At 42.5% G+C, this 109,721-nt stretch overlaps 2 long non-coding RNA genes across 2 annotated transcripts; one reads left to right on the forward strand and one right to left on the reverse strand.

The window, feature by feature from the left end:
- Positions 1 to 38,928: 38,928 nt before the first annotated feature.
- Positions 38,929 to 75,913, reverse strand: LOC147144155 (uncharacterized). The gene is made up of 7 exons (XR_015087842.1): positions 75,836 to 75,913; positions 59,897 to 60,002; positions 59,537 to 59,604; positions 59,218 to 59,434; positions 58,903 to 59,062; positions 39,590 to 39,706; positions 38,929 to 39,425 (listed from the first exon to the last, which is right to left on the reverse strand). It is a non-coding gene; the product is annotated as an uncharacterized LOC147144155 (long non-coding RNA).
- Positions 58,146 to 68,659, forward strand: LOC147144156 (uncharacterized). Its single transcript, XR_015087843.1, has 4 exons — positions 58,146 to 58,323; positions 59,879 to 60,040; positions 60,721 to 60,761; positions 68,516 to 68,659. It is a non-coding gene; the product is annotated as an uncharacterized LOC147144156 (long non-coding RNA).
- Positions 75,914 to 109,721: the final 33,808 nt, after the last annotated feature.

The following is a 109,721-nucleotide window of genomic DNA, read 5'->3' on the forward strand; positions in this document are numbered from 1 at the left end:
AGGTGCAGAGGTCAGAACATTGCACATAGAGCTCCACGTCTTGATGACAGCCAGGCCAGTAGAAACGGGAGTAGAGACACTGAAGGGTCTTGGCTACACCAAAGTGGCCAGCCAATGGCGAACCATGAACCAGCTGAAGCACCTGTGGCCTCAGCTTGCGAGGGACGAGGAACTGGAGGACAACCCAATTTCTCACCAGGTTCCTCCAGTGACAATGGAGAATATTGCCATGGGTAACAGGGCTAGATCATTGGGAATACAGGGCTTCTGTCTCCAATTTCAGCATGGATATGCAGGTCGTCGGCCGTCTTCCATCCAGTGTTGGACATGGCCGAGGACGATGGCCATCCCTCTGTTCCCGCTGGAGCTGAACTGAGTCGATGACCTCCACACTCGGTAGCGGGGGTAACGCGGTTGGGCTGTCAGCTGCATGGACAAGTGGATGCTCCCTGTGGATGATAGCATGAAGGAGGGCCGATACCATTGGCACCAACGCTTCTTGTTCCTCCTCAATGTCTACAATCCTCGCAGGGTCGTTGCGACAGGGCATCTGCGTTGGCAAGTTGATGCCCAGGCCGAAATTGTAAGCGTGTCGTGTCTCCATCCAGCAGGCTATCTTCCCACACCTCTGCATCTGTCAGCAGTCAGTGGAAGTATTGAAGGGGGCTGCTGCAGTTCTTCACCCTTTGGTACAACCCCCAGGTACAGCACAGCTCCTGTCACATCCACCACCACCTTCCATTTGGTTAGCAGGTCTACCCTGATGAGTCAGGTTTCCTGTATTGCAGCCAGGCGAAATTTGATAATATATATTCGTATTGCAGCCACAGTAACTGGTAGGACTTACGACTGGTAGGAACGGCCCAGCATCCTGGCCCGTTCCCCGTTAACAGTTGTGAAGTGGAGCTTGATGGGCCTTCATCCTAGTGGTCTGGAGCCAGTGGTTCCAGACAACAGCGCAATCCATAGCAATGAGGTGGTATCCACTCAGGTTCTGCACTGCTGGCCATCTATGCTGCAGTCGACGTAAACTCCATGGGTATTGCCTGGATGCCTAGAGATTGGTTACGGGAGGTGGTGGGAATTACAGGTTACAGGTTTGCATCTCTGTCTCTGTCACCCCTTCTTAGTTTTAGTTTTTTTTGGAGGTGAGGCTCTTTTGTGCCGGCACTGGGCAGCAGCATGCATTGTGCCCCAGCTCTTCACACCAGTAGCCTCCCTCCATTTGCTGTCGACTAGTCTTCTGTTCTACGCGCTGGCATCGTCGTTACTGGGGTGCACTGGTTGATTCAGAGACCCTCGTCGTCATCCTCACTGCTGCTCCACTCCAACTTTGTTTGGCAGCCCGTTTTCTATTGGAGCTGTCTTTTTTCCAGCCAAAACATGCCCAACATGTTCAGCTTCAATTAGGCCGCTTGCCAGGCTCTTCGTAGCATGCCGACGAATATGTTCTTTGAGCTGATCTAGTTGGAGCCCCTGGATAAATGCTTGTAAGGCTAATTCCTCTTGAACCCTGGTGTCGAAGGTACCGTATTCTTCTCGCACATGACGGCGGAGGGCTGCAGCGTAGGCGCCCAAACTCTCGCTTTCTCTGTCTTGCTGGTTAAACAGGCATCATCGACCTACATGGGGCGGCCAAAATGCTGCTGCAGGGCTCCTCTGCAGCATAGGTGTCAAACTCTGGTCCTCAAGGGTTGCTTTCTTGCATGTTTACTATCTATCCTTGCTGCAACACACCTGATTTACAGTGGGTACGGAAAGTATTCAGACCCCTTGAAATGTTTCACTTTCTGTGTCATTGTAGCCATTTGCCAAAATAAAAAAGTTCATTTTATTTCTCATTAATGTACACTCAGCACCCCATCTTGGCAGAAAAAAAACATAATTTAGAAATGTTTGCATATTTATTAAAAAAGAAAAACTGAAATATCATATGGTCATAAGTATTCAGACCCTATTCTCAGTATTGAGTAGAAGCACCCGTTTGAGCTAGTACAGCCATAAGCCTTCTTGGGAATGATGCAACAAGTTTTTCACACCTGGATTTTGGGATCCTCTACCATTCTTCCTTGCAGATACTTTCCAGTTCTGTCAGGTTGGATGGTGAACGGTGGTGGACAGCCATTTTCAGGTCACTCCAGAGATATTCATTTGGGTTTAGGTCAGGGCTCTGGCTGGGCCAGTCAAGAACGGTCACAGAGTTGTTCTGAAGCCATTACTTTGTTATTTTAGCTGTGTGCTTTGGGCCATTGTCCAGTTGAAAGGTGAACCTTCGGCCCAGTCCGAGGTCCTGAGCACTCTGGAAGAGGTTTTCCTCCAGGATTTCTCTGTACTTGGCCGCATTCATCTTTCCTTCAATTGCAACCACTCTTCCTGTCCCTGCAGCTGAAAAAAAAAAAAACACAACATGATGCTCCCACCACCATGTTTCACTGTAGGAATTGTATTGGGCAGGTGATGGGCAATGCCTGGTTTTCGCCAAACATCCCGCTTAGAATTAACACCAAAAAGTTCAATATTCTTCTCATCAGATCAGAGAATCTTATTTCTCATAGTCTGGGAGTCCTTCATGTGTTTTTCTGGCAAACTCTATGTGGGCTTTAACCCATTAAAGCCTATAGCGCCTGGCTCAACAGCTCCCCAAAACTTAAGGTCAACTTTTGGAATTACCCTAGAAAACCTAAAGTTTTCATTCAACACCTACAAAATAATTAATATCTATATAAATTTGGCTAGACGGCCAGGTCTAGGAAGAGTTGTGGTCATCCAAAGCGTCTTCCATTTGAGGATTGTGGAAGCCACTATGCTCTTAGGAACCTAAAGTGCTGCAGAAATTCTTTTGTAACCTTGGCCAGATCTGTGTCTTGCCACAATTCTGTCTCTTGTCACCTTGGACGGTTCCTTTGACCTCACAATTCTCATTTTCTCTGACGTGCACTATGAGGTGTAAGGTCTTATATAGACTGCACTGATGGGAGGGCTCCCCCACCCAGCGCACACTGATTGGATGGCCATCAAGGGCCACCAATCAGCAAGAAGCGCCGGCACAGGGCAGCTCTCTATATAAGCAGCGTGTAACTTGTCAACGGCTCCAGTCAGACAAGCTGGCTGAAGAGGCACAAAGAGTTACATCCCCAGTAGATTCAAGCAGAGCACAGTCAGACAAGCGCAGCAGTCATTGAAGACACACTAAAACAAGTGACGCAAACGCCCCTGAAGCTGTAGCAACTTGCTAAAGGGTGGTATATACATACCGACAATTGCCAAATTTGAGCATATTTACTCCCTTATGATCAAAGTCAGCAAAGGCCCGATTTTCAGATGCCTCTGAAAGATTTTATTGAGCAATTACCCTGTGGTGTGGTTTGTGTTAAAAAACATTTTTCCTCCCTTATCTGCTGGGAAAACAGTTGGGGCCAACAATCATCAATAATAAACCTTTTCAATATTCAAATTCTTTTGCCTGTGATTGACACAGTGTTCACCTGAGCCTAAGACTCCTTGATGCGAAAACATAATGACAGTCAATTCGTAAGTGACTTGACGGTGTTGCTGGACACATGGAGGAGCAACTGGTCATGTTGAGTATTCATATTACGTGTCTCACATGTCATTCACCACAATAAAAATGACATGGAGAAGAGTATGTTTTATAAGAAAAGTCACCACATGGCATGTTTTTTTTCCTTTATGTCTGGGGTCTCATATTTAATTTAAAAAAATGTTAAGACAATAAAAATCATGCGTACCCCATTATAGATCAAGAAGTGGAAGCGCTTCCAAGGCCACCTTCAAAGTTTAAAATCAAGCATACTACGTCTCGACAAATAATTGCAGGACTAACTGCTCCAAGTCTTGTTATGGCAAACCTATGCACACACGCACTCATGCATGCATGCCCACAGATATAAGAGCATCAAATTCTAATGTTCACCTTGCAGCAAAGCAGAGTTTTTGCAACATTGTGGTTCAGTAGCCTGACTCTATGCAAAGCAAGTAAATTATGATTAAGCGTGTTTAGAAATAGGATTTAATTTCATCACATGGCAAGTTCTTGCATAAAAACATGAAAGCGGTGCACAGTTCAGAGCCAAGGCCTCTAAACTGTGTGTGCACTGTGGTCACCACCGCACATCCACGACTTCCGCATGTCACTTTACCTTCATGCTGTTCGCGTTGGGCACTCTCACCACATGGAAGAATGACTCCTCTTACCTCATTTACTTCAATGGACCACAGATGTAGCAGTTCTTCCAAATGCAATGTTGCCCTGAGAAAAAGTAAACTCAAACCTGCTGATTTTATTTTTCCTTTCTTGCATGTTCTCTATAAACTGAGTCATGAATTCTTGGTAAGACTCTCCCCCATGGCCCATTCACGCATGACACACTACTCTCATCCACACTACTATTTTTCATCCAGATGACGTAAAAAGTGTACAACAATATAATCTCACTGACGCGCAACATTCTATTCCAAGTACGTACAAGGGTTCACAGAGATCATGCGATGTCCAGGATTTTTTCTGCTTCACTGCTAATAGAGGTTTGCTGTAACTACAGAGACTTGCATGTGTAAAGGGTCTATAGTTTGCATGCAGCAAATTATAAATCATATATATATATATATATATATATATATATATATATATATATATATATATATATATATATATATATATATATATATATATATATATATGACATCTATTATTTTGGAGTAACAAACCCATCTTTCTCTTAATTAAAGCATTGCTTTTTGAAACATCTGTAATGTAATGTACAAAGTGCACATTTGTGTATGCACTACTGCCACAGTGTATTCCTTATTTCAACATGTGTGGGTGTCCCCAGGCTGCATAGCGTAATCAGATAGGCGTAAATGATATAATAGTTGATGTCTTGCTGTTTTGTGGCTTTGTGGGCCATACATACCTGTGGTGCCTGTTGCCATCTTGCATAGGAAACAGCATGTCATATAGCATGACGTCTGTTTGACAACCGCGGTGTGTATGTGTTGGGAGGATGTCTGGGGTAGTTGAGTGGGCTTGTAAACGTATACTGTAGTAATTAAATACAGTTTGTGCTGCCCTGCTTCCACCTGACACTGCATATCCCACCCTTGGAGAACAGCATGTTAGCCCAATATTAATCTTAATGCTTAATTATGGAGACAGTTTGTGTGTACGTGCACGTATGGGTGTGTTCGTGTGCACACGACAGTGTGTGTGTCATGGGGGGTTACTGTTGTATACTGTAGTATGTAGAACAAGCATCTGAATGCGGTCTGAATGGGCAAACCAGACATATAAAATACAATACAGATCTCCAATAAGGCCAAACAATATTTGTGTCTGTCTTACTGTGTCTTACCTCTTCAAGCACATGTTTTTATTGTACAATCTTGCTTACAAATGAAGAGAAACAATACCTAGTAACCTTGTGCTACATAATGTATGGCACATTTTGAACACTGCAACTGGTTCAATCACAAAATGTTTAGGCAATGACAGAGAATTATGGCCTTTAATGACCAAGATGAATGGTATGCTCATTATGGCTGTTGTTAGGAAACATGTTCTTGAGTGCCGTGAATGTGATATGATATCTCTAAAACAAGAAACAATGATCACAAAAAAAAAAAAAAAAAAAAAGATAGTGTGTTGTTTGGCAATGGGACTGTGTTGTTGAGTCCACCTGAGCACATGCTTAAGTATGTTACAGGGCAAATGTTAGTGCGAATGGGGATAATTTTGAGAAAATTGCTCTTTGTACACATGGGGCCCGGCCGGGCTCAGCCCGAAAAGGATACGTGGGTCCCCCTTCCCATGGGCTCACCACTGGTGGGAGGGGCCAAAGGGGTCGGGTGCCGTGTGAGCTGGGCGGCGGCGGAAGACGGGGACCTTGGCGGTCCGATCCCCGGCAGCAAAAACTAGCTCTTGGGACATGGAATGTCACCTCTCTGGCAGGGAAGGAGCCTGAGCTGGTGTGTGAGGCTGAGAGGTTCCGATTAGATATAGTCGGGCTCACCTCCACGCACAGCTTGGGTTCTGGTCTCAGTCCTCTCGAGAGGGGTTGGACACTCTTCCACTCTGGAGTTGCCCAGGGTGAGAGGCGCCGAGCAGGTGTGGGCATACTTATTGCCCCCCGGCTTGGCGCCTGTACATTGGGGTTTACCCCGGTGGACGAGAGGGTAGCCTCCCTTCGCCTGAGGGTGGGGGGACGGGTTCTGACTGTTGTTTGTGCTTATGCACCAAACGGCAGCGCAGAGTACCCACCCTTTTTGGAGTCCTTGGAGGGTGTGCTGGAGGGCGCTCCACCTGGGGACTCCATCGTTCTGCTGGGGGACTTCAATGCTCACGTGGGCAATGACAGTGAGACCTGGAGAGGTGTGATTGGGAGGAACGGCCCCCCCAATCTGAACCCGAGCGGTGTTCGGTTACTGGACTTCTGTGCTCATCATGGATTGTCCATAACGAACACCATGTTCAAGCATAAGGGTGTCCATATGTGCACTTGGCACCAGGATACCCTAGGCCGCAGTTCGATGATCGACTTTGTAGTCGTATCATCGGACTTGCGGCCGCATGTTTTGGACACTCGGGTGAAGAGAGGGGCGGAGCTGTCAACTGATCACCATCTGGTGGTGAGTTGGCTCCGATGGTGGGGGAAGATGCCGGTCCGACCTGGCAGACCCAAATGTATTGTGAGGGTTTGCTGGGAACGTCTGGCAGAATCCCCTGTCAGAAGGAGTTTCAACTCCCACCTCCGGCAGAACTTTTCCCACGTCCCGGGGGAGGCGGGGGACATCGAGTCCGAGTGGACCATGTTTCGTGCCTCCATTGTTGAGGCGGCCGATCGGAGCTGTGGCCGCAAGGTGGTCGGTGCCTGTCGTGGCGGCAATCCCCGAACCCGCTGGTGGACACCAGCGGTAAGGGATGCTGTCCAGCTGAAGAAGGAGACCTATCGGGCCTTTTTGGCCTGCGGGACCCCGGAGGCAGCTGACGGGTACCGGCTGGCCAAGCGGAATGCAGCCCTGGCGGTTGCTGAGGCAAAAACCCGGGTATGGGAGGAGTTCGGGGAGGCCATGGAAAATGACTTCCGGACGGCTTCGAGGAAATTCTGGTCCACCATCCGGCGTCTCAGGAGGGGGAAGCAGTGCACCATTAACACTGTTTATAGTGGAAATGGGGTGCTGCTGACCTCAACTCGGGACGATGTGGGTCGGTGGGGAGAGTACTTCGAAGACCTCCTCAATTCCACCGACACGCCTTCCGCTGAGGAAGCAGAGCCTGGAGACTCTGAGGTGGGCTCTCCTATCTCTGGGGTTGAAGTCACCGAGGTAGTCAAAAAGCTCCTCGGTGGCAAAGCCCCGGGGGTGGATGAGTTCCGCCCGGAGTTCATAAAGGCTCTGGATGTTGAGGGGCTGTCATGGTTGACACGTCTCTTCAGCATCGCGTGGACATAGGGGACAGTGCCTCTGGATTGGCAGACCGGGGTGGTGGTCCCCCTTTTTAAGAAGGGGGACCGGAGGGTGTGCTCCAATTACAGAGGGATCACACTCCTCAGCCTCCCCGGCAAGGTCTATTCAGGGGTGCTGGAGAGGAGGGTCCGTCGGAAGGTCGAATCCCGGATTCAGGAGGAGCAATGTGGTTTTCGTCCTGGCCGTGGAACAGTGGACCAGCTCTACACCCTCAGCAGGGTCCTCAAGGGTGCATGGGAGTTTGCCCAACCGGTCTACATGTGTTTTGTGGACTTGGAGAAGGCGTTCGACCGTGTCCCTCGGGGAGTTCTGTGGGGGGTGCTTCGGGAGTACGGGGTACCGAGCCCCCTGATAAGGGCTGTCCGGTCCCTGTACCACCGATGCCAGAGTTTGGTCCGAATTGCCGGCAGTAAGTCGGATTCGTTTCCTGTGGGGGTTGGACTCCGCCAAGGCTGCCCTTTGTCACCGATTCTGTTCATAACCTTTATGGACAGAATTTCTAGGCGCAGCCGAGGTGTCGAGGGGGTCCGGTTTGGTGGCCTCAGTATTGCATCTCTGCTTTTTGCAGATGATGTGGTACTGTTGGCTTCTTCAAGCCGCGATCTCCAACTCTCGCTGGAGCGGTTCGCAGCCGAGTGTGAAACGGTCGGAATGAAGATCAGCACCTCCAAATCTGAGACCATGGTCCTCAGTCGGAAAAGGGTGGCGTGCCCTCTCCGGGTCGGGGATGAGATTCTGCCCCAAGTGGAGGAGTTCAGGTATCTTGGGGTCTTGTTCACGAGTGAGGGTAAGATGGAACGGGAGATCGACAGGCGGATCGGTGCAGCGTCTGCTGTGATGCGGACCCTGTATCGGTCTGTCGTGGTGAAGAAGGAGCTTAGCCGAAAGGCGAAGCTCTCAATTTACCGGTCGATCTACGTTCCTACTCTCACCTATGGTCATGAGCTGTGGGTCATGACCGAAAGAACAAGATCTCGGATACAAGCGGCCGAAATGGGTTTCCTTCGCAGGGTGTCCGGGCTCTCCCTTAGAGATAGGGTGAGAAGTTCGGCCATCCGGGAGAGACTCAGAGTCGAGCCGCTGCTCCTCCGCGTCGAGAGGAGCCAGTTGAGGTGGCTCGGGCATCTGATTAGGATGCCTCCTGGACGCCTCCCTGGTGAGGTGTTCCGGGCATGTCCCACCGGCAGGAGACCCCGAGGACGACCCAGAACACGCTGGAGAGACTATGTCTCCCGGCTTGCCTGGTAACGCCTTGGGATCCTTCCGGAAGAGCTGGAGGATGTTGCTGGGGAGAGGGAAGCTTCCCTGCTGAAGCTGCTGCCTCCGCGACCCGACTTCGGATAAGCGGGAGATAATGGATGGATAGATGGCTCTTTGTACAATAACAGTTTTCGAAAACATAAATGTACCTTAAATGTATGAATAAAATATCATATGGATTCAATGCAACTACTGATTAACTACCAGACCTCCAAAGGTGGGACTGCAGTGTATGTTTTTTTTTTGCAATTTACACCCAGGGATCCACTCTCCTCGTCCCCGCCATTGTTGAGGATGGCAGGGTGGGGGGTAGTTCAGCTACAGCACGGGGAGGGGTGACGGGGATTTCTACACACAGACATGAATTTCACCATGGCCAAGTATGGATCATCAACAAGTAGAGAGCTTCTTGCAGTTCCTTATAAACATATTTTGTGGGCGTCGATCTGCATGGACTCCAGCGAGTCCGTTTCCACTGGCACCATGTCAAAGACTGTTCGCCTCTTAAGGCCCTGATACACCAAACCGACGTTGTAGGTCGTTAAGCGTCGTTGCGTCTTTAAGCGCCGTCTGATTGATGTAATGGCCACCGTCGTAGTGTCGTAACCCGTCTGTAAGCGTCTTGGGGGCGTTTACGTATGTTGAATCGGCGTCGCCAGTCGTGACAGTTGGTCACTCTGATTGGCTGTTAGCTAGCAAATCAGCACGCGGAGCACCAACGTGAAGTGACAAAGGCGGGAAAACAGTGAGCACGCCTCCGCTGCCTTAATCTTCTGAAAAGTACAAGAGCGAGAGTTGACAATGTAAGTATTTCACAGTACCGTGTCAAGAACGTGATGGTTTACTTCGCGTGGGAGTTCATCGTGAGCAAAGAATAGAGCCGAATGCTTTGTTTACGTTGTTATAATCAGCCCCCGACCAACATTTTTCCGGTTGGAGTTTTCTAACCATGAGAATTACTGACTACCGCCGCCGATGGTATGGAAGGGTATTACATCTTATGCATGCGCAGAAGATACTTTAATGGTCAGTGTCGCTGTCTGTCGTTGCGGCGTATTCCTCCAGCGTGACGTGCCGATAGCTGGCCGGACGCCACAGGGGGGAAGCGTCTGTCACTGTTGGTGAACGTCGTTTTGGTGTATCAGGGCCTTTACACGCCAATTTTAAAAGGAAGAGAGGAGTCGCTTCCATTGGCTGGGAAGCAAGTTGGCTGTGTTCAGTCCCACAACGGCGCAAAGGTCCCTTTCTATCTGCGGCCATCTACAAAAATACAGTGGTACCTCTACTTCTGAACGTCTCTTCATATGAAATTTAATACGAATGTTACGAAACGCCTCAACAGAAAATATTGCCTCTTGTTACACAAGAAATTTCAGGATACAAAAGGTAAAAATATAGTATGGGTTGCTACTCGCAGCTCCAGAGTTTCCTCAACGCAACATACTCATAGCTGCTCTGCCATTGGCTATTACCTAGCATCTTCCTGGCATCCCATTGGCTTGGCTAAGAGGGACCTCTACCGTATGTGTCTATGTGTGTAGGTAGACAGGCAAATATATATATATATATATATATATATATATATATATATATATATCTCCTCGTCATTCGCCCCTCGGGCCATGAGTTGTTCCGATAGTTTTACCTGAATTAGAAACGAGGAAAAGAAAAAAAAAGAAGCAAATCGTTTTTTTTTTTTGTCCATACAAACAAAGCAAGAGATAATAGAAAAGAATGAAAAAGGGATGCGTTTGGTTGATCTCGCCAACGATTATGACCTTAATGTATCGACAGTCGCCACATTATTAAATCAGTTGCAAAACGCCGGGCAAAAACCACTTCTGAGAGAGAACATGAACCAAAGAGGGCAAAAAGCGATGAGGACAGCAATTAAAAGGTAAACGACCATCATTTTTATCCTTTACTCTATTCTTTGTTTTTACATTATGCACAACTCTCATTTATTGTGCAATAATCTAATCGTAACATGTATTTGTTACATGTTTTGATGCATGTTTATGCTTCATAAAAACATTTATGTCTGAATATTGGGTGGCTTGGAACGGATTAGGACATTTACATGGAAAACGCGTCTCTACTTACAAAATGTTCTACTTAAGAAATTTCTTCCAGAACCAATTAATTTCATAAGTAGAGGTACCACTGTACCAAAAGAAAGAAAACTCCACTCATGTGCGCAGTTAAACTGCACTTTGTGTAACACTTGGGTTGGGCATGATATAGGGCCATCAGAGGCTATTGCATCCAAGCCACAAACTGCATATTTGTAAAAAAAAAAAAAAAGGTTAAAAAAGGTCACAGGCTACATAGGTTATGGCTAAAACAGTGGAAACAATTGGACTAAAGTGGAAGGGCAGCTATAAAACTGGTGCAGTCAAAATTCAAATCGGCTCGTCATTTGCGCTCCTTCAGCTACAGCCATCACGGGGAGTCTGTTGTAAATAAGTCAGTAAAGACTTTTTCGAATTCATTAGTTCACACTCACGTTGTGTCTCTGCGTGCATGGCCAGAGAGGCTCGTAAAAAAGCTCTTCCCCAGTAATTGAAGATGGAATCCCCCCCTCCACCTCCTAACCGCCCTCCCCGCCTCCTCCTGTTCAAACAAATAGACGGAATGGGAGAGCGGGAGCAAACGATCTCCTACCACCTGAGGTCTCTGTATGCGTGTGTGTGTGGGGGGGTGTGCGTGTGTGTCTGTGTGCCTGAGCGTGCGTGTGTTCGTGTGTCTGGCCTGCTAACCATGAATAAACACAGTAAATGGTTTGACTGTAAAAAGCTCGAGTTAACCTGCCCTTTCTCACGAGGAGAGAGCAAGCAAGCACTGAACTCAAGAAAGAGAAACTCAGGCTGCATTCAAGACTGCTGAAAAGCAACAACCATCATACTTTTGAAAAACAATTTTTCCGGTAAAGTAACACATCTGACAACCACTAGAAGCTATATTAGTTTATTAGTATATTAGTATTCTTATGTAGTAGTAATGTATATATATATATATATATATATATATATATATATATATATATATATATATATATATATATATATATATATATATATATGTACATATATATATATATATATATATGTATATGTATATATATATATATAGTAAGTATTCTCTAGTAAGGAATCATATTTGCATTGTCCAATCTTTCCTTATTAACAGAATTTCCTGTATGAATGTGCAAGTATGTTAACAAAATACACGTGTAACAACACAAGCAATATAATGCAAAAAAATTATTTTGCCCAAAAATTTCATTAAACAAAATCTGCACTATAAAGTACAGGTATATGAACAAAATACAGTAGAGTATAACAAACATGGTCCAAATACTGTTGAAAAAATACTGTAAATACTGCAACACCATTGCAATACGGTACTGTACTTAACTACAGTAGACTGTACTGTATTTTAATGTTGATTTATCTCAGATTTAGGAAAAAATGAGTCTATTTTGAGTTGTTGTGTTGGCTTCATTCTTTACTGTATGAAAATGTTTGCGTATCATACAGTTTTGTTGCTAATTGCAAGTAACTGTCCCGTTGATCATCACTGATGTCTGGTGATTCTTGTGCATGCAAAAGGACATGTTCGCTACGCTACTGTACTTCATCCGTCGGGCCGCAAACAATTTCCTCTGAGCAGGCAAACTGCTGGAATCATAATGAGCCAGGATCGATTCCTTGTTTTTCAAAGTCTCCTAGATTTGAGTTTTTCCTAATCCAAGTGGCTCCTGGATATTTTTTACTTTGTGTCCAGTTTCGCTTAATCGGATGCATTTCACTCTCTCTTCCATGGTCATTACCGTTCTTCTTCGTTTGGATGCCATGATCTACAGACAAAAATGTAAATGAACACATTTTAAATCTTTTGCAATTTCAATAAAACGCATGCCAAAGAAATAACTTACATGTCGCAGTTTTGGATCCGATGATGGCGGAGCGGTCAAAGTTTTTCTGTAGTATCAAGCTGGAACTGCTTGAGTTTGGCTTTGCTATAGGTTCCGGATACCGGAACTTCCATTGTAAGGAATCGATCATTAATGTAATATAGTAGAAGAAAATTTAATGCATACGTTTTTTTTCCGGGTGAGAGAATTTCCGTTTGACAGAGGTCTGTAGGTGGGAATACTTGGTGTATATCAATATAACTTTATTTTTGGTCATATTTTATCATCAAAAACCAAAATATGAATGCTGTTTCTATGAAAAATTTGAGTTGCTTTTGTTCCTTATATTCACATTATTTTGTCTTTATTACTTTATTTTATTTACTTTAATAGTGTCAGTGTCAAGGAGTTTGTCAATTAAATTGTGGGACATGATTTTAGGAAAAACACAGGACACCAACTGACACCTTTGATTAATTATATTTACATGACAGTTTCCCATTCAAATTAATGTATGCTCTGTGAAGCCAACCCATTGTGCAATGTTTACATCAACACACTCGAACACGCTGCCCTGCTGCTTGTGAACAGAGTTATACCACCGGCTGGGCCAGAGTGGCCCATTAGTTTAATAGCCATCTAGGATTTCAGGGGGATGCTTGACTGTTAAGGCTGAGTGTTTTGCATTTCCCTTTTTTATGACTCCTTCAAAATAAAGAAAACATTGGGGCAACTTTAATTGGCTGAGAATGAGCTTTGGTTGACGAGCCAAGAATGGACACGTTTTTATGCAACCAAATAACCTAACAACAAACAAGCAACCAATGAACTAGAAAATCATATTAGAAGCTTTGAAATTGGAAATTCATAAAATAAAATAAAAACAATTTGATTGAGCTATATGCATATGGGGAAAAAAGCACCACAGCATGAAAATTACAACATGATCATTCAAAGAGACAGTGTCATCAGTTGATATGAAGCAGTTGGATGTTGCCAATTTTAGCTCTGAATTTTTCATCACCTGCTGAGTCCTTAAAAAAAGAAAAAGGGGTTTTATTTATGTTTAGAAGCCCGGAATCTGATCTGCTAACTTTCTCCTGTCTCTCTTAAGGATTGAGCAATTTAAGAACCGATAACCTGATTCTCTTTCCCATCGTTTTAACCACTGGACCTCAGTAACATCCCCAACTGGACAAAAGGCAATAAAGGGGAAATAAGTGAAAGAGGGTTCAATTGACCATCAGTTAAGTTGCCTAAATAACAGTGAACATTTTTATTGATTTATTTTTTACCTCAAGTCTGTCCAGTAACTACGTTTGTCTGTTGCTGTTATGTCCGTTTTATTTTGCGCTCACTCTTCAATAACAAGCTCAATTTATGTATTTTCTTTTATCAGGAAAATGATATTAGCTTGCATTTTAACATTTATCAATTTGTTTTGGAGAAATCAGTACAAAATTAAAGTGTTCAGAAATGCCTACCATTAATGAGCAATTTGACCACAAACCCCCTCCCCTCCCTCGTTGTCTTGTGTGACGTCACGACGGGGAGCGATTGCGTTTTGCCATTGAAAGTCGTTGTAAATCATCAAAACATCGCTAATATTGTCAAAATAACGGGAATCAATCACCCCCAATACATGTGGACATCGCTACTTAGGCCCACTTCAACCTCTAAAAACATCACAAAACGATTAATCTTTCCATGTCCCCTTACGAAACAAAAATATGTGCAATATATGCAATATATAAGAAAATAATAGGTGTGTAACAGTACGCTAAATCACAGTTCGGTTCGGTATATTTTCGGTACAAAAAGACAGATTTTTAAAAAATATGTTTATTTTGGAAAGATGACAAGTAAACTGTACTTTTTTTTCAAAGAAATTAATAAAAGCGAAAAATTAGGCTGATATTCTAAAAAATTACACCAGAATAAAAAATACACCAACAATAAAGATCTCTTAACCTTGTAAATTATTAAGACACTGAAATCTTTAAACACTCAGCAGCAACAGCCTATGACACACCTATACACCTAAGTATTCAAGTTAAAGCCAAGTTGTCATTACAGTACATATATACACTTTTTGTGATGAAAAAAATACATACAATAACAGTTACAATTAATGCTAACTATATTAAAACTATTTTTATCATGAAAAATATACAGTAATTTTAAAAAGTCTATGAAATTGTATACACTTTTTAGGCATTGAAATCTTTGAATGTTCAACAGCATATTGTAACGAATTGGGTTATCTGTGTTGTGGTCGGATTTGTGTGTTACTGAGTTGTGATGTTTCCAAGGTTCATGAATGCATCGTACGGTAAGCGAGTGGAGCAACGTAGAAAGAAGAGCGCAAGCAGTTGTACTTGGATTAATAAAAACGTGATAATTTAACTACGTCTGATGGCGTGTTCCTGGAAGACGCTACATATGATAAATCTCGCTATTTAAGTTTGACGTTTTTGGCTAAAAAGACCGCGTGCTTCCTTGTCTAAGAAACATTCACAGTTGGATGATGCTGTGCATGTTAGACGTGCTACCTGCAACCTAGCCGCCGATCTCATGTGGCAATGTCGGCACACAACTTTCGGACTTATCCACGTACCTTTCCCCATCAGCGATTTTAACAGGAAAGCCAGAATGTTCCCAAACAGGAGACCGCAGTGTACGGGGGGACCTTCGAGCTCTGGCTCTTTCTTTTGTGCCGCCACCCTCTTCTACCGCGTGCAACAGTCAATAGCACCTGTGCGTAAGCTCGCGTTCATATTAAAAACTGATCAGAAACGATACGCAAAGGTGGACCGAACTGAACATGCCATACCGAAACGTATTAATACACCTACATATACCGTTACCCCCCTAATATATATATTAGGGATGGGACGAGACAAAAATCCCACGAGACGAGATGTCTCACGAGATTGAGTCTGCGACAACGAGACGAGATTTTTGCTAAATTTTGAATAGAAAAAAATACCTAATGCAATTTTTTCAGTTTTCAAAATGTTTTTGATCGAACGGACTGCAAGAAAATTAATCATCTAGCTCTAAAGTCCAAATGCAAACAGGAGTCACTTTTGTTACATGCTCTCAAATATTGCTGCAATAACAGCTAAAGCTGAGATCTTTCCTCTTACTGAATACTTTGACAAAATCCAATTGTGCTCGTGGGGCAGTAACTCAATTGTACATAGTGTTTTATGTTACTTTATTGGCTTTATTTATTTATATTTTTAATTATATTTTATATATTTGTTAATATTTATTGATATATTTATTAAAAGATGTATCACTGCCTATTATTGTTTTTAGAGTACTTTGTTGCAGCTCTAGCTGTTATGAAATGCGCTATATAAATACAATTGTATTGTATTGTAGAGTTCAACTTGTTTCTCAGTCGATCTTCAACAAGAGGAATGTCACTGCGTCTGTGTCAAGATTTCTGCAACTCGTCGTAGTTTTGGGCTCCTCAGAGCTGCAGATACAGCACCCCGCTGCTCTAGATCACGAGCCATCATGTCCAAAGAGTTGTTCTAGCGCGTGATTACGTCCATAATTAGTTTATGCGCGGGCAGCTCGAGCTGTCTTTATTTAGACGTTAAAAGTGCTGCTGCTGTTGAGCATCGGTGAAAAAAAAGAAACTATAAGCTTGACACGTCTAAACAAACATGATACGCGGCCAACTTTGGACCAGCTCCACTAGCGTTGTGTTCATTGCCTGCACGATAAGCACTTAATGTGTGGCTCAAAGCCAGCCTCACGCATCGCCACATACATGTTGCGAGCGTTGTCGGTCACAACAGCGACTCGGAAGTTCCCATTCGGTGACAGCTCCTTTTACGACATCTGCTATATTCACCCGGACTCCAAAACACCATCAAAAGAAAATAGATCTCGTGCTGTGCAGGGAGGAGAAATCTCGTGGCGTTCTAATCCCGCGAGATCTCGTAACACGAGATCTCGTCCCATCCCTAATACAGAGCTGGGCACTTGACCATTTTTTTGCCCGTCTGGCCACGACCCTCCACCCTTGACTTGGGTACCCTTCCGGTCGCGACCCCCCCGACCATATTCATAAACATTGTCGGCCCCCGCCCCATTCCGCCCTCCGACTAAATAAAAAAAAAAAAATTTTAAAAAAAAGCATCCATGATTGACGTCGCCGCGGGAGAAATACTCTAACGGCAGAGGCTTTTTTAAAGATCATTAGCTGGCTAATTTACAATTTGAACCCGCAGTGGACACGCTTCAAATGCGGCAGTAGTACTTAGCCAACTACGTGTGCTTACTTGCATTGCGAGCCCCGGGATTGGATTTGTCGTATTGTATAATTATTTGGGTTCAACAGACGGCTAGAAGTCGTAGTCAAGTTACTTATTTATTTTCCACACTTCCCCTCCTTCTCAGCCTTCAGAATAAAAGCATACCAGCAAACCACTATACACAGCTGGTTTGCTATGGCGTATTTCCGGAAATAGGGAAGACGCCAGAGAAGTGCATGAACTCCACCTTGATGTGTCTGCATCATCCTTGAGTCAGTGCTGCACGCAGCTTGAATATAGTCCCAAAAAAAAAAAATAATAATCATAATAATAATATATATACTCGTGGACAAGTCGGGGGGCGTCGCTTCAAAAAGACAGCGTCCACAATGAAGTAAATTAAGAGCTCGTCCAGGATTTAAACGCAGGACCTCTCACACCAAAAGCAAGAATCATAATCTTGTCTAGACCAACAAGCCACTCACACCTTCTGACGTAACATTTTTACCCCTCTAGACCTTTTCACATTGCAATTCAAATTGAAGAAGCTCTTTATCCATAAGATCAAAGTTATTTTAGGGCTCATCCAAGATTTGAACCTGGGACCTCTTGCACCCAAAGCGAGAATCATACCACTAGACCAACAAGCCCACGCACCTTCTGACATAAGAGTTTCACCCTCGTAAACGCTTTCACCTTGCCATTAAAATTGAAGCTCTTGGTCCATCAACTTGAGTAAAAAAAGGGCTCGTCCGGGATTTGAACGCAGGACCTCTCGCATCCTAAGCGAGAATCATACCCCTAGACCACATATGCCAAAGTCAAGGCCGGCAGGCCACATCCGGCTCGCGAGAAGGCTTTCTACGGCCCCTGGGATGATATTGCTTTATTATTAGATCTGTCCTGCAGCAAGCCGGTGTGGGTAATGATTGGGTCCTCTGCGCCTGCTGAAGGCATGACGCGTTAAAATATATTGTAGCGTCTTCCAAGAACACAAACGTAGTTTAATTATCACATTTTATTAGTCCAAACGGCTACTGTGGACCGCAGCCGACGCCAGTACAGTACGACAACCGTTCAGTTAAGCTCTCCTCTTCGTCCTCTGCTACTCTCGCTCGCATGCCCTCCCCTCAAGCAAGCCGTACGATGCATTCATTAACCTCGGAAACAACACAACTTGGCAAGACACAAATTTGACCACAACGCAAATAACCCAATTCGTTACACTATTTCTGTAACATATTTCTTTGCATCTATGTTTGCCACCCCCTGGCTGTTGTTATAACAAACATTACCGCTACTTTTGCGAGGATTAGAATGTGTTAAAAGGTGAGTTTAATCATTTAGGTTCGTGTCAGGTAACTGCTGTACATAATAGCCTAGATATGTTCTCGTGAGTGATGTCACGTTGATGAACACTCGTTAGTTATTTCGGCTAGTATGCTTACTATTCTAGTGATGAAACGTGTGAATGTGTATTGTATGTACAGTTCTGTTTGGCTGTTTAATTGCTTAATACAGTGAATTGTAATGTTTAGGCATATGGTTAACTAATGGATATGCATTGGATGATGTTGGTAGGTTATTCTTTGTGTTGTTGCAGACCACGGTAAATAGACGTGTCAAGTGGAATACAGGCCTGTGTTCTCTGACAAGAGCACCCACATCCATACCTTGCCACTCTAAAATAGTGTCAGCTGGAGACATCATACCAATCATATGATCCTCTCCGTTTTACTTCACATTATGTACAGTTCATACAATCTTGCAGCCCGAGTCAACCAGAAAATTGTTTCCAGTTTGGCACGAGAAACGCAAACGTTCCACTGATCTTGTTTCACAAGACGGGCAGCGGCTTCTCGGGTCATAAGCGGAAGTGACGTACGAGCTGCCTCGCAAAAGTAGCTTTATTTCATACTTTATTTTATTTTTTATTTGGCCCTCCGTCCATTTTACTTTGACACCCCTGCCATAGACCAACAAGCCACATACAGCTTCTGAACGTATTGTTTTACAGGCGTAGAGCCTTTCATATTGTCTTTCAAATTAGAAGTTCTTGATCCATCAACTTGAAGTAAAATTAGGGCTGATCCGGCATTTGAGCCCGGAACTTCTCACCCCCTAAGCGAGAACCTTACCCTTGGCCAACGAGCCACATGCAGCTTCTGAACTTATAGTTTTACAAGCGTAGACCCTTTCACATTACCATTCAAACGAAAAGGTTTATCCAACTTGAAAACTTGAAGTAAATTAAGGGGTCATCTGGGATTTGAAGCTGGGACCTCTTGCACCTGAAGCAAGAATCATTAACCTAGACCAAAAAGCCACATACAGCTTCTGAACTTATAGTTTTACAGGAGTAAAGCCTTTCACATTGCAAGAAGGTCTTCATCAACGAAGTAAATTAAGGGGTCCTCCGGGATTTGAACCCGGGACCTGTCACACACAAAACTAGAACCATACCACTAGACCAAGGAGCCACTCACACATTCTGACATTTCTGGCTTTACTAAAATGATCAGAATCGTTATCAGGCATCTCAAGAGCTTGCTGATGAGCTGATCATTTGAATCAGGTGTGTTACAGCAGGGAGAGATTTAAAACCTGCGGGACAGGTGCCCTCGAGGACCGTAGTTGGTGAACCCCGCCCTAGAGCCATTGGTCTTCAATCATGTTCCTCGAGGGCCGGTGTCCTACCTGTTTTCCATTTCTCCCTGCTGCCACACACTTGAATCAAATGACCATAAAATGAGCAAGGTCTGCAGAAGCATGTCCACTGATAGTGTAGTGGTACACACACTCGAGTTGTGTGCGGGCAGCGTGGGATTTATTCCCGCTCAGTGACAGTGTCTGTATGTGCCCTGCGACTGGCTGGCGACCAGTTCGGGGTGTAGTCTGCCTTCGCCCGTTGACGGCTGGGATAGGCTCCAGCAACTCCCCGCGACCCTGTATAGGATAAGCGGTTTGGAAGATGACATGACATGGTCTGCAGAAGCTGGATAATGACTGTGCTCATTTGAATAAGGTAAGGACTGCAGCAGGGAGAGATGGGAAACAGGCAGGACACCGGATGGAGGAACAGGATTGGAGACCCATGCAATAGAGTATTGACATTCCTTCAGCAAGTGACTGATGAGTCAATTCAAGACAAAGACAAGTCACAAACTAAACGCGCTATCAAGAAGTCCTCATGGATGCATGCGTGTGTACATGTTTGGTTGTGTGTGTGTTCTTGAGGAAGTAAGGTATCAATAATTCCCATTAATCATTCACTTCCTGCCTCAGTCAGCAGCTGGTATGCTGGAAAACTGTGAGAATCATTAATTAGACACATACACTCACAAGCTCACGCACTACATCATTACTGTCAACAGCTGCCGAGCAGGCCGTGCAAGTACCCAAATAACATCATTATCACAAGTGTTCTTCAACAATGTGCCCTCTTTCAGTCATGCTGGCCTCTCCCCTTGACAAGAAGCCAGTATGAAGTACACTCCTTTGCTTGGTCCCACCACCCACACAACAGAGGTCCCTCAATATGACCCCCCACCCCCAACACTCTTCACACTACTGAGGTAGCCTTTGACCTTTGGGGACGTGTCAGGAAGAAATCAGGGGGAGCACTTGTCAGTCGATGGTGGCTCAGGGGGTAAGAGAGGCCTCTTTAATGAGTGAGAAGTGTGCGTGAACATGTGTTTATGTGCGCAAGACGAGTGTTTGTGTGATTTTTTTTCACATATGCACACTGTTTTTGGGTGGTGAGTGGGAGTGTGGTTTTGTGTATACATTGTGTGTGTATGCATGTGATGTATATGAGCCATTCTACCGAATTGGTTGAAATTGCAGTCCCACAATGAAAATCAAATTTTAAAAAACAATTAAGTGTTCAGACCTTGCATATTTAGTAATATCTTGTTCTGATCTATTTTACCATAAGGCATTAATTGATATACTATTAAACTGAATGTATAAAAATTCATCTTTTCTATGTCACTTCCTATTTTTGTCTAACTCCTGAATTTCAATTCATGAAAAAAAAAATGTAGAAGATTTTTGACAATTTACAAAATACTTTACTTTAATAGAACATTTTGGTTGCTTTTAAATGTATTGTGAAAGATTTACATTGATTTTGTAGATTTTTTTAAAATTAGAAGTTTTTATGTGAAAAAAACCTGTCCCAACTTTTCATGTCACTACCGAAACGCAGAGTATTTGTCTGTAGGCAGGGCTTGGTTTTAGCCACATCCCCAGAAATTTCACCAGTAAGAGACATTACCTTCATTTTCATCACTAGCCACATGGCGAGTAATTAGTTGTCAGCATTATTAAGTTATGTGCCTTCCAAATTCTGAAAATCACCATGTGGTTTTTAGGACCGTCACTGCCGAACACTTCATTTCGGCAATAAATTGAGCACTTTTGATTTTAATGCTAAATATTGTGTTTTCTATCTCTGTACACATGCTCAAAACTGTGTGTGGTAGCCACATTGTGTGTGCCTAGCATTGTTGAGCATTGTCAACAACTATCACAAAACGTCACTACCGAAACGGTCACTACCGAAATGTTTCGGTAGTGACATAATGGTTTCGGTAGCGACAATATGATGTTTCTTTTTGAATAAATTACGTTTTCAATCCATCCATTATTATACCGCTTGTCCTCACAAGGGTCGCGGGCGTGTTGGAGCCTATCCTAGCTGTCTTCGGGCAGTAGGTGGGGGACACCCTGAATCGGGTGCCAGCCAATCACAGGGCACACAGAGACAAACAAACATCCGCACTCACAATCACACCTAGGGGTAATTTAAAGTGTCCAATCAACCTACCAAGCATGTTTTTGAAATGTGGGAGGAAACTGGAGTACCCAGAGAAAACCCATGCAGGCACGGGGCGAAAACTCCACACAGGGAGGACGGAGCCGGGATCGAACCCACAACCTCTGAACTGTGAGGCGGACGTGCTAACCAGTCGACCACCATGCTGCCTAAAGTAAGTTTTAAATAATATAATACATAGATACATATGTCATGCATAGATTCTATTCCATATTTTATCTTAATTTGAAGGGAAAAATAAAACAGAAACAGTCACTACCGAAACATACAGAAAGGTTTCGGTTGTGACATAATGGTTTCTTTAATGACAATATCCATCCATCCATTATCTGTACCGCTTCTCCTCACAAGGGTCGCGGGAAGTGCTGGAGCCTATCCCAGCTGTCTTTGGGCAGTAGGTGGGGGACACCCTGAACTGGTTGCCAGCCAATCGCAGGGCACACAGAGACAAACATCCGCACTCACAATCACACCTAGGGGCAATTTAGAGTATCCAATCAACTTACCATGCATGTTTTTGGAATGTGGGAGGAAACCGGAGTGCCCGGAGAAAACCCACGCAGGCACGGGGAGAACATGCAAACTCCACACAGGGAGGCGGGAGCCGGGATCGAACCCACGACCTCTGAACTGTGAGGCGGACGTGCTAACCAGTCGACCACCGTGCCGCCTTTAATGACAATATGATATTTATTTTTGAATCAAGTAAGTTTTAAATAATATAATACATAGATACATATGTCATACATAGATCTTTCTGATTTTAACTCTATTCTATTCCATATTTTATCTTAATTTGAAGGGAAAAATAAAACAGAAACAGTCACTACCGAAACATACAGAAAGGTTTCGGTTGTGACATAATGGTTTCTTTAATGACAGAATGATGTTTATTTTTGAATAAAGTAAGTTTTACATAATATAATACATATATACATATGTCATGCATGGATCTTTCTGATTTTAACAATATTCTATTTCATATTTTAAATTAATTTGAAGGGAAAAATCAAACCGAAACAGTCGCTATCGAAACATACAGATAGGTTTTGGTAGTGACATAATGGTTTCGGTAGTGACAATATGATGTTTATTTTTTAAGAAAGTTTTAAAGAATATAATACATAGATACGTGTCATACATCGATCTTTCTGATTTTAACAATATCCATCCATCCATCCATTATCTGTACCGCTTATCCTCACAAGGGTCGCGGGGCGTGCTGGAGCCTATCCCAGCTGTCTTTGGGCAGTAGGCGGGGGACACCCTGAACTGGTTGCCAGCCAATCGCAGGGCACACAGAGACAAACATCCGCACTCACAATCACACCTAGGGGCAATTTAGAGTATCCAATCAACTTACCATGCATGTTTTTGGAATGTGGGAGGAAACCGGAGTACCCGGAGAAAACCCACGCAGGCACGGGGAGAACATGCAAACTCCACACAGGGAGGCCGGAGCCGGGATCGAACCCACAACCTCTGAACTGTGAGGCGGACGTGCTAACCAGTCGACCACCGTGCCGCCATTTTAACAATATTGTATTTAATATTTTATTTTAATTTGAAGGGGAAAATTTTCATTTGGAAGGTGAAACCACAGTTTTTCAATGATGAAGAGCCCTGTGATGGATAGGTGACCAGTCCAGTGTACCCTGCTTTTGCCCCAAGTCAGCTGCGATCAACTCCAACCACCGGCAACCCTGAGTACAGCACAAAGCACTAGAAAATGGAAAAAATAATGTTTCATTAGATATAATACACATTAAAAGTTAAAATATAGCAAAAGTAATTAAGTGATTACAACACAAACCCTCACACAAAGTAATACTGCAACAGCAGCAACAATATGGTCACATCTGAAATTTTGCAGTCACTACCGAAAAAACTGATGTTTTAACAAAAATAAAACGAATCATCAACCAACAATTTTTGATAATGATTGTTTAAGGGTATATTTGTTTTAATTAATGATGACTTTTGAAGTCAATATGATCAACTTTCTACATTTTACAATGAAAAATAGCATCTAAGTGTTCATTTATTTCGGAAAAACTAATATTGAATTCTGTTAAAAATTCATTTAGATTGATTTTGATGTCAAAACCATCCATCCATCCATTATCTATACCGCTTATCCTAACAAGGGTCGTGGGTGTGCTGGAGCCTATCCCAGCTGTCTTAGGGCAGTAGGTGGGGGACACCCTGAATTGTTTGCCAGCCAATCGCAGGGCACACAGAGACAAACATCCACACTCACAATCACACCTAGGGGCAATTTAGAGTGTCCAATCAACTTACCATGCATGTTTTTGGAATGTGGGAGGAAACCGGAGTTGGATGTCAAAACCATGTATATTAATTTATACAAATACTCTCAAAATGACCCCTTATGATGAGAAAAATTAACGGACCACGTTTTCCCTCGCCCGGACGCGGGTCACCGGGGCCCCCTTCTGGAGCCAGGCCTGGAGGTGGGGCTCGACGGCGAGCGCCTGGTGGCCGGGCCTGCACCCATGGGGCCCGGCCGGGCTCAGCCCGAAAAGGATACGTGGGTCCCCCTTCCCATGGGCTCACCACTGGTGGGAGGGGCCAAAGGGGTCGGGTGCCGTGTGAGCTAGGCGGCGGCGGAAGACGGGGACCTTGGCGGTCCGATCCCCGGCAGCAAAAACTAGCTCTTGGGACATGGAATGTCACCTCTCTGGCAGGGAAGGAGCCTGAGCTGGTGTGTGAGGCTGAGAGGTTCCGATTAGATATAGTCGGGCTCACCTCCACGCACAGCTTGGGTTCTGGTCCCAGTCCTCTCGAGAGGGGTTGGACACTCTTCCACTCTGGAGTTGCCCAGGGTGAGAGGCGCCGAGCAGGTGTGGGCATACTTATTGCCCCCCGGCTTGGCGCCTGTACATTGGGGTTTACCCCGGTGGACGAGAGGGTAGCCTCCCTCCGCCTGAGGGTGGGGGGACGGGTCCTGACTGTTGTTTGTGCTTATGCACCAAACGGCAGCGCAGAGTACCCACCCTTTTTGGAGTCCTTGGAGGGTGTGCTGGAGGGTGCTCCACCTGGGGACTCCATCGTTCTGCTGGGGGACTTCAATGCTCACGTGGGCAATGACAGTGAGACCTGGAGAGGTGTGATTGGGAGGAACGGCCCCCCCGATCTGAACCCGAGCGGTGTTCGGTTACTGGACTTCTGTGCTCATCACGGATTGTCCATAACGAACACCATGTTCAAGCATAAGGGTGTCCATATGTGCACTTGGCACCAGGATACCCTAGGCCGCAGTTCGATGATCGACTTTGTAGTCGTATCATCGGACTTGCGGCCGCATGTTTTGGACACTCGGGTGAAGAGAGGGGCGGAGCTGTCAACTGATCACCATCTGGTGGTGAGTTGGCTCCGATGGTGGGGGAAGATGCCGGTCCGACCTGGCAGACCCAAACGTATTGTGAGGGTTTGCTGGGAACGTCTGGCAGAATCCCCTGTCAGAAGGAGTTTCAACTCCCACCTCCGGCAGAACTTTTCCCACGTCCCGGGGGAGGCGGGGGACATCGAGTCCGAGTGGACCATGTTTCGTGCCTCCATTGTTGAGGCGGCCGATCGGAGCTGCGGCCGCAAGGTGGTCGGTGCCTGTCGTGGCGGCAATCCCCGAACCCGCTGGTGGACACCAGCGGTAAGGGATGCTGTCCAGCTGAAGAAGGAGTCCTATCGGGCCTTTTTGGCCTGCGGGACCCCGGAGGCAGCTGACGGGTACCGGCTGGCCAAGCGGAATGCGGCTCTGGCGGTTGCTGAGGCAAAAACCCGGGTGTGGGAGGAGTTCGGGGAGGCCATGGAAAATGACTTCCGGACGGCTTCGAGGAAATTCTGGTCCACCATCCGGCGTCTCAGGAGGGGGAAGCAGTGCACCATTAACACTGTTTATAGTGGAGATGGGGTGCTGCTGACCTCAACTCGGGACGTTGTGGGTCGGTGGGGAGAGTACTTCGAAGACCTCCTCAATTCCACCGACACGCCTTCCACTGAGGAAGCAGAGCCTGGAGACTCTGAGGTGGGCTCTCCTATCTCTGGGGTTGAAGTCACCGAGGTAGTCAAAAAGCTCCTCGGTGGCAAAGCCCCGGGGGTGGATGAGATCCGCCCGGAGTTCATAAAGGCTCTGGATGTTGAGGGGCTGTCATGGTTGACACGTCTCTTCAACATCGCGTGGACATCGGGGACAGTGCCTCTGGATTGGCAGACCGGGGTGGTGGTCCCCCTTTTTAAGAAGGGGGACCGGAGGGTGTGCTCCAATTACAGAGGGATCACACTCCTCAGCCTCCCCGGCAAGGTCTATTCAGGGGTGCTGGAGAGGAGGGTCCATCGGAAGGTCGAATCCCGGATTCAGGAGGAGCAATGTGGTTTTCGTCCTGGCCGTGGAACAGTGGACCAGCTCTACACCCTCAGCAGGGTCCTCGAGGGTGCATGGGAGTTTGCCCAACCGGTCTACATGTGTTTTGTGGACTTTGAGAAGGCGTTCGACCGTGTCCCTCGGGGAGTTCTGTGGGGGGTGCTTCGGGAGTACGGGGTACCGAGCCCCCTGATAAGGGCTGTCCGGTCCCTGTACCACCGATGCCAGAGTTTGGTCCGAATTGCCAGCAGTAAGTCGGATTCGTTTCCTGTGGGGGTTGGACTCCGCCAAGGCTGCCCTTTGTCACCGATTCTGTTCATAACCTTTATGGACAGAATTTCTAGGCGCAGCCGAGGTGTCGAGGGGGTCTGGTTTGGTGGCCTCAGTATTGCATCTCTGCTTTTTGCAGATGATGTAGTACTGTTGGCTTCTTCAAGCCGCGATCTCCAACTCTCGCTGGAGCGGTTCGCAGCCGAGTGTGAAACGGTCGGAATGAAGATCAGCACCTCCAAATCTGAGACCATGGTCCTCAGTCGGAAAAGGGTGGCGTGCCCTCTCCAGGTCGGGGATGAGATTCTGCCCCAAGTGGAGGAGTTCAAGTATCTTGGGGTCTTGTTCACGAGTGAGGGTAAGATGGAATGGGAGATCGACAGGCGGATCGGTGCAGCGTCTGCTGTGATGCGGACTCTGTATCGGTCTGTCGTGGTGAAGAAGGAGCTTAGCCGAAAGGCGAAGCTCTCAATTTACCGGTCGATCTACGTTCCTACTCTCACCTATGGTCATGAGCTGTGGGTCATGACCGAAAGAACAAGATCTCGGATACAAGCGGCCGAAATGGGTTTCCTTCGCAGGGTGTCCGGGCTCTCCCTTAGAGATAGGGTGAGAAGTTCGGCCATCCGGGAGGGACTCGGAGTCGAGCCGCTGCTCCTCCGCATCGAGAGGAGCCAGTTGAGGTGGCTCGGGCATCTGATTAGGATGCCTCCTGGACGCCTCCCTGGTGAGGTGTTCCGGGCATGTCCCACCGGCAGGAGACCCCGAGGACGACCCAGAACACGCTGGAGAGACTATGTCTCCCGGCTTGCCTGGGAACGCCTTGGGATCCTTCCGGAAGAGCTGGAGGATGTTGCTGGGGAGAGGGAAGTCTGGGCTTCCCTGCTGAAGCTGCTGCCTCCGCGACCCGACTTCGGATAAGCGGGAGATAATGGATGGATGGATGGACAAATACTCTGTAGAGGGGGGAATGGAAAAAAACATGAATCGGCTAGTAGAATTATTTGTATTCTTTTGTAATTGTGTGTTTCGGTAGAGACACATTTTAGGGACAGGTAGAGACACATTTTAAATAGTAATATTTGGGAAAACCTAGAAAATACTATTTAAAAATTGACTGTACTTTTACTATAATTGTGCCCCTTAGATATGGTGCAACATGAATACAATAAACCTTTTCCTGAAATAAAATACAAATTTCACATATTTTCCAACTCTGAATTTGAACCAATTCAGTAGAATGGCCCATATACAAAGTAAACATACACGGGCAGATATATGTGTTTGTAGGTGAGATTCAGCTCATTTGGGGGGGAAAGTGTGTGACCCACTCGTTAATCACTGGTGACAAAGTGTAAGAGTCAGTTAGAGATTTGCTCTCAACTCATAAATCATAAGCTGGACACCCCCCCCACACACACACACACACACAAATTGTTGTCTCTAGGGACTGACATTCCATTTTGTCTTATTTCTTTCAATATAGGTTACTTTCTTTTAGATAACAACTGAGTATGCACTAGTTTTACTTTTGCTACATGTCATTGGACAGCCATGTTAGATTAATGGCCACATTTACACTCACATTTCAGGGCTTAAGCTAAAAAGGGTCACTGGTAAGAAGAGGTGTCAAATCCAGGTCCAGAAAGTCAAAACTCCTGCTACAGTTTGGCTTTAGCCACAGGTGCTTCAACTCAACCGGTTGGTAAATGAGCTCCCGAGGAGCTCCCGATGAGCTTTGATTTGACAACTCTGTTGGTAAGCTGGAGCCGGGCACATACACTCTAAAAACAGTTGGATCAAAAATTGACCAATCCACTAATTGGGTCAATTTGACCCCCCTTCTTGCATTGTTTTGTGCAAAAAAGCCCCAATTTTGTTGGGGGTTTTTTTGTACAAAACTACCCAATTTTGGGGTTGTTTTCTGCAACAACAAACCAGAAAGTGGGGTCAAATTGACTCAAGTAGTGGGTCGGTCGATTTTTGACCCAAAATTGTGTTATTATTACCCAACTGTTTTTAGAGTGTATGTACAGTATACCATTCCCAATCATGACTGTTCTGTCATGATCTGTGTTTTGTTATTTTGATTATATTTAGTTTTCTTTCATGTCCATGTTCTGTCTTAACAATCGTCTCCCTCAGGCTTAATTTACTTCGTGGATCAAGAGCTTCTCCTAATTTGAATGGCAATGTGAAAGGGTCTACGCCTGTAAAACTGTCATGCCGAAAGCTGCATGTGGCTTTTTGGTCTAGGGCTGTGATTCTCGCTTTGGGTGTGAGAAGTCCCGGGTTCAAATCCCGGATGAACCCTTAATTTACTTCAAGTTGATGGATAAAGACATTCTTCCAATTTGAACGGCAATATGAAAGGCTATACGCCTGTAAAACTATAAGTTCAGAAGCTCTATGTGGCTTGTTGGTCTAGGGGAGTGATTCTTGCTTTAGGTGCGAGAGGTCCCAGGTTCATATCCTGGATGAGCCCTTAATTTACTTCAAGTTGATGCATCAAGAGCTTCTCTAATTTGAATGGCAATGTGAAAGGGTCTACACTTGTAAAACTATAAGTTCAGAAGCTGTATGTGGCTTGTTGGTCTAGGGCAGGGGTCTTCAATCCTGTTCCCCGAGGGCCGGTGTCCTACCTGTTTTCCATATGTCCCTAGTGCAACACACACCTGATTCAAATGATCAGGATCGTTATCCATCATCTGCAGACCTCTGGTGAATATCTGTAGCAGGGAGAGATGGAAAACAGGCAGGACACCGGCCCTCGAGGAGCAGGAATGAAGACTCCTGCTCTATTGTGTTACGTTACCATCAACCATATGCTCTGTGTTTTTCCGCCACATTGAATTGTTTTAGGATTAGAAATGTCCAATGTTGCGCTGGTAAAATGCCAAAGTTTGGCACATCGTAGAGCATGTCATACATTTGTAAATAGTACTTGTCCTAATATGTTAATTTGAGAGTAAAAAAAAGCAATCATGAACAAATATGATGACTTCTGTATTGGGATAGAAATATTTCAATAATCATCAATCAGACTTTATTTTTACAGCACTTTTCATACATTAACACAGATGTGGTTCCACACATAAGATAATATGCGGGAGAACTGAAAGGAAGGAAAATGAAGCGTTATCCTACTGTCAGTGATTTGCTTTGAGGAAACACTTGAGGCTGAAAAAACACAAATAAAATCGGCTAAAAATGATAACAATAATAATCATTACAAGATGAGATGAAAATAAAATAGTTCAAAGCAAAGGTATGGTAAAAGGTTACCAGTAACAAGAGAAAAATTAATAAACACAAAAAAATCACCAAAAAAACCCCACTAATAAAAACTAAAAATCTAGATAATTAAAGCAACACTGTGTCATATGTCAGTTTGCGCCATTTGGATAAAAGCGGTAGTGTTATGACAAAAGTCAACCACATTTCCAATGCGCGCCAGCACGTAGTGTCGTGAAATCCTGAGCTCTCGCCGGCCTGCAAGTTGGACTGAATTACATTTCTATTTCCAGTGACTGTGTGAATAGCGATGGGGTAAAACAATACTTTTGTTTTTGTTTTTTGTTTTCTGCCATGACACCAGTAATAGCGCGTAGACGTTCGAATCTACTTCCGTTCTTTTCGCGAAAGAAGGAAGTGAGTATGCCGTAAAGCAATTCAGGACATTTGTTTATTTTTGTGTGTGACAAGGTTGCTCCCATCCACCTCAAAGTTGCTTAGTGCCAGTAAAAATGATACAGACCCCCCCCCCAGGGCATGACAAAAGTCCCATTCAACTACTTGTAAGTCAATGTTTCATCAAAAGAGTTGTGAAAGATTTGTATTAAGGTCGAATTCTTGTTCAGTGCTGCTTTAAGAGGAACAGTTAAAATAGGACTATGAATAAGATTGAATGAAAGGTCAGGCTAAAAAATTGGTTTTAAGTTTGCCTTTAAAATGTCCACATTAGCAGCTGCTCTCAAATCTTCAGAAAGGGTGTTCCACAGGTGTGGAGCTTCGCCGTGAGTTTTTGCTCTCACTTTAGGGACTAATAAAAGACCACTATCTGAAGACATGAGAGTTCTGAATGGAAAATAAGGTAAAAGATGGATATTAAGTTTAAAATCCAGTAATACCGTTCTAATGTAAATCCTGAAGCACACAGGTAACCAGTCTTGGAGTGATTTTCCTTGATAAAGACTTTTTACTCTTCAACTTCCGTGTCATATCTGCGAATGGGTCCAAATCCCGATCCACACATGACAGAACGTACTGACCAGTCATGGACCCAGCAGACTCAGACACAATCCCTCAAGCCAAAGACATCACCACCTGCTCCTAAACATCCCTCCACCTCCAATCAGATGGTGATTGTCTCACCGGCTGCTGCTTTGCCTTTTCACTGGGAACCTCTCGTGTCGCTCCTTCACGATGGGTTGCTCAAACCGTCGCAAGTCCCGGTCTGCCACCAAACGCCCTCAGCCTTCGCCCTTCGTGTAAGCTCTGTCTTTTCTTCCATGACTCTCTCATCTTTGCCACCTACTTGTCCTAATTTTGTACAGTCCACTTCTAGTTTAACAGCCGATGTTTTGTTTTTAGACTCCGATTTTGAAGATGGCCATGATTTGTTACTCTCCTTTCTGATTCTGATTCTGACATTGATTTTGGTCTTCCTGGTTTTTCAAGCCCTCCTCAGTTTTTGTACGATGATGATCCCTTAGTTTCCGATTCAGATTTTGACACTGATTTTGGTTTTCCGAATCCCTTCCCAAGTCACTATTCAAGCCCTTGTCAATTTTTGTCACATTTTTCTGATGATGAAACTCCAGAACACTTTCCATCAGAACCTAGCTTGGGCGCCCGGTTGACCATTTACACGGAACTCCCGCGGGGTGGCCAACGTAGACGCCCGAGTAGAGATTGTGGTTCCTCCCGTAAATCCGCTTTTTCCAAGTCGCGTCATTCCGAACCTGTACCCTTAGTGTCCACCACTGAACCCTTCCCTCCAGACCCTACTTTGGGTCCCTGGTTGGCCATTTACACGGCACCCCCGTGGGGTGGCCAACGTAGGCATCCGAGTAGAGTTTCTGGTTCGTCCTCAGATTTTTCCAAGTCACATCATTATGAACCTTTACCCAACCTTTTTCGACACCTCATTCACTGCGTACTTCTTCACCTAGTCCCATTCATCCCGTTTCTTCTAGTTTACATTTTTCACTATCTGTATTCCCAATCCCTCGTGCCTTGTGTGCGTCCCAACCTCTATGGTGGCAGGCTGATGAGGCAGGGCCCCTTCCCGGCGCATTCAGCAAATGCGGGCCCCCGTCCCGATTCCTCAGCAGTGCCAGACCCCCTTCCCGGCACCTCGACAACTACAGGCTCCCATGCCGGCTCCTCTGCAGTGCTAAGCCCTCTTCCCGGCACCTCGGTAACTACAGGCTCCCATGCCAGTTCCTCTGCAGTGCCAGACCCTCTTCCCGGCAACTACAGGCTCTCATGCTGGCTCTTCTGCAGTGCCAAGCCCTCTTCCCGGCACCTCGGTAACTAAAGGCTCCCATGCCGGTTCCTCTGCAGTGCCAGGCCCTCTTCCCGGCACCTCAGCAAATGCAGGTCCCCATCCTAGCTCCTCAACACCACCAGACTCTGATGCTGTTCCGGCGGCGCAATTTCTGCGGCTGCCCTTGGATTCTGCTACAACGGCTCCGGCAGCGCAACCTCTGCGGCTGCCCTTGGATTCTGCTACGATGGCGCAAGGCCTCAACTGCCCTCTGATTCTGCTCTGGCGGTGCAAGGCCTTCGGCTGCCCTCTGACTCAGCTTCAGCAGCGCAACCTCTGCGGCTGCCCTTGGATTCTGCTACGACGGCTCAGGCAGCGCAACCTCTGCGGCTGCCCTTGGATTCTGCTACGACAGCACAAGACCTTCAGCTGCCCTCTGACTCGGCTCTGGTGGCGCAACCTCTGCGGCTGGTCTTGGATTCTGCTACGGCGGCGCAAGGCCTAAGGCTGCCTTCAACCCCTGTGTGGCCCCCTGGACGCCCACGGGACTGGCCCCGTCAAGACCCTCTCATCTGGCCTCTGGGTCGCCCACCAGACTTGTCCAGCCAAAACCTCGTCTGGCCTCCTGGACGCCCACCGGACTGGTCCTGCCAAGACCCTCTCGTCTGGCCTTCTGGATACCCACCGGACTGGTCCTGCCGGGGAACCCCTTGTCTGGCCTTCTCCGATCTGTTCTTGATTTTGGTTTGGATTTAAACTTTAGTTTCATGTTTTCTAATTGTTTTTCTCTTTTTTTGTTTTGCTTGTTTTCTTTTATTTTATTTGTGACCTTGTTTCTGTTGTTGTTTTAGATTCTGGTGGTGCCCCTTGGGGGGGGGGCCTCACGCAAATTGAAGCTCCGTGCATCCATCAAATTTAAAACAGTTATGGGGGAGAAACATCAGTCAGTAAGTTCATTTTCAGTTTTTATTCTCTGTGATGTTTATTTTTGTTTCCTTAATTATTTTAGATGTATGACCACTAGTTTTAGCTTTAGTGTGTTGTTGCCTTTTAGTTAAGCCTAATCTGCTCACAACTGTTAAACACGGCGCGTGATATAAACCAGTGGGAGTACTGTACACTTATTGGTACGTTGGTAAATTAATAATTGAACAACAATTTGTTCACATGCCTGTAAAATTCACAAGACTTGATCAGGATGTTTGGCGAGAAAGGTGGCACTCAAGGAAGAAATATTAGGAGCATCTTGGTTCCCGTATCTCTGGTATGTTAATGGTAAAATAGCCTGACAACAAAATCCATCTCTGATAGATTACAGATTCAATTAATCAAATGACAGATTTGCACAAATCTAAAATTTGAAAAGTTTGGATTTGGTCTTTAAGTCATTCACTGCCAGACATTTTCAGACCCTATTTTACTCTGTTTGAAAAAATATATAAATACATTCCTGTGCTTGAATGGCTGGACTGAAAAGACGAGTAAATGTCTCAATGGCAGTGAATGAGTTTATATAATGTGAGACACTAGAGTGACTTACCAATACGTATGTATGTGTTGTGATGCCTACGCTCCTCATGATTTAAAATGTGTTTTTTACATTTTTTTCATCTATTTATTTTAGTTGTTGTAGCAAACTGCTCAAACACTGCTCAGACCAACATTGTTGATGTCAGAAGAGAGTGTATCCTCAACACCCTGTGCATGTACCTCAAGGAGACAAGCTGGTGAAAGAATACATGGTATGGGTATAGAATTACATTTTTATCCTATGGCATTTGTCATTCACTAAAAATTGTGCACTTCAAATATAGTATTTAACTTTGAAATGTCAATGAATAATCTGTCACAGTAGTAATGTTCATATTTATTTAAAGAGATGAGTCATGAATGTTTTTGTTCTTAGTGGGTGCAGCTGTCGAAAAGCAACCATGCTGAAATTAAGGAGGTGGTCATTGGAATTTATGCCATTCGAAAAGATTGGGCAGAGTCAGAGGATAACCCAGATGATGTGGTTATCGTCATAGATGCTGTCAGTGTTCTGGATGAACTGGGGAATGTCCCATTTGCTGTTGTGATGCTGTTCGCTCTGGTCTACGCACTCAACCTAAGCTACCCTTCAGAGTTAAGACACGACATTGAAGTTCTGCAGAAGATCATCATGGCGCTTGGTAGAAACAGACTCCCAAGAAAAGCTCAAACATTGAAAACCACGCTTTAACGCAAGTCATCCTGTGTGGAGTGACCAATAGACCTAAATTGAAGCAAGTATTATCAAGAAAACCTATATGTAGTAGCTTTTTTGTATCACTGAGAACCTGACAGGGTTTCATAAATGGCACAATTTTGAGGATATTATGTTTAAAAGAGCAAAAGGACTTTGAACTAAAATGCTCATAAGAATACTGTAAACTTAACCAAGTATTTTCAAGGAAAGGTGATCCATATATAAGCAGTCATGTTTAGCTGTTCAAATGCTGCTCATTGCTGCTTTCCACATTCTCCTTATAAGATTAGTCATCATGGAGAGAGAACCTGACAGGAATACCAAAATGGCTCAAGTTATATTTTGGTTTGTTTTATGAACATTGTAAATGAATGTTGGATGCAAACTAAGATTTCGCACAAAAAAAAGCACTTTTTTTTATGGAGTCGAGGGGCTCATTTTTTGTTTGCCTTTTCTGTGCAATAAAGTTCTATTAAAACTTTGTGGTCTCATACAAACTTGACACCAACTGCGGTTAAACTAAATTGACATGAAAGATGCTCAATGTAAACATTCAGTAACGATGCCTTATTTTCAGAATTATTTGTGTGTAATTACATCTAACTTTTGATTCACAGTATTTTTTGTTGACTTGTTTTGGTAAGTCAGCATTAGTGTTATTTTACCATTTAAAAATGTAGCTGTACCAACTCTGTCAAAATAAGATACCCGTACTATTATTCCATCCATCCATTATCTATGCCGCTTATTCTCACAAGGATCGCGAGGAGTGCTGGAGCCTATCCCAGCTGTCTTCGGGCAGTAGGCAGGGGACACCCTGAATTGGTTGCCAGCCAATCGCAGACCTGTACTATTATTATAGAAGTTAATCCGACCAAAGGGAAAAACGCGTAGTAAATGTGTTAAAACAACCTGAACAAATGAAGTTTAAATCAAATAAGTATGAACAACACAAATACTTTATGTCCACGCAACACATTTACGATTAGTTGGTTCAACAAAATTGTATCTCACCAAATGACAGCATTTTAATTAGATTGAAGCGTAGTACAGTAAATGTGTTAAAACAATATGAACAAATGAAGTTGGAATCAAACATTGAAAATACATACAAACAACGTGAATACTTTATGTTCACTCAACACATTTACGATTAGTTGGTTCAACAAAATTGTATCCCACTAAATGACAGCATTTTATTTAGATGGAAATTCTTTCCATAATTTTATTATGTTAACCCAACAACTTATTTTTTTCAGTGTGGAATGGAACAGTATACCAGAGGAGGTTAGGAGACAGACCACCTACAAGGTCTTTGTTGAAAATTTGAGCACATGGTACAAAAATAACTACATTGCCAATACTAAAATGTGTACCTTCTGCGCTGTCATTGTCTTCATGCTTTTATAGCTTTTATTTGTGATTTTTATTGCGTGCCTATCGTTAATTACTTATTATAATGTATATTGTAAAATGATTGAAGGAATTAGTGTCTTGCTATTTATATTTATATTTTGTAATTGTATTTTAATGTGTTCTTTTACACCATGGCCAGCCAGGGGAATACAGATGAAAAATAGCCTTTTGGCTAATTCTGTTTTTTTAACCATCATTTTTCATGTGTTATGTGAAATTGTACTGTCCCCTTTCAAATAAACAAATCTAATAACTGTTCAAGATATGAGCACTTTGGGCTACACATTACAGTAGCTAGAGTGCATCCACAGCTTTGTTAGTCAGTGTATCATCTTGCATGTAGCGTTGACACAAAGTTTGTTAAATCTGACTTCAAAGGAGATGGTGTTCTCCTCCATCTGTCTCAGTTCTGCTAACTGTTTATTGTTCATCTCTACTTTATTTACTGTAAACTAAATTTGTTCCATGTCTGATCTTGCCGGTGGATGCCAATTTCCCTGTTTTATCCGTTAAATCACATGTGACACACAGAGAATGTGCATATACAGCACACATATGCACACATGCACAAGGTTGTTCTTTTCACTCATAGGGCAGGTGGCTGAGACCATAAGATGGACGGCTGCTCAACTATGACATCTTAAAGCCGTTACGCCTGAGCGTATGTTTATTTGAACTCTACTCTGCTATATCACGTTCTAGAATTGGGAATGTGGAATTGCTTCAGCTGCAGCAATGAGAATAAATATTATGGAGAAACCCACTGAGACATAAAATGCTACTTTAATTAGAACAATGATGAATCGGAATCAGTCCCTCTGAGCATTTGGAGGTAACTTCTGTTTATGATTAAGTGATTGATTTGGCAGACACATTCGTTACGCATATCATTTCGTATAAAATACTAGTACTACTAGCCCACATGAATAGGATAGTAAAGCAATAATTACAGTAAACATTTTTATGAAAAGCATTTCTTGGCCATAAACATGAAAAAAATCAAATGAAAAACATAAGTAGGGCGATACCTGAACATGCTTTCTTGAGCCGCTTGACGATGTATTCTTAAGCTAACTAGTTCATTGCACTGCGTGTCTTTGAAATGTCTATGTCAGCGGTGCATGTAAATTGGGTTCCAGTGTTCTGGAAGCTCAGTCTTGAAACTGTAGGTGGAATCAAAGACAAATTATTAAAGTTGGTTTAATTATTTATTTCAATTATTTTTAATGTAGGGATCAGATCAGTGTATATAACCTCAATGGAAGATGTGAATAATGGCTCCAGGCCCTTTGAGCATGACACTACGGCCATTAATATTCCTATCAATGTGTCAAACATGCATTGCAATGTTTGAAATGACCTGACAAACATACTTGGCCTCAGAGTGACTGCAAACTGCAATAAAATCACATGGATATGATTGGAATCAACTTTTCTGCAAAGAATTTGAGGTCTGTTAAGCATGTGCTATACCTTAAAACTGCTACAGATTTGAATTCATGAGTAAATGAGCAGCAGTTGCTTGTGTGGGTGTGTTTTGATTGATTTGGAGTGTAGCAAGTATCCTCACCTTTGTTCCATAACACAACTGTCAATTTCTCCAAGTGGAAAAATAAACACACATTCATCAAAGCAGATCTGGAATTTTCAAGTGAACTTTCCAAGGAACAATATGACATATAAGACCCAGTGTTTTTTTGTCCATTCATCAAGCATAGAAATAGAGGTTGTTTTGAGGGCATGCGTAGCCCCCACAGCCTATGATCACAATGTCACTTCCAATTCACAATACATGTTTGGGTACAGATCAGCACAGAGTGCATAGGGGGCTGGTTTCCCACTATGAAAAAGCTTGTACGAACACTTTATGCAGCGCAACAAAGCAGAAATGGTGATGTATGATGTACTTTAGGTTAATAATTAGGTTAGCATTTTTCATTTTTAAATATCTAACAATGTATCCTCAAATGCCCCAGTAAATCCAGTATCATTTCAGCGGAATGTCAACCGTATAGTGTCGGCTCCACACTAAAAATAGTGGACGCTTACCCCCTGTGGCATCCGGCTGGCTGTCGGCACGTCACGCTGGCAAAACACACCGCAACGACAGACAGCGACGCTGACCATCAAAGTACCTTCTGTGCATGCATAAGATGTAATACCCTTCCATACCATCGGCGGCGGTAGTCACTATTTCTCATTGATAGAAAAATCCAACCGGAAAGATGTTGGCCGGGGGCGGATTATAACAACATAAACAACAATGCATTCGGCTATATTCTTCTCTCACGATGAACTCCCACGCTAAGTAAACCCTCACGTTCTTGACACGGTATTGTGAAATCTTACATTGTCAACCCTCGCTCTTGTACTTGTAAGAAGATTAAGGCAGCGAAGGCGTGCTCACTCTTTATCCGCATTTGTCACATCCCGTTGCTGCTCCAAGCGCTGATTTGCTAGCTATCAGCCAATCAGAGTGACTGGGTTAACGTAATAAAATTATGAAAATAATTTCCATCTAAATAAAATGCTGTCATTTAGTGAGATACAATTTTGTTGAACCAACTAACCGTAAATGTGTTGAGTGGACATAAAGTATTTGTGTTGTTCATACTTATTTGCAATGTTTGATTTCAACTTCATTTGTTCAGATTGTTTTAACACATTTACTACACATTTTTCCCTTTGGTCAGATCAACTTCTATAATAATAGTACGGGTCTGCGATTGGCTGGCAACTAATTCAGGGTGTCCCCTGCCTACTGCCCGAAGACAGCTGGGATAGGCTCCAGCACTCCTCGCGATCCTTGTGAGAATAAGCGGTATAGATAATGGATGGATGGAATAATAGTACGGGTATCTTATTTTGACAGAGTTGGTACAGCTACATTTTTAAATGGTAAAATAACACTAATGCTGACTTACCAAAACAAGTCAACAAAAAATACTGTGAAACAAAAGTTAGATGTAAATACACAAAAATAATTCTGAAAATAAGGCATCGTTGCTGAATGTTTACATGAAGCATCTTTCACGTCAATTTAGTTTAACCGCAGTTGGTGTCAAGTTTGTAAGGGACCACAAAACGGACTTGAGTTGTAATAGAACTTTATTGCACAGAAAAGGCAAACAAAAGATAAGCCTCTCGGCTCCATTAAAAAAAAGTGCTTTTTTGGTGCGAAATCTTAGTTTTCATTCATTTACATTGTTCATAAAACAAACAAAAATATAACTCAAAATTGAGCCATGTTGGTAGTCCTGTCAAGTTCTCTATGATGTGGAAAGCAGCAATGAGCAGAATTTGAACAACTAAACATGACTGCTTGTATATGGATCACCTTTCCTTGAAAATACTTGGTTAAGTTTACAGTATTCTTATGAGCATTTTAGTTCAAAGTCCTTTTGCTCTTTTAAACATAATATCCTCAAAATTGTGCCATTTATTAAACCCTGCCAGGTTCTCAGTGCTACAAAAACTACATATGAGGTTTTCTTAATAATACATGCTTCAATTTAGGTCTATTGGTCACTCCACACAGGATGACTTGCCTAAAAGCGTGGTTTTCAATGTTTGATCTTTTCTTGGGAGTCCGTTTCTACCAAGCGCCATGATGATCTTCTGCAGAAATTCAATGTTGTGTCTTAACTCTGAAGGGTAGCTTAGGTTGAGTGCGTAGACCAGAGCGAACAGCATCACAACAGTAAATGGGACATTCCCCAGTTCATCCAGAACACTGACAGCATCTATGATGATAACCACATCATCTGGGTTATCTTATCCTCTGACTCTGCCCAATCTTTTCAAATGGCATAAATTCCAATGACCACCTCCTTAATTTCAGCCTGGTTGCTTTCGACAGCTGCACCTACTAAGAACAAAAACATTCATGACTCATCTCTTTAAATAAATATGAACATGACTACTGTGACAGATTATTCATTGACATTTCAAAGTTAAATACTATATTTGAAGTGCACAATTTTTAGTGAATGACAAATGCCATAGGATAAAAATGTAATTCTATACCCATACCATGTATTCTTTCGCCAGCTTGTCTCCTTGAGGTACATGCACAGGGTGTTGAGGATACACTCTCTTCTGACATCAGCAATGTTGGTCTGAGCAGTGTCAGTCCATTTGCCACAACAACTAAAATAAATAAATGAAAAAAATCTAAAAAACACATTTTAAATCATGAGGAGCGTAGGCATCACAACACGTACATAAGTATTGGTAAGTCACTCTAGTGTTTCACATTATTTAAACTCATTCACTGCCATTGAGACATTTACTTGTCTGTTCAGTCCAGCCATTCAGTCACAGGAACATATTTGTGTATTTTTTCAAACGTTAGAGTAGAATGGGATCTGAAAATGTCTGGCAATGAATGACTTAAAGACTAAATCCAAACTTTTCAAATTTTAGATTTGTGCAAATCTGTCATTTAATTAATTGAATCTGTAATCTATCAGAGATGGATTTTGTTGTAATCAAAATTTTCTTTTCAAAAGTTAACCGTTTTTTGTTTAAAGATACATAGGTTTGACAGGCTATTTTTCCATTAACATACCAGAGATACGGGAACCAAGATGCTCCTAATATTTCTTCCTCGTGTGCCACATTTCTCGCCAAACACCCTGATCAAGTCTTGTGAATTTTACAGGCATGTGGACAAATTGTTGTTCAGTTATTAATTTACCAACATACCAATAAGTGTACAGTACTCCCACTGGTCTATATCACGCGCCGTGTTTAACAGTTGTGAGCAGTTTAGGCTTAGCTAAAAGGCAACAACACACTAAAGCTAAAACTAGTGGTCATACATCTCAAATAATTAAGAAAACAAAATTAAATGGAAAAATATACAGATATTCCATTTGATCAGAATCTGTATCGTATCGGCCGATCTCACTCATGCATGATCGGAAACGGTGTCATAAAACCTGATCGGAACATCCCTAATGTAAACCAAATGATTCTATAAAGCACGAGAAAGATGGTATTTATTTCCCTTAGCTACACTCGTGTAACTCAATACTGGTGGAATATATGATCTGGTCTAGCCAAGGCCATGATACGCTTGTTTTTTGGTTGAGTAGTATGATAGGCCCAGGCTCCAAGGATGCTAGTGTGGTCTTATTGTGTTCTGGAAAAATCCCATGTAGCCAATGCAGCTTGTGTGAGTGTTACAAAGGAAGCATCCAAGCACACCAAATTAGATGAAGACTGAAAGTCGTGAGAGTTTCGTGGCCAAGTTAACACTACATGACTTTCAAAGTTTGACATCTCTGTGGTGATCTCAATACGAAAGTTGCTGTCTTAAAAGATCAATCATAAGTCGTGGTTTACACAGAACATGAGGTCACGTGGTACAAGATCCTCCCTCAGTAGAAGTTTGTCTGCATGAAACACAATTGAGAGGCTAAACACTCACTATCAGTAGAAGTGACTGCACAGTGTTTTGCACCAAAATTAGTCCAAGAGAAGCATTCAAGCAGGTGTCACCTAAATGGAGAGGCAAGGGAACAAAGAGCAAATATTGTGTTCTGCATAGAGTTGGAGTGACTGTTCACAATTTGTTGCCAGGGTGTGACCAGTCTTGTACGGACTGTCAGCCAGATGCTAACAGGCAAAATCTACCCATTAATCACTTAAACATTTAGCGAGTTACTGTATGTGCAACATCCTGTGAAAGAGGACTTTCACAGAGAGGCTGTATTGTTTACATTGATTAAAGTGCAGAGGGATGATAACAATTCTTTCGAATTGTCATTCGAATGACAATGAATGACAATACCGTAAAATACACAGGTCCATTAAACTGGAAGCCATGGAAGACTTAATGTGGTGCTAAAGTCAGAATCTTACATATAAAATGCATTTTTGAATATTCCAGCGTGTGCCTGTGCCATAGAGTTTCACTAGCCATGCAGCAATAGCACATTATTCCTTGACATTGGGACTCCAAAACTTGCAGGGATCACTGTAACAATGTATATTGATTGTTGACTCTATGCTTGCTGACTTTTATCTGTAATATATTCCTGTGGCTACATTTTCTCATGAAATAGGTCAGGCCAAGTGGAGCATCGGGAAATTATTTTCGAGGTAAAAGGCCTGATTTAGATAGAGTGTTTAGCCGTAGGATCAGTGGTAATTCTATCAATCATAATGTCAACAATTCAGCACAGTACCTTCCAAATGAAGTAGTACTTTATGGGGCTCGACCATATACCGAAAAAATGTCATCATCGCAATAATGGCCTGTGCAATTTGCCAATTGCAAAGATATGCAAAACGTTTCATATGGAATTGTATGCTTTTTTCTAACGTTGAAAAATCACATGCGACCGCAATATATATATATATATAGGTCCAGCATTTTGAGGATTTGGATAACCCCTCAAATCTCTGAATCAATGCGTCCAAGGTGCCATTTAGGCTTCGAGATAAATGGAGGTCAACTGTTTGCGATTTTCAAGACAAACAGAAACAAAGGGTGATGTTTAAGAATTTGGCTAGGAAAAGCAGGCTAGGATTGCACTGGACCCTGTATTTGGTGACCTCATTGATCTTTCAACTGCCACTAGGAGCGCCAAGATAACGTCTACAGTCCCAAAACACAAATTCAAAGTGACCAGCAGAGGAAGCAGTTTTGCCACTACAGGGACTTCATTGCCTAATGAATCTACTGTCTCTGTTAGCCCACATACAGTTAAAGGTCAGAAAAAAGACTTGAACATATCCGTTGCTTTCCAAAAACCTTGCATGTATTACAATGGGGATCAGTCAATGGAATAGTGCAGTAAAATGAAACAGATGTTAAACAAAGAGAAAGTTGAATTTCTCAAAAGCAAACGTTTGTACTTTGGATGTCTGTCAAAAGGACACATGAGCAAGGACTGCCTAAGCGAATGACATGTCCAATGTGTCAACAAAGACACCCAGGCATTTTGCATATTGAAGTGGACAAGAAAAAGGAACGTTTACAGAGACATCTTTGAGCAGAGCCTGGGTTTCTCTAGAACGTCGTAAACCTATTGGGGCCGGTAGCAAAGACTACACGCTTGCTGTCGTTCCTGTGCAGGTGAAGCATTCTAGAGGAAGCCGTATTGTGCAGATATATGCCTTTTTAGATCCTGGCAGCTCTGCTACATTCTGTACTGAAGCCTTGATGACTAAGTTGAATGCAAGGGGAAAGAAGTTGGAAATACTGCTCAAAACATTGGGGTAGGAAAAGCCTGTCATCAGTTACAGCATTACTGGACTGGAAGTGGCTGGTCTTAACAACAGCAGATTTTTGGACCTGCCAGTTACCTACACCCAAAAATGTATCCCTGTAACTAAAGACAACATTCCTGAGGAACATGAGATAAGGAAGTGGCCATATCTGAAAGATGTTGAGGTGACGAAAATCGATGCAGATGGGGAACTACTGATTGGTGTCAGTACACCAAAAGCGCTTGAACCATAGAGAATCATCAATAGCGAAGGCAATGGACCATACGCTGTGCACTCTCCTCGGCTGGGTGATTAACGGTCCACTCAGTAACAGCACCACCACACGGACACACATGGCACCCAGTATGTGAGTGTCAATCGAATCTCTATTGCAACTTTGAAAGAGATTTAGTCAAGCAGTACAATTTTACAGAGCAGCATAATGATGAAAAGGAGGAATTATCAGTGGAGGATAAGCAATTCTTGAATATCGCGTCTATTTCTGCAATGCAGAAGGATGGACATTACCACCTCAAACTGCCTTTTCGTAAGGATGACATTGACATGCCTAACAATCGTCAGGTGGCGGAGCAGCAAGCAGCTCACCTCTTGAAAAAATTCAGGAAGAATGACACATTCTACAAAGAGTACAAGGACTTGATGAATGAAGTAATTGAAAAAGGATATGCTGAGGTTGCACCAAAAGACCAGCTGGAGTGTGACAAAGGAAAAGTCTGGTACATACCACATCATGGTGTTTATCACCCAAGAAAGCAAACCATTCGTGTTGTATTTGACTGTGCCTCAACTTTTGGTGGTACGTCCTTGAACCAAGAACTTCTGCAAGGGCCAAGCTTGACCAACACACTGATTGGTGTTCTTCTGCACTTTCGCCAAGGTCCCATTGCACTAATGGCCGATATCCAAGGCATGTTTCACCAGGTGAAAGTAGCAAGAGAGGATGTTGACTTTTTGAGCTTTCTCTGGTGGCCTAACGGTGACCTCAGTCAGAAGCTCACAGAGCACCGTATGACTGTTCATCTTTTTGGAGCTGTGTCTTCTCCAAGCTGCGCCACATTCGCTTTGCTTAGAACAGCAGATGACAATCAGAATGATTACCCAAAAGAAGTGATTGACACCATAAGAACGAATTTTTATGTAGACGATTTTCTAGCCATGTCCCTATACAGAGGCCTTACCGAGGTGTGCGCCATAGGTGGATTCAAGCTGACCAAATGGGTCAGTAATTGTCGCAGTGTCCTCTCCTCAATACCAGAGGAGGAAAAGGCAAAAGGAGTGTAAACATTGGACCTAGATAGAGATCATCTTCCAATGGAGCGAGCTCTTGGAGCTCAATGGAATATTGAGCAAGACAACTTCACGTTTAGCATGGCGGTCAAGCCACAGCCAACAACAAGACGTGGCATACTCTGGATTGTCAACTCTGGTTACGAACCGCTGGGGTTCCTTGCACCAGTCATACTTACCGGCAAGCGGATTCTGCAAAACCTGTGCAAGATCAAGCTTGGATGGGATGAGGAAGTCCCAGATCTAAGTGTGCAGCAGTGGCAGCAGTGGGTGGCCGAGCTGCAGAAGCTGGATGACTTTCATGTTCATAAATGTATCACACCAAGCCATTTTGGTGAGATAAAAGCAGCACAACTACACAATATCTGCGATGCTAGTGAAACTGGATATGGAACAGTGTCTTATCTCCGACTGACCAACAACAGCAACAACACCCACTCTGCTTTCGTGATGGCAAAAGCTAGAGTGGCTCCTCTAAAGCAGACAACCATCCCAAGACTGGAGCTTGTTGCTGTAGTCCTGGCCATTAAAATGGACAGAATGTTGAGGACAAAGTTTCAGTTAAAACTGGATAATTCAGTGTTCTGGTCGGACAGTACAACTGTCTTGAAGTACATCACAAACACTATCACAAGATTTCAGACATTTGTGGCCAACCGAGTTTCATTCGAGGCATGTCCAAGGTGTGGCAATGGAGACACATCAGATTACGCCTCAATCCTGTGGATGATGCATCACGTGGCCTAGGAGCAGGTGCTCTGCTTCAATCGAAAAGGTGTCAATCAGGCCCTGACTTCCTCTCATAGCCAGAGGCGCAGTGGCCTAGTTCGGTGGAAGATCGACGATGATGACCCTGAAGTGAGAAACCATCCCATTATTTTTAGCACAGTAGTGGAGGGACAGAAGAGTCCTACAAGCATGTTTATTGAGCACTTCTCAAAGTGGACAAACCTAAAAAGATCTGTGGCATGGATTCAGAATTTTAGAAAGCTGCTTCAGTGTTTGGGCCAGGAAAGGACTCGAGCACAAAATGTATTTTGTGCACAGGTGAATCATAGCAACAAAACACAAATGACACTGAATGACCACATGGAAAAATGTAAACACTGTGTGTCTGTATTGTCTTCTGCAGGTATGTTTTTCTTCTATGTCGAATTTCAGACTTTGTTTTATATTCCCTTTCATGTTTATTTTTGTTCTCTAGAAGTTAAAGGGACGGTGGGGCCGGGATGGCCACGTTTTCACTAACAAGTTCATTGTATATATTTTTTGATCAGGAAAATGAAAAGACTTGTCATTTTCTATTTTATCAATAAATTTGGGAGAAATTAGGAAATAAGTGTCTCCATGAATAACGCCTCTTGATAATGAGAACAATGGCCACGCCCGCTACCATTCTATCCTTGTTCGGCCGGAGTCACGGGGGGAATCGATTCCAAACTCTCCATTGGAAATCATTGTACTGTCATTGCTTATAATGTCCAAAAACGGTGATCAATTGGCACCAAAATTCATGTGGACATCCCTACTAATGCTCACTTCAACATCAAAAGGATTAACCTCTCCGTGGCTGATTTATATGAGCATGAGGACATTTGGAAGTCAGCAGAGCTACATAGATTTAGGCTGGGACGGGTGCAAACTGTTTCTTTGCTTAGAAAAAAAGAAGAAAAAAAACACTGCTTCTTTGTTTTTAAAAAAAACGGCTTCTTTGCTGATCACGGTTTGGACGGGCGAGGCATTAAACACCAGTCAGGATATTTACAGAGACTGAAGTGGGAATGAGTAGACGTGCACATTTATTTGGATGAGGAATGCCCCCAGTTTTTTGACTTACAACGCGCCGTCCAATATGGAAGGTAACAGCCGAAATGGCACGTTCCAACACGGCCACACTAGGCTGTGCAGTCAGCCTCGCTGGAACTTTTCGTTCACTGTTCGATGAGGGCTTTTGTCACTCTCACGTCGCTTCACTCAGGCAGAAGGTGGCGGCTGCAAGCAAAAAGGACGGACACCGCACGCGACTGCTTGCGAGGCGACATGAAGACACAGGCTCATATTCACCTCCACACGCTGGGTGGACAGCAAGGATCTAATGTTGTTGTGCTAACGCCTGTTGTTTTAACGGCCTGAAGCTAGTTGCTGCTATTAGCCGTCCCAATCCTACGTTTAGCCGGCCGGGAGGGAAGCGGAGTCTCCAATCTGCCTGCTGCTGCTGCAAGCCGCCGTCTCTCTCCCTCCTGAGACACGAGTTTAGCGTCGCTAAATGTCTGAAATATAACCAGTCGGGGTTTGTGTGCGCATTCATGCTCTTGTCCGCTTCAGCTTGTGAAAGTGGAGGAGCAATCACCACGGTATTTTTGATTTTGTGGAGGTGATCATGATGAGATCGCATTTTGTCAATAAATCCAAACTATTGTGCAGAACACCTTTATACTTTCACAGGTTGAAGTGGACAAGAGTAATAATGTGCATTTGCATTTTGGTGGCGATCGGTCGCCGTGTTAGACAACAGAACTGTCAAAGCGAACAATATTACCACGCATGCCTTCCTCGCGTGACGTAGACTGCTGGGACCGAAAACATAACATAAACCACACCCCATTTTGGGGCGTGGAAATTTGTCGTAAATATAATCACAAAAAAAGACCTTAAATCACTACAGAGTCTTTTGGGGGGGGGACACTTTGGTACTGATGTCCTTTTTACATGCAAACCTATCATATAAATGCCAATGTTAAGCTCATCCCAGTGTCCCTTTAAATACTGTTTTAGACAATTCGATGACTATTGCTGAGGGGAGCAGATGTGCCACCTTGAAGACAAACTGTGTGTCTGTATTGTCTTCTGCAGATTGCTGAGGAGAATAAATTGTTGAAAAACAGTCAATTGAGTGCCCTTGAGTGAACCCTACACACACACCCGTTACACTGACAAGACGAGAAACACAAGGTAGGAGGGAGCTGATTGGCTAACACAAGGGGGTGGAATGCAGACAGGTGGTCACAATCATTGACGAGACAGACACAGAAATACTGAGAAAACAAAACTAAAAAAGCCCAAACATAACACATACCCTTACATTTGTACTCATACCCTTACACTTACATGTACCCCTACACTTACAACGCTTACTTTGGACTTACACAACACAAAGACTTTTTCGCAAGCGATTTGATGTCATTTGGAATTGTAAATGCCATTTGGAACTTTTTGGGGATCACAATAAACATCATTTGTAAGGGGAAAAAGAAAAGCCCTCGACTGATTGCTGGAAAGTGCGTCTGAAAACGTAACCCCAATTTAGCCGGCTTATGGTTGGACATGTAAAGCCGGAACAGGCAGGCTACGGTACCATGGACTGGTTGTTGTAGGATTTCATACAAAAAGAAATGAGTGGAATGACACAAAGTGCAACAAAAATCTTCCCCTTAACCAAACAATCCGAATCTGCATCAGGAGCAACCATTCCTGTGTCCTGCACTTACCTGTATGTTCAAACTGTTAACAAACGTGAACAGAACAGATCTTGGTTCTACACCAAATTGTGATGAGTTGGGGCATAGGCAAGCTGGGCATCGCCTAACCACCACCGCGTCCGTCCTGCATATTTAATTGACCACGTGGTCCCTGTCCATCCCTCGTCGGCGAGAGCCAGTGGGCGTCAAGAATGTAATCGTCACGTCACAAGCAGGCGCCGCACAAGCAGACACGAAACAAAGAAAAAAATATCAAACAAAAACAACAGACACTCACACACGCACATGGTGATCGGTGAAATAAAAACAATATGGGGCACATGTCATTGCGTCTGTGGGACCGCAAGGTACACAAGACCGTTTTTTTTTTCCTTGTCAGGAGTGCGGCACCTGTGTGTGAAGTGGTACAGGTTATGTCTGTTATCGACGACAATTGGCTGACTCGGACCGACTGGGACCACATGGGTCGATTAAATATGCAGACGGGAAATAGGCGATGCCCAGCTCTGGTTGTAGGCTTGTTGGAATGATACCACACCCCAGTCTTGGTCAAAACAAAAAATGTAAAGGGTTATGTTCATACTGCAAGTCATTTCAGATTATTTTTTAATTTTATTTTGCCCAATGTGTCATATATCAGATTTTGCTTGTCATTGTGGACAGTACAATTTCAATTCTTTCCGACCCAGGCCTATTTCGTGTGTGGATATAAATCGTCTAATCCGATGCGACTGCAGGGGCAAATGGGAGTGTACCAACTCGACATTAAATGATGCAGGACTTGCAATTAAATAGATAATCCTCTTGATTATTTGAGTTTGAATATACATATTGTCACTGTTCGGCAGAAACAACCTACCGTATGTCCAAATATGGTATATATTATTATTATTATTCTTTCACAAATCGATACTAATGGTCCTTCCCAACTTTATCTGTCATTTGTGAAGTGAAAGTCAACCCAAAAATGTTCATTACAATAATATGCGCCTCCACTAAGGTAAACATGTTATGATGATTACAATTGTGTTTGTAGAATATGAGTTAAACAGCAAAATCCACCTGTTTTTAGCCATCTCAGGGGGCTGCCATTTTGTCACTTGCAGTCAACTAAAAATGACATCACAGTTGCTCAGGGCTCAGGTAACAATCAATCACAGCTCAGCTGTTTTCTGAAGCTGAACACACACAGACATTTTTGGAGTAAGGAGAAAAAAATTAGAGCAAGCCACACCAGAGAGACTTGTAATGTTCATGAGTCCCAAAAGAAGAGCCCGAGTCAAGTCTCGAGTTAGTGGACGAGTCAAATAGAGTTGCAAGTTTAAAAAATAGCGACTTAAGTCTCTCATGAGTCTGAGTCCGAGTTGCGAGTCCCCATCTCTGGTGTGTGTGCTTGTGTGTTTCGGGGCGTGTGTGTGTTAGAGAAACAAGACAGGTAGGAAAAGGAGTAGTGTAAACATAGCGGAGCTGCTTCCAGCTAATTTTAGATGTGCTTACTTTGTTTTTAAAGCTATGGGTCATGGATCCATTTAGGATGGGTTGTGGACAACTAGTAAAAAATTATTTCAAAAAAACTTTAAACAAATAATAATTATTGACATAATATGGATTCAGATTTGTTTATTTTTAGAGCAGCCTACTGAGGTGTTACAAGTTTGCAACATATTAGGTAAGTGATTACGTAAGTGACTCTAATGATTAGTTAGTCTGTCAAATAGAGAGCAGCTCAACTTGTGCAACTCACATTTATTCACATACATACTTAGTTTTTACAGATTTTTCAGCTTCAACATTTAGAATCAGTGCTTTGACATTTACTTGATGAATCTGTGTATTATTATAATACCTGACATTCATACTTAAAGTTTTTTGGGTTTTTCCACCACATCTTTTAAAATCAGGATTTTATAATTAACATTTGCCATTGACTTCCATGTTTCTTACATTCCCAGCGTTGTAAACAGAGATCTGTTACTCGAAGGACGTCTTTTTATGAACAGAAATGTTTGCTTGGAATACAGAATCCTTGTATTTTTAAGAATCATTATTATAGGCAATTGTAAACTGATTCATCAAAGCAGGAGCAAAAAGCTGTGCATATATTGTTTTAGTTAAAGAGGTAAACCTGAGTAATATTGACACTTTCAGGCACAAATAATGAAATAAGTTCATTCGTGGCAGCAATCCCCGAACCCGCTGGTGTACAACGACGGTAAGGGATGCTCTCAAGCTGAAGGAGTCCTATGAGGTCTTTTTCGCTTGTGGGACACTGGAGAGAGCTGACAGATACCGGCTGGCCAAGTGGAATATGGCTTCGGCTGTTTCAACATTGTTCATAAAAACAAAAACTGCATAGAGTGGAGCCAAAACCACACATGAGGGACGAGGAAAGAAAATACACTTGTTATCCCAGTTGCGGCTGCTGTGAGCACATATAATTGCTGGGGACATCATGATTCACCCTTTTGTGATGAAGTTGCCTTAATGTTTGGCCGGAGAGATCAGTTTTCGGTGTGCATGTTTGGGGTTTGTGGTTTGTTTGGCTACAAGATGGATAAACTATTTTATGTAAGTTTTCTTTAAACAATAAACTTTCTATTTCAAACATTGAAAAAAAAAATCTTTCCAAACAAGTAGTCAATCCAAGCATCCAAGTTTAAATGCATCTCATGTTTTGTCATCACCTCATCCACTTCTGTGAATCATTGGCTTAGTTAGGAAATACATCTGCAATGGGTAGTAAATTATGGTAAGAGAAAGAAAGAAAGACATTTTCTTTCGAACAAGAAAAGCTGTTACACAAAAGACAGTTCGATTTCTCAGAGCAATAAATCATCTAAAATGTCTCATTCAACTCTGTGAATTTATTTTTCCCTTCTCTTCCTTTTCCTTCCATTTGTTTCGCAGGGAAAAGACTCACAAACGAAAGTGATTTACAGTGATGTTGTGTAAGAGAGTGTTGTGTTTGGTTTACAGACTCCTGCTTGGCCATAGGTCTTGGTTGAAGGTGGCAGCATGTGTGTTAAGTGCATGAATGCCTGTGTTTAGGGCGGAAAAGGGAGGTACCTGGATGTTCAGTCAAGGTGAACGATCTTCACCAGGAGGGTTGTCCTACAGAAGGCTTCATGCAAACATTGATTGATAACAGAATTCCCTCCTTAATTCTATTCTCATCCTTCTCTCAATCCTGTTACCACCACCTGCATGATGTTGTCCACCTCCTCTTGACTGCTCCTTCATCCTGCCTCCACTCCCTGACTGTCTGTTGGTCTGTCTTTGCAGGCCTCAGCAGCCTCATTGAGACCTAATATGTCTGTCTGTCAGTGTCTGGTAATTGGAGCTGTTTGGGGGCCATCCAACCAGGTGGGCGGGCAGGCAGTGTGTGTGTGTGTGTTTCAGTCTTTGGTGTGTACTGGACAGGAATGCACCAGAGCAGGAAACATTGGTTCCCACGGCGCTGCCACCCATGTGTTTGACAGGAATACTCCTAGGCATACTGTATGTCATATCTTATAGGTGCAGTGGAAACGTTTTAATTCAAATTTAGAAAGGACCATGTTAGAATATACAATATATTTATTGATTTTATCAAAAACTGTGAAAGTCAGTTTAGCAGATCATTAGATTTGGTAGAAAACAAAGTCACACACAGACTTTGTAGAAGCACATAAAAATAAACACAAATTGTAACCAACATTGTATTAGTCAGAGCTGGGCATTCCGCCTATATGATGGAATGGTCCGCTTTCCCGCCTATGATGGACGTCCATTTTGTAGGCGATAAACGGAAAAAAAAACAATTGTCAGACTTAAGCATAGTCAGAAGCCCATTTTTCCCATCTGTATAATCGTCTATTTTTGTACGTTGTTCAAAAATGACGACCATTGATTAGCGTGGACGAGACGGGTGAGATGCAACAAGGGATATGTCAAGTGAGGCTGCGATGATAAATCTACCCATGCTCTCATTTGTCGATCTCACGCTGGGCCCAGAGGGGCGCGGGGTATTTTTCATTTATTTATTGTTATTTTTAATTTATTTAGTTTGTGGAAGTTGGAAGTCGGAAACTCAACGGAAGCTCGTTTAAAATGATAGTGGGACCGGCCTATAGTCGCCTATTGGTCCGGCCGGACAAAATGGTTGATAAACGGACGGTGGAAGGGTACCCTGGCTGTAGGCGGCAGGCATAAATGGCAGAGCTGGGCATTTTACATAAAATTGACCGTCCGTTATTCGTCATCCGTCTGCAGCGTGGGTACCCTTCTGTCATCCGTCATCCTTTTTTTCCGGGGGGAAAAATATAGTATCTATATCTAATATAGTCTATAGGCCGGTCTGCCTCTAATTTTAAATGGCAATTCGTCGGCGAGTCTGATTAAACTTTCACTCGCACCCTTTTTTACTTTCTGGACCAGGATTTGACACCTGTGCATCACAGCACTCTCTATTAAACCAAACTGGTACACTGTTACCACTGCTACAGATTTCAGGCTTATCATGAAGGAATTTGGAGCATACTGTATTTATCATTCAGAATATTGGCATTAAATCAAAGTGTGTGTGCCTTTGCTTGTTTATGGAAAAACTGAATTGTGTTTCAGTCGCAGATAGAAAAGTCTGGTAGCGGTTTCTTACACATGCACCAAGGAAGTAAACAAAAACAGAAGGCAAAAAAAAGAAATGATTTCCATGGTCTCAGTGAAGATCAATGCGGCTGGCCACGTACTGTTCTGCCAATGACCATATTACACTCTGTGTTTAAAAAAAACACTGAAAGGAAAACTGGCAGTCTTACACACATTTTATGCTGTCTTTTACAAATGCACATCTATTTTTGCCCCCTATAATTGTTATGTGTCACTGAATTTTACTGTTTTTATTAGCTGCGTTGTAAAATTTTTCAGATCAGAATTAAATTTCTTAAAACTACGTGTCATTGAATGATTATTAAATGATTACGGTACCTACAATTCTCTGCTGTTTCCAACCTTATCGACTGCTTATGCCATTTTATTCAAAATGTATGAGAATGGGTCTCAGTTGAATTGTTTCACACTCCACAGCGTTTTAGCGTGAGTTCATCTTATAAGTCTTGACATTCAAAATGGTTGAACAAGTTGTCATATGTCAAGTACAGTAACACTGGCATGGTAAAACTGCTAAGATATATTTAACAACCAGGTTAGTGTTAGTTACACTCCCAGAAGTGTATATATGTGTGTGTGAAACATCACATGACAGGGACATGCATGTACATGGAGAGAATTCTCTCCTTGTTGCTGTCGTGTGGCAGGAACTCATCTGACACACTGCCATTTTCAGTTACAGTGCCGTGTTAATAAAAAAAACAAAAACAATAAAACTCTGATGTGAACTTAACACGTCTTTTGTTGTTTAACAATCAAACATGAACATGACATTTTTAATTAAAAAGACCAGGTACATTTAACTAGAACACTGCACTCCCAGAAGTCTGCGGCCGACCAGTTCTAATCAAGTGGGTGGGGCTTATTTTTATTAACTCTATGCAGAGTTAATGGTTAACACTAAATAAATCAACTCTGTCAAATTCGACTTTCATTAAAACCAGACTGTGTTAAAAATACACTTTGGGGATTTTAACTATGGATAAAATATCTTTAAACAACTGGATTCAGAGGAATCTAGGGTGTTTTGCAATGGCTTACCACACTGTCTGATGGAAATGCAAATGCTAGGTTATTTTTATTTGTTGAAATTAGGGCTGTCAATTTAGCGCGTTATTTTCAGCGTTAATCCAGCCCCCTTTTGACGCCGTAAATGTTTTTGATCACGTGATTAAGGTTTCCATAGCAACCAGTGGCTGCATTGATAAAGGCTGCTAGTCACTATGATCTATACATGTACATTTTAAACAAAGCTTTAGAGTAGAGGAGTCAAAATATTGACGATGAGGATGAATTGCTCGGCTGAGTCCCTCATGTTGGTAATGTCACCCTTAAAAGTTGTTCTTCTTTATCTTCGGAGGCAGTGGTATGGCGGGTTGCAATATAGGTTTGACTTTATGTATTTATTCTGGCATCTTCCTTGGTAAGCAGGACTGTGTTTTGTTGCGTCTTAGTATTCAGACGTGGACAGCCCGCTCTAATTCTCTAAATCTCTCTCTTCCTTCTCCGCCCAGGAAATGTGCGGTACCAAACCAAATCAAAAAGGAATAAATACTTGAGCACAATATAAATAAATAAATATATTCTCACGAAACAATATTGCAGCACCTTAGAAAAATAATAGAAAATAATATGCCGTTCGCGCCAAAGCAGCAGGACACATGCAGCACGATCGAGAGCCGCACGGGACAATCTCAGCAGTCCACCATGTCAGGGTTCAGCATGATACAAGGGCGTGGAGGACCCAAATGCAGGGAGGCGAGGCAGGAGGGCAGTTTATGAGATTTTAATGAACTGAGAAGTAATGAAATAAAAGTGACCTGAAGTTGAGGGCTTGGCGACAAGCCTAAATTAGACAACAGGTAACTTTGTTCAAATGACAGCAACGACGGCAACCGACTACAATGACACACTACAACGATAACCTGACAAGCACTGAACAAAAACTACCATCTTAAATACAAGCACACTGACGAGACAACGAGAAACACCTGGACAAGACACGCAAGGTAGAAGGGAGCTCATTGGTTAGCACTAGGGAGTGGAAGGCACACAGGTGGACACAATAATCATGACGAGACAGACAGAACACTGAGCATTTAAACATGAAACTAAAAAAGCCAAAACAGACCAAACATGACATCCCCCCCCCCCCATCAAGGGACGGCTCACAGACGTCCCTAGCAACAAAACAAAACAACAAAAAAAAAGACAGGGTGGGCGGACGGGGGCCAAAAGGCGGTATCACAGCCCACGAAACACAGGCTGTCGGGTGGTTGTCCCGGAGGCCTGAAGAGCGGAACCTGAAGGGGCCTGACGAGCAGCAGCAGGGCATTCGCCGCGGAGACAGGACTGGAGGGCGGCCGCAGGGCACTCGCCGCAGCGACGGGACTGGAAGGTGGCTGCAGGGCACTCGCCGCCGTGACAGGGAGTTCAGTATGATACAAGGGTGTGGAGGACCCAAATGCAGGGAGGCGAGGCAGGAGGGCAGTTTATGAGATTTTAATGAAATGAGAAGTAATGAAATAAAAGTTACCGGAAACTGAGGCTTGGCGACAAGACTAAACTAGACTTAACTGGACAACAGGTAACTTTGTTCAAATGACAGCAACGATGGCAACCAACTACAATGACACACTACAATGACAATGACCCGACAAGCACTAAACAAAAACTAGCAACTTAAATGCAAGCACATTGACGAGACCACGAGAAACAACTGGACAAGACACACAAGGTAGAAGGGACCTGATTGGTTAGCACTAGAGAGTGGAAGGCACACAGGTGGACACAATAATCATGACAAGACAGACAGAACACTGAGCAAAACATGAAACTAAAAAAAACAGACCAAACATGACACACCAACTGTTTGTCATTGATTTATCTGACACAATTTACGGTATTTTCCGGACTGTAAGTTGCTCCGAGTACAAGTCACACCAGCCATAAAATGCATATTAAGAGGGAAAAAAACATAGTATAAGTCGCAATTTGGGAGGAAATTGTACGCTTAGTACACATCATTTCTACCGAGCTACGATGCTACATGTAGCATACACGAAAGTTACGGTAAGATAACTTTAAACTCACCAAAACGATTGTCGATCGCTTAAATAAGTATTTTATCCATCCCCGACCATGTAGAATGTTTCCAAGTCTCCAAAAGTATTTATGTATTCAGTCGTAATTATGTCTTCCTCTCCTCTCTGCTGAGTGTGCTCCTTCTTACGTGTGTGGCTGCATGATGCAATACCCCAGCCAGAGGCAGGCAACTGCCTGATTGTGGTTTATTCTTGTTCAACCATCGTCTGAAACTAACTTAGACAATTGTGTGTAATGACATTTATATACGAGCTGAATTGTGGATGATTGTAGGTTGTTGACTCAACATACTAATCGCTATCACTAATGCTAATTGCGATCACTAATCGTTAACATAGGCTCATCTTGTTCATGTCTATGAAAATACATGTGTATGTAATGCATAGATTGATAATACTTTCAGTTTCTTATGCAGTTTCACAATATGAACAGGAAACTTCACTGCACACCTGGAGTCAGTGAAGTTAGTTTGTGAATGTTTAGCTGTTTGGATAAGCTGGCTTCCTCGACTAGCAAGGCCTGTTAGTTTAACAAAACATTAGTCTTTAACCGTTTAAATTATTCATGCATTTTAATAGCTCCCAAACTCTCCTGAAATGGGAGGCTGCAGGCGGGTTAAAAATCCATTGAATTCCTTTTTGCGTCCTTAGTGCGTCTTGGATCCTTGATTGATTCCATTGCTGAAGAGACTCTTTTAATTCACGTTCGGCTGCTATGAGGTTAGTCCCATTGTCTGACCTCATAACTTCCACTTGTCCTCTTCTGCACAGGAAATGACGGATTGTGTTCACATGTGAATCAGTGTCCAAAGAGTGAGCAACTTCAATGTGCACCGCCCATGTAGTGACACAAGTGAAGAGAACTCCATATCTTTTCACGCGGCTGCATCCGTGTTTCACGTCGAACGGGCCGAAATAATCCCCCCCTACGTTTGAGGAAGGGGGTTTGTCGGGAATTATTCTGTCCGGAGGAAGGTTTGCCATTTTTTGTTGAAGAGCCTTGCCCTTTACTTTTCTGCAGACCACGCAATTTGACAACAGCCTTCTCACTATTGAATTCGCCGAAGGTATCCAATACATTTGTCGCAATTTCGAGAACATGTAATTCCGTCCAATCTTTTCATGAATGTCTCTTAGGATTAGTGTGGTGATGAGTGAGTCCTTTGGGATGATTGGATGCTTCACATGATCTGGCATGGCAGATGCACATAGACGTCCTCCAACCCTCAGAACTCCATCCTGAATCACTGGGTCGAGCTTGATTAGATGACTGCTCCTCTTTAGGTTGCTTCCCTTCGATAGCATGACCATTTCTTCAGGGAACCATTGACTTTGAATGTATTTGGTTATCTCCATTTCGGCTCTCTTTAGACATTCAACAGTCAATTTACAATTGTCATTCATTTGGCGGTTGGGCCCTGTTGTAGACCCCTCCTGGTTTCTCTGCAGCGCTGCAGCAATATGTCCTTTACTTTGAGAATCCAAGCGACGGCCCGCTTCAATCTGTTGGTTGTACACATCTGGCTAATTTCATATCTGAGAGTTGGTGAAGTTCTTGTAGCCACATGTTCCACTTTTGTGATAGCTGGTCTGGAATGTCATCGTCCCACGACTGGAGGAATGAAACAGTCGCTTGAAGACAAGTGGATCGTAGATCGAGCTTGTGACTGAAAGGATTCCTCATCTTGTAAGGGGTTTGTCCTTTACGTTAATTCTGAATTTGAATGAATCTGATGCGATGCACCACAACACTCCTAGGGCTCCTTCCACAGGAAGATCATCGTGGTTCGGATCCAGGTCTTTCAATCCACTTGCTTTCTCGCTGTCTGGAACAGATGCAAGCAGTTTACGACTGTTACTTGTCCACTTTGTCAAGCGAAAGTCTCCCTTGGCATACAACGCTGTGAGGACTTCTCTCAGTTCGAGCGCTTGAACTTCTGTGGCAACTGATTTTAAACAGTTGTCTACGTAAAAGATTTTGAGGACTGTATCCACAACCTCAGGCTGACCTTGTCTTCGGTTTTCATGTGCTGTCCTTTGAAGAGCGAACGTGGCGCAGCTTGGTGAAAAGGTCGCGCCGAAGAGATGTAGTAATTTTGTACTCGGCAACATCCTGATTGAGGTCTCCTTCAGGCGACCACAGGAAGAGCATGAAATCTGTGTCTTCTTCAGAAACGCATACTTACACATCTTTTTCGATACCCACCATCATAGCACTTGGTTCTTGTCTGAATCAAGTCTACATTCCGACAAGCGTGTTCGGAATATTGACTCACAGAAGCAAACAGCTTTTGACTTATTGTAATGGCAGAAATCCTGTTTTACCATTAGCTTCAATGTTGGTAGTCGAAGGTAGTTCTGACTCGTTCATAGTAGCACATCTTCTTATCCATGATTTGAATTTCTTTGAATTCCTTGAATTCATCAAAGTTCCTTTTTTTGTCTTCTTGTATTGAAGGTTTTGTAATCCAGCAAAGTGAGGAATGTCATTCAGAACAGCAGATGGATAACATGTACTTAGACTATGAGCACGATCAAAAGCTGTTTGCTTCCGTGACCACCAGCACATTGTATACTAAAACGCTGTCTGCTATGCTACTACTACTACAAGTGAATTAAATCTTTATGATGACAGAAATTGAGATACTATTTTATGATGACAGAATTGATGACAGAATAAAAATAATATTTCAAAGCGTTGGCTCTCACACCTTCGTTCTGCGAATCAGCAAGCAGGATTCAGTCACGTGACTCTGTGACAGCATCCGAGTGAACGTGTTTCAAATATGGAGGAGTGTCCCGTCTCAGTAATTTAATAGCAAGGCGTAGGTCCACATCCCTAGTCTGGAAATGATTTGGGGTTGACAAGACTGACGTCGGTCAGAATAACATTGTTAGATGTGCCAAAACAGTCGCTGTGAAGAGCAATTCTGTTCCACCATGAACCATATGGATTACAAGGAAAACTTTGCAACTCCACAAGCACGCTAAAGAAAAGCGAAGTACGGTAAGCATACACACAAAGAAAACCCTCGCCAACTTGAGCAAACACACAAACGTACACACAGTACTTTATGCAAGCCAGTAAAACATGACAGCCAGGATGTTTGATATTCACTTAACATTCAGTTTACACGCTTGTAGTCCACATCATAACTACATTCGCAACTACATCACGTGTAGTATGCGTAGGACAATTTCGAAAACTGTCTTGTTAAAAGGTTGCGCCTGAATTTGTTGTCACTGTAAATGCAAATACGGCACTAGACACGGTTTTTCTCTTACTGTCTGTCATAAGGACCATCCACAAATCACACGCCTGTATTCTGGGTTAGGGTTAGGTAAGGATGTGGCACAAATTACCATATATTGATTTTTTTTTTTCATTCTATTTTAGAAAACTTATTTTCTCATTCTGATTGCTCTAGTAGTTGGCAGTGGTAAAGTATTTACTGCAGCTCAAAATATGATGATATCATTATGGAATACAAGGAGACATTTAAATGACATCAATATTCAGAAAAATCAATAAAAACACCATGTGTAGTCTAGACATAATTTGAAATTCTTCATTCTTAAATATTACCGTAGAATATCCAGAGCTGGGCATCGCTAAACCGCCACCGAGTTCCAATCTGCATATTTAAACAACCCAGGTGGTCCCAGTCAGTCCCTCGTCGGCGACAGCCAATCGGCGTCGAGAACGTATTCTTCATGTCACAGCAGGCGTCGCACGAGCAGACTTACTGCCAAACAAAGAAAAAATATCAAACAAAAACAACAGACACACACACGCAGCATGCTGATCAGTCAAATAAAAACTATATGGGGCACATGTCATTGCGTCTGCAAGGTACACGACACTGTTTTTTGAAAAAAAAAAAAAGCAATGAATCCTTACTTGGCTGTGTGTCAGTGGTGCACCTGCCTGTGACATGTACAAGTTCAGTCCATTCTCAACGCTGTTTCGCTGACTCGGACCGACCGGGACCACGTGTGTCATTAAATACTGTATGCAGAGAGGAACTTGGTGGCTGTTAGGTGATGCCCAGCTCTGAGATGTTTTGCAGAAGCTGTACAAGAGCTATTGTACACAAATGCTGTCTTCCATAATTGTTCTGCGAAACAAATGCAGATTTACAATATTTTTTGTAGAATATTGTCAAATGATCACTATTTTTTTTAAAGAGAGATAGTTATTTTTATCTTATATCACCCACCCCTAGGCCAAGATGATGATTTTTAGACTCCAAATAGACGTGCGGCTCCAAATCCAACTCTTGACAATCTGTTTAGATTAGACAAGGCAAGTAGGGATTTATCCGCAAGCCAATATCACATTAACACTAATAAGTTAAAATGGTGTTCTTCATGACAGTTCAGAATTCATGTGAAGTGTTTTAAGAGTCTCGCCAAGAAAGACTGGCTCAGTGTCTGATTAAAACCATATTGTCCCTATTATGTTGACAATTCCTTGAAACGGAAAGCGGGAGGAGGAAGACAAATAAAGAGAAAGGCCGAGGAGAGAGGAAGAGTGAATTAATGTTGTGCTTTTCTGTCAGGGGGACCCTTCAACAGACTTTTTGGAGCAGCTCATTGGCTCCAGATGACAGCTTCCTCTCTCTGTCCAGCTCAGAATTACTGATCATCCGGAAGACCACACTTGGCAAACATTTAATTCTGCTCCTGGAAACACAAATTGGTCATTATTTAGGATTTCGAAGGTAAGAAAACTGTAACATTTTTCACCAAGTTTGACAGCTCTGGGAGGAAGTGTCAGAGCCCAAAAGAAATAACTTCAGCAATTGGGACTTGATGTCTTCATGATTGCTTTTTGAATCAAATATATTGCAGCCTGGCTGCTAGTGAGAACCCATCTCCTGTCCTCTTCTTCAAATGACTGACTAGCAGTAGCTAAGTGCATCTGAGTACCATTAACGTATTTATTTATTTAGTCAGTTATTGTTCTTATTTAGTTGTAGTTTTAAAGATAAAAATAAAATATTGTTTCGTGAAAACTAAACAATATAAATCTGTAATTATCATATCAGATTACACATTTAATCTTGTACATTGCTTGGAAATTAACAACACAATTTGGGAAATTGTACTCTATATGCAGAGTTGGGTAGTGTGTTGTTGTGAAGAGTACTCCGAATTTAGAACATGACTCAAGTAAAAGTAAAAAGTAGTTCTCCAAACAATTACTTGAGTAAAAGCAAAAACAAAAGTACTCAGTGGAAAAAAATCTACTCAAGTACTGAGTAACTGTTGACTAATTTGTTTTTAAGTCAGAGCATGAACCTCAAATAAAATTAGTAACAACATAAAATATGAATCTGCAAATTCAAGTATAGCCGAATGATATCGCTTCTTTTAAACAAAAGTTGTTGTTTTTTTTCAGACACTCCAATACAAGAAATCCTACGTCGCGGGAAGTCACAGGTGTGTTTTACAGTCGCTTGAAGACAAGAGATGGGTTTAATTAGAGTATGTGTGACAGCTCATTTCCTCCCTCAGCTTGGTTCCTACCTTGGATTGTATTTTTGCTTGCTAATGAAAGACTACAGTCGTGTTTTTGTTTTAATTTCTCATGAAAAAAAGAAGAGCATTCAAACAACAATTTTTTTTTTCTCATGAGATTGTCGGGTGAAATTTGCAGCTGTCTACCATTGTGGACTGAATGGGTGGCAACAATGGTGAAATGTCAGTATTTTGAGGGTAATGGTTTGCCTTAACTGCAAACAAAGATGCCCATATGGAATCTGGAGAATTTCCCCAAAAAACAATAAACACAAAACTAGGGTTGGCTGGAACGAAGCCCATGAATTGTGCTACTGCGGCTCTGCGGCTTCACTCTGATTCTGCTACAGTGGTGCAAGGCCTTCGGCTGCCCTTGGACATTCCTCCGGCGGCGTAAGTTCTGCGACTGCCCTCGGATTCTGCTACGGCAACGGAAACTTTGCAGTCTCCTTCCGATTTTGCTCCGGCAGCACAACCTCTGCAGTTGCCTTCACTTCCTGTGTGGCCCTCTGGACGGCCATCGGACTCCCTGTCAAGAACCTCTCGTCTGGCCTTCGGGACAACCACCGGATTGTCCCCGCCAAGAACTCTTGTCTGGTCTTTGGGTTGTCCACCTGACTGACCCCGTCAAGAACCTCTCATGTGGCCTTCGGGACAGCCATTGGATTGTCCCCATAAAGAACTCTTGCCTGGCCTTTGGGTTGTCCACCTGACTGGCCCCGTCAAGAACCTCTCATCTGGCCTTTTTGACAGCCACTGGATTGTCCCCGCCAAGAACTCTCGTCTGGCCTTTGGGTTGTCCACCTGACTGGCCTGCTAAGAACCTCTCGTCTGGTTTCCTGGATGCCCACTGGACAGGTACTGCTAGGAACCTCTTGTCTGGCCTTCTCCGATCTGTTGTTGATTTTGTTTTTGAATTCATTCATTCATTATCCATACCGCTTATCCTCACAAGGATCGCGGGCGTGCTGGAGCCTATCCCAGCTGTCTTTGGGCAGTAGGCGGGGGACACCCTGAATTGGTTGCCAGCCAATCGCAGGCCACACAGAGACAAACATCCGCACTCACAACCACACCTAGGGGCAATTTTAGAGAGTCCAATCAACTTACCATGCATGTTTTAGGAATGTGGGAGGAACCCGGAGTACCCGGAGGAAACCCACGCAGGCACGGGGAGAACATGCAAACTCCACACAGGGAGGCCGGAGCCGGGATTGAACCCATGACCTCTGAACTGTGAGGCGGACGTGCTAACCAGTCGACCACCGTGCCGCCTGTTTTTGAATTTTGTTTTGGAATTTTGTTTCATGTCCCCTTGATTCTTTTATGTGTCTATCTTGTTAGGTTATTGTGTCGCCCTGTGCTTGGTTACCAGATCCCTTGAGTTACGCAATCAAGGTCATTGTATCCACCTATACTCGGTTACCAGATCCCTTGAGTTACTCAATCAGCTTCCGCTGACACTTTGTGTCTTGTCCAAGTGTTCCTCGTCTCATCAGTTGGTATTTAGCTACTTGCTTTCCTTCAGTCTGTCCGCTGATAGTGTAGTGGTACACACACCTGAGTTGTGTGCGGTCAGCGTGGGATCGATTCCCGCTCAGTGACAGTGTCTATGTGTGCCCTGCGACTGGCTGGCGACCAGTTCGGGGTTTAGTCTGCCTTCGCCCATTGACGGCTGGGATAGGCTCCAGCAACTCCCCGCGACCCTGTATAGGATAAGCAGTTTGGAAGATGATGCTTTCCTTCAGTCTTTGTTGGTTAATTGCTTTTGTCACGTGTTTGTTTGCTGTTTTAGTCCAAGTCAAGCAGGTTTTGTCCACCAGTGCTCGTTTGCCGGATCCCTTGTTATCCAGTCAGCTCGCTCAACACACTTTGTGTCTTGTCCAGTGTTGCGTGTTGTCTCATCTGTTTTTATTTGGTTTATTGTTTTTTTTCAGTCATTGTTGGTTCATCGTCTTTGTCACGTCTAACTGCTGTTTGTTTGCTGTTTTAATCCAAGTTAAGATGGTTTCCTGGTGTTGGTTTAGTTACTTTGATTCTTGTTGCTTTATACTTAAGTTTATTTAGTTTTAGTTAGTGTTTTGATTTTTCGCCTTGTTTGTCATTTGTTATTTTAAATTCTGGGCACCAGGTGGTGCCCCTTGAGGGAGGGGTACTGTTATGATAGATTGTTACATGATGTATCAGTTGCTATGCAGTTGCTATGGTCCTTTTATGCTTTGTCCTGTATTTTGTCATATGATGTCTTAACAGTTTGTAAACTTGAATTACTCAGTAACACCTTCTCCGAGTGAGGATGCAAGCTCTCTCCCAGTCAGATATCCTCCGGTCCTGATCTTTGTAGTTACTTTGTATTTTTGTTGATAAAGACTTTTTACTCTTCAACTTCTGTGTCATGTCTGCATATGGGTCCAAATTCTGAACCTCACGTGACAGCTACTTTCCATCCGGGATTTTTTTTGTGGGACACTTTTAGAGTAGTTATGCATGAATGGAACACTTAGCATACAGAGAGCTAGGAGGCTATAGTATTTACTCCAAAAGATGCCCATTTGACAGTTAAGGTTAGGGTTAGGTAACCCTATTACCATACAATATTGCTAATGTTGGCCTAAACACAACCAAAACAACAACAAAAAACATCTTCTAAGTTAGAAGTGGGCTGAAATGTCCACATTAGGGCAGACACAAACAAGCAATGCAGGATAAGCTCTTATCGTTGTCTGAAATGTAAACAAGAGTCGCGTGCCACTCAGTTCTCCATTTACGAGTTACTTTGACAGGTCTGCGAAAACTGACTTCGATTGGTGAAATGGAGTCTAACGTCACTAGTGGTTAGCACCCATGGAGGAAGTCTCTTTGATGAACCACATCGCAACAAGCAGTCACTGAATGATAAATAAATGTAACGAGCCGACTCTAGATCAAGTAAAAGTACTGTTTCTTCTTGACATAAATATTCAAGTAAAAGTAAAAAGTATGTTGCATTAAAATTACTCTGTAGCTATGTGCAATTGATCCAAAGTTACTTGAGTAACTGTAACGGAGTAAATGTAGCGTGTTCCGACCCACCTCTGCATACGTATATGGCATTGGCCAAAGTAGTAATGACAGGTTACACCGATTTGTAGGTGCTGGTTTTCGCTGTTAGTATGAAGAAAAGGTACAACATCTGTTTTGGGTTCATATATTGTTCGTAGCTTGAAGAGGGAAGGGAAGACAGAAACTAATATTAAATATTAACACATTTTTCCAAGAGTGCAAATTGTAAGAGAAGATTTAGAAAAAAAAAAAACTAAATCCAAAGGGTACATATTCCCACTGACTATTTCAGCTTCCAATGAGAAACAATTTCAACAAGACAAAACAAGCAATTTCTTCATAATTCAAAATGGGTGCCAGGTGTCTGTGACATGCTTTGGGACTCCAGCACAGTCTTTTTAACTGTACTGAATTCAACAAATTTAGGGGGATGTGGTCATGTTTGTGTGGAGCTGTTTTGAACCCAGAATCAGAATTTATGCTTTTGAAGGGAAAAAAATAGCCCCCAAATCACATTGATGCTATTTTCACACATAACGGTGGAAATCCATCATCCAGTCCTTGAATTACTCTTATTATTAATAAGTGTACAATGAGATGCTGTTTGGTAATAGTAATTTGTGCATCCAAGATAACCTGTGTAGCCTGGCTGCTTGGAAATGGCAGATTTTCGCACAGCCTAGCTGAAAAATCATGGGTTGAGAAACTCATTATCTAATTAACCTGTTTGTGATATCACAATTGGGCCAACATTTTAACTTAAATGCTTGTGTAATTATACACTTGATGGGTGGGCAGGGACTTGGGAGACCCAATTATTTGAATACTAACAATAAAAAATGTGTGTTTTCCATGTTACTTAAACTTTTTATTAATTTTTTTTTACTAAATTTCCCTTGGCATGGCGGTGTAATTTTAAACTATTACAGGAACAAATAAAAGCCAAAATTGTCTGATTTTCTGATGTCTTATTTTATTCATCAACCAACCTTACTCAAACAACACACACACGTACACGCACACGGTACATTGAGAAGAATGTAAGGAATGACTTAATTCCTGCAGCATCATGTTGTTTCACAGCAATTCCTGCATGCGTGTGTGTGGGGTGTGTGTGGTGTGTGTGTGTGTGTGTTTGTTCTCTATTGTGAATGGAGGCAGGAAATATGCGAGAAAGATAAACACTCCCACATATCCCAGGACACACACATGCACAAACAAACACACAAACAAATGGCATTTCCTAAAAAAAGTAGAATGTTGCGTTGTGCTTTCTTTCAAGCATAAACAAGACGCAAGATTTGGATTGCAGTTATTTTTCTGTATTTATATGTACTATATTTCTGTATTCCCATACTGTCATGAATGATTTAATCCCCCAGATAATCCACTGTAACAGCATGTTCAATCAACACTGGTATATTTTATGTTGTTCTTAGCTTTTTGGTGATTTTAATTCATTTTGAAACTGCAAGTTAATACATTACAAAAAAAAAAAAAAAATCATCCTATCGGTAGGTTAGTGGAAGCCTATTTGCAGACATGCCTCTGCACTCCTCCAGTGTGGGCAATGGCAAAGATTTATCAGACTCCATGGATGGCTAACCTGATGGAAATGGAGATAACCTGCCAGCTCATCCTGGTTTGGCTAAGGAAGTGAATCGTCTGTCATCTGTGCTTTACAGCTGGTGTAAATAAATATCTGTCAGTTAGTGTACATTTCAATGGTAGGCAGCACATGGTGTGCTGACAATCTAACGGCTAAGTAACTTTTGCTGCATGAAACCTAGGATGTGAAATATATCAATGTTATGCATTAAGTGTGTCAACGTGTGAGCAGTGTTGCAAAACTCACAGCATGCCTCATTATCAAAGCAAGACTATCCAAATTCCCATCCTGATGTGTTTGTTTGAATAGGGAGTTAATTTGAGAGTAGTTGATGATAATAAGCGCCTCACCTCCCATCTCTCTTATCAGCTAACTGATAGATGGATTTAAACTTGACTTTGTGTTTATCCCTCAGATTGATAAGGTTCATCTGCTGAACTTTACTCAGCATTCTCCTTGCTGCTCTTTCATAAATGGTGCCATGACAGGTCGGTTCAGTACAGTTCATTTGGACATTTTCCAAGTATTTTATGTTTAAGATGTCTTTCTGACATTTGGGAAAATAGTGAATATCTTTGAAATTTCAACATCATATTCACATGGTCATCCTAGCATACAGTACTGTGTCCTACAATAAAATAGTCAAACCGGCAAGGCAAGAACCTCCTATTTATCAAACCTCATTACAGTAAATAAAAACAACCCCAGATTCCTCTTCTCCACCTTTGAACTTTTAACTAGCTCTGATTTTAACAAGTCCCCACAGAAACCAACAGACGCTCTCTGTGAGGACTTTGCAGACCACTTCAGAAGTAAAATCGATAACATAAGATCCAGTCTTTTAGCCGGTCACATCATAAGTTTCAGTAAACCTGGACAATCACATTTACAAGAGGAAACACTGGAAGGTTTTGCCCTGGTTGACGCAGGGACACTTGGTCGAGTTTTCTCCCAGGTAAATCCAACAACCTGCCTTTTGGATCCAATTCCCACATTTGTTTTTAAGACAGTTTTTGGATTCTTTGAGGAACAAATTTTAAATATAGTCAATTGCTCTCTCCAGACGGGCGTCTTGCACGCATTTTAGATTTTAAGTCATGGATGGCAGATAATTTCCTACAGCTCAATCAGGACAAAACTGAGGCTACAAGATTTTAAACCCTCACAATGTGTGAAGAACCTGGGTGTCATCTTTGACTCTGAGCTCAGTTTTATTCCTCATATTAAAAATGTAACTAAGATAGGCTTCTATCACCTTAAGAATATCGCCAGAGTCCGCCCATTTGTCTCTCAGGCTAACACGGAAGTGCTGATGCATGCTTTTCTTTCCTGTCGTTTAGATTATTGTAATGCCCTGCTTTCTGGCCTCCCCAAAAAGAGTATCTCTTCTTTACAACTACTCCAGAATTCAGTCGCTCGGGTGCTGACAAGAACCAGAGGGCGGTAGCTCATTACACCAGTTTTAAAATCGCTTTTAAGGTACTTTTATTAGTTTATAAATGTGTTAATGGTCTTGGGCCATCTTATTTGTCTGATTTGCTTTTACCATACCGACCCTCACGGATCCTGAGGTCCTCTGGTGCCGGCCTTTTAATTATTCCTATGAGGACCAAAACCAACGGCGAGGCTGCATTCAGCCATTTTGGTCCTCAACTTTGGAATAGCCTGCCAGAGGACGTCAGGTCCGCAGAGACTGTTGATATTTCTAAGAGGAAGCTCAAGACCTACCTTTTTAGTATTTTATCTTTTTCTTTTTCTTTTTATTGGGGACTATTTTTACTTTATCATATTTTATCATTCTGATTTTACTTCTTAGATTGTATTACTGTCTTGTCTTTTAGTTGACAATTGATGCCAGAGTGATCTATTGTCAATTTCTCAAAATTAGAGTCCAGGACAGGGGTGGCCAACCACTCAAAGGCAAAGAGCCACAATTTGGATTGTGTGTCTGCAAAGAGCCACAGGATACACATAAGCATACAAAACTGTTCCATCCCGTCCCCTCACTCCCTCTCTCTCTTTTGCATGCTTTGACGAACTCCCATTCATTGTATACCTTCTAAGCAACAGTGATACGAGTGCTTCATAAATTTTGGGAACAACTATACTTTTCTGCCTGACCTTTAAGAGAACAACTTGTGTTTGACACGTTCATTCCTGGTGTTTGAATGGAGGGAACTCTAGTGCTGCTAAAGATTTGAAGCCTTGAAAGGTTCTAATGATACCCAGGCAGAATGGCTTGCCATTACGCATTTGGCAGGCTGACACTACTCAACTTTTTTTCCCTCCAAGTCATTTGTGTCAAAGTGCACACTTGGTACCTTGATTGACGAATGTAATCCGTTCCATCACCGCGTTCAAACGAGCCCTCGCACGCACACTGTATTGCTCACTTTGTGTAAAGCAGGAGTCAGCAATTTATTCTGGTGACGTGCCAAATTTTTCCAAACGATTGTATCACTGGCCGAAATTACATTTTCATCAGACAAACCTGTCATGTCATGTCATCTTCCAAACCGCTTATCCTATACAGGGTCGCGGGGAGTTGCTGGAGCCTATCCCAGCCGTCAATGGGCGAAGGCAGACTACACCCCGAACTGGTCGCCAGCCAGTCGCAGGGCACACATAGACACTGTCACTGAGCGGGAATCGATCCCACGCTGCCCGCACACAACTCAGGCGTGTGTACCACTACACTATCAGAGGACTCAGACAAACCTGCTCTAACAATATCAAAAGTTCACGGTTTGGTTTCATCACAGTATTGATATGATGATATTTATTGCAATGTCGTGTGACAGCTCACAGCACTGCAGTAAGCCTCACTGTATGTATGGAAGGTTCTCGGTACACAATCTGCTCATTAATTGACAGTATCATATTTCTCATTCATAGCATTTGAAATGTGATACTGACCACTGACAGTGATTCCTTTACTTATCAAGTCAGAAACACAGGAAGGTATAGAAAAAGCTAAGTAACAAATACAATAATCACCATGTTCATTTATTTTCTGTGCTTATAGAGATGCTTAAATTTGGAGGGCAACTTATTTCTGATGTGTGGTCCGAGTAAAGGAGTTGAAGTTGGGCAAAGCGGAGGTCTCAACGGGCGCCGCTCCCCCACCAGACGATGGCACGTCGCAGTGACGTATGTGAGTCGTCTTGCCCAAAGATTGATTGCGAAGCCATGCTAACACAGGGGGACCCAGGCTGCTAAATGCGTTGAAAGTGTCCATAATCAACGTGTGCTTCAATTCACATTAGTCATATATTTTGTTTAATCGGAACATTAATTTACTGTAGCTCCAAGTGCACACAGCTGGCATTTGTTTACATAGCTTGCAGAAGAGAATGTCACGTGCGCCAGTCAGCCAATCATCAGTGTATTTCTTTAGACGTGTCACATTATAACATGGGTTACAGACAATCAGGTGCGTGAAATTGTAAATACAGGCACCCGATTGGCTGCGTAACACGAACAGAAGTGAGACGATGAAATGCCACACTGCTGAGGTAAATTTGATTTTAAGAAGAACGGCTCATATTTTGCAGCGAAACAAGACCAGGATGCTAGAAAGGAACTTTTACCGCACCATTCCATGCTCCCCACCCCTTATCACTTATACAACGAATGGGCTTAATGGCACGCTGCGCCCAGCTAAGATCCTTTTTTTTAAAAGGGCTTCTGGAGCCGCATCAAACCGGCCAAAGAGCCGCATGCGGCTCACGAGCCGCTGGTTGGCAAGTCCTGGGCTAGAAGCTGAGAGTTATTGTGTTCTTACATGTCACAACGTGCCAACTCTCTGCAAAATGTGTATTTTTTATTTTTTCATTATCTTCATAACTGCATGGTTCCTACTGTTTTACTGTTTTACTGTCAAAGAGACTGAGGTGGAAAGTGTCATTAAAACAACAATGAAAGCAGTGGCCTAAGATTTTTGCCCGTTATCTTATATTAATATCGCATTGTTGCTAATGTGGATCCACCTACCTAAGGTACATAAGTGTATCATAGCCAGACACTACAAGAACTGGTTCTTTGACTGGTAAATCAAGAAAATTCTGTCAGGAACAGATCACCAACTTAACTTTACTTCAAAGGGTAAACTTTGTTCACCAAACACAGCCTCGTCACATCCATACAGGAAACACACACACAAAAAGCATGGTTAAGTAATGTTGAGTAATAAATTCAGAGTTATTTTTTTTAACAGTAAATGGCATTTGGCTCAGTATTTTCCACACAACCCACCCTCTGGAAGGAATAACAGCTCAGCCTATCATGAATAACTGACACGGCACAGTCCAGGTTGTAAATGAGCATGTCAGACCAAAAAGAGACGGGGACAAGAGGTTATGAAAACTTCATGCAACACATTGGCTCCAAATCTCGGGATTGTGGGCATCAGACGGAATTAAGCCATCAAACCCTTTTGGAACAGGTCAGAACTTTGATTTTATGAAAACCCCTGTAGTTTTACACAGTGGTCATTTACATTTAGAATCAAATAATAAGAAGCAAAGAAGCTGTGGTATAGTGTAGGGAGAAGTACTTATTTGAACGTATTTTTCTTTTGTAGTTTGAATTGTGTTACAAGAAGTATTCGTCGTATGTTTAGCAAATTCAATAAGAAGCCACAAGAAACACACAAAAGCACTCGGCGACCACAACACCAAGTTTGGGATGTTTTTTCGTAGATTTTAAGATTTGGCTGATATCCCCAACCAAAGAGAAGTTTATCTAAAATGCTTGGAAATAAAATGTGTGACTTCAGTATCCCTGGTTGGAGACAGATTGATCAAATAAGTTGCTCATTTGTTTTATTCAGATTCAGACAATCGTTTAAAGTAATCTTTGTAAAGGTGAAGTCAAGTAAAAAAAAAAAAAAAAATCTACAATGGTATGTTCTGTCTGCCTCCACTTGTCTAAACAGGGCATTTTGATTAATATTGCATTCATGGAATGTGAATTAAGCAGTAAAATCCACCCGGTTTTATCAATTTTTCCACTTGCTGTCGACTGAAAATGACATCACAGGCTTACTTGTTTTCTGGATTTGGTCATATGACGTTTGCAAGGTTAATCAAAATCCTATGTTTAGACTAGTGGGAGTGGATAGAACATATTGTAAAGAAAAGTTTTTACTAGAATTTCCTTTTAGCATCAATAACCTCATGTCATTTTAAATAAAACATTAACCTACTGCTGGTCTTACGTAACATCATTTACTATTTCAAGGGTCATCCAAGGAGAAATTTTGCGACAGTTTTCAGATGAGGCGTTCTACCAGAACATGCAGACAGCAGAGCATGTCAGTCACATTATTTTATACAAACACGATGGATGGCAGGAAAATAAAGGCAGGAGGAATGCTACAAATCTTATTATGAGTCAAGGGAAAACCCCAGGATGATTTCATCCCAATGTGGAATATGTTCTGGAAGCCATACCGGAACAGATACTATGAAATGATTTGCAACTGGATGGACCCAACGGCAGACACAGAGCATAAATGGAGTAACTCAAAGTCTTTATCACCATAAAGTTCAAACAAAAGTTGCTACTGACGAGTGAGTTTGGTATGTTCACACAAAGTACAAAATATGAAAACCGATTACATAAGGCACTAATAAGGCACAAAATATGAAAACCGATTACATAAGGCACTAAATAACGAGTATGAAAATAAATCAATAAATAACACAAATTAACATAAAGACGTACTGATGAATATATAAATTACATCATTTTTAAAGTAGAATAGAAGAAAACCATTCAAATCATTTATTATGTCCATGTCAAATCTTGGTTCCTTTAAAGCAGGGGTGGCCAAGTCCGGTCCTCAAGAGCCACAATCCAGCCTGTTTTAGGTTTATCCCTACGGCAACACACCTGTTTCAAATGATCAGCTCATCAGCAAGATGTGCAAAAGTCGCGGGAGAGATGCTAACGGCAGAGATTTATTTAAAGCTCATTAGCTCGCTAATAAGTGCACAAGTCGGGAGTTGTAATGTAACTGCTGTAATTAACAGTGGTCATTGTTTATATGTCAATGCAGTGGACGTGAAAGAGGTCAGGTTCTGAATGGATGGGTGGAGACACCCGGTCCAGGGACCACTTCCATTGGTCAGCCCTTCGGGTTGCTGATTGGCTCGCAGGTTTCCCGTCCGCTTCCAGAGCGCTGATTGGAACACCCTCATGCTACGTTCACACCAAAAGTGGACGAAGCGTTCCGAGTCGCTTCATTCGCTCGCGTTTGACCGCAGGAAATTTGAATCTTGAATGCTGCAGCCGCTCATTCTCTCACAGCGGAGAGGGGACAGGCTTCGCTAGGTGGTAGACCACAACAGACGAATGGGCAGATTTTCGGTGCTTCGCTCCGCGTCCCACCGCTTCGCGTGGCACCGCTCTAAACGCATCATTCACGCCACCCCGCACGCAACCTCGCCCACCCACGCAAACTACATTGACTCCAATTCAAACGCGCCGCCAGAAACACTCTGAACGTTTGAATGTGGCGGCGCGATTCAATTGAAGTCAATCTAGTTAGCGCGGGAGAGCGCAGTTCCGTGCAGGGCGGCGCGGTAATGTGTTTGGAGCGGTGCCACGCGGAGCGAAGCACCGAAAACCATTCGTCCATTCGGCGCGGCTAAACAAATAGACTTTTATCCCTCTTCACCTCGCAGCAGCCAATCAGCATCAGGGAGTACTGCGTCACACGCAGCGTCCTGTAGACTCGGAGGGTCTTGTGGAGAGCGCAAAATTGACTAAAAGATTATCGTCGCTGTTTGTGGGCATCCCAAGCTTTAAAGGCCTGGATAGAGCAAACCGACGTCGGAGGTCGTGAAGCGTCGTGGCGTCTGAATGCGCCGTCTGATTGTTGTAGCGGCCACCGTGTAGTGTCGTAACTCGTCAGTAAGCGTCTGGGGGGCGTTTACGCATGTTGAATCGCCAGTCATGACATTTGGTCACTCTGATTGGCTGTTAGCTAGCAAATCAGCGCTCGGAGCACCAATGGGAAGTGACAAATGTGGATAAACAGTGAGCACGCCAACTAAACCTCCTGCCAGCCTGCAAAATAGGGGTGGGCGATACTGGGAATTTTGGTATCGATCCAATACCAAGTAAATACAGGGTAGTATCGGCTGATACGATACGATACCAATACCTTTTGCTTGGAAATGTTATGATCCCCCTTAAGTTTGTATATTATGTTTATATATAAATAAATAAATATATTTGATGTTTTATTTTTTTATTAAATAACTAAAATGCAAACTTTAACAGTATAGAAAAATGAAATACTTCTACTTCAACAACTGTTTCAGAACAAGTCAAAACCAAAAAAAGATGCAATGTAACGAAAATACAAATAACAATGTCAACACGACAACTAAAATACATCTCATTGCAAAATGTTTTGAAAATAAAGTCAGAAAGTAAACAAATACAATGTAAAAACCTTTAACAGTAGAAAAAAATACTTCTACTACAACTACAACAAGAGAGCCAAGCCAAAAAAAGCAACAATGTAACGAAAATACAAATATAACAATGTCAAGTTGACAACTATAATACCTTCCATTAAATAAAGTCAGAAAGTAAACAAATACAATGTATAAACCTTTAACACTATAAAAAATCAAATACTTCTACTACAACAACTATTGTTGAATTTTTTGGCAGAAAAGCCTCTGCCAGAGTACGTTGTCTCTGTGTCCGTGGGGGGGTGCTTGGGGATCTCCCCCCTCTTCCTCCTCCTCCCTCAACTTTGCTTGCAGCCACAGTAGCGGAGCACTTTATTACACAAATCACACGTAGCACTGTCCTTTTCTTGGACAAAAAAAAGTCCACACCGCACTCCGCTTCTTGATTGGCTCTGCTATTGCTTTAGGTTCCGGCCGCTCTCTCACTCTACTGTCGCCCTCTCTGCTTGGGTGGGGCTAAAAGTGTGCCTGAGTCACTCACTCAGGCAGAGACTCAGAGAGTAGCAGAAGGCGCTGGGCGAGGGTGGGGGTTGAGATGGTTGGGGCTGCGGCGCTTTGAGCGAAGTATCGATTCCAGGACAATAGTATCGATCCGATCCAAGTACTTGCTTAGTATCGATAGTATCGATATTTGGATCGATCCGCCAACCCCTACTGCAAAAAGCAGAGATGCAATACTGAGGCCACAAAACTGGACCCCCTCAACACCTCGGCTGCACCAAGGAATTCTGTCCATAAAAGTTAAGAACAGAATTGGGGACAAAGGGCAGCCTTGGTGGAGTCCAACCCTCACTGGAAAGGAATCCTACTTACTGCTGGTAATGCGGACCAAACTCTGACTTTGGTTATACAGGGACCAAACAACCAGTATAAGGGGGCTTGGTACACTGTACTCCCGAAGCACCCCCCACAGAACTCGCAGAGGGGTGCGGTCAAACGCCTTTGCCAAATCAACAAAACACTTGTAGACTGGTTGGGCGAACTCCCATGCACTCTTTGAGGACCCTGCTGAGGGTGTAGAGGTGGTCCAATGTCGGGACAAAAACCACATTGCTGCTTCTGAATCTGAGATTCAACCTCCCAACAGATCCTCCTATCCAGCACCCCTGAATAGACCTTACCAGGGAGGCTGAGGATTGTGATTCCTCTGTAGTTAGAACACACCCTCCGGTCCCCCTTTTTAAAAAGGGGGACCACCACTCCAGTCTGCCAATCCACAGGCACTGTCCCCGAAGTCCATGCAATGTTGTAGAAGCGTGTCAACCAGGACAGTCCCACAACATCCATTTTAGGAACTCCAGGTGGCTCTTATCCATCCCCGAGGCTTTGCCACCGAGGAGCTTTTTAACTACCTCTGTTACTTCAACCACCAAGATAGGCGAGCCCATCTCGGAGTCTCCAGGCTCTGCTTCCTCAATGGGTGACGTGTTGGTGGAATTGAGGAGGTCTTCAAAGTACTCCCGCCACCCATTCACAAGGTCCCAAGTTGAGATCAGCAGCAAAGTTCTGGTGGAGGTGGGAATTGAAACCCTTTTCGCCAGACGTTCCCAGCAAACCCTCACAATACGTTTAGTTCTGCCATGTCGGACCGGCATCTTCTCCCACCTTAGGAGCCAACACACCTCCGACTCACTCAAGTGTCAAAAACGTGTGGCTGCAAATCTGATGACACTAAAAAGTCGGTCATCAAACTGCGGCCTAGGGTGTCCTGGTGCTAAGTGCACATATGGGACACCCTTGTGTTTGAACATGGTGTTTGTTATGGACAACCCGTGACGACCATATAAATCCAGTAACAAAACACCACTCTGATTCTGATTGGGGGGGCTGTTCCTCAGGCGATAACAGTTCAAGCAGTCCAAGTCTCCGTCAGGCAGAGAAAATCGAGTCAATGGAAAGAAATAGCTCCCTCAGAATAAAGGATTATTTTGTCAATGACCAGGTTTCAAAAATGCTGTCCTTCTGGGAGCAGCAGGTGCGTGTATCTCCTCCAATCAGCGGGCACTGGGAAGCTCCTTGAGAAGCTCCTCGGCACAGCCGACGGTGGGTAGCAAGCAGGAGTCAAAGGGCCTCGAACGTGCCACAATGGTGCATACATCCGTGGGTCCGGGAGCGAGCAGGTGACGGAGCGTGCACCATCTCTCTTTTCAGCATCGCCAGCTGGCCACCATGGTTGCTGCGGTGCCGCTTCCGCTGTGATGGGAACGCGTGATGGGTCTGCCTCGATGTCAGCAGGCAAACGTCCTCTCCCAGCCATGCTCAAATGTACCCGAACCTTCAACACTGCACCGCAAATCCAACAAAGACTGGCGAATATACACCAGCAGAGAGTCACCAAAAACAAGAAAATAAGCCAAATTGTCAAGAGGGGCAACGAACACACAGCACACTGTACACCATCTTGACAAAAACAAAAAACATTGTTACTTACTTCGTTCTTGACTAAATTTATGGTAATGTATTATTTTTGTAATGCATTACCCCAAAACTGCTCACAACAGCTGGACAGACAGTAGCAGTGTATGAGATGACACACTAGTGTCTACTGTAGCGGCTCATGCGCCACATTGACTTCAGCTATATACTGTTGAAGTAAATAGCTTTTGCAAAGCTGTTCACTTTAATGACCACTCAGCATGAATGGGTTTCAATCAAGACAATGTTTACATGAAAATACCAGCACTGGGCATCGCCTATTTCCCATCGGCATATTTAATCGACCCACATGGCCCCGGTCGGTGGGAGTCAGTCAAACGACGTCGAGAACGGACTTAAACTGTACCACGTCACACGCAGGTGCCGCACTCCTGACACATGGCAGAGTAAGGAAAAAATAAATAAACAGTGTTGCTTACCTTGCAGACGCAATGACGTGCCCCATATTGTTTTTATTTCACCGATCACCACGCTGCGCATGTGTGTGTGTGTGTCTGTTGTTTTTGTTTGATACTTTTTCTTTGTATGGCGGCGTGTCTGCTCATGCGGCACCTGGGTATGACGTGAAGATTACGTTCTCGACGCCGATTGGCTGTCACCGACGAGAGATGGACCAGGTCCATTAAATATGCAGGACGGAATGCGGTGGCGGTTAGGCGATGCCCAGCTCTGGAAAATACACTGTGATTATTTTAATTGTGGGTTTGGCAAACAAAAACGTGTTGTAAGGATACTGAACTGCAAGCTCAAGGTGTCAGCAAACCCATAATCATTTGAACTTTGATACACTTGTGGTGGTGCATACAATGTGAGAATATTTGTGATCCTGAGTTATTGCAAAATCCTTGCCTACACTGTTTAGCTGTGTCAGCCATGTCCTGAGTTCAGCATCCTATTAAAACAGACCTTAACCATCTCAGAGGCACAGAGGCATACTTAAACTCAAAGGAAATGAGCCGGACAGCACATTACGTTTTTCTCTTGCAGGCTCACTCTGCACACCAATTCATCAAGAGTTTGAACTGCACAGAGAAGCTCAATGACACGATGGGCTTGATGTTGAGACACAAAAAACAATGATTGTGAAATGTAGTAGAACCAATTTCTTAAATGCTATTCAATCACCTGAAGGAGCAACAGTAACCAAGCAATCCAGCACTTAAGAGTATGTTTGAACTTAACTTGATAATGGAGAAGGTTGATGGATGTGTTTAATAGCAGAGAGAACAAGACCACTTATGAGGCTCATCAATCTTAAACTTACGTGGGGAGAAGACAACAACAGCAGTCTTCTCCATATCCCTGTGATTTGACTGCAGCTTTTAGGGAGCTTGTCCAAGCGCGGAAATGAATTGATTCCCTTTAGCAGGGTCAACGAGGCACAGAAAACTAAAATATTTCAAAAACAGGCTACATGTAGAATGGGTGAAAGAAGGGGTAAATGCTTAATTTTGTGGTCGAGTACAAATTCATTTGAAATAAAGTGATACTGCAAAACAACCTGAATACACATGGATGAAAAATTACGTTTGGTTCTAAAAAAGGGCCGTCCCTGACCCTTGTTCAAGTCACCATTCGAAACAGGGGTGCACATAAGCGGTGGGCACATGAGCACTGCAAATTGAATAATGCGCTCCAGTTCAAATCTGTCACTGCACTTTTGCGCACTAGAATAAGGCAGCTCAGTTAGTCAGCTTGACTGTGGTCAGGCTATGCAGCATCAATTCGAAGTCAGGTTAGCTGAGGGTCAACTTCAAAATAAAAGCTAAGGGAGACATTGATATCCATGTATGGTCAGTCCTACTTTGTGCGCTTTTATTTACAAGTTGGCCCGCATGGCGCGTCGCGTAGCATATGAATAACAGAGTTCGCACATGTCCTGGAAAACCTGGAAAATAATTGAGTATTTTTTTTCTTTTCTAGTCTATTTTCTAGTCCTGGAAAAGCTTGAGTTGTCCTGGAAAACTATTTTTCCTCCCTCTGATTCTTACCGCCTTCTTTATGAACGTATGGTGTGTTGGAACAGGATGTTATTACATATTTTATTACATATAAAAAAGGCTGGATAGTGGCTCTCGAGGAGACCCCTGCTCTGCAGCAATCCACCAGTGAGGCCTGTATAACTCAGTGGCCAGATGAAAGCCACTCCTTGGTAAAGGCAAATACAGGCAGTAGCCCATCTAGCGTTTGGCTGACGGAATCTCAAACCGTGAGAGCCTAAGGCCTGGTACACATATAAGAATTTTTCAACAATTATTTATTTGTGACAGACCCCTATACACAAAGATAGAAAATCAGGCATTTAACAGTTTTGGGTTGTATTGTGTGTGTGTGGTCCAATATTTTCAACACAGAGCACCACGCCTGAAGGTTTTGTCCCACCGTCGATGTCAAAACAAATTCCTCCGAGGCAGAAATCTCATGTGATCTCACAAAAACGGATAAGAACAAACACTTCTGGTTATGCGTCGATGTTTCTTGAGTGTTTCCGAAGAGGACCAGAAGTGGGAGTGTTGTAAGATGGACATGTCGGCAAGGAAAGAATTCCATCCAGCCATTATCCAAACCGCTAATCCTCACGAGGGTCGCGGGCGTGCTGGAGCTTAGTGCTGCTAAGAGGAATGGAGAAAACTGCCCAAAGATAGCTTTGCCAATCTTGTGGCATCATATTTATCAAGACTTAAGGCTTTAATTGCTGAAAAAGTTGCCGGAATAAAGTATGGCACAGAGGCTGTGTATACACGATTATTTTGTTTTTCATTTACTAAAATGATAAAACAAGTGTTTCCTTTTCCAAGAATCAAATGAGACATGAAAAGCAGCTGATAACATGAGGCTGTATCACATTCCATTTCCTTTGTAACACAGATGTATAGATTGATTGTACATCAGCCAAGCCCTATAAATGCAGCATTAGTCAGTTTCGTAAATAAACACACCTGGGTACTATTTGTGGAATATGGTCAATAACATGTTATTTACTCCCAGGAGTGTTGCTATTGAGCCAAATATCAGTAGTACAGTAATCCTTGTTACTTCACGGTTCAAATTTCGTGGCCTCAGTGCATTTTCAAAAGGCACTCATCATAAAATAAAAATGAAAAAATACAGCCATATCGACAGCCATATAGCGGAAAGCCACGTCGTTTCAAAGAGATAGTTGACTCGGAGGCTTTGTACATACCCACGGGCAGTATAAGGCGCGTGATTAGTTCCCGGCGCAAGATTGACAAGAGCGCGAGTGGATTTAATTGACATTGGCAAATGTTCAAGTGTTTGTTCAAGTTAGCCTTAAAACAGAGCTTACCTTAACTAGAATCCCGCGTTGCAATTTATCCAAAGGTTCTTTTTAATGTAATTCTGCCAAGTCAAAGTTGCATGCTTCCTGCCGTTGACAGAGCTTCTTCTTCTTCGTCTTAAAAGAAGAGAGAAGAAGATGACAACAAAGAAGAAGGAGGCAACGAAGAAGGGGGCAACGAAGAAGACGACGACAACGGAGAAGAAGAAGCAGCAAGCTGCAACAAGAGCGGAGGTGATGACACTCTTTCACTTTGTACAACAACAATGAGGATTTAAAAGTGCATTAATACACCAGGATTGTACCTTTGGCTAAAATGCACAGCAGGATTCTAGTCAAGGTAAGCCAATTTTAGGATAAAAATTAAAACTTTAACGTAATAAACATTCCTCTCACAGCATGCAGCTTGGTATTTACTATTCATTTTGCATTTTTAAGTTAAATTCGTTGTGTAACAAGTATCTAAAATGGTGGAAACTATGCCGGGTGTTCGCAACGGCGTAACAGGCGTAAATCCCTCCGAAATAAAAATAAATATAATATAAAATAAAAAATAATACTAAATCCAACCTCCACTTCATGGTTTTCACCTTTCACGGGGGGTTCTGGTCCCCATTAACCACAATAAACAAGGGTTTACTGTATATTTTGAAGGCCACGGAACACAGCAAAGCCATTTTTGTACATAGGCAGACATATATCTCACTATTAAATTAGTGGTTGTAACCAAAGTGCATTGTCTCGATGCTCTTCTTGTGTGTGTGAAAGTTTGGCTCATGCAACTAAGTACATTGCATGAGAACTAGAGGACTGAGTCATACATATGGATGACTCTATAAATCTGTTGAAGTGACTGCACGCACTCTCTGTGCATTCATACAGCTCTAGTCATGAATCAAAACAAGCATGTGAAACCAATGTGGATGTATGTTGAAGCCAAATCCCGCTCTGCAGCTATTTGTCAAAACCGCAGAGTGAAAACTGGTAAGCAAGTCTGACGTCGTCCTCACATTACCTTGGTGACAGGCTTGTGATCATGAAGAAGAGAAAATGGATGGTGTGGCGCATAAATGACAAATCCTTTTAAATAAACGCTTCTGTTGAAAGTTTTGATAGGGGTCTCCAAGAGCTGGAACAACAGCAGATTTAATCTACTGTGCTACTTTACGCTCACAGCAGGACTTTTCAAAAGTGGAAATGAAATACAGACGGTACAAACATTTACCTCTGCAATCCTACTTCCCAGAGCTGGGCACACTTCATAAAAAAGGTCGTCCTCTAACCCCGTCCGTCCTTGTCCTTTTAAAGCGTTTCTGTCCTTACGTCCGGCACCCCAAAAAAAAAAAAAAGTGTCGGTGCATGATGCAGTGGGAGGGATGCTAATGGCAGAGGTTTATTTAAAGCTCATTAGCTGGCTAATTTACTATTCAAATCCGATTACCTTACGGGCACGGTTTGACAAACCGCTTGCCACCACACGTATGCATGTAAGCAAAGTGAGTTGTAATGTAACTGCTTTATTTAACAGCAGTCATTGTTTATATGTCAATGCAGCAGATGTGAGAGAGGTCAGTCTCCGAACGGATGGGCGGAGACGCCCGGTCCAGGCAGCGCTTCTATTGGTCAGCATTCGGGTTGGTGTTTGGCACGCTGGTTTCCCCTCCGCTTGCGGAACGCCGACTGGGACACCATCAGTCCGTGTGCGGAGAAACAAATCACGCAGGAGCAGTTTCGGTGCTGCTACATGTGAATGTTCAATTGAGTCTGGCAGCGCGATTTAATTGAAGTCAAAGTAGTTTGGCGGCACGGGCAGGCACAGTTGCGTGCGGGGCTGCTCAGATGATGCGTATGGAGCGGTGGGACGTGGAGCGAAGCACCAAAAATCCGCCCATTCGTCACGGCTAAAATAAATGAACCTTTTTCCTTCTTCGCCCCGCGGCAGCCTGTTGGGGAGTGCTGCATCACACACAGCGTCCTGTACACTCGGCGGGTCTTGTGTGAAGAGCTCGGTCTTGATGAGGGGAAAAGATTATTGTGTGGTTTGTGGACATCCCGAGCTATAAGACACGGCCAGTTACAACTACCAGGACGAGAAAAAAAGAGACCAGGCTTGGATAACCGTGAGCGAGGACCTTGCTGTACCTGGTATGTTTTTACTTTCTTTAGTTTTTTGCAGCTGTTCAACTTTACCAAGACGGCAATATTATTTGCATTAGTTTTAGCAGTGTCACCCACTTGATTGCGATGTCAAAACCTTTTTTTTTGGTTTTGCCAGTCGTCATCTAATACCAAGCAAAGCCCCTCCCCTCTCCGATGTGCGTGAATGAAGCGGCTGCGGCATTCAGGTTTCAAATTTTCCGCGGTCAAACGCCAGCGCTCCTTCTTTTTCTTCATCTCCTTCTCCTTCTTCCTTTTCTTCTCACTTTCATGCAGATCAAAAGTGTGCAGTGCACAGCGTTCCCGCCGGGGCGTTCCCAATGCAAGTAAGTACGCGCATTTGAGTAACTAGTGGCGTGTTTGAAGCGTTCGGAGCCAACTTTTGTCGTATGCTCATTTCGCCGAGTAGGTCGAGATGAACTTTGGCCGCCTCACGACCACGTCACACGCATGATGGATGATTAGTGGGACGACTAAAATCCACCTAAGCCCTTGCTTAGCATGTCCCTTTTTAAAAACTTGTCGTCCCCCGTCCGCCGTCCCAAAAATGGGCGTCCGTCCGGGACTGAATGCCCAGCTCTGCTATTTCCCTGATCTGAAGTTAAAAGTCTGCGATCGTACCCCACCAGTTCACCCGTTACGCTAATGACGATAAGATTTATAGACGATGTATGGACAGAAATAAAATACATTTGTTATATGAATATGTCTTTCAAAAAAATGCATCAATGATGTTTTGGATCATCGTTCAGTACCATTTGAGTCAGACACAGTATGTCAGTTATTCAATTGAAAGAGACAATTTCACTTCAAATGACTGTTGTTCGCGCTCATAATGTTTATCCGCTTTCCCAGTTTACAAAGTCGACAAATCACTTCTATTATTTTGCAGCATATTCAAGACTGGCAGCTCCCAAATTCCATGTGACTTTAGTCACGGGTGCTTTCCTCAGCTTTTCGGATTGAGGAAACAATATTACTAGTGGCTATTCAAAATGAAATGCTGAATTGTTGACCGAAAGTGATCCTAACGTGATTTTCAGCTTGTGTACAGCATAATGCTTTTGCTTCTGGATTTACACTATGACCTTGGTACATTGTGAGCTTATGTTACTCTGACGCTCTTGAGAAGGTGGTAAGTTCCAGGGCAATCAAGTGGAGACGAAAGATGGAACTAACACCTGCTTGCAATTTTGTGGAAAAATGGGGGAAAAAAATCTCCCGGCATGGCTGTGCTGACTGGCTGGCATCATTTTTCAGATCAGTCTGATATTAAACCAACAGGCAGCATCCTTAGAGGACAAGCCAAGTGTTGACAGTTTTGACACACAGCCGGTTTAGGTAGCCTATGGATAAATTCCTAGGGAAGGAAATGTGATAAATGCTTTTTTTTCTATCCCTTTTCACACTACCAGACATTAAGTTTCTCCATATGTTTATTCCATTAGGCAAAATACAAGAAGACAAGCTGTGGAGACAACTGATTTGCAGTCAGAGAGTTTGGTTATAAAAAGAGGGGACTTTGTATTTAACCTCGACAATAAAAGTGACCAAAGTGTATCATTATCAAATTGTCTCCCACTAGGATAGTTACTTCACCCAAATAGACCCCATGTAAATCACACTGACTTTGCTTTTGTTGTTTTAGTAAATATTCTACAATAGGCAAGATGTTGAAAATGTTAAATAATGAGGTTGCGCTTTAAAGATAAAATAAAAGAGTAGAAACACAGCGTACCCAACCACAGAAAAGATGTCATGACATTTTTATATTCAGATTTGCTTTATTGTCTGGGTACAGCTTCTTGTTTCCATGATGTGGTTGTGTGTGTGTTTGTGTGTCAGTGTGTGTATTTGACTGTAGTGTGTGTGAACTTTATTACAGCTTCTACTGGCACATTGACACATCTGTTTACAGTATTTATGCATTGAACAATTGAATGTGAATCAACCCAAACCACAGTGTTGTGGACCTTGGAGTCTGGACCGTCTCTCAGTCTCAAGCTGTGTGCTGCCTCTGGCCGCAAAAGCACAGACAAGATCCAAGGACAGCCATCTGGTTCCATCAATTTTGAAACTCTGATTTTGTTTTTGCGTTGTGTTCTGCCTCTCGCTTTTCTCTTCACAATGCCAATTGATAGAATGCAAGGTGGTGATACTTGGTGAGCTCGCTTGCTTTGAAGAGGGAGACGACAAGGACAAAAGTAAGTTCCCGTTCGGGAGTGGAACATACAACACTGTAGCGCATACAATACATGACATGTTGAGAAATTTCACACAAAAGTACAAATGTGCAAGTGCGGTTTAACCTGTTGATCCAGTCCATATGACCTCGCATTGACACATCCCTGACCCCCTCCCCTCCCCACACTCACCTACACGCGCACACACACGCACACACACGCACACAGATCCCATCTTCCAGACGCCCCACCATCCACATGGTGAACTTTGTGCTAAGTGTTCATGGTGACTGCATATAGTGTACATTTCTTTGGAGCTGGACCAGAACCGGTTGCTGGGTTGTTGCGCTACAGTTTAGCTTCAGCTGATAAGAGGACGCTTTCTGAACAATGCTGCCAATTGTAGGATGGAGGGATCGTGTCACTATGCAGCCTCAAGAAACAATGAAAACCTTTTCCCCGATTGGCTTTGTGTATTCTTGTATTGCAGGTTTCTTACTATACAGTATTTTAAGCATGAATAGCAATTGATTCAGCACCCTGGACAGTGTAAATGTATGAATGAATGAATGTCTTTATTGTCATTGTGATGAAAACGAAATTGAAGTGCTTTTCAAATCCACAGCATAATAAACAACAAAATCGGGGGGAAAAAAGCCAAAAAAGCTAACTAAATAAAAGTTCAGCACTATATACTGTACATTCATGAACCAACCAGTAAACCCATATGTCCTGACTTTAATACAGAGATGTCATTTGCAAAGAAATTCTTTCTGAGACTGTTCTTGATTTTAAAATTCTGTAACGCCTGCTTGACAGTCAGGATGCTCTCTCTATGTATGGAGCAGCGTTAGAAGGCCAACGGCCGATTGTTACTCCTGAGGACCCTCAAGAAGTGCAGTGTCTGCTTGCCTTCTTCATAATGATTGTTGTGTTTGCCAGGTTGTCCGTAATCTGCACACCCAAGAAGCAAACCTCAGATACAGGGTCCCCACGGATGGGCAGCGGCTGAATGTCTGTCTTTTTCCTTCTGTGGTCCACAATAATCTCCTTTGTTTTGGATGTATTCTGCATCAAGTCCCACATCAAATGTAATTATATAATCAAATTAAAAGACTAATTATGAATTTCAGTGATTGCTACTTTTCAATCAAATCCGCACACACCAATTTACAGTGGTATGTGGAGGGTCGAATGGAAATAAAAAAATATGTTCCCTCACAAGAAATTCAACGTACTGGTCGTTGTTTGTAATCATAACTTCATATCTTATACAAATGCAAAAACAACACAGTACAAATGAAGATGTCATAATGTGAAATCTTGCAAAGATGTTTTACATTGCAGATACTCATGCATCTAGCTTTATTTTAGCTTTACTTGTCATTCAAGTGCAAAAAGAGCTTAACCGCTGTAAACGCCTGTTCAAGCGGAAAACTGTCTTCTCACTTCACTAAACATTCCGTGTCAAGTGATGTGAAAAAGACAATGCAAGAAGCACACAGAATTAATATGTTGCAAATCTGAGATCTTTAAGCCCTGCTGAGGGCTCAATCTTCCATGATGGTGAACAATCTTTTGAAATAAATATTTTAAAATTAATATAAAAACTCATACCACATGAAACTTACAATTTGCATTATGTCATGCGTGAAATTCCAAATTTCGCTGTATTTTATTTTTAAGAGGTAGATTTTACTAACCAAACCGCCCTGCATACTCTATCCTGAGCAATCCAAATCTTGTGTCTTAGACTTCATTTCAACAATTACCATAAACCATAAATAGTAGTTATTGTTGGCAGAATGTTGGGTTCTCGAAACAAGGACATCTTTATCTTGAGTAAAATAGTACATGCATCTTAAATCTGCCAAATTCACAACATTTGAAAATGCACTTTTTCCTCAAAAGAAAATAGTCTGGCGGAACTGAAATCAATGCAAGTGCCCAAGCGCATTGCAACAATTTATTCTGGAAGATTACAAATGAGTCTTAGTCACTTCTATTAAAAGGCGCGTCAACAGTGACATCTTGGATAAATCACCAGGACGCACGGATTATCTGAAATCTGACCCGCAACAAGTGGAAATTTCTTGCAGCCTCTGACGTGTTGCCGTGCGCACACACACATCTGCTGTAGACAAAGCTCTCAGAGGCAGATCAGTCAGTCAGGCCACTTAAACAGTCGGGCACGGGAACACCAAGTCTCAAGTCGGTAAATCTCCGCACACTAACGTTCTGCTTGCTTGCTTTCATGTGACGACAGACACCAGTACACAAGTACAGATGAAAGGATAGTCTTTCAACACTGAACGGAAACAAACAAGCTGAAGAGTCATCCCCCATCTTCGGCCCTCCCAGGCATCCTACGTGCCGACTTCCCAACATTCAGAGTGGAGTCCTCTAAACCATCAGTCAAGCGTGCACAAGGAGTGACGCAAAGAGATCAGTCGCTGCTTTACAGTTAGATCAGCCCACAGGAAACTATTTGCTATCTGCCCTAAATTAGGACCATCACATTTCACACAGATTACATTATATACAGTGTGCTCGTTAGATGATTGAAGATCAGGTTCTTGTTTTTGTTTTTACAAACTGCTTTCTTAATTGTGCAGTAGGACTTTAATGCACTTAGCATTTTATATTCAACAATTTAGATTTTGTCTCATTGTTTCATTATCAGATTTTTCATAATAAAAATACTAATAAGTGCGATCTGGTGAGTGTGATCCCGTGGGGTTTCAATATAGGAGCATAGGTGTTCGTCATGGCAGGGGACAAAAATCAAGAAAGAACCAATACTGTGAAATGCATAGGTAGGCTGCTATTTGGGTTTGAAGGTGCCATGTTTCTTCGATTTCCAGTGGTTGTACCTGAGCAATCTCCTACAAGGGAATTCACCAAATCAGCTCCAAATCAGGCTGATTGTCGGGTAAAAGTGAAAAATGTTGTGTCTTCTTATCTTATTAAATGGTGAAGCATAGGTGTTTTCACACCGTAATGGGGACATGTGGTGATCGGGCTTTGCCATTGACAATTGGACAGTCATAATCTTAGCTCAGATGGTCACAGCTGCAAAGTTAAGATTCCAAGCCTGAATGATACAGTGGGGAGCAAGTAGACCACAAAATGAACAACAAATAATACAAAGTAAATAAATCACGCAAAAACTAGCCAGATGGTTAAAAGCAGCAATTTTTGGCCACTTCCAAAGGTCATACTTTAATCAACACCTCTAAAGGAATTCTGGCACCAGACTGCGGCGGTAGCAATGGCTGATTCAGTGCAGCTTGTAACTTTAATCTATTTTGTTTTTGACATGTAACAAGTGATGTGAGAACAGTGAGAGAACAGAGTATAACTTTGTAACAATGACTAATTTAACATAAGAATGTTCAAACATGCCATTTGCGCCACTTTTTCTTCCTGTCAACTTTCCATTGTTCTCTATGATCGCAAACATTCCCAGAACCTCCGCACTTCATTTAGTGACTCAGGCAGTCTCAAGCACCCCAGTCAGGGGGCTGACCAGAGGACGCCCCAAGATGAAAGCGTCAAAAGTCATTCCAGAGAGATTTTCTCTGTGATCTTAACGCTTTCTGCCCATGAATGAGGGGCTTTAACTACAAACAGTCACAGTCCATCCACATAATGATCTGAAGCCAAACAAATCACCCTCACCATTTCACTTGATAACGTCCTTAATTTAATTTTCTGGTAAAAATTTTATTTGTCTCAATCAATTTGGATTCACTCTCATCAAATCTTGCCTCATAACAATTATCTACCTGAGAATTTTCTGTCCTTTGCTTGTATGCAAACATTGTTCACCTCTACTTTAAATCACTTAGACCGCAGGTGTCAAATGTAAGGCCAAGGGGCCAGATCTGGCCCGCCTCATTATTTTATGTGGCCCACAAAAGAAAATCAAGCATGTCGACTTCTATGATCGTTGCTAAAATCTGTTCCAAAATTTCGAATTCTCATAAGTAATAAATAACATTGAGATATTTCAAGCATTTTCTTGTTACCAAATCTCTTTACAGTAACTTACCCCTTATGGTGTTCGTATTTATGTTACTCAGCCAGTGTTGATGGGTCTGGTGGACTCGCTAGAGTTTTGGGTTTTCTAGACAACACAATCAAATCAATTTCTGTTGAAATACTCAACAGATGTTTATTATATCGAGGTGAAGTTAAGGTGAGACGTGGGATTCGTGTTAAGGTAAGACAATTTTAGGATAAAAATTTAAACTTTAAATTGCTGGGCGATATTTGGAACAATACACTAAATGCGTCTCTTTTTAGCACATTCCAAGACCCTGTCGTCGCTGAAAGGAGATGACACGTGTTTTTCAAATCACCGTATCTCATGAACCGTTTAAAATAGCAACGTAATCCAAGCACAGAAGTGGAGCTTTCTGTTGATGCCACATACATTACGGTATTTGACTTTTTTTTTAAGTGCGGCGGCGGGGGGAGCCATGCGTCCTAGTGGAAAGAGACGAAGATTACATGTTTTTCATATCACCGTAACTCATGAACCGCTTGTGCTAATGTAAGCGTTAAGAGGGACATGTTGCAGATTGATGACGTAAGAAGAGAGCAATGAGGGAGAGAGTGGGAAAGTGAGGGATATATGATGTTGGTGAAAATAAATGGGGCCGACAGTTTTTGCTCCCAAAAGAAGTACAAGTTCTGGAGTATTTTTCTGTCTGATGAAGAATGTTTTAGAACGCCGTCCACATGACACACTACATTAGTGGCAACGGTGGTCCGGGTGTTTTTCCTGGGTTTTGGAAATGTTTTCTTCTGAAATTTACTGAACTTTCTACTCAGCTCTCCTAGCCAGCTAGCTGTACTACTTTGGAGCGGCATGTTGGGTGGATTGAAGCGCGACAGTATGGACTGTGGATTATTACAGGAGCGCTGCCTCGTGGACTGCTGGCGTGAGAGTCGAGCTCCCAGCGCCGTTTTTTTTTGCTACGTGGGTGAAGCAGTTAAAGGCCACCCTCCGCACACAGGCAAGAAGTGGGGGTTATGTCACTACTCTCGTGAGTCTCCTCCTGACGAGGCTGGATGGCGCGTTTTCTCTGCTGTGGGACAGTTTGCCGCCGGACGTTCAGTGCGATTATGAACGAGTTAAACGGAAGCTCAAGGAGGCTTTTGTACAGAAGCAGTTCCACATGTATTTCCAGACATGTGTTGCGGCACAACCCCGCCAACCAAGTGAGAGTCCGGATGTGTGACTCGTGGCTGAAGCATTTCCGGACTCTGACAGGGCTGCCAGAAATGGTGAAACTTTCAGGCGCTTCCTTGCTGGCCTTGAACCAGCCCTTCAGGCTAAGTGCCACGAACAAGTGGCCACCGATTTGGATGAGGCCTTGATCATTGTGGGCCATTGTGAATGGGCCAGGCACGGTGATGCCTGTAACACCCTTCTTTGTCACACTGCCTACTGTTGTGCAGATTGTTGTGGACTACAACGCTAGTTAAATGGAAAAGCTCGTCCATACCGTCCATGAGCGGCTCACTTCGAGGATGGATGATTTACAGATCGAGGTGAGGGATTTGAGATACCGTGCCTGAGAGGATGAGCATGGTGGTCGGATGCTCCTCTTTTCCTGGGGCTCGTCAGCTGAGCCTGGGGGAGCGTGGTGAACGAGGACGTGTCACTCGCTGTGATTGTGTCGGAGTTGGCCGCAGGTCCACCTCCAGAGGACTTTCGGATGGGCATGTTGATATTGCTGGGCCTCCTTTTTGGAGAGTGATTGTCACAGTCCAGGTCAAGTCTCCCAGCATTGCTAGACCGCCTGTTAGCTCCTATTTGGGTTATGTAAAACCCGATGTATGTGAAGGTATGGGATTGGTGGTCTGACGTTCGGTGGCCTCTGGCCCCTGGGTGTACCGTGGTGCGGCTTCTTAACCCAACTGACCAGGAGCTGAAATTCCACAGTGGCTCTTACCTAGGGGTTTTTCACCATACTAACAAATGCGACTTACTTAATCCTGCGGAGTGGTTTGGTTCTGGACAGGGGGATTCCCCCCTGCCAGATGTATCTAATTGCTTGTTTTCTACTGATCAAAGGCGGCAGCTGCAGATCCTGCTGGGGAAGCATTGGGGTGTGTTTAACTGTGCATGTGGTGGGGTGAGCAACCCCAATTTGATCAAACATCACATCCAAACTGGTAACCACGCTCCAATAAAAAAACGGGCTTACCATACCACACCTGACAAACATAGGGGAATAAATAGAGAGGTGCAGTGCTTATTGGAGGATGCTGTCATTGAGGAGAGGTGCAACCTGTGGTTCTCTCCTGTGGTTCTTGTGAGGAGGACGTGGCGATTTTGTGTGGATTGCAGGGGTCTTAATGCAGTGGCTGTTAAAGAGTCCCATCCATTGCCACGGATTGATGATTCATTGAACGCCCTGGCTGTAGCCCTCTGGTTCAGTACCCTAGACTTTTTCCGACGGCTACTGGCAGATTGAGGCAGCAATCAGGACTGTGCAAAGACTGCCTTCACCACTGGTCCAGGTCTTTACCAGTTCAAGTCTATATCAATGTCTCCCCATTGATAATGACCGATTGGGGCATCGGAGTCGTTGGGCCCTCGAACTGGATCCACAGGATGGGGTAATCATGCACAACATTTCGGCTAAGCATACTAATGCTGATGCGCTGTCACACAGGCCTATTTCTGATATGGAATTGGGGGATAGGCATGCCCATGATACAGCTGGCGAACACATGCATACGGGTACCAAAACCGGGGTGGCAGATACTACTAGTTCTGTATGCACTGTTGGGTCATCTACCGCGGCTCCTTTTTCATGCCCCCAGGCTAATGCAGATCAGTCTGTAATTTATTCACTATCACACAATGGCTCTAACCTCAAGGAGCTCCAACAACAGGATGCTGACATTGGTCAAGTTTTGACCTGGTTGGAGGAGAGCCGTAGACCCCCTAGATGGAGGTTGAAGGAGGGAAGTCGGGGTTTGAGGAGACTGTGGCACGAATTTCACCATATTGCTTCCATTGATGGGCTTCTGTGCAGGGTTGTGTGGCTGACTGGAATGGGTCAGGTGATACAAGTAATGGTTCCAGTTGCGCTGGTCCCTGAGGTTCTGTCACAACTACATGGGACACCGCTGATGGCTCACCTTGCTTATGACCGAGTGGTGCGACGCACCAGGAGTGTCTGTTACTGGTCCAATATACATGCTGACATCAGTACCTGGTGTGACCAGTGTTATGCTTGCCAAAGGAGGAAGTCCCTAGTTCCTCAACACCATAGTCCCATGATGACTTCGCAGAATGAGCTGCCTTTTCAACAGGTTGCAGTTGACATTCTGGGGTTGCCGCTCACCTCAAACGCAACCGTTATATTTTGGTTGTTGAGGATTATTTTACCAAATTTGTTCATCTGTATGCCATCCTGGAACAGAAGGCTACCACGGTCATTCAATGTCTCTTCCAGAACTATATTTTGGAACATGGGGTGATGGAGACACTGCATATACACATGGGCAGGCAGTTTAAATCAGATATGGTGAGACATTTGTGCCAAATTTTGGGTGTGAAAAAAACTCATACCACTCCATACAATCCAAAATCGGATGGTATGGTGGAGAGGTTCAATAGGATGCTGATCGATCAGTTGGCTAACACGCTTTTTTTATGTGAGGGGGAGTGGGACTCTTTCCTGTTGCAAGTTACCTTTGCTTACAATACTAGTGTGGGTGGGTTCACCACTTATTTTTTCGCTCATGGCAAGGAGGCCCGGACGCCAGTTGAAGTGGTGCTCGGGTTAATGTTGCAGGGCAGCCATGACGGCCGGCCCACAGTGGACTTCCAAATTCTCTTCTCAGGCATCTGGTAACTGCATTTGGCCAAGCTAAGTATAACAACATTGTGGCAAGCAAGAAGCAGAAAGCTGGTTATGATGCTAAGTGCAGACATTATCCTTATGTAGTCGGCGACCTTGTGTGGCTTAATAACCCCATCAAAGGCTGTCGTAAATTGCCCACGCATTAGAAAGGACCTTACGTAGTGAGGCGCCGTATGGATAGGGAAGATGAGATAGTGGTTAAGATGAGATAGTGGTCACCAGAGCTGGGCAGTCCGTCCCTTTTTTGGGGCAGAGATGGGGGGTGACAATTTCTTTTAAATGGCTGGACTAAGCATGGCCGGAAAAAACTAACTATGTTCTGTTTACTTGGGTGTGTTTGTCATTGTTTTTTTTCCCCGTCAGCATTTTTTTGCGTGTGTAAATGAGGACATTTCTTCTTGTTAGGGGGGACGCATGTAAGAGTTAAGAGGGATGTGTTGCAGAGTGATGACCTATATGGCGGTGGTAAAAAAAAAAAAACGGGGCCGACAGTTTTCGCTCCCAAAAGAAGTACAAGTTCTGGAGTATTTTTCTGTCTCACATGAAGAGTGTTTTGTAACGCTGTACACATGGGTGTGTATTACATTGCTACACTAGCAATGTAATTTGAACAGATTCTGAAAGCAGAGAAGCTGAGCTTTGCATCGATAACATGTACGGGTGTTAGGGGGGCTGTAATGGATGATTACATAGAAAAAATGGGGGTCTGACTGCTCAGTCTGACTATTTCTTTAAGATTACTGTCTATCGTTTATCATCTACAAAACTGGCGTCCGTTATAGGCGAATAGGCGGACCGGTCTGTCACATAGGCGGAATGCCCAGCTCTGACTGTATCTATAATGAGACCCGTGACAAAAAGTTGTTTGACACCCCTGTAGAGTGTGAGTGTCATTTGTCTACAGGGCGTGAAGAAGCCTGCATTGAGAGTCACTACTCACTGTTCAGGAAGAGGAGAAACACGATGGTTGAATGGAGGCACCATCACACAACATGGTTTGTATTTAGCCTGCAAATTCCGTGTGCCAAATGTAAACTAAATCAAGCTTAATAACAGCACACCCTATGCTCAATGTAATATTTAATCAAACAAATGCCTTTTTAAATATAGTTGAACTTCAAAGGTCAAACTGATCCACTCAGATACTGGTTAAGATTCTACAGTATTTCCTCAGAATTGAGAAAAAAAAATGGTATGATTGAAATAGAAGTTACTTAATTCATAAGAACCGCCACCTTTATGGAACATTCTTAACTTGTTTTTACACACGAACATGAAGTATAAAAATCAACCAGTCAACCATAACCATTTTTTAAGTTATATGGTGTATATGGCAGCTGGTCCCGCAACCAGTCCACGAACCAGAACTGGGCCGCACAGAGACAGAAAAAATGTGTTTACTTTATTTGTTATCTTTTTTTAGAGGCGCATGTACGTCAGCCCCACAACTCTGCCTATTACCTTACAAAGGGCAATATAACTATTGCTGGGTGGTTGTATGATTAAGAATCGTGATATATTACAGTGATCAGCTGCTAGCTGTGTGCATATTTACTTGATCAAAAGCGGCGGAAATGTGCATCACTGCAGCCAATCAGAGTCCAGCTTTTTCTTCTAACTGGTTTGCAAGTTGAAGTAAACAGAATCCACCAATAAATGAATGAAGAAGCCGTAAACAGAAAGTAATAGTAACAATGACTGAACATGCAGTTAAATGTACAAGTTATGCGCAGTCAGTTCTGAAGATGAAGCTATTTTCGCTTGTGTGGCAGTATCGATATCCAGAGCAATATAGTATGTCATTAAAAGCAAGGCAATCCAGCACACCTGTTAAATCATTTGAACAAGTAGCACATCCTGGGGTCGACATATAAGAAACAAAATTGTACAGTTGCAAATACAAAAATGATGATGATGATTGCACTCAACACACAGTGACAAGTTGGGTACAGTAAACAAAATTACACTTTAGAAGAGAACAATATTAAATAATACAGAATGCAAACATTATAAACAAACAACAAAACTTTACTGCAGTAAGTGGACTTTAAGACTCTTTTTAAAAGTTAATTCATTGTACATGCAGCAGAGGTTATGAGGCAGGTTATTCCCCAGAGTCATTGACCTATAGATAAAATAACCTAATAAGAGAATTGCGCCTTGGAATCGGTAATACGAGCTGTCCATTAGTGGAACCTCTAGTGACGTAACTATGCACAGTATTCCTAAAAACAATCTTTTTATTTATAAACTCTGAGGTTTTCGTGTTCATGACGGACTTGAACAGCACAAGTGTATTACACATCATTCTCTTTTCATCAGTAAACCAGGGGAGGCAGGCATGCATATGGCTCACAATAGACCTTAGTGAGCAGCCATGGGCCAACCATGCTGCCCTGTTCTGGACCACCTGGAGCTTCCTGATATCACCACTGGCAGCACATGGCCACACCATGGAGCAATAGTCAAGATGACATAACACTAAACTCGGAACTATCTGACGTAAGAGGGGACGGGCAACAAAAGAAGCACATTTCCTAGAAATATCAATTGCTCTTTCATTTTTAAAATAGTATGATTAATGTGGTGAGACCAAGCCAGCGTGTAATCCAGCATCACTCCAAGGAGTTTAGTACTTTGAACTTGTTGAACTGCCAAATTGCACAACTTCAAATCAAGCTGTGGGCTTGTCGATAACATGTGCCTTGTTCCCAGCACAATACATTTAGTCTTGGAAATATTAAGCACAAGTCCATTAAAAATTACCCAGTCGTGCGCAACTTTTAGTTGATAATGAAGTGGACAGCATAAAAATGCAAGCAGAGTTTTCCCAGCCTGCCCATGTAAACATTAGCCGATTATCCACTAACTACTAACTAGACGTGCAGCCACCGGACCAAAGGAGCAATTAGTCGTGTCGTCTTTTGATCATGCACAACTGCTAGTAGCAATTATCATGTTTACATTTTAAGGCATTTTCATTATCAGAGCTGAGCAGTCCGTCTATCCGTCTCTGAAGAACGCCCATTTTGTAGGCAAAAAAACAATAATGGGGAAACAGAAAAAAAATAGTCGGACTAAGGATAGTCGGAAGCCCATGTTTATCCATCTATGTAATCATCTATTTTCATCGTGAGGCTGCAATGACTGCGGCGAGGTTTCTGTAACAATAGTATTGTTGTATTGAGTTATTGTTGTTTGGGGGACAGATTTGAGTGAAGGGTCAGGCGAGAAGAAGTGAAGTTTTCGGTATGTTAAAAGACTGAGACAGGTCCTCAAAGGTACATAAAGGTCCAAAAAGGTCCTTAAAGGTGCTAAAAGGCGAAGCATTTAGTCCGGCGCGGTGAGTTTTCTGTAACAATAGTATTGTTAGATTGAGTTTTTGTCTTTGCTTGGGGGTCAGATTTGAGTGAGGGAACAGGCGAGAGGAAGTGACGTTTTACCAGTTACGAGACTGAGACGACCGGACTAAATATGTCTTCTTTAACTGCGGCAAGGCTTCCAAGGTCCTTAAAGATACATAAAGCTCCATTAAAGTCGTAGAAGGTGCTAAAAGGAGACGCATTGAGTCCGCCTGCAGTGAGGCTTCCATGCCGCCGTGAGTCAGTCTTTCGTTTCAAATAGCTTTGTTTGTTTTTTAGTTTTTTAGTGGTAGTTTGTCAAAGTTGATAATCGGAAACGCTAATGGAAGCCCGTTTAAAATCACAGACAGACCGGCCTGTAGGCGATTACTATTTTTCCGGCTGGACAAAAAGGTGGATAGACTGACAGTGGAAGGGTACCCCTGCTGTAGGCGGACGCAAATTTTTAGTAAAATGCCAAGCTCTGTTCATTATTCCTGAGGGGTTAATTTTAACAGTTGACTGTGTTATTTTAGATTGTTGTATGTTTTATTTGTATTGTTAAATAAAGATGTTTGAAATTAATGAATTACTCTTTGTTTTCAGTACCAAAGCTTTAAAACTGGCAATATCACCCATTAACAATAAAATTATGTGAACCTATGGAAAGCAACTTCAGAAATTTAAAATACAATACAATACAATACAAAATCTTAGTTAATCCACAAACATAAGACATATTTTAACTATATTCCTACGTTTTAAATGATTCAATTTCATTAGTTTTAAAATTCATGGATGAATGCTGATTTTAAGGAATCTAAATAAATAAATTCTAAAACTTGTATGAGTTAAAGGGGAAATCAACCCATACATGTTTTTCAAAAAATATGTTCTATGCAAACTCACTAGTTGAAACAAGGCATTATGATAAATATTGCGTTTGTGGAATAAGAGTTAATTCACTCGTTTTTAGTCATCTCCGGGGGCGGCCATTTTGTCACTTCTGTCGACTGAAAATGACACCACTACTCAGGGCTTAGGTAACGACCAATAACAGATGCCCTGTTTTCTGAAAGTGAGCTGTGATTGGTCGTTACCTCAGCCCTGAGTAGTTGTGATGTCATTTTCAGTCGACAGAAGTGACAAAATGGCCACACCCAGAGATGGCTAAAAAGGGGTGGATTTTGCTGCTTAACTCATATTCCACAAACGCAAAATTAATCAGAATGACATGTTTCAACTAGCGCCTGCTGAGAACATTTTCTTGAAAAAAAATATGTTTGGGTTTATTTCCACTTTAAATAAAATTAAATAGATTAAAATATACTATGCCATGATATTTTTTTCTGAGTGAATGGAAGGTCCTGAGAAGGACACTGATGTTTCAGGTAATGTTAATGCAATAACATCAACCTGAAAAATATATCATAAACATAGACAGCTCAGTTCTACTACATAACTTAAAACTGAGGGTTATTATCTTATTCAAGAAAATTAATTTTATTCAGAACTTGGATTGAATCTCATTCATTTCTAGAGGTGTGCCTCATTTTGTGACAGGTACTACTAATAAGTGACGCCATTCATTGATTTAATTATGCCCTTTGAGATCCTGATTAAGTCAATGAGTTAACGCCGAGACAGAGACATCCCAAATATGTGACTCTCACACTCAGCAAGTGGCCATGCTACTGATTCCACGCATGCCTTCTCTCCAGGACACCTCTTCTTCAAATCTCACTAACAACCAGACAGCAACTCTCTCCCTCCTGCTCTCCTTCTAATTTAATGTTGTCTTTTGTTTTTTCTTGCCCTCTAAGACCTTGTCCAAATGGCTGACGTTGATGAATGCATGTAAAGGATACGCTGCAGGTAGGATACGGTTACAAGCTTAGCTGGGAGGGGAGGAAGATAGAAGGGGAGGAAGGGATGGAGGGTTGTTTTTTAAGACGGGGCTGGGGGTTGCCAGTGGTTTGTGTGTGCGTGCGCGTGTGTGTTTAGGGTCAGGATGTTTGTCTTCCAATGAGCTATGACTCTGAGAAAGACGAGGGGAGAGTGGGATGAGAGAAGGGATGAAGGGAGGATTATCAAAGATGAATGTGCTGAGTGTCACAGCATCTTGATTGACAAGGCAAGAAAAGGTAGACTGTAAGTTTTGTATCATCCATTAAGATGTGTTTTCTTAGAAAGAAGCAACACAGAAAAGTAGTTTGAAGTTGTGACTCAAGATTGTAGCCTGAGTTTATTTGTTTTTCTATGTGACTGTGAGTTTGGTAATGTAAAGTGAATGTTTTTCTTAGGGTGCACACAGGGCAAGGGGAGTGTGTCACTGAAGACATGTAAACACTTAGATACCAACACTCACAGACACTTACATACAGGTCAATTTAAGTCTTGAGAGGGGATTCCCTGTTTGCCCCAAAGGACCTCATCCCAAAGCAATTACATCTGTGAACACAGACAAATACAAACACATACAAGTATATTGATCAGAAAATATGTTTAACATATACTGTATATATCATGTACATTTGCAGCTTGCATTACTTGTATTAGATGGCACAAAACCCAGACGGATATTTACTAAATTTGCTTCACATCAGAAGGACATATGGCCCCAACACTTTGCATTACATTGTAACAACTTGCACATCTACAATAAATGTGTGCACAATGTATTTCTCACATGTGGAAATGTACAAATTTCATACCTCCATTGCAAGTTAGTTTGAGGGTTTCAGACAGATATCTGTACTGTATATCAAAAAGGAATTTTTGCAGACTCAATGGGAATTTGCACCAAAGTACTTGATGGGAATGTGCATTGAAAAGTCGCTGCCAAAAACATGTTTCCACAGTCTTTACCAGTTGTGCAATTGTAAATGCACGTTATATCCTACAACATCTGTCCTGTATGCGCCCCCATTCTCCCCCTAGAGGTCATGTTTCACATTGCAGCAGTTCTGGATTGATTTTGTAGTTATGCCTTCAAGGATGTCCCGAGTGTAGGTATGTAGTACTCTCGTACTGCTATCTTATGGTGGATTTGGACCATGATGATTGAATAAGATTACAATGACTGATGCAGCTGTTTCCTTTACAGCAATTAAGAGTATGATATGTTCTTTAATGCGTGTAATATTTGCTTGTAGAAGCAACCCTCCTCCCCTCTCTCTCTTTTTTTTTTTCAAAATCATCATTTGTGGATTCAGCATTTTTAGGTCACAGAAAAGACAAAAATAAAAAATGCTAAAAAGCGTATGGAGAATTTTATTTTTTTTAATTTTAATTCAAAATAAAATAAAAAGTGTCTGTGTTGCCTGTTTGCACATTGTGTTTTTCATGCTAATGTTGAGCAGTTCTGATGCATCAGTGAACACAACCAGGTGCACTTGGATCCATCAAACTGATAATAACTAATCACATAGGTCAGAGATAAGACGCGCCCGAGTTGTGTGCGGGCAGCGTGGGATCGATCCCCGCTCAGTGATGGTGTCTGTGTGTGTGCCCTGCTAATAGGGTTGCGTCAGGAAGGGCATCCGGCATAAAATGCTTCGCCAAATCAATGATGCGAATCGTGCGTGCACTTGATTCGCTGTGGCAACCCCTGAGGGGAAAAAGCCGAAAGGATAACAACAACATAGGTCAGAGATAAAGGATATGATGCATATGATGCTTCGTTACTATTATTTACTACATGTTTCTTCTTCCAGATCTGTTTGTTTGTCTGGAAGAGCACACACAGAGATGTCTACATAGCCATAAGGTGCTCATGATTAAATTATCTTTGACTATCACTGTTTAGACTTATAAATATAAAGTGTAAGTAGCGTGATGGAGAAAATGAGATCATGGGAGATGCATAAGTCTGTCTTTTTACCCAGTTCTGCAAAGATAATTTTTCCACTCTCACGCGAAACCTTAATACCCATCCATAGATCACCACTATTAAACTGCCAATGGAATATAAAACAAAAGAGGATAATACCCCTCACTGCTATAAAGTGACTTATAAAACTACATGACTCCCTGATAAATGTACAAAGACCTGTTTTAATAATTACAATGTATATCACATGCCATCAAACACAGTATGCAGAGGGTGTTTTGGTTCATCGGTGGACACATGCGATCATTTGTCTTCAACCTTCCATCTCTTTTTAGCATTCCTGTTCACTTTATCAGTTTTCTCTTAGGCTTCACTCCCTCTGCCTGTGTCTTTGATTAAGCAATACTTGGGTGCAGAATCCCAAATGACTTCTTTGAAATAATGTAAACAAACCAGCAGAGCAATGCAATAAAGCACCCTTTTATGACGCACATTTCAAATGGTTGAAATGTTCCTGCAGTCTGATGACAGGCTGTTTCATAACTAGATTATACATAGTATCCATAGTTCCGAGGTCATTTTACTGGGAGGCACCTTTACCGCTAAGTCCTGCTATCAGTGTGGTTACTGTACATCTGTACTCGGACTTGGAAAAAATGCTCCGATACTACAACACAGATACTACTTCAACAGCCTGTCATATATCTTTTGGGCCGGTGAAATAGGAGCCATGTCAGCCGCGTTCTTGCGCCAGTCGCCTTCTCGGCTCCATGCTGCTCCACTCTGGCTGAGGCAGCTATGCCCCCGTCACGAAGCCGCAGCTGCGGCGCGAAACTTTGAGAAAAGAGAAGTCAACAATGGTGTGATAAAGTATAATTTCAGTTGTACTGTCATAGTTTCATTTTAGTCGTTTAGCGTTTAATACTTTCCAGAAGCAGTCTTTTATTTCTTTTTAATTATTTACACACAAATGTTTCGTGACATCTGTATTCCCACTTGAATGTCAACTAGATTTTATGTGTTCTTCTTTGTCTCTTATTTCTTCATCTCATCTATGTACTCCTTTTACAATGTTCCTCTAGTGTTCAGAGTGAGAAACCACGTAACTGAAATGCCTTGTATTATATGCTATATTTTTGTGAAATGTGTGGCAAGACAGTTAGGAAAAAATGCAATTGAATGGTAAATCTGAATAATGATTTTTTTTTTCTGGAAAATACATTGCATATGTTCTCCTGTCTGTTAAGATCCCTGATCTCAATCTCAGACAGTTTTGACAATCATGTAAGGAGGTTGTTATGCATTACCCTTTCATGCACAGTGGTCACTACAGTGGACAGCTATTTAAAAGTTGCTTTTGCCTGTATTTGGTCATCTAAAAAATATATTCATATTTTAAATAATTACATCAAATCATAATTAATGCATGAAAGGGTTAAAATATTTTTTTTAAATGTAGATTAATTAATATATGTATATATATATATATATATATATATATATATATATATATATATATATATATATATATATATACACACACACAACATCCTTCCTCCTGGTCTCTTTATCTACCCTGAGTGGAATACGCCCACAACCCCCTCATCTGTTCAACCGCTAGGATGTCTCCATTGAAGACAGCTTATGGGTACCACCCTCCTGTTTTACCAACCCAAGAATGTGACGTCTCCGTCCCCTCGGTCCGTCTCCATCTTCAGCGTGCCCATGGCGTATGGCGAGACACCCATGCTGCTCTTTCCTGTACCACAGGCCGCAACAGACAGTTGGCAGATCGTCGCAGCATTCTAGCTACACCCTACCAGCCTGGCCAGGATATGTGATTGTCTACCAGAGATCTTCATCTTGCAGGGTTTCATGGACGATGGTTCCACACTGTTTCACACAGAAGGTTATCCTGCTTAAGTCAGCACGTGTCCAGGCCAATCTGAAGTTTGCCAAAGACCATCTTGATGATCGAGAGGAGTCATGGGATAAAGTCATGTTGTCAGATGAGACCAAAACACAACTTTTTGGCCTTAACTCACCGAGTTTGGACGAGGAAGAAGGATGAGTTGAGGCTGGTTTTCTGCACAGGGGACAGGTTGACTGCACTATATTAAGGAGAGAATGAAAGGGGAGAAGTATAGCCAGATTTTGGCCACCAACCTCCTTCCATAAGTCAGAGCATTGAAGATGTCGTGGCTGGGTCTTCCAACATGACAATGATCCCAAAGCACACAGCATATCAATGTTCTGTAAGAAGCATATCAATGTTCTGGAGTGGCCTAGCCAGTTTCTAGACCTAAATCCAACAGAAAATCTTTGGAGTGAACTGAAACTCCGTGTTGCTCAGCGACAATCCTGAAACCTGACAGATGTAGAGATCTGTGTGGCGGAGTGTGTGTATGTATATAATTTATTGGCACTTTATCTAGTTGTGACAAAAAGTTTACTTTTTTTAAAAATGTGTGTTACTCAACACACACAGGTGAGAACAGAATGAGAAGCAGATTACTTTAAATAAAAAACTACAAACAGTATACATACAATATATGATTGTACTTTTAACTTTTAATTTATGTTACTGTACACAGTTTTAAATTCTACTGAAATGATGTGGAAAATTACCAAGTTGGATAAATACAGTATCTATTTGTTTTTCCATTTCTGGTTTAGCAAAATGATATATTGCCTTTTGGCCCAACGAATGATTAAAATCCAGTAGTTTTCAGGATGGGGGTCCATTGCATGGGGAAAAGAGAATTTAGTAATCTGGTGTTTTTCCACAGAGCTTCTGTGTCACTAAATCAATGAACCTTCAAGTAGCAATATATTTTGAAGAAGTCCAAATAATAAAATTGCTTTTGCAAGAATAAACTGCACGATTTTCTTTCCAGTACATCATATAGTATTTCCGTAGTCTGCACGAAAAGAGAAGACATTTCCAAGGATATTTTAAACTCAAGACTGCTGTTACATACATACTGTATGTGCAGTTAAGTGCTGCAAAAAGTTGAGCGATTTGAAGAATCCCTAACATTGAACAATGGTCAAGATAGCTTGTGTGATTTTGATGACCTCTTTGCCATCACATTTGAGGAATTGCAATAAAACATTAATTTGCTGTTACTTTAACACAGGCGGTGCTTATAAAAATCCGTCCAATCTTTTTATTGTCAGATACATCGATGTAATAACTTTGCTGCTGGCTTCACTTTGCATCACACACACACACACCTTGTTTCTAACGTCGTAGTCGCATGCATAATTAGCCCACCATTGCGTTTATATGGAGGCTATTATCACCGGTTATAAACAGCCACTGTTGACAGTCGCCTTTTCTTTTCGTCCAATGAGGGATCATTCAGGTTTTATTGGCCCCATGTGCTCAACATACGTGGAACATGTGTGCGCTCAAAGCTCTGTGGGCTGGCGCTGGGTAGATTTCATATTTACTCAAGGAGCACATCCAGAATGAATAAAGATAACGTCTCTCTCACAAACACTTCATGAATTCAATTGGTTGCTGCTGACCTTTCTTTCAACAAATCAGTTTGTATTGTGAAGCTATAAAGACCTTATTTGCTTTTCTCTGCCAATTTATTAATGTAGGTAGACTATAGAGAATGAAACCATATATTACAGACTGGAGACAATTATATTCATAAAATGTTTGTCTGGGGCCAAAGTACAAGTGCAAATCAAATCGAAATCGGAGCTACAACAAGAAAATATTTCTTTTTGGTGTGGGGGTCGGTGTTTCTTGTCTTTTTCACTTGTTTGTTTTCACTTTTAACCAGCTGCTTCAGCAGTGGATTTGTCGTGCGTGCAGTGCACTAGACTTGTCAATGCTCAACATTCCCACTCTGCTCATTAGCAGACATAAGCTTTGGTTTTGATTATAAAAGCACCCACCCTTGAATACCACTGATTTATGGGTCCTTGGTATTTTTATATGACTGTTTTTCAAACATGAAATGGATTAGTTGTGTGAGAATAATCAACACTAGGTTTCCGTTAGGGTCTTTGGTCTCTTTCACCAATCTCTGAAGATAATCAGCATCTCAGCTCAGGTGTTATTTCATTCTCATGAACATCATTACATGCTTAAATCATGTTTGTAAATAAACATTGCCTAATCGCTCTCTAGAGCGAGGTGCATTTGTGGCAACCAGATGTCAGACGAGTTACTCAATGTACTGCCAGGAAAGGTCATATTAATTTTAGTCATGACATGAAATCTGATGAAATGGTTTCTCCTGCGCCGTCACCATGTCAAACAACTCACAGCTTCCAAGATGGCTTGGGCTAAACATCACCACAGATTTTTGTGGTTGTCAGACCAGCAAAAAAAAAAAATCAAAAATCTTCTGATAATAATAATTCCTTAATCACAGATACCAGGTCACTGTCATTTTTGGATCGCAGGCAAATGGCATCAACATCATCGGCAGCAGCAGCTGAAGCAAAGTACTTCAAAGTCCGAAGGCAGGGCTATTCAACTAAATTATTCAAGGGGCCATGTTATCAAAAACCCAAGGGGCCAGGGGCCGGACCGCCACGGTGTCTCCCCTGTGCTTTGACACAACACGCAACAACCACAGTTTCGCATTTCAAGTTTTATTTAACTACTACTACAGAGGAAATGCATCGTTCTGCCTTCGGGAGTTTCAATGAACACATATTTGTCGGTACACTCTGTATTAAATGGGCGATTTTCTAAATCAACCTTACTTATTTTCAGTATCGATAGGACCATGTTTCCAGACCGAGTGTCGGAGCGAGGCGCCACTAGAGCTCACTCAGGGTTCTTCCTTTTCTCTTCCTGCTTTGGTGGGAAACATTGAGCGTGAAAACACTCGGCCTCTTCCACTCTGCAATCCCCTAAATTCCTCGTGCAGGAAGAACAGCTCTGAAGGCTCTTCCCAGAGCTGGGCCGGCCGTCCCGGGGCCGGTCGGACCCTCCGGCCCAGCCGGACGCCTATTTTTGGGGCAGAGGACGGGCGGTGACACGTTTGAAACAAAGGGGCACCTAGGGGCAATTTAGAGTGTCCAATCAACTTACCATGCATGTTTTTGGAATGTGGGAGGAAACCGGAGTTCCCGGAGGAAACCCACACAGGCACGGGGAGAACATGCAAACTTCACACAGGGAGGCCGGAGCCGGGATCGAACCCACGACCTTCGAACTGTGAGGCAGACGTGCCAAGATATATTGTATTTTTAACTGTATTGAATTGGTTCAAGTAAAACAATTTTTCAATGTTTAAAACAAAGTAATATATCAATTCTACAAGGAAATATGATCCTTTGCACATATAAAATTAACAATTAATAATTGTTCTGCTTGTTTTACGATATGGTGCTTTAAAATTCATACCGATTAATTGTGATTCATATTACAGATTTTTGATGTCATGATTTTAAAGCATTTTAATGTTAATTTCACAAGCATTTTTTACAGTGCAGGTATGATAAGCTCCTCGCTCACGGTTCTCCAAGCCTGGTCTCTTTTTTTCTTGTCTCGGTACTTGTAGCTTGTAGCTGGCCGTGTCATATGTAGCCCAGTAAATATTTTGTTTTATATTTTGCTATTTTAATTTTGTGAACATTCTCAAAACTGGGGGGGGGCGATCATTTTTATGAATAAGGTCGGAGGGTCGAGGCCAGAAGGGTATCCAGGTAGTGGCCGGACGGCGGGGGTCTGAGTAAGGGTCAAATGCCCAGCTCTGCCGCTTCCTTATTCTTATTTTACTGCTGGTAGGTTTAGCACTGCACAACGCCACACAGTGCCACCTACCTTCCCAGGTGGTGTGTAACATAAGGAACTGTATATGTGGCGAATGTCTGTGTTTTTTTACTTTTTGTCAATCTTGCGCGTGCAGGACCAACTTGGCGGGCCTGATCTGGCCCCCGGGCGGCCAGTTGAATAACCCTGGAGATGTCTGTTGCTAGTTTAAACCACAGTCAAACTGAGGAAATGTAGACAATATGAAGCTCTTCTGGAAGAGGGAACATTATATTTTTTGTATCTCTATTGTTTTGCTACACAGACAAAGACAACTAGCATTCCATTGTGGTATAATAGAACAAATGCAGATTGTTGACATTTCCAAATAATTGCTCTCATGAGAACAAGAAATACTCTACAGACCACTGTGAAAATAAGTTAACTACTGGTAATATTGAAATGTAACACTCAATATTCTTAACTTAAGACTTAATGCAGCTTTAATGCTTCACCATTAAGGAGCAGAGAGCAGAGTGCGCCATTTATATACATACACATATACAGTACATACAAAAAAATTCTATATATATATACACATATATATATATATATACACACATATATATATATATATATATATATATATATATACACATATATATATATATACATACATACATACATACATACATACATACATACATATATATATATATATATATATATATATATATATCAATCAATCAATCAATCACATTTTATTTATATAGCACTTTTCATACATAAAAATGCAACTCAAAGTGCTTTAAAACATTCAAAGCAAAACATAGAATTATCTTCAATCAAAAGAAAAGATAAATTATTTAAAAGTTGTTGAAAGCCAAACTAAAAAGGTGTGTCTTGAGCTTCCTCTTAAAAATATCAACAGTCTCTGCAGACCTGACATCCTCTGGCAGGCTATTCCAAAGGTGAGGACCAAAACGGCTGAATGCAGCCTCGCCATGCATTTTGGTCCTCACCCTTGGAATAAATAAAAGGCCGGCGCCAGAGGACCTCAGGATCCGCGAGGGCTGGTATGATAAAAGCAAATCAGATAAATAAGATGGCCCAAGACCATTAACACATTTATAAACTAATAAAAGTACTTTAAAATCGATCCTGAAACACACAGGGAGCCAATGCAGCAATTTCAAAACTGGCGGAATGTGCTCCCGCCCTCTGGTTCTCGTCAGCACCCGAGCGGCTGAATTCTGCAGTAGTTGCAGTGGTGAAATGCTCTTTTTCGGGAGGCCAGAGAGCAGGGCATTACAGTAATCTAAACGACAGGAAATAAAGGCATGCATCAGCACTTCCGTGTTAGCCTGAGAGAGAAACGGGCGGACTCTGGCGATATTCTTAAGGTGATAAAAACCAATCTTGGTTACATTTTTAATATGAGGAATAAAACTGAGCTCAGAGTCAAAAATGACGCCAAGGTTCTTCACACAGTGTGAGGGATTAAAAATGTGTAGTTTTGGTAAAAGCTTCTCTCTCTGACCTTCGGGACCGATAACTAAAACCTCAGTCTTGTCCTGATTGAGCTGTAGGAAATTATCTGCCATCCATGACTTGATATCTAAAATGCAATTTAAAAGGGTATCAATGGGTCCTGTGTCATCAGGTGACACGGCAATATACAGCTGCGTGTCATCAGCATAGCTGTGAAAGCTGATGCCGTGTACCCTGATGACATCCCCGAGGGGAAGCATATAAAGATTAAAAAGTAGGGGGCCTAAAATCGAACCTTGAGGAACCCCACATTTAATTTCATGAGTTTTAGAGGAACAAGTATCCATACTTACAAAGAAATATCGGTCTGTGAGATAGGAATAAAACCAGTCAAAAACAGTACCAGAGATGCCCACTAGATTTTTAAGTCTATTTAATAAAATTTGGTGATCTACTGTATCAAAAGCAGCGCTTAGATCCAGTAGCACCAAGACTGTGAGTTTTCTCACGTCTGCAGTGCACCTAATATCATTTAAAATCCTTAAAAGAGCAGTCTCCGTACTGTGGTTCATCCTAAAACCAGATTGATATTTCTCCAAAATATTATTTGTATTTAAAAAATGATTCAACTGGATGAAAACCAGTTTTTCTAAAATCTTACTTAAAAACGGTAAGTTGGATACGGGTCTGTAGTTATTAAAAACGCTCGGGTCAGAACCGCTCTTCTTCAGAAGGGGCTTCACCACCGCCGTTTTAAAGGCAGCGGGGAAGACGCCTGTCTGAAGAGAGCAATTGACTATATTTAAAATTTGTTCTTCAAAAAATCCATAAAATGTCTTAAAAAGAAATGTGGGAATTGGATCCAAAAGGCAGGTTGTTGGGTTTACCTGGGAGAAAACTCGAACAAGTGTCCTTGCATCAACCAGGGCAAAACTTTCCAGTGTTTCCTCATGTAAATATGATTGTCCGGGTTTATTAAAACTTGTGTTTTGATATATATACACATACATATATACATATATATGTACACATGCATATATGTATATATATATATATATATATATATATATATATATATATATATATATATATATATATATATATATACACATACATATATATATTTATATATATATTTATATATATATATATATATATATATATATATATATATATATATATATACACATACATATATATATTTATATATATATTTATATATATATTTATATATACATATTTATATATATATATATATATATATATATTTATATATATATATATATATATATATATGTCAAAACAACCTTGTTTCTGAGAGTATAAAGTCAAGTCTTCTTTTGGCGTCTTCCCTACTATAACAGCCACACAGTAGGACAGTGAACAACCTCGCTCTAATTCACCTCTCTCTTTGTCTTTCTTCTCCGCTCTGGAATTACGCCGTGGGGGGGTGGGGGGGGTTGAATTTCAGTACTGATGTCATTTTTACATGCAAACCTATTATATAAGTGCCAATGTTAAGCTCATCCAAGTGTCACTTTAAGGACCTCAAATGTTCCCAAAATATGTTATAGAATACACATAACACAAGGTATTGAAAGTATCGATACAACGTATCAATATTTGGTATTCGCATAAAAAGTATCACGATACATCGTGATACGATATTTTTCCGAGCCCTATTGTATATAGTACAAACACAAAAAATTTTTATATGCTATAACATGCTGTTTATGTTAATTAATTACTGCTTATTCACTTTGATTAGATGCTTTCTATATCTGCGCCTTATACTTGTTACAGATGTAATGACTATAAAGTTTAATATAATCTCATCTAAAATGCAACAATACATAACAAGGGACAGCACACTTGATGAAGCTGAAGTCCTCCTGCTTCCAATGTGTGTTCTTATCCTTTTGCTCTTCTCTTAAGACTTTCGTTTTGTGGGAACCACTGTGGCCCAAAAAAACCAAAACTGAAAAAACCCAAAGATGCAATGTAGTCAAATTCACATATTTATGACCTTAAAGTCATGCGCCTTTTTAAGTTTCACTAAATATGACTCTTTTTGTGCTTGGGTATGAAATTAGCAGTATGCCTCTCAGGAAATTGTTCACTTAGAAAAATTAAACTCAGGCAATCTGGCTATTTTCATTGTAATACAAAAAATGTCTCCTTGGGCTGTTTAGACTGGACCATATGTTCTGTCAAAGGTCTCATGGTATTTTCATGATAAAGCAGATTTTCATGAGAGCTTTGCAAGGTCTATACAGTGCTTTACGTCTGCCCGCTTGTCGATCTAGAGAACGGGAGAGGGGGCAAGACATGGGCCCCTGCAGAGCTGAACAATCTCAGCACAATAGTGGAGGGCGTAGGAGCCGCTCATTGTAAAGAAATGGTAAAAAGGGTTTTGTCACTGATGAAAAGAAAAGACTCCCCATGTAGATTCATAAAATAATCCAGAGTTTGCCACACACACATTGAGAATACCTGGGGACTATGTTGCTTATTCCCAGGCAACAACTGATAGAAAAATATGCCATTCGGTCTAGTGATTAAAATTTCCTGGGTCGTGGTGTTTGACTCCCATTGTGCAGTCATTGTCTGTCCATGGCTTCATAAGAAACAATATGGCTGCCATAAAAGGTAGGAAATATTGAAACTTCCGTACTCGAATAAAAAATTGGCTAGCTTTGCTCAATGACGACGTTTACATGCAGTCAATGTTCAGGTTAAGGTCAAAATTCCGATTTCTGAAACATTTGGAATAACCCGTTTACATTGCTTGAGCGGAGTTAGTCCCGCATTTGAATAACCTGATTGAAACGGCGACGCACGTACATCATGACGCAATTATACGTCATCTGCGTTTGTTACTTGCTTCTGTCAATAAAACACATTAATGTTCATGTCACTCACCGCACAAATGAAGCAAACGGTTTCTTCCTCGCTTTAAGTGTCGTGTCATACTTTAGCTTTTGCCATATTTTGTTTATCACTAAAAGTGTATTTCCAGTGGTTTGCGTGTTAAACACCACACATACAAGCACTTCCTGTACTACAAAGACCAAGATTCCTTGCGATTGAGCATGCTCAGTGTCCCGTGCAATCGAGGTATTCCGATTGCCATATACATGCGTTCATATTTGGCTTAGAAAAGGAGTAACCCAGGCATGCTATTATGAATTCAAAAAAAAGAATAAGGGTATTTTCTGGTTACTGCGTGCGTTAAATGGCTTTTAAAAACATGAATATTGCCAATATTCAGGTTTTAAAAGGTTTATTGGCTGCATGTAAATGACTTTCCTTTACATTTTATAAAGTAGCTTCATCTTAAATGAGCTCAGACGTTTCTTTGACATACCCGCCCTGTAGACATATAGACCCATTTTCTGTTTGTAAACAAAGATGACATAATCCGGATACGCCCGTGTTAGCGCAGAATGAACGGCGGAGTTCATTAATAGGTACACAGGCCTAAAGGAAACAGCCTAAAAGACTGCGAAAATTACTTTAAAAAACTAACGTTGCCAGATGGAAAGTTGCAGTAACTTTCCGATCCTTATGAGAGTTTGCAGAGTAGGAGGAAGATGTTACAAAGTGGCCCGAGGTTCATGTTATTTAGAGGAGAAGTATTAACACTAGAGAGAGAACTGCAAGCCCTGCTTGGGCCATCATCAACAGAAAGGAGAAATACGTCCTCACAGCTAACTCTACTTGCATTTTAGGGCGACTTTGTACTACTTATAAATTGTTGAGGTTTTCTAAAATGCCATGGCAAAACGGCTATGGTAAACACCGAAGCTCATAGCTGAATGAGTTAGCTACTAGTTACGAGCTAGCGTTAGTAACAAACACCTTGCATTCCACAATTCCTGACTACTTACTCCACATTTCATAGAGGTTAATGTTAAATTAAACCAAATGGCCACAATAATACACCAGATATGAAATGAACACCGCAAACGTGGGCAGTCCATATTATGTCCTCAGTCCAGTCCTGTGTGTTTAATAGCTTGCAGCCACAGGCTCCTCCTGGTGTTTCGGAAATGGCCTGTTTCCTCTTGGAATTGAGAAAAATTTGAACCCCTTTCCACTTCGATTTGTACATCTGTATACACAACAGCTAGGATGTTGATATTGTTTGAAACTATTCCATAACTCTAACAACGGCATGCTAAAAAAAACAAATCTTCACAGCCACACACATTTGCGTCTCCCGGTGTATTGAGTCAGTGATGCGTGCACAGCTTTGGATGACGTAGAACGAAAATGGGTCTATTGACCCTTTGGGAATCCAATCAGTACTTGCAGAGTTTTCCAAAACTAGGCTAAAAAGATGCAGAAATACTTTACATGACAAAATCCAACCGAGGGTGA

This window comes from Filicampus tigris, chromosome 8, assembly GCF_054856515.1.
Source record: "Filicampus tigris isolate MCC_2025a chromosome 8, RoL_Ftig_1.0, whole genome shotgun sequence".
Lineage (NCBI taxonomy): Eukaryota > Metazoa > Chordata > Actinopteri > Syngnathiformes > Syngnathidae > Filicampus > Filicampus tigris.